We start from the raw sequence: 144,179 nt of genomic DNA, 5'->3' as shown, positions 1-144,179 counted from the left end.
CAGTTGCCAGATGGCAAATATTCAATTGCTCTTGGCCCTTCATAAGTAATCATCGTTTCTAAAGAGGTGCCTCCCTAGTTTCAAATCTTCTGAACTGCTATAGACTTTCAGTCAGTACTGCACAGTATCTCAATTATAGCATGTCTTGTGCTTTTCCTTAGCAAAATGAATTGGGTAAATAATTCTTTTTTGTAAGGTCTGAACCTAGTACCCCCTTACATATCATAGAGTTGGGCAAATAGTAGGTAATTAATCAATGCTTATGAATGTCGTATACTTATTTATTTATTTTACTTTTTACTATATTCAACACACTGCACTAGACAAAGAAAGGCTGGGATTATGTTTCACAGGACATGTTTTTGACTCTTATCTCAGAATCTAGTGGGTCAGATGAAGACGTAAATCAATAGTTACAACCAAACTTGCTAAATCGTTAACAGGAATTTGTATGAAGACACATGGGAACGCTACACCAGGGCGAGAATGTCTCACCTAAGGTATTTGTTATGGCCTGCTCCCACATAATGAGGTAGACAACAGGAGCAATATTTTTAATAGAATGAAAAACACAGAAATAAGCAAGGTCATGTGAGGTTTAAGGAGAAGAGATTTACTCTCTAGTCAGAGTAAAGGCACATAAGGAGAGAAGGGAAATTATGAGCCTAGACCATACTAAAGAGTAAGGATTTTATTCTGAAGGCATTGAAAAGTCACTGAACAGTTTTTATCAAGTGACTGTTTTTTAAAAATATTTTTATTTATTTATTATTGGATAGAAATGGAGAGAAACTGAGAAGGGGAAAGGGAGATAGAGAGAGGGAGAGTCACAGAGAGACACCTGCAGCCCTGCTTCACCACTCTTCAGGAAGCTTTCCCCCTGCAGGTGGGGACCAGGGGCTTGAACCTGGGTCCTTACACACAGTAATGTGAGTGCTTAACCAGGTGCACCACTGTCAGGCCCTTGCAAGTGATGGTTTTTGTCCAGCTTTGCTCTTTTAAATAACCCATACTAGCAGTAACATGTAGGACAGGTAAGAAGCTATAGAACAGACTCTTTTGGAAACTATGAAATAATTCTGATGAAACACAGCTGTGGCTGAAGCTGGGACAATGGGTGTGGGATTAGGACATTTAGTAGTGGGTAGGTTTGAGAAACTCTATGGAAGTAAAATCAATACTATCTCATAAGCAGTAAAGTAGTACTACAAGTCTCTCTCTCTCTCTCTCTCTCTCTCTCTCTTCCTCTCCATCCATTTTCCTTCTCATCTTAATCAAATTAAACAAGTATTTAAAATGTAGAAATAGATAATATATTTTTCAATAAAGTGCTCTAGGGACAATAAAATATTCAGCATCTTACTTGCATGGAGTGTTGATTTGCCATGTGTATGACTCTGGTTTGAGCCAGACCCCTGAAATATCAAAGGCAGCTTCAGTACTGGGGTATCTTTTTGTCTCTATGTCTCTCTCTTTCTACCCAGAGAAGGTGATTTGGAGCATTAAAGCTCCACATGAAAACATAAAAGGAGTAAAGGAAAAAATAAATTATCTGCTAAAAATAGTATCTTATGAATAGAAGAACAAAGTATTTGCAGGAAAGGTCAGATATAAGGATGATACCCTGGTGGTATTAGAGTTCATCAATATTAGATATGCTCTTAGCTATCAAGACCCTAGAATATGGAGTCCATGGTGGGATGTTCATTACTTTATCAAGTATGAGGTTTAAGAGAAGTGTTTTTGCCTCCATAAGTCTTTTTGTCCCTACTGGGTTTCCTCATAGTAGAAGCAAAAATAACAACCAGTTAGTACACAGATCTTTTGCAGAAGTTAAATAAAATTGTGCGAAGTTGTATCCCTCTTATCCTATGGTTTTGTTAATGTTTCCTTTTTATAAATAAAAAATTTAAAAGAATTACATATTAAAATAAGCTTTGCTAGCTAGAAGGTGCTACATATAAATGTTAACTTGAAAACTTACATTTCTTGATTCTAGAGAAACCAAACCATGATTCCTCCCACCTGCATCAGTTACTGACACTATGTCTCTCATAATAAAAGAAAATGTTGCTTCTGAAGGAAAGATAGGCAGAAGGGATTATTGAAGCCATAATGACGAGTCAAGATGACAAGTCAATCACCCATACTCTCCAGTCCTCTCCCCTATGCTGCCAAGCAGGAAGTGGCTGTCAAGGCTTATTGTTCAGGTGACAGTTAGCAGCCATACTTTTAACATTCCATCAAACCTAGTGCTGTAGCCTGCTTTTAGTCACATAGGTAAGGACTCATTGCTTACATGTATGTTGTAAGTTGGTGATCTGAGTTTTGTTTACACCAGCTAATCAGCAGATTCTGAACAAAAAAAAATGTTCTTAGACTCAAGAAGGGCACAAACACAGATATTACTTTTATACCAACTGATTTCAATTAGAAATCAGCCCAGGCAATGATAAAAATTATTTTAGTTGGTCATCAGTGAGGTCTTGTCCTCAAATTCCTCTCTTAAACAGGAGTTGCTCCTTCTCTTCCTCTGTTTTCCTGGTTAGCCAAAAATTATGCACATTTTCTAGATGAGTAGGTAAGGTTTCCTTCCGTATCTAGCTTTGTTTCATATGTTGACCTTATTGAAGGTTCTGAGTTTTCATGAAACTATTGATAATTCAGTTGTCAAGTATACAGATTAGATTAAACCACTTTTTTTTTTTTTTTACTCAGCTCAGTCCTATGGTAGTGCAGAGGATTGAACCTGGGACTTTGGAGCCTCAGACACGAGAATCTTTTTGCAACAACCATTATGCTATCTACCCTTGCCCAACCTCATCTTTCCAGAGTATGGGTATCATGCCTCTGCAGGAACACAAGGGCCCTTTCATCCTTATATATTCTTTGAACTTATTTCTTAGGCTATTTTCAACAGGCTCATTGAGTTCCAGTTTCAAAAAATTCTGCTAGGTTTTTATTTTGAGTTGGCATAAATCTTCCTCCACTAAAGTAGACTTCCACTTAGAATACATTACATATGGTTGAGAATAATTAAATTTAAAATCTTAATTATGTACAAAAGCTAACATTATTTGACCACTTACTACATCCCAGAAAGTCTGCTAAGTGCTTTACACGAGCTGCCCCATTCAGTACTCCAGGCAACTCTGTTTGTTCAGTAAACTATTATTCCATTGCGACATCAGTAAGTTAAGACTCAGAACAATTAATAAAATTGTGAAGGTCACAAAACTGGAGAGTGAAAGAACAAAAATGTAAACTCAAGTCTGTCTGATTCCTGAGTTTGATTTCTTAACCATTACAGCATGTTTTTAATGGAGTACCTTTTCATCTATTCTATTTTGTCCTTGTTTAAAACCAAATGAAGATGTAGGAAAGCTTATCTTCTGATACTGTTATGATTCTCTCTTTGAGGAACATTCTTAACTCACTCTTAGGCATTCCATTCTGTGCCTTTAGAGTGCCCTGTGACAGGATCGGACCTAAGTCTGTTCTTTGGGAATATGAGCCTTCGCTTTCATCTTCTTCCTGTCAATATATACTAATCAGGTGTCTTTCCTAAGGCACCTCTTTTAGTTACATGCCATGTAGAAGGAACCTGATAGTTTAATCAATACCTGGACTAATGACTAATATATTACTGCTTTCAGAGACATTTGCATATTTCCACTGTTTTCTCATCTTAACCCAGGGTAAATAAGAGAGGATCTGAAAGAAGAGCAGGTTCTTCTCAGTGCTGCTACACAAGGCAATTTGTAATGGCGACTGTATATAAGTTTGAGTCTGATTTTCATTACATCTCTGTGAGTGAGATACTAGCAGAGCATCATTTAAGTGCCTCAGAGTACTATACTGGAGGATCACCTCTGTCTAAATGACAATTGCTAAAATATTTTTGCCTAACTAGATTTAAACAAAAACCTATAGAACACTAAAGGGTTACCAATATGATTGCATTTTTAAGTAACAGGGATGGAGAAAGAGTATAGAGTATATTCACCCTCTGTTACCATGTTCCACTGGGACCTGCAATTGTAAAATAGCTGGCTGAGGTCAGGATTACAGCCTATGCCCATGAAACCGAATGAGACCAATTTAAACAAATGGGAATTGAACCACCAACTTTGACCTCATTAATTGCATGCTCTAAACAACTGAGTTTTGCCAGAATCCAAATGAGACTTAAACTCGTGCTCTGGTACTGAAATTTTGAATTATCTTTAGAAATACCTAATCTATTCACTTAGCCAAAAAAGATTGTTATCCCGTATATTTTAAATTTACTATATCTATTACATACAATGTATCATTCATTATATATAAAGGTTGTGCACAAGTCAAGCTTAGAAATAAAATAATGCCTCACTGAAGGGACTATTGCTTACAATTATATAACATTTGTGAAAACACTTTGAGACATACTGCATACATAGTAGATCAATATTATTAGCATAATTAAAAGAATCTATCCTCTGGGGCTGGGGAAACAGCACAATGGTTATGCAAAAAGACTTTCATGCCTAAGGCAGCAAAGGTCCCAGGTTCAGTCCTCAGTACACCCATAAGCCAGAGCTGAACAGTGTTCTGGAAAACAATAACATCAACTGGCATTTAACACTATGCTAAAGAAGGGGGCTGGGTGGTGGCACACCAAATTGTTATGGTACACATGGACCCAGGTTCGAGCCCTTGCATCCCCACTTGCAGCAAGGACCTTCCTGAGGAATACTGCATCATTCTTTTACTCTTCCTATCTCCCCCTTCCTTTTCTATGTGTCTCAGTTCAATAAATGACTAAATGACTAACTAACTAAATAAATAAAGTGCTAAAAAATCTATCCTGCAGAACACCAGGATAACATTTAAATCACGATCAGATACTAACATGAGGATGAAAAGTGTTAAGTAGCACGATCAGATGTATGACTTAGATTACTTTGTTAAAAGTGTGGAGAATGGATCTGTAGGGGTTGAAGGAAGAGTGGGACCAGAGGAGAAAGGCATGCTGGCTACAAAGAGATCAATTATTAGGCTACAACTGCGATCACCCCGGTCATGACAAGACTGATTTAAGAGACAGTATGAAGAATATAATTGATAAGTATTGGCATTCAGCTGGTGAGGGGAAGTAGATATGAAAAAGAGAAAAAAAATTAGTTCTTCACATTTGACGATTAGGAACTACTAAATAGCATATACTATGAACCTTTGCGTTTCTACTCCAAGCACTTTACGTTATAGAAACTCTGTTGTCTCTTTGGACTATAGCGACTGGGCAATCAAATTCTTCCCTTCTCATTTGACATCTGTTCCTCCTGAAATCAGTATCAAGGAGCCACAAATCTTTAAAGTCTGAGTTTTACTCCCAGAAGTCGATGTATCAAGTAGGAGCAATATCCATATAATATGAATGTATTAGACTCCAGAGAACAGGTTTGTGTCCCCATAGGGCACCTGCACATGGATACCAGCAGACTAACTGGGGAATCTGATTTTTGGCAAAAAAACAAACAACAACAACAACAACAACAAAAAAAAAACCTTCAAAATTTCAAGTTGGAGAGAAAATTCCAAGTACCAGGTCCTGGGATGAGGAAAGTTAGTTAAGAGGCAAAAGTGAGTCATGAGGTCAGAAATTAGAACTGACTGAAAAAGAGTCAGGAATGTGTATGAGATAAGCTGGGGTGAATGGTTCAGCACAGGAGACATGAATTCTGAAAGAATGAGGGAGGCCTGTTTTCATCTAGCACGGGCAGGTTGGTACAGGCAAATACCTGATAGCTTAAAAGCATTGAACAGGCCCAGACACCTTGTATGAAATCCTTAATCCAAAATAGCTCTGCCTCAAAAGCTGAGGAAACTTGCATTTTATAATGACAGAAGAGTTGCCTATTTGTTTCAGTTGCCTAAGAGTTGCAGAGGAAATACATACCCCCCTTCCACCCACATTTATTAGCCATTCTATATAATTTAGCCTTAAGATCACAATCTTATGTATGAGTTTTTACCACCATTTAAACCATTTTAAGTAAATATATATATTTAATTAGTGATTTAACGTTGTTTACAGAATTATTGGACTTCAGAGATATTTTCATACCCACACCTGGTACGTGCAAGTCACCACTGAACTTTGGTTAGGGAAAATATATGGTCTTTACAATGAAGACCACAAGTTCTTTTACCCACTTGAAATTTATGGAATAGATGATTTTTAGTCCAGAAGTCTAAATCCAAGGCGATCTATCTTCCTCATTCTCTTGAGTTACTATTTTCAAAGACAAATCCTTTAATGTATAAACACAGACTGCTTCATTAACTGTGTTTAACAGGTAGTGGAGGCTTAGTTACTGACAACTGCCAGGCGGTGACTTGGAACATAGCCCTTGGTTTTCAGATTTGTTGTAACATGATACAGAACACAGAGCACATATTTTACTTCAAGAGAATGTCTAATTTTGCTCTACTCTCTATTCAGGCTGCAGTGATATGTGCACACTGCCCCCAGGCTCTCTATGAAGTTCACGTTGGCCTTATGGTTGACAAAGAGTAAAAATAGGGAGTAAAAAATGTGTAAAATGAAAATACTGTGAATCTTTCCTCCACACCCCAATGTACAGTCGGAGTTGTAAAAGGGATAAAAAGCTTAAGTAAGGAAAAGCTTGGGGGTGAGGGGAATTGAGATGGGAAAGGCTTGGTAATCACAGCTGTCTGATTCTTTCTCATCTGTTTTTTGGTCTTTGTTTTGCTCTAAGCCTTCTTCTCAGCTTTCCAGCTGAGCTGGTCCTGGCCACCATTATCCCCTATTTCCAGTGCTCTTCTGGTTGACATGGCTCTCCTGGACCCATAATGGATAATTCTTTTGGTTCTGTCAGAACAGTGTTGGCATTTTGTTTTACTAGAACACTGTTCAATTCTGGTATATAGTGGTTCCCATGACTGAACTTGAGGGACCACTGGTGCCTCAGAGGGTTGGTATTTTTTCAAGCAGTATTGTTTTATAACTATGAAAGAAGAAATCAAAGAAAACCCGGACACCTATAACTGCACAGGCTTCTTTAGTCTAAGACAGTAATCCTCAGAATGAGCTTCCTCTAGTTGAGCAGTATCAGCAGCACCAGGGAAGTCAGTAGAAATGCAAATTCTCTGGCCTTACTGCAGTCCTTCCAAATCAGAAACTCTAGGAGTGAGGCCCAGCCACTGTGTTGTATTTGTAAACAAACTCTTTACTTGATTCTAATATGGGCTCAAGTGTGAGAAGCACTGGTCTAAGAAAAGTAGAAACCAGTCAGGCTAGCCTTGACTATTCCCACCTGCAGAGCACATAACCTCATCTCTTATTTTAATTTCTTCTCCCTCTCTCTCTCTCTCTCTCTCTCTCTCTCTCTCTCTCTCTCTCTCTCTCTCCCTCTCCCTCTCCCTCTCCCTCTCCCTCTCCCTCTCTCTCTCTCTCTCTGTATGCCTAAGATCTGTTCACTAGTAGATAACTAATTTCAGGTCTGTGGAGTGTGTATTCTTGTCTCTCACAAGCACCAAGTGTTACTACTACTAAGTATTCCAGAAACTTCCATATTTGGTGCCTGCTTCGTATTGATCCGCTCTGCATTGTACCAAATGAATCGCACTCAGTGTTGCTCTTATTCCTCCCCAAAGGGCTAGAAAGCAGACATATATTTATAAATGGGCATCTTCCAAAAGAGGAAATGTAGACTCAGAAAAAGTGAATTTTCCCAGGGGGTGCCAGGTAGTAAAGGTCAGCGCTGGGATTCATACCAAGATGTCCGTGACGCCAGACTCCATATGCATAAGTTTGACTTTCTTTATACTGCTTCAAAAAGCCACAAGTTTCCTGTGCCAGGCACCATCATTCAGGCAGCTTCTGTTATCTCTTGTCAGCTCAGTATCTTGGCTGGCTGGTTTCTCTCCTAACACATTCACCCTTTCACATCTCATCCCTGGATAAGTTGCTCAGCCTCACTGAGCTTCAGTCCCTTTGTCTGTAAACTGGAGGGCCAATCCTTACATCAGAGGATGGTTGTGAAGATCAAATAGGTAAAGGTGTGTAATGGTAATGGAAGGGATTATCTCGGGCCTGAAGAAGAAAGAATATCAGGACAATGTGGTGGCTTGACTCAGACAAAAACTGTTGACTTCCCACCTGTTATTTCTGCTCCTGAATCCTCTCATTTTCTAACTTCTTCTAAAATATGATGACATGTTCTCAGGTGTGAGTAACAAAAGTGTAGAACACGGGCATATTTTGGTTAAAAGTGGTGAAAATGGCTTAGACCCAGGGCACTTCCTGGGGAGTACTGACTTAGTTGTCAGCTGTGGAGATGGGCTTAGGGAAGTCAGAGGACACAGATGTAGGGCACTGGGTGTGAAGAGATAGTAGAGATTCCATTACCACAAGCAGAAGAGCTCAAAGTATTGGCCAGCTTACCCAGTGGGCCCCATTATTCATACCACCACTTAAACCCCCATTTGATCCTCTTTCTTTTTCTAAGCCATTTGAGAAATCAAGGCATAAAATACTTTTAGAGGGCAACCTATTTTCATGTGTCCCTTTGCCCTGCCTCTGTTTCTCATTTCTCATTTTCTTTTCTTTTTCTTTTTCCCACCAGTGTTATTGCTGGGGCTTGATGACTCTACTACTACTTCTAGCAGCAGTTTCTTTCTTTTTTTTATCGTCTAGAACAGAGATAAATCGACAAGGAGGGGAAGAGCGAGAAAGAGAGACACCTGCAGCACTACTCCTCCATGCATTAAATGCCTCCTGCAGTTAGGGGTCAGGGGCTTGAACCTGTGTCCTCACACATAGTAATGTGTGTCCTATACCTGGTGTGTCACCTCTTAATGCCTCATTGACTTTTTTTCCCTCCAGGGTTATCTCTGGAGCTTGATGCCTGCACTAGAATCCACTGTTCTGGGAGGCCAGTTTTTCCATTTTGCTGCCGTTGTTGGTATTGTTTTTGTTGCTGCTGTTATTGGATAGGACAGAGAGAAATGGAGAGAGGAGGGGAAGACAGAGAGGGGGAGAGAAAGATAAGACACCTGCAGACCTGCTTCACCGTTTGTGAAGCGACCCCCCTGCAGGTGGAGAGCTGGGGGGGGGGTTCGAATTGGGATCCTTACGCTGGTTTTGTGCTTTGCGCCACGTGTATTTAACCTGTTGCGCTACCGCCTGGCCCCCTCATTGATCTCCTTTTTTACTTCTCACAGAAAAGGTTAGTTCTCTGTAAACTAGACAGTTTGCTCCTAGTCTTTCCTGCCTCCTCTGTTCTCTTATCATGATGTACCTAGAGGACAGAATGTTTTGATATAGTAGAGTTAACCAGCCCAAGAGATGGTACTGATGGATTTTGGGGAAACATCTGTTTGTCAGAACAACTCAAGAGAAGCCTCCAGCGAGACTAAATGGATTTCTTCTTGGGTTTCATGAGGACTGAAGTTACAGAGAGAGTGAATTTTCATGGGAGGGATTTTAGATAGGGAATCTCTCTTAAGCTACTTTCCTGTTTTCCCTTTATGAACTGTATTTTCTCTGAAATGTAGTTCCTCAAAGATATAATTCACAAGAGATAGACCAAATTAGATGTTGACTAGAGGACACCTTTTACAATAATTAAAAAAAAATGATTCTGGGGACAGGCGTTGGTGCGAGGCTGAGAGTAGATGTTAGAGTGCACAAGGATCCTGGCTCAAGTTCCCAATCCCCACCTGCAGGAGGGAAGCCTCACAAGTAGTGAAACAGTATTAGGTGTCTCTCTCTCTCTCTCTTTCTCTCTCTCTCTCTCTCTCTCTCTCTCTCTTTCTCCCTCTCTCTCTCTCTCTCTCTCTCTCCCTTCCTCAATAACACCCCTTCCCTCTCAATTTCTCTCTGTCTCTACCTAAAAATAAATAAATAAATAAATAAATTCTTTTTAGAATATTGCATTTCTGCAGGGAAAAATATGCTGTAATTAGGTTCCTGTGCAAAGTAAGTTATCAATGAGAACATATTTCACTAAAGTATAAATTCAACTATCTTGAAATATCCAGAGAATTCATATACCAGCCCACAACTTAAGCCATAATTAAAAAGGAAAAGTCATACTTGGTCAAATTTGTTACCCATCCAGCACAGAACATTTATAGGCGAGACTTAGAGACTTTTTTCCTCCTCAACAAATACAGTCTAAATTGTTCTTGACTCTCTTTTTAGCTTGATTTGTACTGTTGTTGCTTGAGGTGGTGAGTTCCATAGGATTTACCGCCCATTGTGTATTCTCACTTCCTTTTGTTTATCTTGGACTTGACTCTGGAGTTTTAAGGTCTGCACTGAGCTGTAGCCAGTAAATAGCTTTGATCACTATTTACATATCCTTCTCGATGCTTTCACAAGGAGGATAGTAGTAGGAGCTACCTTATAAGGTTCTTAAGCATTGCAGGACTCAATACATGTCAAGTACTTTGCCCTATGTCTTAAGCAGAGGACTGGATAAGCAGTAATAATTAATAGTGCTAGCATTAGTATGAACTTTGGCTGTTGCCTCTATCTTCATCTTTGCTGGCTTAAAGAATCCTAAAGAGTTTTCCTTCTCATAAATTCATTCTTCTTGTCTGTCCTTTGCACCACCACCTTTTGTCTTTCTTGATTTATGATACCCTGAGTGAAACATTATGTTCCCAGATTTTAAAAGTTTGCTAGAATAATGTGTTCTTCTCCATCTGGTCTGTTTTCTTCTGATGCATAGCATTTTGTTGACATCTCTACTCAAAATGGCACAGTGAGTGAAAATTCTTCAAGAAATATCTATGGTTTCATGACCTGGGGAGTGGTATAGTTGAATTATTTATGACTTCTAGATCCCCTTCTAGAGCCATGGGTAACAACAAACTTTAATATTTATTTTGTGTAGCTAAAGACAATCTACTGTTCCTTCCCACGACCCCCAGCTAAGAGATCTTGCCATTTATCCAATATCATCTTGGCCTTTTACTAACGAGAAGAGTTTCAGACCAGCTGAAAACAGAAGTAATGCTCTGTGTACTTCACAACACTTAAAACATTTATATCAGCATACAGCTATGGAACTCTGAATGCTGAAACTTTCCTATCCAGTTGTGCCTACTATCCATTTCATTCAGTGGTTTACTCACCCTTAGTGATTAAAAAAAAAAGTTTCCCTAAACCCCACAGGGACTCATTTGACAACAACAAAAAGTTGACAGGATGGAAGCATGTCAAAGGCTTTTAAAAAAGTCTATGTAAATTCTATCCCCTGGTTACTCCTTTCCCATATGCTGTTTATTCTCTTGAAAAGCACTAATAGATTAGTCAGACATGACTTTCACTCACAGAAACCCTGAAGCTTTATTTCTGAAAGGTCATGTTTGACTGAGACTCTAGATTTATTATTTGACTATCAGACAATGGCTTAGAGATTTCTAGTTTTTGCTTTTTGAGACATTTTTTTTTTCATAGAATCATTAAATGTCAGTGATGAAGAGCATTAAAATGGTCCAATTCCCTTCAATTTACATAAAGGAAACTAAGATCTATTTAAAAGAGTTTTGCAGGACTGGTTGTTCATCTACTAGTCTTTAAGCAAATTGAGTGAAAATTTTATTCTGTGGTGTGCAAAATGTTTGGGTAAATATTTTCCTCAATGTCTCAAATGGAATATATTTTTTCCATAGAATACAGAAAATATATTAATTTATGGAAGTAAAGGTGTTTTTAAAAGATCTAATTGTTAAAAAAATACTCACTACATTTAACTTGTCATTGCTTTAGGTCTAAGTTGCTGCTTATGCAGTCATGCCTATTAAGCATTCTAACTTCAAAGGACTGGGCAGATGGCTCAGCTGTACAGTGCCTGTCTTGCATGAGTGAGGCTCTGAATTCCATCCCTGGCTTTATATAGGAGCAACAAGGATATTTTCCACTAATGGTGACTCAGTGTTTCATGGTGTGTGTGTGTGTGTGTGTGTGTGTGTGTGTGTGTGTGTGTGTGTGTGTGTGTCAAAGAGTCACAGTACAAAATTTAAAAAAATATATACTTACTTTCCTTTTATTATTGAAGTCACATTGTCAAGCTTCTACATGCTCACTTTTTTTTGACACTGTTCTAAGTAAATTATATAGATGCTCATATAAAGGTTAAAGTAGGGGGCCCAGGTTGTAGTGCACCTGGTTGAGCGCACATGTTACAATGTGCAGGGACCCAGGTTTGAGCCCCCAGTCCCCAACTACAGAGGGAAAGCTTTGCGAATGGTAAAGCAGTGTTGCGAGTGTTTCTCTGTCTCTCTGCCCTACCTTCTTGAATTCTGGCTGTCTCTATTTATAAATAAATAAAGATAATTTTAAAAAGGTTAAAAATAGGCAGTATGGATCCATAATGTTCTAAGACAAGGATATGGATACATTTGAACTAGAGGAGACAGTGACTTGATGACAGGGTCAAAAATGATCACTGCTTCTTGACTGAGTGATACATGAATTTTTAATTTTGTGAAAATTGATTATGTTCTTTGGAATTTGTTATTGATGCCATTTTCTGTATGTATATCACATATCAATAAAAGTTTAAATAAATAAATCAACACTTAGTAAACCATTAAATTAACTTGATTAGGTAGGTATATTTACTTGCCATACGTGACACATCTAAGTAGTCTTGTACTGACCATGCTCTTAATTCACCCATGAAATACCACCTCACAGTTAATTACTTTCTAATCTTATGAGAACTTTGTGTTTGAATCTAATGCATTTACTTTCACATTTCCCCTCATTTTATTATATCACCACCCCTTTCATCACTAAACATGCACAAGCATACACAGAAAAATGCTTTAATGATATGGTTTCCCAGCCTCTTTTATCTGTTTTGATACTCCTGTGTCTCTCAGAGATATCCACAGTGAATTTCCCCTAAGAAACTAAAGTACATAACCCATAATCTGAAACTCTAAGAGCATTCTCAATGCAAAACAACAAGCACCCTCCAATCCTGGCACCTATTCTGTAAGAGTACAAATTATACATTTATCTTTTTGCTTTAACCTAAACATCTTAGAGGTTCAGAAGTCACAGAAGAGAGGGAGACATTTTAAGTATTCTGCATTGCAATGAACTCAAACCCCATTGCCCTATAACTTCTGGGCAAGTCAAATGCTTTTGTTTTTCTAAGACTCATGAGGGTTGCTGGGAGCTACGTAAGCCCAGAAGAAGAGGCAAATGCACAGGGAGAAAGAATTGCTTCTATCTGTGTAGTGTCAGTTCTGCACCAGATAGTACATTAAAGCACTTCCTTATGTCAATTAATCCTCCCCATCACCACTGCAGAGGTATTAATAGAATCCCCATTTTGCAGATAAGGAAAAGGAGGCACAGACACCATGTTCACACAGCTAATAGAGTCCACCTGGCTCCAAAGGCCATGTTTTCTTTCCCCATTAAATTGTATTGCCTTTCAAAAACTCTGGTGTCACCTTGCCTGTTTTAAAGCAAATATATCGAAAGAAGAGAGATAAGATGGTGTAATGTGTCATATTTGTCTTTATTAAAAAGTTCTCAGATTGATGGGATTAACAGTTAATGGTATTTATATACATTCCTCATATTTGGGAGCTACTCTCCACCCTAATCCAGAATTTTAATCCTATTCTCAACTCTGACACCATCTTTCCAGACAATACTTTTATTCCACTTGCATGTTTAGCTGTTAGGCTCAAGCAAAATTTACTAAAGTCATGGGCCCCTTGGAATATACCTAAAATAGACTTCCTAGCTTCTTCCCATACAAAGACAATTAGTTCCATTTGTGGTTATCCATCTATTCTTACCTTTGGTTTCCTGTTTATTAAACAATTTGCCTTGCTTTATATCTTACTGCATTTCAGCCACCAAGTTGCAGATGCTACCATGACATCATCCTTAACTTCCCAGTCAGACAACCTCACCAATGTGTCCCGGAACCTTACCTAGCCAGAGCCCTACTCCACCCCACTAGTTAAAGATAGAAACAGGCTGGGGGTATGGATTGATGGACCAATGTCCATGTTCAGAAGAGCAGCAATTACAGAAGCCAGATCTTCCATCTTCTGTATCCCAGAAAGAATTTTGGTCCATATTCCCAAAGGATAAAGAATAGGGAAGCTTCCAGGGGGAGAGGATGGGACACAGAACTCTGGTGGTAGGAATGGTATCAAATTGTATCTCTAGTATCTTACAAACTTGTTAATCATTATTAAATCACTAATACAAAATTTTAAAAGAATTTCTCACTAAAACAAAACTACTCCTTATAAACAAAGCTTTTTTTTTCATGAAGGAAGGAGCAGTGTTGTTCAGTTAACTCTACCTATTACAGCCCATCATACTTTTTCTTTAGTCGCTTTCTGAGAGAACTGAAGGAAACTTATTTTAAAATGTTGCAACTTTTATCATTTTTAAAAAACCTCACTAAAAAAGACTGTGGCCAAATAAAATGAGTAATGAAAGTAAATTAAAATAAGTTCAAAGTGATAGACCTATGATCATGCTCATACTCATTTCCTTATTCATTGATCATGATTTTTCAGTATTACATATATAGATGACAAAATATTCAACCCTTTCGTAATCGATGTATGATTTCTGATGCCACAGCCCTTGGGTTAAATTCTGGCTCTATTTCTTTTCTTTTCTTTTTTTAAACATTTATTTATTTATTTATTTATTCCCTTTTGTTGCCCTTGTTTTATTGTTGTAGTTATTATTGATGTCGTTGTTGTTGGATAGGACAGAGAGAAATGGAGAGAGGAGGGGAAGACAGAGAGGGGGAAAGAAAGATAGACACCTGCAGACCTGCTTCACCACTTGTGAAGTGACTCCCCTGTAGGTGGGGAACCAGGGGCTCGAACCAGGATCCTGAAGTAGGTCCTTGCGCTTTGCGCCACCTGCGCTTAACCCGCTGCTGCGCTACCGCCCAACTCCCTCTGGCTCTATTTCTTAATCACTACATCTGACCTTAGCTTGTAGGGTTATCAGATTTAGCAAAGAAAAACAGAGGATCATCAGTTAAATCAGAATTTCAGATAAATAATATTTTAAGTAGAAATATATCTCATGTCGTCATTTACCTAAAATTCAAATTTAACTGGGCATCTGGCAATCCTGTCCCTGTGCACTAATTTTATCAAGTGTAAAATGAGGTCTGTTATTATGGTAATAGCATTCATGGAGCTATAGTGAGGATTACATAGGAATGTATGTAATAATGTAAGCCTCTAATAATTAATTTCACTCATCTACACTAATAAGAGTTTGGGTTGCGCTTCTGCTTTAAAGAGAACATCAAAATAATTACTTTATCACATATTTGCTATGTGCAGAACCAAAGTAGAAGAATGATTCTGGAGTATATCATTATAATACATACTCTGAATAGCTTATTTTTTTTTAAATTAGGAAACATATTCAATAGAGTATTTTACAACCCAGACACAGTTTATTCTGTTATTGTTCATATAAATGACCTTTCCATACAGTTACAAGCTTTTTATACTTTGAGAGTCTGGAAAAAATAAGCAAATACCAGTTTTGTATGTTTTTCATGAACAAAATCTATCCTTCATAACATAACAAGCAATCATTTCTATGTATTAGCATAGCCAGAATCCTTATATTGTCAGATGCAAAGGTAACATTAGAAGTTAAAAGCTGTTATATTTCAGATTCCTGTAACACCTGAGGAAAACCCAAACACATAATACAATGTGTTGTATAAAACATTTAAAATATAATCTATTTGTATATGCTTTCATGATCTTATATTGGAAATGTCTAGCACTATTTTCACAACTTATATGAAAAGCGTGATTTATCTATGTTAATTTCAAGTTGGCACTGAGCCATTTGAATGCTTACCTTCGCATATGGTAAACTATAGGGATGTGTGAAGTCTCATAAAAGGTCAATAGCACAGAAAGAATGGAAGAACCAGAACAATCCGATTAATTCTGAAAAATGGGAGAAATATTACCTAAAGTTGCCATGCACTTTCACAGAAGGCAAATATCATGGTTTTGCCAATAATCTGCGCTTTAGATTGCAATAAATTGTTCTTGTTTTTCTTTCCATTGTAGAAGACACTAACTTGGCTTCATGAAACCAGGCATGCATGTCATCTCCCACCTCATTTTCTTTTGAGTGTAGGAGGGGAAATATAATACAAACTGTTCTGGTGCACAATAATCTATTTTACAGTTGCATACAACAAAAAGCGCCCCAGAAAACCTGGCAATATAGCATTCACATCATTGCTGCCTTTTACTTCTTTCCTTTCTCTGCTGTTACTATGCACTCGAAGGCAATTTACGTATAGAGGAACACAGCAGCAGAAATATTTACTAATGCAATCTTATAGATGTGAGAGTAAACAAACACTACTTTAAAGAAAATGTATGCTTTACACAGTTCGATGTCTTGTAGGAGTGTTTCCACACTGATCTATAGGATGCAGGACAATTATTCAAGACATGATTTTCTAAATAGGAAGTGAATGTTTCCAAATGGTTTTCATTATGGCCAGTGTAGACACCTTGCCATGAGGTTATGAAGAATTTCTCACTGCAATTCTCACATTTAAATTTGCAGTCTGACCCCTTGTCATTTTGCCTTCCGGACATCTCCATTTAGACACCAAACAGGCAACTCAGATTCTTTGCACTAAACCAAACTTATCCCTCCCACTCTCCCTCCCCCCAACCTGGTTTTCCTACTATATTCCCAGGCTCAGTTTAACGCATTGACATTTACCCATTTTCCCAAAGTTAGACACCTTAGGCATTTTGAAGTACCTTCCAGTCCTATCTACATCCTGTCAGTTGGATACTGTTGATTTTACCTTCAATTGGTACCTGGAATCTGTCCCCTCCTCTTCATTTTCACAGCCATTAATTCAGTTCAGACTCTGGTACTCACTTTTACAATGGCTTCCTAATAGGTCCCTTTCCTTCTAGTCTCTCCCCTATCTGAATCTCTCCTTTAAGTACTAACCAGAGGGTGTTTATTTTTCCTTGAAAATACAAATCAGGATCAAATTCCTCTTTTCCCTAAAACCACTCAATACTCCTAGGAGCCTATGGGATCAAGTCCAAAGTCTTTAGCAGGGCATACAAAACTCAGTGTTTGCCCTCACTTTTTTCTGCCTCTTTGCTGGGATGCCTCATGCCCTCTGTGTTTCTTCTTGTGAAATAGAACTACCAGTTAGTTCTCAGAGAAAGTGGGTTACTTCTGAGTTAGTGATTCATAGCCAAGATGATGCTTCACACTCACTTAGGGAGTTATTCGTTTTTCCTTTTGTAAGTAAAATACAAATGCCCTTTCTCCATCTCAAACCTGTAAAATCAGAATCTGTACAAATGGAATACTAATTATCTGCGTTTTAGACACATCATCAAGTGATAGGGCAAATACACATGCCCAGCTTTGGAATCAGTTTATGTAGTTCCTTCTGAGATATCTTCTCTTTTCCACTCCATTTCCCTGTCTACCTGGTTACTTTCTACTGATTTCTCAAGGCCTAGCCCAAACATCACCTCATTTGTGAAGCCTTCCAGGATCCACATAGTTAAAATGAATTATCATCTGGGTACCAGTTCCTTAGAGATTGCTTATTTTCTATCACACTCTTCTGTGAGAAAACAAACACCTTGCATCTCTTTGTATTGTCAGCACTTACTAGAGTTCCCTGCACAGTGCTTAAGAAATGTGTGAGAGATAAAGAAAGGAGGTGACCGAATATCCAAAGACAGGTAGGTGGAGAAGGAATTCATGGAATATTTACACAGTGGAATTCTCCTCAGCTGTAAGAAAAGATGAGATCAAGGGGGCTGGGCAGTGGTTACCATGCAGTGACCCAGGTTAGAGCCCTGCCCCCCACCGGCAGGGGGAAGAAGCTTCATGAGTGTTGAAATAGGTCTGCAAGTGTCTCTCTGTATCCTCTCCATATCTTCCTCCACTTTCAAGTTCTCTCTGTCCTATAAAAAAAAAAAACAGAAAAAATTTTTACCAGCTGATCGCAACCTAATCAACGCAAGGATTGCCACCTCAACATGCTTCAGCTCAGACTGTGTCCAGAGACTTCATGTGTGGAATGACAACCCTTCAGCTTCATTACGGGTGAGACCTTTCCTTTCATAGTATCCTCTAATTCTATTCCAGGTGGATCACTTTCTAACAAAGTCCCAAAACCTAGATATAGACCAGTTTCTGTGAGAGAGAGCATATCCATAAACTAGTGCAAAATATATACCTGAAAGCAGAAGTACACTAGAATTTGCAGTGAGTACCCCCAATGCTTCCTCTCCACTATTACAACCTTTGGGGTCCATGATTGCTCAGCAATTTGTTTGGCTTTGTATGTTAACTCTCTTTTCAGCCACCAGGTTCCAGATGCCATCAGGATGCCGGCCAGGCTTCCCTGGACTGAAGACCCCACCAATGTGTCCTGGAGCTCCGCTTCCCCAGAGACCCACCCTACTAGGGAAAGAGAGAGGCAGACTGAGAGTATGGACTGACCAGTCAACGCCCATATTCAGCGGGGAAGCAATTACAGAAGCCAGACCTTCCACCTTCTGCAACCCACAACGACCCTGGGTCCATGCTCCCAGAGGGATAGAGAATGGTAAAGCTATCAGGGGAGGGGATGGGATATGGAGATTGGGTGGTGGGAATTGTGTGGAGTTGTACCCCTCCTACCCTATGGTTTTGTTAATTTATCCTTTCTTAAATAAAAAATAAATTTAAAAAAAGGGAATAAAAATATTAATTTTTTTGTTATCTTTATTTATTGGATAGAGACAGCCAGAAATTGAGAGGGAAAGGGATGATAGAGAGGGAGAGAGACAGACACCTGCAACACTGCTTCACCACTCATGAAGCTTTCCCCTTGCAGATGGGGACTGGAGACTTGAACCTGGGTCCTTGTGCACTGTAATGTGTGCGCTCAACCAGGTACACCACCACCCAGCCCCAGAAAAAAAGTTTTTAAAGGTAAAAAGGCCTGGTAGAGGGAGGGAGATGGCATTTTGGTGGTGGGTGATGTGTGTCAATGTTGATTTTGGGGAAATGTGATACTGTACTTCTATGACAATAAAAGTCTTGTAAGACAACATTTCTGCAATATAATTTATAGGGAAAAAAGGAAAGAAAAGGGAGATGGATGGAAACGGAAAAGGTAACGTGGTGTAGCCTATATTGGTTCTATGGCCCAACAAAAGAGATAAAGGGAAATTGTTTTTCTCACTTAAAATCTGCTGCTAGAGGCTGTGTGTGTGTGTGTGTGTGTGTGTGTGTGTGTGTGTGTGTGTGTATTTTTTTGTTTTGGTGTGTGTGTGTGGGGGGGGTTCCTTGTGGCAGGCCTCATGCATAGCAAGTTTAACTAATCTTAAATACCATGTGTAAAGACCTGGGTTCAAGTCCCTGGTCCCCCTTCCTGTGGTGAGGGGAAGCATCATAAGTGCTGAGCCAGGGCTCCAGGTGTCTCTTTCTCTCTCTACCTGCCTCTTCACTCTCAACTTCTCTCTGTCTCTATTAAATAATAAATAAAATCTTAAAAACTATACTGATTTGGTGCAAGACAAAAAATGAGTGGGGTAAGAACTTGGCTTATACAGAATGTAATTCCACTCCTAGAAACTTCTGGTAACTCCTGATAACAGTTCTGCAAGGTGTGTCTGTTATTCTTTTGTTCATTTTGTGACCTCTTTTTTAATTTTTTTATTCATTATTATTTTTTAAAATTTGTTATTGGATAGAGACAGAGAGAAATTGAGAGAGAAGGGGCAGATAGAGAGGAAGAGAGACAGACACCTGCAGACCTGCTTCACTGCCTGTGAAGTAACTCCCCTGCAGATGGGGAGCCAGGGACTTGAACCGGGATCCTAACTGGTCCTTGCACTTTGCGCCAAGTGCGCTTAACCCACTGCGCTACCACCCGGCTCCCAGTTTGCGATCTCTTGAGCACAGCAATCACAAGACTCTGGAAGCTTCCACTGCACAGTGCCTGAGTCTCATCAGGCAAATGGAAGGGTGGTAATTTTACCCAACTGCCTTTCTTCGAGGTCCTGACAACAACTTCCTTTTCCTCAGTATGAGCCGATGGCAGAGTCACTTCCTATTTGGTCTCAACTGCCAGTTTTTTTTTCTTTCTGGTTTTAACTGACACCTTTGACTATAACTGTTTGTTTGAGAAGTCCACAAATGAAAGAACAAGTGGTCGATTCAATATATCTGAAAAAGTTAATTCAGAAGGAAAAAAAACATACTACCCATACTGTCTGCTTAGCATCATTTCATGGTAACACATGAAGGGTTCTCCTGTGACTAAAACCACACACTGAAGAGCAAAAAAAAAAAGTTACCTGACTTCATTACAAAGAGCCCAGTCTCCCAGAACCTCTAGCCTAAGAAATCTGCCCCTCCTTCTTGCACCCCATGGCGGTATAAGAACGTCATTAGACAGTTACTTCTGCAGCAAACAGGTTCCACCAGCCTTCACGAGGCTGTAGGCGAGCGCACACAGGCCTCTGTGGACCCTCCTTCGGCTCTGAGGCATCCAGTGACTGCGATTCTGGGAGAGCTCAGGCAGGCAGTAAAAGCAGAACCAGAGCTAGGAAGGCCCTCCATCCTTCCACACCTTCCTCTCCACGTGTGATTGAAATCACCTGGGTCATATTTAAAAACTATATTCATTTATTAGTTCTAATTTCATAGGACAAAAAGAAATTGAGAGGGAAGAGGATATGGAAAGGGAGAGAGAAAGAGAGGCACTTGCAGCACAGTTTCAGGGCTTGTGAAGCTTCTGCTATGCAGGTGGGGACTAGGGTCTTGATAATTTGTGGGTTCAATTGTGTGAATCACTGCCTATTATGATGATGATGGTTTTACTAGGACATTACTCAGCTCTGGTGGTGTGAGGAATCGTACATGGGACTTTGGAGCCTTAGGTATGAGAATCTCTTTGCATAACCATTATGCTCTCATGCCCATGCCCAGGTCACATTTACCTGTCTGGGTTCTATAACCCCATGGTGAAGGCAAGGAGGTGTGAGCTTGATTCTTTGGATCCCTCAATGCAAATCTTTCAAAGTAAGTAAGCGTAGAGACGTAAAGAGACGTTAGCAGCAGGAAACCGCTTCAGCAGCATCTGTTTCTACCCACCTCCGCTCTAGCTGTGGGCTCCTAGGTCGTGTCAGGAAGGAAAGTTAGCAAGAAAAGCCAGCTGTGTTGAGTCTTAGATGCTAGTTTCTATAATAGATGACGCTGTGGCAGGGCACTGTGAATGGCCCCCAAAGTCTGCTCAAACGGTGGAGTAATTACACAGGTTCAACACTCCCTGGAACAAGAATGGATTCCACAGTTTTTTGTTTTTTGTTTTTTTAATTCCTCAGGATCCTTTGCTGGAACTATTGTCCTAGCAACATCTGCAAGATCATGAAGCTACATCTGCAATAACTATCAGAACATGGTTTCCAATTTGATATCCACAGAGAGCAAAGAGGAGATTTGAGGTATCACATGTGCTTTTGCTTAAAAAAGAAAAAAAAAAGGATCTTTAGAAGTGGTCCTTCCAAATATCAGTAGAATGCACAGTAGTTTGAATTTGAGAAAATGTATACCTATCACAGGATAGTGAGCTTCTAGAGTTACCCAGATAATTTCCTTTCATTTCAAATATTGAAGTAATTGGGAGAAATTCAGATAAATGTATCAATTTTCCTGTGCACCACATACATTTATGTATGTTATAAATTTCAGTGTAGTTCCCAGGCTCAACATGTTTATAGTCAAACTGTGAAATCTTATCTTCTGATTTCACAAAGTAGTGCTACTGGGTTGGGTAAAGCACATTCCTCACATGAATAAGGATCCAGGTTCCATCCTCAGCACAATTGCCAGAATGGTACTCTGGTCTTTGTCTCACACGAAACAAATAAATCAATCTTGAAATTTTGTGAAGTGGAGTAAGAGGTCAAATTTATCTCAGTGAGGCAATATGTTTGAAAGCTCCTAGGTAACTTACGCCTGGTACATTAGAACACAATCCACGACCAATATTTTTGAAGAAATCACTAGATGGTTTTGCTGAGAAGATAACTCAGAAGTGGAGTATAAGACTTGCATACATACATAAGATTCCACCGGCCAGTTCCCAGCATTATATATGCCACAGCTGAGCAGTGCTCTAGTCTCTCTCACATAAAAACAATCATAAATAAATAAATCTTTAAAAAATTGTATTATCTTTATTGATTTAGTGGATAGAGACAGCCAGAAATAAAGAGGGAAGAGGGTGATAGAGAGGGAGAGAGACAAAGAGACTTCTGAAACACTGCTTTACCACTTACAAAGCTTTCCCCCGCTACAGGTAGGGGCTGGTGGCTCAAACCCAGGTCCTTGCACATTGTAACATGTGCACTCAACCAGATGCAACACCACCCAGCACCAACAAATAAATAAATCTTGAGGGTGGGAGGAATAGCATAATAATTATGCAAAAAGACTTCCATGCCAAAGGCTCTAAAGTCCCAGGTTCAATCATTTGCATTACCATGAGCCAGAGCTGAGCAGTGCTCTGCTTAAAAAAAAAAGTGGACAGTAAGTAAATAAATCTTGAAACAACTACATTTTTGTTAACAATATTTTCTGTTCAGCATTGTTTTTATTAAGTAGTGTTCATTCTTTTGAAACAGATAATCTGTGGTCTAGTATACAAAGGTAATATAAAAATACTATTTTGTTTCCAGTGCCACCATGAGTTAGACTAATTTCTTTTTCAGATACAGCCCAACTTTTTCAGATACAGAGAGATAGATGGAGAGAGGGAAAGACAGCAAAGCAAAGAAGCTTCCTTTAGTGTGGTGGGGGCTGGAGTTGAACCTGAGTCAGAGGCATGGCAAAAGCAGGCACCCTCCCAGGTGAGCTATCTTATTGGCCCCACTTGCTTGCTTTTGGTTATAGTCACCACTGAGAAGTGAAACTTTCAAGGAACAGGAATTTCCCAGACTATTTCCTGGTAAGTAATCCCTAACGCAAAGAAGATGGTTTCTCAAACCTTGGCTCCACTAACATTTGGCGCTGGGGAATCCTCTGTTACTCAGGTGGCATTGTACACTGAGATGGTCCACACTACTCCCAGACTCTACCCACTACCTAGAACTCCTTGCTCCCCATTTGGGACAAGCACAAATATCTCTAGGAAGCAAAACTGGCCCTAGCTGAGAATCAGAGCCTTAATGCGTCACTCACTATTGTCTACAATACAATTAGGCCATGTCTATCTTCCTACACTTTAACTGTGAGCCAGTACACTCAGTAAGTATTTATAAACATGGGCAAAGCTAAATATTTAATATTGAGGGTATGACAAATGTCAGGAAATTGAAACCACAGGCTCTAAAATCTAAATAGTTAAGTTTTGTTGGGCTCAAGGACACTGTCTGACTTGGAATTTGCTGACTTGACTTAATCTATAAATAATCTTTTTTATTTCTTTATTGGGGAATTAATGTTTTACATTCAACAGTAAATACAATAGTTTGTGCTTGCATAATATCTCCCAGTTTTCCATATAACAATACAACCCCCACTAGGTCCTCTGTCCTCCTTTTTGGACCTGTATTCTCCCCCTCCCCACCCACCCTTGTAAACAATCTTTTAAAAAAAATTTTATTTGTTACTTATTGGATAGAGACAGAGAGAAATCGAGAGGGAAGCGGGGGTAGAAGGGAGAGAAAGAGGGAGAGAGAGACGTAGACCTGCAGCATTGCTTTGCCGCTCATGAAGCTTCTCCCTGCAGGTGGGTACTGGGGCTTGAGCCCAGATCCTTGAGCATTGTATCATGTGTGCTCAACAGGTGAACCACTGCCTGGTGCCAAGCAATTTTTATTTATAAGCTTATTAAGTATGGAAAGATCTACAGGTCACATCCATCTAGCTGGCTGAGTCCCGGGACTATACTTTGGGGGGGCTACCAAGGAATGAATATAAATATGTTTGTGTTCAAGGAAATGGTTTAAGTTTTAGAACAGGAATGATGAACATCCACTCTGCAGGTCGAATCAAACCCTCAAAATCACCTGGTCTGACCCTGCCAAGGCAACTGCAGGTGGAATTCAAAATTCAATACATCTAAGAGATTTTTTTTCAGAGAACTATCAAATGGTATTTTTTTTACTTTAAAATTTTTTTATTCATCTTTATTTATTTATTGGGTAGAGACAGCAAGAATTCAAGAAGGAAGGGGGAGAGAGAAAGGGAGAGAGACAGAGAGACACCTGCAGCCCCGCTTCACCACTTGCAAAGCTTTCTCCCTGCATGTGGGGACTTGGGGCTTGAACACTGGTCCTTGCGCATTGTAACATGTGCACTCAACCAGGTGCGCCACCACCCAGCCCCTCAAATGCTATTTTAAAGTTGGCAGTTTTGAATGGCCTGCAAATGATGATATAAATGTCCAAATGACCTTTGGAAGGAAAAAAAAAAGGTTCCTCATCCTTGTGGTAGAACATCAGACATATATACCTGAAGTTCCCATTTTGACCCCGAAATGCTCCATATACCAGAGTGGTGCTCTGATAAGCCCCCACCTCTCTCTCTCTTCATATATACACATATACATATATTTATACAAATCTCAAGGACTACCATGTAAAAACTCAAGTTATCACTATCAATAATAACAACAGGTAGTTTAAAAAAAAAAAAAAAAAAGAACAGAAGACCCAAATAAAGGTCTAAGCATTTATTAATTAATATCTCAAGGACAGTATTTTTAAGGAAATGTCTCAATAGTTTAGTGCTCAAATTAGCATTCCATTTTCCACATGCTTACATAACTCTAGCCCAGAAGAATGTCAGAGAAAGTGACTTCTCAAATATGCCTAATTTACTTAATTATTAAAATTACACAATCTGCTCTTAGGTAGTTGTGAAATAAAGCAACTGGAATGAATGTAGGACACCCCCCCAATAATAATAGAAGAAGGCTATAAGATATAAGAAAGTTTAACAATGTAATGATGCCACAAGAGCTACCAAGGATTTTAACCGGGTAACAATAAAACATACATTGGAGAGATTTCTCAGTGTTAAGAGCACAGAACTTGCATGTCTGAAGCTCCAGGCTTAATCCTCAGAACTGCATATGCCAGAGCTGAGTGGAACTCTGGAGATTCCTTTGTGTCTCTGTCTTTCTCTTTCACAAAACAAATTCACATTAATGGAACCAGAAAGTGGCACACCTGATAGAATGCACCTGTTACAATGTGCAAAGACCTAGGTTCAAGCCCCAGGTCCCCACATACATGGGGGGAAGCTTCACAAGTGGTGAAGCAGTGCTGGAGGTGGTCTTTCTCTTTCTCTACCCATTTCCTCTTCCCCTTTAAACTCTGTCTCCATCCTAAATAAAAGAAATCAAACATTTTAATAAAAAACTAAGTTAACATTAAAAAATTAAAATAACATGTCCTGGAGCCCCACTTCTGCCCCACTAGGGAAAGAGAGAGACAGGCTGGGAATATGTATTGACCTGTCATCACCCATGTTCAATGGGGAAGCAATTACAGAAGCCAGACCTTCCACCTTCTGCACCCCATAATGACTTTGGGTCCATACTCCCAGAGGGTTAAAGAATAGGAAATCTTTCAAGGGAGGGGATGGGATATGGAGTTCTGGTGGTGGGCATTGTGTGGAATTGTACCCCTCTTATCCTATGGTCTTGTTCGTATTCCCATCTTATAAGCACAAATTAAAAAATAAAAATAAATAAAACACACAAAGTGCCCATTACATACCCAGCACGACACCACCCTCAATCAACAATTTAAAGGAAATTTATCCATCCAGCCATTCATTCCCCAATTATTGATTTAAAGCTATTTACCACACAATATTCTAGGCTCTGAGATACATCAAAGAGCAAAGTCAACACTGTTGTCCTGAGAGAACTGACAGTCTAACTGAATCATCTGAATCTGAATGAAGCTGGATTACTGGCATCAAAAAGACCTAATAAACTTGTTGAGCTGACTTAAAAACTAAAATGCATAAAATAAGGAAAAGGAAGAAGAATGTGAGTACTGCTTCCACCGACATGCAATGGATGAGTTTGAAGAAAGACTTGGAGCAATGGGGAGACTCAATGAGGGCTGGACTTGAGATGGGCCTTAGATTCAGACCCTTCACACCAGAGTGTGGTCTGGGAAGGAGAATATTGGGACCACCCGAGGGCCTGTGAGCACTGTAGAATCTTGAGCACACTCCAGATTTGCTAATAAGAAGAATTGTAGGGAATTCTTATGGACATTAGAGATTATGTAGTACCTCAGGTCTCTGGATAGGCTGATTTTGTTAAGTTTTACTGGGCAGCAGCAAGAGATAACTGACTAAAGAAGTATTCCATGGAATACTACTCTGCAATGAAACAAAAAGGTGTCACTGTGTCTTTTGGGACAAAATGGATAGAACTGGAGGTGATTATGCTTAAAGAAATAAGTAAAGAGATAAACGACAGATACCAGATGGACTCACTCATTTGTGGAATCTAGAGATATGATTCACATGAACTTGCAAAAAAAAAGAAGTAAGAAAACTTTCTAAGACTTGTGAGAAAAACTGTATTGGTTATCTTTGGAAGGTGGGAGGATGGGGATACAGAGTTTTGGTGTTGGGTGTAGTGTAGAATATACATTGTAATCTTACAATCTTGTAACATATCATTTTAACAAAACAAATAAAGAAATAAAAATATAAAAAAGTGACTGGGCTTAAGCAAAACAGTGACAAGATTTGGGGTTATCAAGTAAGAAGCATGAAGTCCTTGACCTGGAGTACTAGGAGTAAAGAAAATGCCATTATGACTTTTTTTCATCTGAATGGATAACGAAAATGTAGTGTGTGTGTGTGTGTGTGTGTGTGTGTGTGTGTACACATGTAATGAAATCTTACTCAGCTGCTACAATAAAAAGGGAAATCCTGACATTTGGAACAAAGTGGCTGGACTTTGAGGACTCTATATAAAGTGAAATAAGTCAAACACAGAAGAACAAATACTATGTGAGTTCACTGAGATATGAAATCTAGAGGGAAAGAAATTCAAAGAAGCAGAGTAGACTGATGGCTTACAGGGACAGGTAAAGGAGGCAGGATTTTTGTGAGAGGGCCAGTTTAGGTGAGCAGGTCAATAGGACTCACGTTCTAACTTTTGAGAAGAATAAATGCTGAGGATATAATGTAGAGTATGGCAGCTGTAATAGACAATACTGTTTGGTGTTCTTGACCATTGCTAAGAGAAATAGTTCTTAAAAAATCAGAGAGTCACGGGTATGAGTTCCTAATGTGACCACCTGTAAATTGTGTGATACGTGAGCCAAATAATTTAATCTCATTAGGACTTTTTCTCACAGTCTGTAAAATGAGAGAACAGCAATGTGAACAGAGAGAGAGGGTCATTGCAGACGTTTAATAAGGTGGCAGATTCATGGCACTTAGCAGGCCCAGACACAAAGTGGAGGGCATCCATTAACCAATGATTTTAAGAACAGAACATGGTATCCTTTGAGAACCAGTTAAACGGAACAAGACAAAGGGTAATTGAGCAACTACTAGATCAAACCGTGCCAGGCACTGACCTATGCCATCCTGCAAGGTGGGGGAACTTCATCATCTGCCTCATTTTTAAGTAACATTTGGATAGTACTTTTTTTTTTTTTATTTAAACGATGGGTTTTAACCCTCTTTGGGTCCCCAAAGTAACTATCTTAATACAATTGATGCAACTGTCATCAGCATCTTCACAACTGTGGCTGTTACTATGAAGAGTGCTCTCAGAAGGCTAGGTCTCCTTCGTGGAAGGCAACTGAAAACCTAGTGGAGGCAGGAAGTTGCAGAAACCACCGCTGGGAACATGAACGCTGAGTTCAAGAAGAACGTGCAGCTGAAAAGCCAGTCGCATTCCCCCCTTGCTTCCATGATTCTCATGAACTTTTTGACCTAAGTACCGAGTGTTTCCCAAGTTCCTTCTCTCTGACGTGTGCCGAACTTCTGGGGGAAGAGAACCTCGTTGGGGCAGATGCCCTCTGGCCCCCTCTCGCAACTCCAGAAGTGAGGTAACTTCAGCTTCAGGGCACCTGAAACTAGTCTGGGGGACGGGGAGTCGACAGAGCGAGAGAGCTTGGCCTCACCCCACCCTGGGTTGAGATGGGGGAGGACTGGAGGTGGTGTCGGGGGTGGGGGTCTGGAAGCAGCCGGGGACCACTGACCCGGCAGCTCCCCGCTGTCTGAGATCGAGGAGCCAAGAGGACTTCCCACACTCGCAAAAGTTTCAAGTCAACATGCCCGGGAGGCTGAGCGTGCCCCAACCTCGCACGCCTGCCTGCAACGTGGTCGCCGCCGCTTCGGGACGCCTGCCTCCTTCCCTTGCCTACCCTCCGCCCCGCGCTCTCGGGGTCCCCTGAACTTTGCCAGCCAGCTGCTCCCCAAGCCGGACCCAGGCGCCCCCGCACTGGGCTCCCCGAGAACGGGTTGAGTCTCCCCATCCCGGGGCTCCGGAGGGCTCAGCCAACCCCCCCTGGCGTCCCTGACACGGCCGGGCTGCGGGGCAGGGGCAGGGGCAGGGCCAACGGCGGGAACGCCCCCAACCGCCTCCCGGCCGGCAAGCGAGCGGGCGGGCTGCCGGGCGCCTCCACCTCCTCTTCCTAAAGCGGCCAGGCGCTGGCGAGCGGCATCACTGGAGCCCGGGTCCCAGCCGCCAGCGCCACACACTGCGCCGGGCACCCCGGAGGAGGAGGCGCCGGCAGAAGCTGCGGGCGGGCACCAGAAAGGTAAACTGAGTCCCCCGGCACCCACCGTGCCGCCCGGGGCGACGCGCCAGCAGCCCCGTAACCCCCACTTGTGTCCTTCCAGGCCCCGGTCGCGAAGCCGGGGAGGGCCGCCCAGCTACCCCCGGAGGAGGAGCCAGCCCGAGCCCCAGACGCCACCGCCGGCCGTGCGAGCAGCAGTCGCCTTCATGGCCCACTCACCGGTGGCTGTGCAAGTGCCCGGGATGCAGGTGAGGACGTCTCCGCCGTCCACGTGACCACCGCGAGCCCAGGTCCTTGGGACAGCCGGCACCCAAGGACCACGAGGGGCCCGGGGGGCTCCCCTGAAGCCTGGGCCGGGCGCTCCGGCCAGGTGACCTGGGAATCGGACTCCAAGTGTTTCCTGGAGTCCGGGCTAGGTGGTGCAGTGCGCCGTGAAGGCGGGGAGGAAGGGGTGCGCGCCAGGAGATGGGGTTTGGGGGTGCGGGGCGGTGGGGGGAGAGGTGTATAAAAATAGGCCATAGTGAGACACCTGCACCAGCTAAGCCTTGTAGGATCCGGGACGACTTAACTCGGGAGAGATGAAATTCTGAATCTGTGGGACAAAACTCAACTCCTGCCCAACACCCCCCCCCCCACCCCGTCCTCAACATAAGTTGGGGCGGAGCAAGACTTAGAGGGGGGTGTCGGTGGCGCCTTTGCATCAGGCTCTTCCTGTGTGCGTAGAGCTGAGAAGAGCTAGAGGACTTCTTTCCCCCTTTTGGTGCTGCTGTTGCAGCTTCAGGCCGAAGTTGTATGGTGCTCCCCCACCTGGCCCAGCCCACAGTCTGTAGGTTGAGAAAAGCAGGGTCCTAAGTTAGAGTCCCTAGGTGATGACTCCTCAGACCGCCCCACCCCAGTCCCTGCCCAACTTTCCCCCAAGTATCTTGTTGCATATGGTTAATGGAAGCTTTTTGTCTTGAACTAGAGACTGCTGCGTGGGACCCAAGTTAGTACTCTAGATCCGCCTAGCCTCCTCCACCATATACTTTCAATTTATTCAAGGAGGAACAAGTTCTTTCCACACACTTTTTGTTTTTTGTTAGTATCTTATAAAATAGGTGCATCTTAGACTCTCTACTGTAAAGTGTGCTTCAACTCTTACTAACTTCAAAGCACTCATATTTCTTTTTCCTTTCTTTTTTGTTTATTTTTTTAACTGTGCTAACTAGCCTGAGAAACCCCCTTTAATAAGCCAGGGACTACAGACACTGAAGCCTGGGTCCCTCAATCTTCTGATCTTCTATGAATGTTAAAGCAGAGTTATTTTTTCAAGGTTAGGGGAAAAAAATGTTGGGAGGAGTAACCAGACAACTTGTGTTTCCAGTAGAAATCAAAGTGCTGTGGAATGGGCCCTTCCTTTGTTAACTGATATCTGAGATTCATTTTTTCCCCATTAGCTACATTTTATGCAAGGTCACCAAAAAGTAACTTTGAAAATAGTTTTCCTCAATGGGCCACTTGTGTTGCTTATATTATCTGTCTACCCTAGGATGAGGCATGGGAACCATAGCTTTTAGCTGAATAGTTTAGTGAGCAGGTTGATGTTGACTCCCAGGAAGTTGATGGGTAGTTGAGGGGAGAGAGGGAGGGAGAAAGACAGAGAGAGGGAGAGGAAGAAAAAGGGAAGTGAGAAATAGTGGGGCTCTTTTAAAGGTTAATCCTTCAAGGCTTTACAAAATGTTTGAAACTTCCTCCCAGGCCATCCCTTTTCTTCCCTCCCTCTTCTTCCCCATCCATCCAGCCCCACACCCCATTCATTTAGTTTTGCCTTTGATTACTTCAAGAGAATTAGTAGTTTGCAGTACTGACTACAGTTTTCTTCTGTCTGTGGTGGAAGAAAGGCTCTTTCCCACCGTCCTCTCCTTTCCATTATATGGAGGGTAGCGTGTTGCACACTTAAAAGTTGGTCTCTGAGGGGCTCCATGCTTCTCTCTCCATTGTGTGACCCCTGCGTGCTCAGTCAGCACAGTGAGTGCCTTCAGTGCACCAAGTGTGTGTTTCTGGGGAGCTCTGTGTGAAAGATAAAATGGTTTCTGGTCTCTATTTCACTTGTCTTGGCTTTTATTTGATTTATAGGATTTCTGCTCTGTATGATTTATATGGCTAAGAACTGCTTGCTGTTCAGTCCTTCTTGGAAGGCAGCTATCCTCACCATTATACTACCAATGCCTCCTGTTCAGTCCTTATAGCTAGCTCCCTGCTTTGTTTAATTATCTGCCTTGCTCTTGAGTGTTTAAATCTTCATTAAGGTGGTTTTTAGAATGACTCACATATTTGCAATTACCAATTCCGCTTCTCACATTATGCATCCTCAGAGTTGTGATGACTTTGTCCCACCCAGTTTAGGCAGGGTAATCATCTCAGTGTTAGCAAAGAAGAAAGGAGTGTTTATTTGTTGTTTTCGCCGTCATGATGAAGTGGATAAATTCTTAGTTTATTTCTGAGAATCTCTTGGTGGCTGTAGTTCTTAAGCATGTGGTAAGACACGAAAGTTTTCCACAGTTAAAATTGTACAGGACTCTGAAAATAAATTTGATGGCATGCAGCGTGACTCTTGAGCCTAGACTACTTTTACTATTCTTTTGTTCCAGCATGTTGCAGATGAGATGCAGAAGTATGTCGGAGCTTGTAAAATTCTCCTAGGATTTTGTAAAGGAGGTAAAGAGAGAAACTTTTGGTCCTTTAGAGAACTAAGAAGACTTCAGTGAGCCATGTGTTCTTGAAATTACTGTATAGTGTTTCCACAAATCAGGATGAAGTGGTCGACTGGCCTATAACTTTTTAGCAGTTTATTTTAGACAATTATGAAGATTGATGGAAAAATGATTTTTCCAGAAATAAAAACAAAACCACTTTATCCACAGTGTTTTCCTCCCCCTAAGGAGAGACTTGAAGTTGAAGCTGAGCTACCTGTTCTATCACTTAAGAATTCCAGCATTCCTGACTTTCAGACAAAGAAATTTCTGTTGCCACTAGTTTAAAATAGAAAAGAAACTTGGAGTGACGAAAGAAAACCCAGGATTTGGTCCAGTTCAAACTCTTCTTTATGAACCAGTTATTGAAACTCATATTGTTGGTATTTTTTAATATTGTGGTAATGAACATTTTTGCCATATTACACCAAATGTTGTGGGTATGATTTTTTTTCTACTTAATTTGTACTTACTTTTTTCAGTATATAGCTAATGGAATTTTCCATACCAGGAGCTTAACTCTTAAAAAAACATTTGAAGTACAACTTTAAGAAAAATAAGAAACCAACAAACTTGTTTCTTTCCATTCAAATGTTTACATTTCAATGGTTTAAAACCTGTTTTTTTTTTTTTTGCGGTTCAGTTATAAATCCTAATCAAGTTTGAAGTACCTTTCCTTGAGTTTTTTCATTAGTATTTATCAAGACAAGCACTTTAGATTGGTTGCAAACATTTTTATAAAATGGAGGAGGGAAATAAAGTTAATGTTGAATTTTACCTCTGGTAAAAGCACTTTGAGTTCCTGCTAAAGAATTTAAATCAGCCTCGTGTATCTTTAAGTATGATCAAGGTGGTATAGTTTTTAAATGGTTATTTCAGATCTGAAATGGGAGTTAAGTTTAAGGATTAATGGGTACTTTATTTATTTTGTATAGAGACAGAAATGAGAGGAAAGGTTTGATAGAGAGGGAGGGAAAAAAAGAGACACCTGCAGCACTGCTTTACCACTTGTGAAGCTTCCCCTGCAGGTGGGAACTGGGGGCTTTCACTTGGGGCCCTGTGCTTTCCTCATCCTAAAATTATGTTATTATTAATTTTTTAATAAGAGAGATATACTGGGGGGGGGAGAGGAACCAGAGCACTGCTCAGCTCTGACTTATGGTGGATTGAACCTGAGACTTTGGAGACTCAGACATTAATGTCTTTTTGCAGAACTGTTACACTCTCCCCAGCTGCCTGCTTTTAAAGATCAATAAATGTTGTTGACAGGTGGACTCTAACACATGAGTTACCAAATAATGCAAAATCTATGATACTTGTCCAAGAAGAGAAGTTTCTTGCTGGTAGAGTTGAAGGCTTACAACTGACGCCAAAAGACTCTTAGCATTTTGATGGGGAGGACATCTTCAGGTAGAGAGTACCTTGAGCTGGCGGGCCGGTTGGTGGCACATCCTGTTAAGTGCACAGAGTACGAAGTGCAAGGATCTAGGATTTAGCCCTTGGCTCCCCAACTGTGGCAGGGGTGGGGTGGGGAAGACATACACTTCACAGCTGGCCAAACAGGTCTGCAGATGTCTATCTTTCTCTCTCCCTCTCAATGTCCCCCTCCTCTCTCAGGTTCTCTCTGTCCTATCTGATGAAATGGCCTCCAGGAGTCTTGGATTCATAGTGCTGGCACGGAGCCCCAGTGATAACCCTGGAGGCAAAAAAGATAAAAGTACATTGAGCATGAAAGGGCACACCTGAAAGTGTGGGTGCACTTACAGAGATTTTGAGAATGGGATGATATTCTCTAGAGGAATATTCAGTGGTATGTTGGGAAGGCCCGATTGGTTCCAAGTGCTGAAGGTACTCGAATGCTATGGAAGAATTTTCGTCCTTGGACAAATCATTAAATATCTCTCTCTCTCTCTCTCTCTCTCTCTCTCTCTCTCTCTCTCTTTCTCTCTTTTTTGCCTCCAAGGTTATTGCTGGGGCTTGGTGCCTGCACTGTGAATCCACTGCTCTTGGAGGCCATTCCCTCCCCCTTTTTGTTGTCCTTGTTGTTGGATAAGACAGAGAGAAATGGAGAGAGGAGGGGAAGACAGAGAGGGGGAGATAAAAATAGATACCTAGCAACTACAGAAGCCAGACCTTCTACCTTCTGCAACCCTCAACGACCCTGGGTCCATGCTCCCAGAGGGATAGAGAATGGGAAAGCTACCATGGGAGGGAGTGGGTTATGGGGATCGGGTGGTGGGAATTGTGTGGAGTTGTACCCCTCCTACCTTATGCTTTTGTTCACTAATCCTTTCTTAAATAAAAAATTAAAAAAAAAAAAAGATACCTGCAGACCTGCTTCACTGCTTGTGAAGCGACCCCCCCCTGCAGGTGGGGAGCCAGGCTCCCTATCCCATTCCTTGATTTGTGCCACGTGTGCTTAACCCACTGTACTACTGCCCAGCCCCCTCATTAAATATTTCTAAATGAGGGACATTCAAGGATAAAAGCTCTGTGTAGGAAGAGAACTCTTGATTGTGGATGAATGAATGAATGAACTGGAAGATGGAGTGAGTCAAGATAGTTTGACAGCTGCCAGTGATGGTAGGGAGGAAGCTTCACAAGCAGTGAAACAGGGCTGCGGGTGTCTCTTTTTCTCCCTCTCGATCTCCCCCTTCCAACCTAGTTCCTCTCTATCTCTATCTAATAAATGAATAACATTTTTAAAAAGTTAGCTTAACATACCAGGTCTGTTTCTGTGAAGCAGTCATTGGTATAGTTGGACCTTTCATTTGACTGTTTGCTTTCCATATGCCTAATGCCGTGAAGAGAAAGATACCATTGCTGAGGCTGCGTGGTGGCGCACCTGGCTGAGCGTACACATTACAATGTGCAAGGACCTGGTCCCGACCTATGAGGGGGAGTTTCACACATGGTAAAAACAGTGCTGTAGGGAGTCGGGTGGTAGCGCAGCAGGTTAAGCGCACGTGAAGCAAAGCGCAAGGACCGGCATAAGAATCCAGGTCGCTTCACGAGCTGTGATGCAGGTCTGCAGGTGAGGTGTCTATCTTTCTCTCCCCCTCTGTCTTCCCCTCCTCTCTCCATTTTTCTCTGTCCTATGCAACAACGACAACATCAACAACAATAATAATTACAACAACAATGAAACAGGAAGGGAAACAAAAGGGAAAATAAATAAATATTAAAAATTAAAAAATGGTGCTGCAGGTGTCTCTGTCTCCCTCCCTCTTAACTTCCCCCCTCCCCTCTCAATTTCTCTGTCTTTATCCGAAATAAATAAATAAATAGATTTGTTTGAAAAAAAGGTACAATTGACTAGTTATAAAGGGAGGAGTAAAAAATGTTTGTGTTATTGAACATGGGGTAATTAGGAGAATTATAGTACATCTGAAAAAGATTGGAAAGTCAGAGGGAAGAGCCAGATCTAATAGTAAGTAAATATTTTTTTCATTACTCTAGACTTTGATAACTTGTAGTGAAGATGGAATGACAAAGGAAAATGTAGACTGATAAGTTGGGGCTGAGTAGTGGTGCATCTGGTTGAGTGCACATGTATGGATGTGGGTTCAAGCCCCCAGTTCCCACCTGCAGGGAGGAAGCTTCACAGGTGGTGAAGCAGTGCCATTGGTGCCTGTCTCTCTCCCTTTCTTATCTCCCCCTTGCCTCTCGATTTCTCTGTTTCTATCCAATAAATATATAGTTTTAAAAAAGCCAAAATACTATGTCTCTTATCATAATTACAGTCATGATTTCTTAGGCATCTGTGTGTGTCATCATATTTGTAACCTGACTTGGGAAGAATAGTGCTCTCGTGTGTGTGTTCATATGCACGTGTGTGTGTGTGTGTGTGTGTGTGTGTACCTGCCTTTCTCTCTCTATGTAGCTCCCTCCCCATTTCTTACTCTCTTTCATGGTAAGTAAATAAATCTTTGGGTTTTCTTTTTCTTTTCTTTTCTTTTCTTTTTTGCCATTAGAGTTATGGCTGTGTCCCCATGCCTACACCACTCCTGGCTGCTATTATTGTGTAGGAGAGAGAGGGAGAGAATGAAGAGATCCTTGCAGCGCTGTTCCACCACTTGTGAAGCTACCCACCTGTACGTGCAGAGTGGGAACTTGAACTCTGCTCATCCTTCATGGTACCATGTTAACTCTACCAGATGAGCTGCCACGTAGCCATATATATATATGACAGTAATTGAGAGGGAGACACCTGCAGCACTGCCACATCATTTGTGAAGCTTCCCCACTTCATGGGGAAACTGGGGACTTGACCCCAGATCCTTGCACAAGGCAATGCACGTGCTGTACAAGGTGCACCACTGCCCAGTCCCTAAATAAAATGTAAAAACTCCATTTTTGTTCAGTATTTTCAAATTTTTTGTATCATATTTATTTATTGGATACAGACAGTCAGAAATTGAGAGGGAAGGAGGTGATAAGGAGGGAGACAGAGAGGCACCTGCAACACTGCTTTACCACTTGCATAGCTTTCCCCCTGCAGGTGGGGACCGGGGGTTTGAACCTGGTTCCTTGGGCATTGTAACATGTGCACCACCATCTGGTCCACAGTATTTGTTTCTTTTAACCAGAACACTGCTCAGGTCTGGCTCGTGGCAGTGCTGAGGACTAAACCTGGGATATAGGGGCTGCAGGCATGGAAATCTTTTTGGATGACCATTAGACTAGCTCACCAACCCCAGGCCCCATTTGTATTCATTAAGTGTATGTGACTTTTTTTTCTTTTTGTAATATCTCTTTAAAGCTTTTTTTTTTTCTTAAATGTCCCTTGAACACTTGAAGATTTAGTTCTGGAAATTTAGTCATTCATCACTTTTTTTTTTTTTTGGCTGTGTCTTTGGGGCTTCACTGCTCTGGAATGGCTTTTTCATACAGGGAGGGTCCAAAATAGCTCACTTGTTAGTGTGCCTGCTTTCTCATGGATACGACCCAAGTTTGAGCCCGGCCTTTACCACACAGAAGGAAGTTTCAGTTACGGGGTGTCTTTCTGTTCCGCCATCTCCGTCTCTGTCTGTCATCTTCTTTTTTTAATAGGAGTGTATATTAGGGGGCCAAGCATTGGCACACCTGGTTAAGTGCTCACATTAGAGTGTGCAAGGACTCATTCAAACCCCTGGTCCCCACCTGCATGGGGGAACCTTCACAAGTGGTGAAGCAGGGCTACAGGTGTCTCTCTGTCTCTTTTCCTCTCTATCTCCCCATCCCCTCTGAGTTTCTCTCTGTCTCTATTCAATAATAAGTAAATAAAAGGTTAAAAAGAAAAAAACTCTTTATAAACAAAGGAGTGTATATTAACACCATTCCCACCACCAGAGCTCTGTGTCCCATCCCCCCCCAACCCCCCAATGAAGATGACCATCTACCATCTCTGTATTTCTATCTGGAAAAAAATGGTCTGGAAAGACAGTCAGGAAATGAGGGCAAGACACCAGCGCTTCCTCCAGTGCAGTGGGGGCCAGACTTGAACTCGGATGGTGCCCATGATGAAGCAGGCATACTATCCAGGTGAGCTGTTTTGCCAGTCCCGATCATTCACCAATGTTACTGAGCCTTTACTATATGTCAGTCCTGTCTTTGAAAGTAAAGGATGAGGTACTAGAGTGCTGTCTGGTTCTTTCTCTCTCTCCTATCTTTCCCACTAATAAATAAATAAAATCTTAAAAAAAAAAGAAAGTAAAGGATGAGTTCCTCCAAGGAGGGAGAGATTCAGAATGCCAGACAGAATGTGTGAAAGTGAGGATCCTGCTGAGATAGAAAGCGCAAGTGGAGGATGAAATTACTATTACCATCACCACCACTGTCGCCAGGGTTATTGCTGGGACTCAGTGCCTGCATGATGAGAACCAACTGCTCCCGGCAGTCATTTTTCCCTTCTCCTTTCTTTTATTTGATAAAAGGGAGACATAGGGGAGGGGTGACAGAGAGGGAGACAGAAAGAGAGACACCTGTAGTACTGTTTCACTGCCCTTGACACCTCCTCCCTCGGAAACCTGAGGCTGGAACCCAGGTCTTTGTGCTTGGTAACATGTGCGCTCTACCGGGTGCACTACCACTTGGTCCTAAGTGGAGGATTAACTTGTAAGAGAAGGGTTATTTGAAGATGTGTGCAAGGTCCAGGGAGATGACTCAGGGAAAGACCTTGATTTAAATTCCTGGCAAAATGTGAGTGCAATAAAAAGCAGACAAGTGGAGCTCCTTGGAGAGAGAAGTGCTTTGGTCTCAGTCAGTCACTCAGTCAGTCAGTCAGTCAGTCAGTCAGTCAGTCAGTCTCTCTCTCTCTCTCTCTGTCTCATATAAATCAATGAAATATTTTTGAATGTGTATGAGATGAATAGAAAATATGTCAGGATTACAAGGGCGTTAACTAGGAGGAATTCTGTAAGCATTTAATTTTAGGAGCCTAGGAAAATAGCATATTGGTTATGCAAAAAAAAAAATCATGCTTGAGGTACCAAAGGTCCCAGGTTCAATCCCCAACGTCCCAGGTTCAATCCCCAACACCACCATAATCCAGAACTGAGCAGTGTTCTGCTAAAAGAAAATGAATGAATGAAAACTCAAATGATTTTCCTCATGGAACTTAAATTGGATAAATAGCTCAAGCTCAAGACAGTGAGTATGGAGTATGAAGTTCTTAACTTTCCTTCCACCTTCTGCAGGGATATTTCAGCTTTGCAAGTTGAAGGCTGAGAGAAGTGGGAAACACTGCTTTGCATTGATAAATCCAAAAACCATTGCCTTTGTTGATAAGTGGTTGGTACAGAGATGTTGAATATGCTAATGATAATAGCAGAAGACAGATCACCATCTCATGATAATGGCAGATTATTCTGGAACAGAATAATCAGGGACATCTGCTAGCTGGGACAGTTGGAGGTAGGTGGAAGGTCTGAGGTTAAGGGCTAGGGGCTGGAGGCAGAGTACACAGGAATTGGGCATGGTGGCTAGCGCAGGTGCCTCGAACATTAAGGAGGGTCTAAAAATGGCACTTCAGTGCAGAGGTCCATCCTGTACCTCCATTGCTTGAGTCATAGAAAATGAGAGAATATAATTTAGTTGGTACTTAGGAAGCCCTGAACATTGTGATACTGTTTTTTATAATATATATGTATATTTTCTGCCTTTCATTTATTCAGTGACCTTGAGCAAATAATTTCGAAAATGGGGACTAATAAAAGCTGCATTTCCTTCACTCAAATGAGGCATTATTAGGATGAATTAACTGTCCTCTGTGGGGTCTGTTTTGCACTCCCTTATAATAGGTGTTATGCTATACATATGGGCAGTTCATCTTGCTAATCACATGAGAACAAGTCATGATCACATCTCCTGTTGATAACCCACATATTTTTTTTCTACTGAAATACTGCCTTCACCCCAGTCCTCCCCTGCCCGCTACACACATACCACCATTGAGCCCCAAGTTCTTTGCTCACTTGGCCAGACATTCTGTTACCTGACTCCTCTGCAGATGTACTGTAAGTTATCAGTTCTTGCCAGCAAGAAGTCCCTTTTGCTCTATCATTCCAGCTCTAACTTAATATCACTGACTGTATCCTGCCTAATTTTCAAGGTCTCCACTTTACTTCTGCCATGAACTTTTCCTAAACGTTGCAGGCTACAGACATTATCTTGATTGTCAGTAGCAGACAGTCCAGTCCTTAATTTTTATACTGTCCTAGATTTTTCTCTTAACTTTGTATGTTGTTCTTGTCTCCCAAGCTAGGTTGTAAATTTCTTGAAGCCAGAAGACTTTTTAAAAAGTATCTTTATGACTTGAAAGTCCTGGTGCATGGTGATGGAAGAAGACTTAGGCTGGGGGTGATGAGAGTGTTTTGCAGAAAACTGAGAAATTTTACACATGTACCAATAATTGTATTTACTGTTAACCATTACGACTCCCCCAGTAAAACTATCATTAGGTGTAAATTATATGTAAGAATGTTGGTTAATTGCAGCATAGATAAGACATTTCTAATTTTTCCACTTCTCTCTCTCTCTCTCTCTCTCTCTCTATATATATATATATATATATATATAGTTATTGTTGTTGTCGTTGTGGGATAAGACAGAGAGAAATGGAGAGAGGAGGGGGAGACAGAGGGGAGAGAAAGATAGATACCTGAAGATATGCTTCACCACTTCTGAAGCGACTCCCCTGCAGGTGGGGAGTCAGGGGCTCAAACCAGGATCCTTATGCTGGACTTTGTGCATTGCACCACCTGCGCTTAACCCGCTGCACTACAGCCCGACTCCCCCACTTCTGTTTCTTTAAATATGCTAGATAGCACTTGAATTCTTGTAGATCATGAAAGTAACTTTGTATACTTTATACAGGCTAGAATGACTAGAGTATAATATTGTCTATCAAATTGTACCTGTAACTAATCAGCTGTCCACACAATGAAGTTTTCATTCCATTGCCCTTCAAAGCCTTTGAGAGAGAGAGTGGAACCTCTCTCTTTTTCTGTGAAGTGATCACAGAAAAAAAAATCGTGTTTTCAGGAGAATTAAAACTCATATTCCTTTGTATCACTTTGTTGAAGACATGTTGATTTATAGGATGGTTGTTGTCACAGGAGTACAGTTCCACATTTCCCCAAGATTGGTGCCAACAGATCTCATCCTTCCCCAAATCCTCCTCCTCCTTCACCATAGTAACCTGTTTTCTTTTTCCCCTCTCTAGTCCCAACCCCCATAAAAAAAAAAAAAACACAGATACAAATCATCAACTATCAGGGAATAAATCTAGTAAAATATCGACAAATCCTCTACACTGAAAACAACAAAACACAGGGAGAACTTAAAGGATAGATAAAAGGATATAAGTGTAGTCTGTGATTGGAAGAATCAATAATTTAAAGATGGTAATTTCCTGCAAATGGCTGGTAGCTTAACAAAATCAATGAAAAACAATTTTAAACCCACCAAATGAATAAATAAAAAAATAGTAAAAAAAAAAAACCAACAAACTTCTTACTTCCTTATCCCAGCTGTCACATTAGAAAGGATCTGATAAATTTCCAGCATATTGAAGTGTTCTATATTAATGGCTCAGTGTGTAACCTGTTCGCATTCTACAGGATATAAAGCTGGCTTTTTAAAAAAAAAATTATTGTTGTGGTAATGTTGGCTTACACAGCTCCATATGTTTATAGGTACAATTCCAACTCTCTTTAAATGATATATTACCGCAGAATAATGTATTTTAACAAGGATACCTAATAGGATTTCAGACAGCTTGGTGATATTTTTTGACTGAGCTGTGTCTTGTGAAAGTGTGGCGATTTTACTCATTGCTGCCAAATGAATTAAGAAGACCTTATTATTTCTCCTAGTTAAGTCTGAAGGAATATTTCACTCCACTACACGTGAAACATTGTCTCAGGAGGAAAATGTCATGAAGTGATTCACTTCAAAAGGGCAGAGATCAATACACCGTGTGCAACTAAAATTTCAAGTCCATCATTTGTCATTTGGTCTTCTGCTACTTTGGACTAAGATATTATGATATGATTGGGACCATATTTTTAAATTAATGTTTAAGTCAGACACTTTTTATTGATATTAATATAGAGCTGGGAGATAGTTCATCCACTAGTAAGAGCATCCAACTTACTATGCCTTGACAAGGCTTCTCGCTCAAGCCCCAGAAGCACATGGGAGCATCATGGCACCCGGGGAATCTCTACTAATGATGGAGTGGTGCCACGATGTGTTCTCTCGCTCCATTTCTCTCTCTCCATTTCTCTCGCTCTCGCTCTCCATCCCTCCCTCTTTCCATCTCTCTATCTCTCCCCTTTTAGTTTATTGAAGAGTTAATGGTTAACACCATAGTCTTTTTTCTTTTGTTTTTTTAATTATCTTTATTTGTTTATTGAATAAAGAGAACCAGAAGTTGACAGGGAGAGAGAGAGAGAGAGAGAGAGAGAGAGAGAGAGAGAGAGAAGGGAGAGAGAGAAGAGAGAGACGGTCCAGATCCTTGATGTCATGGCTGGGAATCTAGTAGAGTTCTTTTTTTGTTGTTGTTGTTAATATTCTTTAAAATTTTTTTTTTTTATTTATAAAAAGGAAACATTGACAAAACCATAGGATAAGAGGGGTACAGCTTCATACAGTTCCCACCACCAGACCTCCGTATACCAACCCCTCCCCTGATAGCTTTCCTACTCTTTAACCCTCTGGGAGTATGGACCCAAGATCATTGTGAGATGCAGAAGGTTGAAGGTCTGGCTTCTATAATTGCTTCCCCCCTGAACATGGGCATTGACAGATCGATCCATACTCCCATCCTGTCTCTCTCTTTCCCTAGTGGGGAAGGGCTGTGGGGAAGCGGAGCTCCAAGGCACATTGGTGGGGTTGTCTGTCCAGGGAAGTCTGGTGGCATCCTGCTAGCATCTGGAACCTGGTGGCTGAAAAGAGAGTTAATATACAAAGCCGAACAAACTGTTGGACAATTACAGACCTAAAGGCTGGAATAGTGCAGGTGAAGCATTGGGGGGGGGGTTCCTCCATTTTGTAGATAGTTAGTAGGCATATTTTAATTATATTTCAAAGGGCCTGTAGCTATCCTAGTTTTTTTTTTTTTGCCTGAGCCTGAAATCTGTTATGCAGGTAAATCCTAATTATTGTCTGGGGAGATAATGTCATGGCTGGGAAAAGGACCAGAAAGCTGGATCAGGGAAAAGAGTAGCTCCCTAATATGGGAAAGGGGTATAAATATTACTGTAAACCCCATCAATTTGATGTGATCTGGGGCCCATAATTAGCTTAGGAGCCTGTGTGACCTCTGCATCCCTCTAGATCTGAGAATGTAGTAGTGTTCTTTTCTCTCCACGTCCTCTCCAACCTTCTCTTTTCTTAGTGATGAAGTGATGAAGCCTATTCTCACAAGTGTGAGGTGGAATCTCTGTGGTTTTAATTTTCATGTCTCTTTTGTTGAGTAAATCGGAGCATTTCTGCATATGTCTGTGGGCCATGTGATTTTTTGTATTTTTTATCTTTTTAAAAGTTTAATTATTATTGGATAGAGTGAGTGAGAAATTGAGAGGGGAGGGGGAGATAGAAAGGGAAAGAGATCTGAAGTCCCAGATTCAATTCCCGTACCACCATAAACTAGAGCTGATCAGTGCTCTGGTAAAAATTAAAGAGAGAGAGGTAGGGGGCGGGGAGGGGCAGAAAGACATCTTTCCTCATGCAGGTGGGGACCAGGGGCTTGAACTCTGGTCTCTGAGCACTGTAATATGTGCACTTAACTGGGTGCACCACCACCTGGCCCCAGCCATGTATATCTCTTCTTTAGAGAGAATCTTCTACTTAGATATTCTGTCCACTTTTTTTTTAATTGGGCTGTTCTTTTTCATTTTGTTGAGCTGTATGAGTTCTTTATAAATGTTTACTATCAACCGCTTGTCTGAAGTGTAGTGTGCAAATATCTTTTCCCATTTGCTGGGTTTTCTATTTATTCTTATGGAATTTTCTTTTGATGTCTAGAAGCTTTTCAGTTTGCTATAGTCCCATCTATTCATTTTTGTTTTATTCCCTTGCCCATGGGGTAGAGTCTCCAAATACGTCTTTAATGTTAAGATCCTGAAATGTTTCTCCAGTATATTCCTCTATGTATTTTATCGTTTTAGGTCTAGTGATCAGATCTTTGGTCCACTTTGAATTAATTTTGGCACATGGTGTTAGATGGTGGTCTGATTTCGTTTTTCCACATGTGGTTGTCCAATTCACCCAACACCACTAGTCAGAGACTTTATTTCCTGCACTGGGAAATTTTAGCTCCTTTATTGTGTGTAATATGTGCGGATTTCAATCTTGACTCACTATCCTGTTCCAGTGGTCCATGTGCCCGTTTTTTGTTCCAATACCACACGGTTTTAACTACTACTGCTTTATAATATAAATTGAAGTGAGGAATTATAATGCCTCCATTTTTCTTCTTTTTCCTCAAGAGTACTCCTGGTATTTGTGATTTTTTTTATTAGTTTCACATGAATATTTGGATAAGTTGTTCAATTTCTTTGCAATATGTTATTAGTATTTTAATAGGGACTTCATTGAATCTGTAGATTGCTTTTGGCAGGATTGCCATTTTAATTATATTTATTCTTCCAATTCATGAACAGGGGACATACTTTCATTTCTTTGTGTTATCCTTTATTTCTTTTTTTTAAATATACGATCTTTTTGTTTTTTTATAATTTTTTAATATTTATTTTATTTATTCCCTTTTGTGGCCCTTGTTGTTTTATTGTTGTAGTTATTATTATTGTTGTTGTCGTTGTTGGATAGGACAGAGAGAAATGGAGAGAGGAGGGGAAGACAGAGAGGAGGAGAGAAAGATAGACACCTGCAGACCTGCTTCACCGCCTGTGAAGCGACTCCCCTGCAGGTGGGGAGCCGGGGTTTGAACCAGGATCCTTATGCCGGTCCTTGTGCTTTGCGCCACCTGCGCTTAACCCGCTGCACTACAGCCCGACTCCCTATCCTTTATTTCTTATAACAGTGTCTTATAGTTTACGTTGAAAAGGTCCTTCAGCTCTTTTGTTAGGTTTATTTCTAGGTATTTTATCCCTTTGGGGTTCAATTGTAAATGAGGTTGCTTCCTTAAGTTCCCTTTCCTCTGGCCCATCTTTTGTATAAAGAAATGCCACAGATTTATGACGGATTCTTATGTATCCTGCTACTTCACTGACTTTATTGATGATTCCCAGTAGTTTTGGGGGTCCTCTAAGTATAAGAGCATATCATCTGCAAATAATGATAATTTAGCTTCCTCCTTTCCAATTTGGATTCCTTTGATATCTCTTTCGTGCCAATTGCAGTGGCAAGGACTTCTAGGACTATGTTGAATAGAGTTGGTGAGAGTGGACATCCTTGCCTAGTTGCTGATTTTAGGGGTAAAGTTTTCATTTTTCCCCATTGATTATGATGTTAACCATAGGTTTGCCGTATATTACCCTCATCATAATGAGGAATTTTTCTTCCACTCCCATTTTCTTGAGGAGCTTTATCATAAAAGAGTATTGTATCTTATCAAATGCCTTTTCTGCATCAATTCTTTTCTCCTACTGACCTTTGGATGTCTTTGTTGCTCTGTTTCTGTTTGGTTCCGTTGGATTGTTAGATGGTTTATTAGTGATTTCTCCTCTTTGTTAATGTGGGGTTGTATTGTTATAAATTTCCCTGTCAAGACTATTTTTGCTGTGTCCCGTAGGGTCTGATAACTGATTTCTTTAATTTTGTTGATATTGAAGACATTCTTAATTTCTTTTTTGATTTCTTTCAATGATCTGTGTGTTATTCAAAAGCATGTTGTTTAGTCTCCAGACTTTGGAGGAGCTACTTTTCTTTTTGTAGTTGATTTCTAGTTTCATACCTTCATGGTCTGAGAAGATGGATTTTATGATTTTAATATTCACATATTTGTTTAGGTTGTCTTTGTGGCCTAGCGTATGGTCAATCCTTGAGAATGATCTACATGTACTTGAGAAGAGTGTGTATTATTTTGGGATGGAAAATTTATATATACATTAGGTCCATTTCACCTACAGTTTCATTTAAAAATCACTATTTCCTTGTTGATATTTTGTCTAAATGATCAATATCTTGCTATCAGTGGTGTGTTAAGTTCCCCTAATATTATTGTGTTTCTGTCGACATCTCCTTTAAGTTCAGTTAGTACTTGTTTTATATATTTGTGTACACTTAAATTTGGACCATATATATTTATAATGGTTATGTCTTCTTGTTGGATTGATCCTTTAACCATTATGTAGACTCCTTCTTTATCTCTACTTACTTTTGTTACCTGAAAGTTATTTTATCTGAGAACAGAATTGCTGTTCTTGTCCCTTTTTCTGTATCATTGGCTTGGAACATCTTGCTCTGTCCTCTTATATTAAGCTTCTGTTTATCTTTTCTGTGAACATGTTTCCTTGAGACACATAACAGATAATGTTCTGTAATACAGTTAGCTGCTCTGAGACTTCTTACAAGTTAATTTAGGCCACCCATTTTATATATATATATATATATATATATATATATATATATATATATATATATAATTTTTTCCCCTTACATCCATTCTTGTTTTTCTTTCAAGGTTGTTTTATGTTGTTGATTCTTTTCACATTTGTTTTTATCTGTCATTTTGTGTGGATGGGATTCTAAGGTGATTTCCTCACTAATTTTGCTTGTACTTTCTATAAATCTCTGCTCCTTGTTTTATATTGTGGTTACCATAAGGGTAATAACTAATATGTCATATCTTTTAAGTCTTGGAATAACTAGAATTTGATAGTACTGTTCTTTCCCTTTCCTATTTTGTTGTTGTTTTTTTTTTCTTTATTATGCTGTGTTCTTAGTTCTGTTCTGCTGCTATTTGCCTCACTTTGAATGTATAATCCTTTGTTTCTTCTTTGCCCATGGGACTCCTTTCAGTAATTTCTGCTTTATGGAGTTGATGGTGGCAAATTCCTTTAGCTTTTATTCAAAATATATTTGAAAAGACCTGTATTTATCCCTTTATAATATGGACAAATTTGCAGTATAGAGTGTATGTGGTTGGCATTTCTTATCTCTTAGTATTTTCAATATGTCATAACACTTTCTCCTTGCCTCTGGGGTTTGTGAAAATAAATCTGATGAGAGCCTGATAACTTTACCTTTGTATGTCACTTCTTTCCTTTCCATAGTAGCCTGCAAAATCCTTTCCTTATCCTTGAATTTTCATAGTTTCACTATATGTCTTGGTGTTGGTCTTTTTCATTTAGGTACCTGGGTATACACTGTACTCCAGGAAGTTCATATTCTGAGGATTGCCTAGGTGAAGAAATTCTCAGCTATAATTCCTCTCTGAATATAGCCTCTTCCCTTCACCCTCTCCTCTTCTTCAGGAATTCCTATCACTCTTATATTTAACTTTTTGATGGAGTGTGCTGTTTCACAGACTTTGCTTCAGTCTTTCTAAATCTTTCCATCATCTTTAAATTGAAAGAGTGGGCTAATTGTATCTTATAGTTTAGATACTCTTTCCTCTGCCTGAGTGAGTCTACTTCTGAAGCCTGATATATGACCTTGTACTTTGCTGAAATTGTCTTTCACACTCTATTGAAAATTAAAAATAAGGGAGGCAGTGGCGCAGTGGGTTAAGCGCACGTGGTGCAAAGCGCAAGGACCGGTGTAAGGATCCTGGTTCGAGCCCCTGGCTCCCCACCTACAGGGGAGTCGCTTCACAGGTGGTGAAGCAGGTCTGCAGGTGTCTTTCTCTCCCCCTCTCTGTCTTCCCTTCCTCTCTCCATTTCTCTCTGTCCTATCCAACAACAACGACATCAGTAACCACAACAATGTTAAACAACAAGGGCAATAAAAGGAAAAATAAATAAATATTAAAAAAAGAAATTAAAAAAAAAAGAAAATTAAAAATAAGAAAGTTGGCCCAAGCACAGTGGAATAATGCATGTGTGACTCCTCATGCCACAAACAGACAAAATATATGAACAGATTTCTCTCAGAAATTCCATGAAATAAAAAGTCATCCAATAGGAAAATGCATTCAAATTTGGATATAAAGAAAAATAATTATTTTGGAGGCTGGACAGTGGTACACTCAGTTAAGATCACATGTTGCCATATGCAAAGGCCCAGGTTCAAGCCCCTGCTCCCCACTTGCAGGGGGTGGGGCTTCATGACTGGTGAAGCAGGTCTGTAGGTGTCTCTTTGCCTCTCCTTCTCTGTCTCCCCCTCTCAATTTCTATCATTCCTATCTAATAAAAGTAGAAAGGATTTTTTTTTAAAGGAGGGGAAATTGGCTATAAGGAGTGGTAGATTCATAGTGTTGGCACCAACCCCCGTCGATAATCTTGGTGGCAGTAATAGTAAATACAAATAAGTATTGTATTATGAGCTACTTTGCTATGTTGGAGTTCACTCCCACTTCACTGGAGGAAGCTTTTTTTTTTTTTTTTTTAAATCTCTCTCTCTGTGTCTCTCAAAATTTTGGCCAGGATCAGTGAAGCCCAGAGATGACTCCCCCCAAAAATAAAGCACATTTTTTTTTTTTTTGCAGCTGGGGCCTTGCATATGCAGTTTAATGACTCTGGACTGATTTTTTCATTTAGAATGACAGAGAGAGGTGGTGGATGGGGGAGTGCAAGCCTGGCTGACCACAGCCCTGAACCCTCTCCTTCTTTGCCAGATCACCTCCCATGTGCTTCCAGGGCTCTATTGGGCTGCACACACATGACTAGTAATATGCCCTATTTGGTCAGACACCTTTCTAACCCTCCCACCTGCCGTTTGAATTTTGAAACAATATAATATAGTGCTGGTCACTTCTCCCCATTTTCTGCTTTGCCTTCCCCAAATCCATATTATTCAGGTGGATTCCCCCCTGATGTGCACATTCAGAGAAACCAGCAGCTCAAGTAAGAAAAAAAAAATCCTTTCCTCGGGCAGGGGTAGATAGCATAATGGTTATGCAAACAGACTCCCATGCCTGAGACTCCAAATTCCCAGGTTCAATCCCCTGCACCACCATAAACCAGAGCTGAGCTCTGCTCTGGTAAAAACAAACAAACAAACAAACAAAAAACCTTTCCTCCTCCCTTATTCATGCCTTTCTCTTCCTCATCAACATTTTCTTCGAGGACCAGAGTCATAAGATGATATTAAGGACTCTCCCCATCAGCTGTTTCTGGACTTGTTCCAGAATTCCCCTCGTCACTCTCCATTTATCCTCTGATTATAGATCAGAATAACCTATGTCCTAAAACATCAGGTTCACCATTTGTAGGGCATAGCTCTGGATATTCAAGCCAAAGTAGACTTGTAGTTCTCACTTCTTGGGGACTAGAGTTAGCACAGTTGTAGACATCTTCGGTGAAAGTTGAGAATATTTTAACCATCTTTTTTTTTTTAAGTGACCACTTCCCTCCTTTTAAAATAAGTAACTAAAAATTGAGGAAATCTAGGCATTGTGTCTTTTTTGTTTTTATCATGCATAATATTTACAGGGAAAAAATCCTTTTAACTTTGTTTTTATGATTCTTATAACAAAGATTATGTTTGCTTAGTGGTATTTTATTTAAAAATGTTTTCTCTCCCCTTTTACCATTTTTCAAAATGCGGAGAGAAATATTTTAACACCCTATGGACAGGCTGGGGATATGGACCTACTAGCACCCATGCCCAATGGAGTAATTACAGAAGCCAGACCTCCCACCTTCTGCTCCCCATAAAGATCTCCTCCCCATAAAGGTCTATACTCCCAGAAAGATAAACAGTAGAAAACCTCCCAATGGAGGGGATGGGATACGGAGTTCTGGTGGTGGAAATTGTACCCCTTTTGTCCCACAACCTTGTCAATCATTCCTAAATCACTAATAAAAAAATGTAAGTCTCAAATCAATAGTCATTAGAGTTTTTTTCAGTTTGTTTATTACAGAACAATAGAGTGCCTAGCCAAAAAGTAGTAACAGTTGCTTTGAATTATAGTAACAACTTCCCAGCATCAACTTAATGAAATGGATTTGAAACCCATAACCAAGTAGATGTATTAGGGAATTTCTAAGCCTACTAGTGAATTCTTATACCAGGTTTTAATAGTGCTAGGTAACTCAATCCCACAAGTGAATTTTTGGCAGGTGGAAAAAAAAATAGTTCAAGAACATCTAGAGGCATCCAGATTTTTCTCTGCAAATGCATTTTTTTAAGTTGCTTAGTTAGTGTCGTTTTGTCCCCTGCCTCCTCCCCCACCTCAGCTTTCCATTAAACCATTGGCTTTGGGAGATATCACTTTACAGTGTATTGTATTAAGCTAGGACTTAACTACTTGATGGTGTATAGTATAAATAAAACAGCAGTGAGTGAGAGGGCCGGGATAGGCAGTGCAGAGAACCAGGTGGGGCATAAGCTGTTGCTCATGCAAGAAAATTTGGAGGAGCTGAGCCAACAAAAACCATAAAGTCAGAATTTCTTCCCAAAGCCTCTTCCTCATCATTATCGCTGCCCACTAGAACTGGGAAAGTTTCTAGACTCTCTGGTCTCAATTTCCTGCTGCCTGCCTTAAGTTTAAGCAGAAGCACAAAAGAAACCAATCAGCAAAGCATGCACACATGCTACTAAGTATGGTGATAGAAAATAGAACTTTGACCTCTTGCAGTTAAAGAGACTATAGTCAGTGTGTCTGGCAGCTTTGGGGGAAAGAAGCATATTTCAGATGTGTGCTTTCTAAGTGCTACTGACCCCATGGAAAGAACAGTTAGCAGACTCATTAGTTAGGGTCCTGTTTGCTTCTCTAGTCTTAGCTCAGCTCTTTTCTTTGAAATTTGCCCTGAGCCTCCGTGTGTTGGTCAGTAAATGTGCCTGCCCAAGTTGGACACTGGTGATCTGGGTTTAATGTTTTCACACATTTTCTCTTCATAAAACAGCTGTGTGTGGGTCAAGCTAGAAGACTGTTAGCAGCAAAGTTTGGAAAGTGTATTCTGTGCAGGACTTAGGGCTTGGTGTACCTATCATTATGATACAAAAAGTGTCAGAGAGTTTTTGACCTCAAGTTTGTGCTGCAACTGGAAACACAAGACACCTTATACATTTTAGAAGCAAACAGATCATATCGGGGCCAGGCAGTGGCGCACCGGGTTAAGTACACACACTACAGTGTGCAGGGCTCCGGGTTCAAGCCTCTAATCCCCACCTGCATGGGGAAAGCTTCATGAGTGGTGAAGTAGGGCGGCAGGTGTCTCTCCCTCTCTATCTCCCCTCCCCTCTCAAATTCTCTGTCTCTATCCAACAATAAATAAATAAAATAAAAGTTTAAAAAGTAGTTACTATTAAAAAATAGAATGCTGTTAAAGAAAAACCTTGTCTACAACTTTGTGAGAACTATGGTGGTTATCATTGAGAGGGTGAGGGCACAGAACATTAGTGGTAGGTACAGTGTGGAACTATACCCTATATTCTTTATTTTTATTTATTTATTTATTTATTTATATTTTGCCCTAATTTTATTTATTTATTTATTTAAGAAAGGATAAATTATCAAAACCATAGGGTAGGAGGGGTACAACTCCACACAATTCCAACCACCCAATCTCCATATCCCACCCCCTCCCTTGATAGCTTTCCCATTCTCTATCCCTCTGGGAGCATGGACCCAGGGTCATTATGGGATGCAGAAGGTGGGAGGTCTGGCTTCTGTAATTGCTTCCCTGCTGAACATGGGCGTTGACTGGTCGGTCCATACTCCCAGTCTGCCTCTCTCTTTCCCTAGTAGGGTGGGTCTCTGGGGAAGCGGAGCTCTAGGACACATTGGTGGGGTCTTCAGTCCAGAGAAGCCTGGCCGGCATCCTGATGACATCTGGAACCTGGTGACTGATATACCCTATATTCTTGCAATATTATGAACTGATAGTCACACACAAATGAAAAAAGAAAGAAAGAAAAAAAAAAAAGAAACCTAATACTGCATGGCCCAGAAGGTTGTGCAGTGGTTACCACGCTGAACTTGCAAGTGTGAGATCCTGAGTTTGATGCCCAGCATCACCTGTGCCAGAATGACGCTCTGGTTCTCTCTTAGAAAAAAATAAAGTGGTCTGGGAGGTGAAGCAGTGGATAAAGCACTGGGCTTACACATGCGGTCCTCAGTTCGATCCCCAGCAGCACATACACCAGAATGATGTCTGGTTCTCTCTCTCCTCCTGTCTTTCTCATGAATAAATAAGTAAAATATTTTTTAAAAAGAAATAAGTAAACAAATCTATGTTTACAAAATGTAGAGCTGGGGACACATCATAGTGATTATATAAAAGACTGCCATCCCCGAGGCTTCTGAGTCCTTGGTTCAATTTCCTGTACCACCATAAGCCAGAGAAGTGTTCTAGTTCAATAAATAAATAAATAAATAAATAAATAAATAAATAAATATGGCCAGGTAGCGGCACACCTGGTTAAAGCACTCACATTACTGTGTACAGGATCCAAGTTCAAGCCCCTGGTCTCTACCTGTAGGGGGGAAAGCTTCACAAATGGTGAACCAAGGCTAGAGTGTCTCACTGTCTCTCTGCCTACCTGCCCCCCCCAGTTCAATTTCTGTCTTTATCCAGTAATAAATAAGTAAAATATCTAAAAATAAAAAAGTAAATAAATAAGAAATGTAATGATGTGGTAGTAATGAATCTCAAATGAGATGGCCACTTAACAGAAACATTCCAAGAAAAACAGGGCCAAGAAGGGAACTAGGCTAATGCATGGACTATTTTGATTTTAGGCACTTGTGCTTCGGCCACCACACCAAGATAGAGTGGCTTTCAACAGACCCTTAAAGAGGAGTGGGAGACAGGGAGGAGAAAAGACAAGCAGAACATAGACAGGTCCCTTGCATTAAAGAGGTTTCAGATAAGTGCTCTTTGTGCTAAACTTTGTCAATGCCATTCTAAAGACTAAAAAAGGCACTGGATACCAGACTGAAACATTTCACGATTTGTGTTGTCATTAGGGCTTCACTGCTTCTGGCTGACTTTTTTCAGATAGGAAGAGAGAGACAGAGGCAGGAAACAAAGGAAAGTCACCACAGCACCAAAGCTCTGTCCAGTGTTGTGGGGACCAGCGCTAGAACCCAGGCTGTTTGCAAGGCAAAACAGGCACACAATTCGGCTGAACTGAGATGTTTTGCTGGTCTGAGATGTTACAATGTTTAAAATTTATTTATTTTTAGATAGAGGCAGAGAGAAACTGAGAGGAAGGCCAGAAAGATGAGAAAGAGAAACAAATGCAGCACTATACTGCTTGTGAAGCCCAGCCTCCCCCCCCATTTCCTCCACTCCTCTCTGATAGGAAGCGGGACTTGAACCTGGGACTTGCGCATGGTAACAGGAGTGTTCTAAGTGTGCCACCATCTGGCCCTGAGACAATAAATATATTTATTTATTTATGTATTTATTTAAGAAAGGAGACATTAACAAAACCGTAGGATAGGAGGGGTACAACTCCACACACAATTCCCACCACCTGGTCACCATATCCCCTCCCCTCCCCTGACAGCTTTTAACCTAGTCTACAGCAAGGTATTTTTTCAGCAGGAAAATGAACTGATGAAATAAAGAAGTGTCTTTCTCCTTCCTTTTTCTTCTTCTTTTTCTTTTTCTTCTCCTTCTCTCCCTCTCTCTCTCTCTCTCTCCCCACTCCCTCTCCCTGTCCCTCCCTCCCTCCCTCCCTCTCTCTTTCAAAAATTACATCAGGTATCCAACCCAACAGGCAGGGCTGGAGAAGGGGAGGGCTGGATACAATAACAGACATTGTAATTGTCAAGGCTTTAGTGTGTGTGGGTTTGCTGTAGGGCAGTGATAGCAGAACCTGAACATGCATCAGAACCACCTGGTGAATTTGTTAAAACACTGACTGACAAGCTCCATCTCCAGAGTTTCCAATTCACTAGGTCTGCTCTGGGTTCTCTGAATTTGCATTTCTAATGAGTTCCCAGCTGCTCTGCTTTTCTGGGGACCACTCAGAGCACCACTCAAGGAAGACTAACAGACCTTCACGACTCTTTGGGTACAGAAAAGGGAAGACAGATGATGGGAGAATAAAGATTCAAACATATGTCTGAGTCTAGGAAAAAAATGGGTTCAATCTTAGAATTTCCTTTGCCAGGCCTTTGCATCTGACTGTGGCTGCTGTGCTGGAGAGGGTCTTTGTCTTAAGGCCTGTTGAAATTAGGAATAAAATAATTACCCTCTTTGGCTGAGGAAAAAAGAAAAGAAATGCTGACTTTGGAGCGCTTGAGCACACAACTGCTAAGAAACAATTGGTACCAGGTTTGTTCAGGATGACGATGGAGACTAGAGGTCCAATGTAGGGGTAGACAGTAAATTAAATTTTGAGAGTAAATTAGCTTGATTCCTGACTATACTTCCAAGAAGCTGAGCTCATGTTTGTGTTAACATTCTGTAGCTTCCTCAGTCCTACTGTCCCTCCTGCTTTCTGTTTTCCTTGATCTGGGTAAGTTTGGTAGCTCCGTAAATGCCCATATTCAAATACAAATGCCTTTTATTAAGAACATGAGATCTGCTTATGCATAGAGTTATGAAAGTACAACTTGGCTAAAGTGAAATCAAATGTCAGTGTCCTAAGTACATAACATTTTCCCTGTCTTAATAGATCTCACCGTTTTTTTTTTATTGTTGTAGTTATTGCTATTGTTGTTGGATAGGACAGAGAGAAATGCAGAGAGGAGGGGAAGACAGGGATGGGGGAGAGAAAGACAGACACCTGCAGACCTGCTTCACCACCTGTGAAATGACTCCCTTGCAGGTGGGGAGGCGGGGGCTCGAACCAGGATCCTTACACCGGTCCTTGTGCTTTACGCCACCTGCGCTTAACCTGTTGTGCTACCGCCTGACTCCCTCATCTCACCAAATTTTAAGAGTCCCTTGCCCTTACTGTGTTACTGTGCCCCCTGCCCCCACCACCCCCAAAAGCGTGCTCAGTGACGATGGGCTGCTGCTATGTGGAAAAAACTCAAGTCATAGCTATGACACTCCAAAGCAGACTTGTGTTGACATACATAAATCCACGGAGGGGAGAATAATTTACTTCCGAATCATTAAAGAAATCTCAAACCACTTCCTAAATGACTTTCTGACTCCAGCTCTCTAAAATATTCTACCTGTCAGATTAACATACTGCCTTTTGCCAACAGGTATGTAGGAAAACCCAGTGATAAATTCAAAGGATTAGAACAGAAAGTAATAGAAGCAAATCAGGTCTACATAATGAGTTTATCAACACCAGGAATGTGAATGAACTCACTAACTGTGGACTTAAATCACTTTTCAGAAAATGCACAACCAATAAAAGCAAAGTTGTATTTCAGAATCAAAGGTATACCAGCAAAGAGGATGTTGAAAAGCATATGTAAAATTGTATTTCCACACACATGCTGAATAATATTTAATTGTCATCAGAGTAAACTCTTAGATGGCATATGCCCCCTTTAGGGAATAAAACCTGTTTGAATGTGAAAGTTCTGATATGTTGACCTTATACCACATGGGAAAGCTGTCTCTCTTCTGAGATATTTGACACAGTAGTGACCCATTTTTCATGATTCTAGGTTGTAGACTGAGTTTTTCCTGGGAAAAGATGAACAGGAATATTATGCTTGAGGTTTATTAGACAGCATTTAATATGTTCAAGAAACTAAGACTCAGCACTTGACTATGCAATTGTTAATCAAATGTATCTGTTTTATTTTATTTTATTCTATTCTATTTTATTGTTGTTGTTGTCATCACTGGGCTTCACTGCTCCGTTCTGGCTTTTTCAGATAGAAAGACAGAAATAGAGGAAGGGGGAGAAAGATACCATAGGACACTGAAGCTTCCCCAGTGTGGTGGCTGGGCTTGAACTTGGGTAGTGGGCATGGCAAAGCAGGTGCACTATTCCAAGTGAGCTATTTTGCTAGCCCCATTGTACTTTTTTTTTTTACATAATTGTTTTGAATAAGTAGAGAAGTTCACTGTCAAAATTAAAACTGGGCAGCAGGTGTGATGGTCATTGAGTCAAAGAAGCATAAAAGTATGATTTGACAATGCCACTTATGAAGGTCTACATATAACAGGAATTGAGTTAAATTTGTGTGAGACTAATGGTGTCCTTGATTATATCGAATATATATGTAGAATTCTCTCCCTTATTAGAAAAGCCTCACTGTAAGATGAGTACTGATGTGTGTATGTACATACATATGCATCCATAATCGGTGATATCAGAACTTTACATGTTAGATTTCCATCATGATCATTTCGTCTTTCTGTCTTTAATATTCAAATTATTATTATGGATTAATATTAATATTGAACTTCCGGCAGTCTATTCATACAGAATTCAGATCATGGGAAATCACTTTTAATGAAATTCAATACTAGTGTTAAACTGTTTGAGTGAATTAGAATAGAACTGAACAGTATGTAGGATTGCATTTATTAAGATTCACAATTCTCTGCTAGTGCATTGCTTAAAATGCTCTTACAGAGAATCATTGTATCAAAGGAGCTACTTTTGATAAATATAAATTGCTTTACCTATTTGTCAAATCAGAAGCATATGGGCAATATACAAATCACGTCTTGTTATCAGAAACTGGTGATCATTATCTAAAGGCTCTAATTTTGAAGGGAAAATTGTTATAGGTACTTTACACTATGGATTCTAAGGTGGTAGGAAATGGAGGGGACAGGGCATTAGAATCTGCTTCTGTGACAAACAATATATTGTATCCAGAGAGCTGCTTTATTTTAATTATTTCTCTCTTCATGAAAAATGGTGACTGTCACTGAATGATCCTTTTTTTCTCTGTCACAAGCTTCCCAAAGGGCACATAATTTGAAACCGTGGGCTTCAAGTAGTTAAATAATGAATCAATTTTGAGGTTTTAGCATAGGTGACACCTCCGTGGTCGTCTTTTTGGACTGTGATTTCTGGTAATAGCAAGTGGAAAAAAAAAAAACTATTACCGCTGTTGCTATGGCTCTTCTATCTGCTGAGGTTCAGGCATCGTTTTGGAGGCTGCAGTGTAAACCCTGCTTAGGGAAGGTAGAATTTCATAATACCAGAGGATTACTGCTGCCTCATGAGCAAACAGAAAATGTAGGTGAGGGAAAAGGTGTTGGACTCTGGAAGAAGAAAAAGACAATATTTCCAAGAAAGGGGAAAAAAGTGATCTTTTGCTTTAAAGATTGAAAATTCTCTATATATTCTAGAATGGGGAATTTCTCTACTTTCTGCAGAGAGGAGAAAAGGCTAACTGAACAGGAAATTGGGGAGGTAATAGTAATTCATTTCTTTCTTGTTGCTTATGACTTGTGATAAAAGTTTTATTTACATAATTGATTTGCTATGGTATGAAATTTTCTGTAAAAAAGTCTTTTGGGGTGGGAAAAAGCTTGTGAAAGATTAAGGGGAAGAGTTGACATCTTAGGAATAGTGATTTCAGCTGCTTTTCTGTTTAAGATGTGCAATTTTGGTAGTGTGTACTGGACCAATAAATTGTTCCTAGACACTTGGAATCTTTTTGAGTGACCTTTTTTTTTTTCCTGTAGAGAAAGCAAGTGGTTTTCATTAACAAGGAAAAATGCCAAATTATCACTGGATTGTGTATGGTTATTTGAACTGTTATTTGGGGCAGAGGGGAAGCTGAAGAGAAGGAATCTCTGTTTAAAATGACTTAATATTATTGATACTTTTTCAGTAGGTTCTGACCTTAAAGTATTCCTCAGGGAATGTTTAAAACAGTTCTTTAGAGCATTACAAGGTTGAGTAGCATCTCAGGTTTACTTTGAAATAAGTTTTCTTAATGTCTGTTTAGTAGCACTGTTTGATTTATGCCTTGGCTGGGAGAAGAGTTCTAAGTACTATGGAGTACAATTCGTCTTTCTTTTTCTAAGAACCTCGATGGATACTAAATACTGTATTTTTCTGTTGTTGGCTTTGTACTTTTCAGTAATTTAATATGTGGGCATGTTTTTCTGTTTAAACAAAACATTATTTTTTGCCCAAGAATTGTAGCTTTCTCCTTACATTCCAGAATAGAGACAGATTTCTCTCATTGTCCATCCCCTGCCTGGGTTCTTTGGGATTCAGTCTATATAGCTAATATTGTTTATTTTGATTGTGTTTGTGTGTGTGTGTGTGTGTGTGTGTGTTGATGACAACATACAATACAGTTATAATGTATGACTGTAGTAGAAAGACTGAGCATAGTTGTATGTTTAAAAAACCTTTTAGCTGAAAAAGATGACCTGCATATTGTCAAAGGATGTTCTTAATAGTAGTATGGCTATTTGACCTCAGAGCTTGAAGATTTAATTCTTTCTTTTTCTTGGTAGGACACTAATCTGTTTCCTCCTGGCTACTAGAATGAAGAATATAGTGTTTTATATTCTTGTGTCCTGAGAAATAATGTTTGTTTGAATCTCATCAAATGTAAAGTGAGGAAGTTATTTAAGTAACCTGTAAGGTACAAAAACTATAATTTACAGGAATTCTGTTCAGGAGTCGAACTAGGTTATTTATAAAAGATAAGACACAACTATTTGTATATAGAAAGTATCCAGTAATCATTCTAAAAATTTTTTTTGAATTAGATGTAATTAATTTTTTTCTGAGACAAATAATGTAAAATTACATTTTTACTAGATATAATTAATTTTCTACTAAGAGGCAGTGAAGCTATCGTGTTTTGACTTATACCTTGGGAAAAGGAATATTCTGTGAAATTTTGGATTTCACCTTTCTTGCAAATATTTTTAATACATGTATGCAAAGAAACAGTAATGATCTGCTTCGTCCAGAAGTGTATTTGACACTTCATTAATCTAATACAGCCTTTCTTAAGTAATATTGCTACCTGAACCTCAAGCCAGAGAAAACTACTTGGGTTAATGTTTTTTTTTTTTTTTTCAATTCTTCCAAGAAGGACATATAGCTGAAAACATTCTGGATGAGCTAGAGAGGAGTTTATTTATTATATCCAGTGGCTTCTCTAGAGAAATTGTCAGAAAACTATAACCAAGAGCCAGACCTTGCCTGCAAACTATGTGCATAGCCATATATATATATATATATATATATATATATATATATATATATATATATAATATAAATTTTAAGTGATTGTTAAAACCAATGTATATCAGAACCCAAAGCTTTATACAGGAAAAGTTTCCCAACCCCTGTGCAAGGGCAAGAAATCTCATTAGGAATTGCTGATCTACAAACAGGCAGTTTTTTGTACTATTTTCTCTGAGGTTGGGGAGATAGTATCACAATAGGAGATGTTTCTCTTCACTGGGGTAACTGACTAACTTATATGTTGTTCCCATTATTGTAAATCTTAATTGAAGGAAAGACTCCAGACGAAAAGAACTAAGTAGACCATTTGTGTTTATTTTCTAGACATAAAATTTAGCAGTTGAATTACATACAAAGCTGTAATGGTGATGGTAATGATAAATTGTATGTGTGCATACGCAGTAAATTTGAGTATCTTTCTTAGTTTCTTTAACAAAAAAAAACTATGGGTGAATTTTATACAAGGATATAAGGAGCACCAATTGCTTTTATTACTACTTTAAATTAAAGGCCATATCTATAAGAAAAGAAAAGTGAATAGAGAGTGTTAAGTGTCAGATATAATCACATTTGTTTGCTCCTTGTACTGAATAAGTGTCTTCACCCTACAATTAACATCTCAGGTACCTTGTCAGCAGTAAAGAGAATAGTACTTAATCAAAAATGCATTAAAATTATTAGATCATAGCATATAAAATAATCAGAGTCTACCAAATGCCACTTAACTACTTGATTTAGTGGAGGAGGTGCCATCAGCTATAGAGCTTATATTGGTAAGTAAAAAAAAATATCCAGGGGGGAAAAGACGAGTTGGCATTATTTATGATTTGCCACTGATTTCCTTTATCATCATATTCGGTGAATCGTAGAGTTTTATCCGTGCTTTTTCTTGAAAATGCCAGGCATCATGTCTGCTTTTATCATGCTATTCTCGCCTTTATCACTAAGTAGACTCGAGGCAACATGCAGGCATGATGGGGCTACCTGGAACACAGATTTTTATTTTGTCACTCATCTGTTAAAAGCTTCCAATGGCTCCCTGCTAGCATGACCAGAAATTCCTATGAAAGATGAGTCAAGCCAGGCAGCTGAGACAGTCAGAAAGACCAGCTGAGTAGGGAGAAAGGAAAGATAGAAAGAGAATAAAACTAGCTAAGGCAAGAAAGAACAAAGGGAATTCTAAGGCTCTGTTTTTCAGAATGCTCTCTGGATTCTTTTGGGATGGGCAGTGAGGTGTATTTTTTTTTTTTTTTTTTTTTGGTGACAATGGAACTTTCTGGTTAGAGCTATAAAATGACAGGGAACAAGTAAGTTCAAGTTGTAGGTTACAGATCATTTTGGGTAGCACCGTGTTCAAAGTATATTACTTTGGGTTGCTCATCAAGTCTATTTTGACTAGGTAATTCATGAGCTAATTCTGGTCATTTGTCTTCAATCCGAGGTTACTAGTTTGTCCCTACCTACCCCCCTGCCAGATAGATAGTACTACCAGTATAAAACACAAAGAGCCAGGTCTTTGATGAGGGTCACTTTAAATTTTAAAATCCTGTGGCCCTTAAAGTCTCTTGAACAGACTAAATAGCATTTTTGCAGGTAAAAACCCCAAGATTTTGTACCTGTATTCAAATTTGCTACTCGATGTTGATTATTCTAATTGAGGGGATTTACTTTTGTTAAGTTGGCTGCTAAGTGAACAAGGACTCTAAATTTTATCTAAGAAAATGTATTGTCTAGGCATAATCATAGTTGTATAAAGAGCATGCAAACAGCCTTATGCTTATAATAAAAATTTCAAAATCCAAAGATTCAGCTCATGAGTATATCTATGATGATTTTAGTGTCAATGGCATTTCCACCTTTATTTCAACATTTAATTGGTCAAGCACTGTTCTTTGAAACAAGATCAGAAGAAAAAACACAACTAGAACCTGAACTGGAATTGGCATGTTACACCAACGTAAAAGACTCTGGGGTGGGTGGGTGGGGGAGAATACAGGTCCAAAAAGGATGATAGAGGAACTAGTGGGGGGTTGTATTGTTATATGGAAAACTGGCAAATGTTATGCATGTACAAACTATTGTATTTACTATCGAATGTAAAACATTAATTCCCCAATAAAGAAATAAAAAAAAAGAGAGCACTGTTCTTTGGTGACATGAACATATTTCAACAATATTAGCACAAGTCAATGGGGATAAAAATTAGATTACTTGCATATTAGGAACAGAGATTAAGATTTTTTACAGAGGTGATTAACAGTGGGGTATGAATTTAGGATGGGAATCAGTGTGAGAAATTTGAGTTAACACAAAATTGATGAACTTGAAAAGCTTGATTTTTTTTTTCTTACAAAGACAACAATAACAAAAAGAGAAGGTTTTTTTAAAGCTGGATTTCTTTGGGGAAAATGAAGATGTAACAATATTTAAAGGTTGTTTCTCCCCCCCCAAATGAATGCTATGTGCTAAACAAGACAAAGGGAATAATGATGAATCATTATCAGTGAGGATGTAGCTGTCCAGCTCCCATCCTGGTAATGTCACAAATTTGCTAGTGACTCATAGGCACATCAATGTGCTGAATGCAGAGCTAACTTTGATGTTCTCTCATAGTGGTTCTGATCTTAGAATTGTAGGTCTGACTTACACATCTCATTCGCTCATTGGTTGGTTTCTGAGTGTGTTCTTACTTACTAGAGCATTGCTCTGAATGCTTTAGAGAAATAGCATGTAAAATAACAATAAGAAGTAGGACTTTAATAGGATGATCTCACTCTCAGGCAGAAGTTGAAAAACAAGATCAGAAGAGAAAACACAAGTAGAACCTGAACTGGAATTGGCATATTGCACCAACGTAAAAGACTCTAGGGTGGGTGGGTGGGGGAGAGAATGCAGGTCCAAGAAGGATGACAGAGGACCTAGTGGGGGTTGTATTGTTATATGGGAAACTGGGAAATGTTATGCATGTAGAAACTATTGTATTTATTGTCGAATGTAAAACGTTAATTCCCCAATAAAGAAATTTTTTAAAAAGTAGGACTTTATCTCTGCATGTGCACACGCACTCACACAAGTACACACACACACACACACACACACACACACCCCACTCTGATGATATATTTTTTTATATGTGTCCTGCAACATCTTTATTTTATTTTATTTTTTCCCTTTATTGGGGGATTAATGTTTTACAGTTGCCAGTAGATACATATAGTTTGTATGTGCATAAAATTTCTCAGTTTTTCACATAAAAATACCACCCCCTCTGATGATATTTTTAATCCTTTTGGAAAATGAAATACAGATTATTGAAAATATGAGAGACTAGTCTTTTAGAGGATTCTGTAATCTCCTCTCTGTCCCATGCTTGGTGTTTGCCAGGATTAAAAGTGTCTGCTATCAATGCCTTCACTGCCTTCAGGATCATTTTCTTGAGATCATAGCATGTTATAGCCAGCAGGACTTAAGAGATAATTTCCCTTAGTCCTGAGATTCCAATGGCTAACTCCTCACAAATCTATTTGATTAAATTCATTCAAAGTATAGATTTGATTAAAGAGGAAAATGGTGAAGAGAAATTATTCTGCAGCCACTTTCTCATTAAGAATGAGAAGTAAGTCTATGTAAAATTCCACTTTTTCAATCAGTGTGAATTTTCTAAAAGAACTCATGGTGTTAATAATTTAGTGCTGTGCTTATAAGCTTCAAACCTATTGATTTTAATTGGAGTTCTGCATCTAGAAAGAAGATAGGCACTGAGCAAATCAATTTTGTTTTAATCCAATGCATTTTAATAGGTGTGCTAAAGATTCACCATAACATTATTCGTAATAGTTCGATATTTTGTATAAGTGGCCTCTGCTTTAGATTCTGCCCAAAGGTGTTTATTTCTGAAAGCACTCGAATGACATCCTTTTATTTTACCTCCAGTATGGATGGCATAAATTGAGGCTCTCAATATCCATCATGTTCAAGTACTCTATGTGGGTTTGATTAAATAATGACCTGAATATATTAGGATACCTGTTTCACCGTTTATATATCAGCAGCGTCTTTTGTCTGTCTTTCATTATATGTCTTTATCCCTTCTTTCAAATGAAAATTTTATAGTTAGGGCTTGTTATCAATCCCAGGCCATATTTATGAAATATCCTGTCTAGTCAGTAGTAGTCCCTTTAATTTTAACATTAATGCTGTGGTTAAACTTGATCCCTGATTGAATTGTGTATTTCTAAATATATTTTAGCTCAAGCAAATTAAAAGAAACACACAGAAGAGTGATAACAGACTGTATCTCTTTTGAGGTCTCTGTTTTTGCATTTAAGTATGCAATCATCCTAAACTCTTCAGTAGTCATGTAGCTCTGGCTAATAGTGACTCTGAATGTGTTTCCAGAATCAGAAATACATGTACCACTGATATGTATCTTTTTGAGTGTGTCTTCTCCCAACTTTCCTTTGGATATACCTCCATATTATTATTTTTTAATTTACTTATTTTTATTTATGAATACACTGCTCCTAGAGGCCATATTTCCCATTTTGTTGCCCTAGTTGTTGCGCTTGTTGTAGTTGTTATTGTTGTCATAGCTGTTGTTGGATAGGACAGAGAGAAATCCAGAGAGGACTGGAAGACAGAGAAGAGGAGAGAAAGACCCGTGCAGACCTGCTTCACGCTTGCGAAGCGACCCCCTGCAGGTGGGGAGCTGGGGGATCGAACTGGGATCCTTACGCTGACCTTTGTGCTTTGTGCAGCATGCTCTTAATCCGCTGCAGTACCGCCCAGCCCCCGTTCCATATTATTTTTAAGGACTGCTGTTTTGTAATTTTAAAATGTCTCCAGTACAAAGAAAGAAAATATCCCAAACTGCCACTTAGGACTAACAGTTTATTATGTCAATTACACGCATAAATTTGATTTAACTTAGATTTTCATACCTGTTTGAACATTCTTCAGTTTATTGACTATAGTATTCTTTGCACCAAAAATCAGATTACAAACTAAAAACTAAGGGAATAACTCATGCTAAAGATTTCATGTTAGGACCCCCACCCCAGGTAAACACCCTACAGATATTCAAAAACCACAGTGAAAAAAAAATCTCTACTGGATACTGTGAATGTATCTGGTTGCTTTGTGAAACAAAACCCATTCTAATGAGCTACTGTCAAAAGTAGAAAGCACGTAGCTGCAAAAGAGAATGCAAATAATCAATGTGTACATTAATAGCAACTAAAGCTAAATTGTCAGAGGACAGAAGATGAAGTTATTGATTCTATTTGGATGAACAGATTCCCCTCAGGAATTAAGGAGATGATATTTTTTTCCTCAGTTAGAGACATGGCATTTTGGGGCCAGGCAGTGGTGCACCTGGTTAAGCATTCACATTACAGTGTGCAAGGACCCAGGTTCAAGCCCCTGATCCCCACCTGCTTGTTGGGAAAGCTTCATGAGTGGTGAAGTGGTGAAGTAGGACTCGTTTTTTTTTCTCTCTCTCTCTCACTCTCTCCCCCTCTCCCTCCTCCTCCCTTCTCAATTTCTCTGTTTCTATCCCATAAATAACTAAATAAAACAGAAATAGAGACGTGACATTTTCAGATATGAGAGGGACAGTATTATCCACTAGGAAAATGACTATCAAAAGTCAGAATGAGTATCAAAAAGAAAAGAAAGTAGAATTGTTCCCCAGTGGAAAATTACATTTAAATTTCTCTGAGCTACTTACTATTCACCAAAGTATTAGATTTGAAATAATGGTAAAAATAGTATTGAAATTTTCCCTTTGGACATTCAGTCTTGTTAGGATGTCTCAGTTCTCTATATAGAGAAGTCAAACTACAATACTTGTGAATACTGTTTTCCTTGGTGAATTTACTTTATAGTTAAAAGAGAAGGGCACTAATTAAAGCTCCAGGTTTCCCTAGGAGCTGAACTGACGCTCAATGGGACATGGTCAGCGTGAGGGCAAGGGGTCGGTCCCCACAGTAAGCCCATCCTTCCCTTTATTCTTCCTTAGCTTCTGAGTCTGATTCATCATGATATTTGTGAGCTAGAACTTGCATTTCGTTAATTCTTAATCTTATCCAAGAAAAATGGGGGGGGTCTTTAGATGGATATTTCATGTAAGCCATTGTATATCTCTAAAAAATAACCATGTGACCAATGTCTGCTCACAACTGCCTTAATGATTGCTTCAGAACTATGTTTGGCAATTTCTAGTGATGATAGGAAGAGAACAAAGTGATTTCACTTTTGCTATTCTACAAATTAGTCTCAGAACAGTGAGGGGCTCATTGAGCCCACTGCTCTCCCTCATTATACAAATGGTGAAGTCGACATTTAATTGCTGACTTCTTGTCATTTCCGGGTTAAGCAAAATTAGGCCAATTTTTGCTTGACCTCTTCTGCTTTCTTTACCTCTGTGATAAATAGAAGAAACCAGACCTCCTTTTCCCTTTGGAATGCCTGTAAGGTCAGAGGGAAATGAGCCAAAGGATACAATGGAATTTGTGTCCAGCATTTATTGGGATGATAGCCTTGATTTGTGGTTTATTGAGAGACAGATGTGATTGTTTGCAGAAAGTTTCCTTCTACTTATTCATGGATGTAACTAAAAGAAACTTCAGATCCCAGAAAGTTAGTCAAAAAGAATATATATATTTCCTTTAATTTAAGAGGTCCTAAGATGATTTACCTGACTAAACAAATTATCTGGCATTTCTCTTCTCAGTTAGCTTAACACAAGTTTAAAACTCTCTATGGGAATAGAGCTCATAAAAATGCTTTCTGGGGAGTAGGGCGGTAGCGCAGCAGGTTAAGTCCATGTGGCTCAAAGCGCAAGGACCTGCTCCCCACCTGCAGGGGAGTCGCTTCACAGGTGGTGAAGCAGGTCTGCAGGTGTCTCTCTCTCTCTCTCTCTCTCTGTCTTCCCCTCCTCTCTCCATTTATCTCTGTCCTATCCAATAATGACAACATCAACAACAGTAATAACTACAACAATAATAAAAAACAAGGGGAACAAAAAGGAAAATAAATATTTTAAAAAATACATTAAATGCTTTCTGTTCTGATTTTGTTTCTTTCTTGAGGATTTCTAGGATGGACAAAGTTGCGATAAAATTTCTTATTTGGTCTGTATTGATTCTTTAGGGGGAAAAACATGATATGTGGTAAAGTGACTATAAAAGTCGGAGTAACGCTTCATCTTTCTTTAGCCATTTGTAAATTGGACTACTTCACAAACATGTATTAGAACTGCATTCTTCACCTCTCAGAATGGGTGCTGCTAACTTCACTGTGATTTTCTCTGATCTGAGCTTGGGTTAAGAGGAGAATGTAAGTTAGGAGGCAGGGGGAGCTTTGATTTTATCACAAACTCTTCAGTAGTGGCATTAAGATAAAAGAATATGATTGGGAGTCGGGCGGTAGCTCAGTGGGTTAAGTGCATGTGGCCCCAAGCTCAAGTACAGTAAGGATCCCAGTTGGAGACCCTCGGTTCCCCACCTGCAGACGGGTCACTTCACAAGTGGTGAAGCAGGTCTGCAGCTGTCTTATCTTTCTCTCCCTCTCTCTGTCTTCCCCTCCTCTCTCCGTTTTTCTCTGTCCTAATGTCGACATCAATAACGACTACAAAAAAAAAAAAAAACGAGGGCAACAAAAAAGGGAAAATAAATATTTAAAAATATAAAAAATAAAAAAAGATAAAAGAATATTATCAATTACTCTTTTGTTCTTAAGGATGATGCAAATTTCAAAATTATTCCTTAGGAGAAATTCCTCAAAGTTCTGTGTTATTTATGCAGCTATGTCAAAAACCTTTAGTAATAATTTTAACCAAGTTTTACTTTACTAAAATATTAGCATTCTAAAGTATTTTTTCTGCCAGTGAGGTACATTTCAAAATAAGAATAATAAAATGGAAGATGAAAAAGTACTTATAAATTTAATTTTATTTCTGCCTTATGAACACATTTTTCTTGTTGCTATGCACAACACTGCTGAAAGTTTAGATTGTTGCTTAAGACTATGAAATAATACTGTGTGAGACCTTTCACTTTATTCTTTGCCATTAAGACCAACGCTGTCTTGCTGCTACCTCATCCATCTCAAAACTGCCTTTTAAGTGGGTAATTAAAGACAGGGACTCAACTCTGTGTTGATAAAATGCTGTCTGATGACTCCAAGGAGGCTCAGAGTTGTTATAAGTACATTTCTGCCTGCATTTCATTTATCTCATTGCATGTACACATAATTGGGCAATTTGACTTTTGTTTCATGTTGCAAAAGCAAGTTCGAGTAACCTTTGTGAGAGATGAGAAGATAGGAGTATGCATACAAATCTGTAATCCAAGAACACTTTCCTTTATGAAGGTAGATAAACATTTTGAACTCCCAGAGACACAGAAATGCAAACTCAAATGACTGTCCACCTAGTGAAATGACTTCAAGCTCAATTTTTCAGGTTTCATTTAAAAGTTTACTGACACACTTAATTTGTATCTTGGTTCTTATTCTCTCCTAGGCAGAATATAGTGAAGATAAATATTTTACTTCCAAAATGAAAGTCACAGAGATAGCTTAAGAATCGCACATATTTTATCAGACACTTGTAATATGAACCTTGAGATAATACAAAGCAGAGAAATATTCTGCTAGCATCACATTCTTCAAAACTTGAGAAGGATTTATGAGGAGTTTGTTTTATCCTCATTGTTAATCTGAACACTCACACGGCTGTTTGTACAGCTTTATGTCTATATAAAAGCTAGCATAAAAATATTATTTTATTCTTGCATGACTTCATCATCTTTCTGTGAATAGAACTAAAAATCTTTGTAGGGAGGGTGACTGATGTCTACTATAAATCACTGATAAAATTGAAATGGGAGTTGTTGGCTTCCCGGCATTGAATCTTATGGGAATCATGCTATGGAATACCATCACTAACTTGCCTCTCACACTATAGAAGCAAACCTTTTCCAGTCTAGCTATTGATATGGGGAGTGGGGGAGATCTGAGTATAGTAACCTTGCCAGAAAGTCAAGATTACATACACAGCACTTCTCTGTAAAAGATAAGAAATATTTTATACTTATGCATATATACATGGACTAGTCAATTGCACAATGATTCAAAAATAGTAAGAAATAATATCATTAAAATAATACAAGGAGGCAGGTGGTGGTGCACATGGTTGAGCACACATGTGCAAGGATCTGGGTTCAAGCCCAAGGTCCCTACCTGCAGGGGGCAAGTTTCATAGGCAAGAAGCAGTGCTGCAGCTTGCTCTCTCCCTCCCTCAACCCTCCCTCATCCCTCCCTCTGTCCCTCCCTCCCTCTCTCTTTCCATCTGTCTTCCCCTCTCAATTTCAGTCCTATCACAATAAATAAGCAATTAAATAAATAGAAATGCCCTATTTTAAGTTTTTCAAATCTTTTAAAGTTTAACTTTCCAAAGCCATTCAATTTAGGGATATAAGTAGAGTACTTGTAAAATCTCTTCATGGTAGAAAATAATTTTGGTCTTTTATCAACACCATAGTTGGAATTAAAATTAATCCAAGCTATGGTGAAAGACCCTTAAGAGTCTTGTGTACATGCTAAATACTTTACATATTTGAACAGTTTATAACCTCCCTATTCTCTAGATTTCTTTTCCCCTATAAAATCAGTTATTTGATCAGGCATTTTTTTAAATTCCTGCTCACCTAAAAATTCGAATCATTTCATTTCCAGGGATCTTTTCTCTTCCCTAACCTATCTCTACCTCTACCGTAATAATTTCAACATAAATAGTCTTAGATATCATAGCTCCCATTTGGTGACATTAGCCTAGGAAACTGAAGGCGTACAGTAAGTGCTTGTTGGTGATGTTGGCGTTAAGGAGCTGAAATAAATGATCTGTACATTTCCTCTCAGCTCTATCTGCCTGTGACTGTTAGCAATTCTATCCAGGGAGAAGTCAGTTGTGCTTGGATCATACATCACTTTTTAAGATGATAGTGTCCTGTCATCTTGAACTCACGGAGTTCTAAGAAGTACATGATTGTTGGTTTAATTTTTTTTCCTTCTGGAAGTATCTTGATTAAAAAGCAGTCAAACTTTTTAGATAATATTGATATGGGACAACTGAAAAATCTTAACACAGGCAGTCATTACTAGGTAAATAAACTGACGGGTCATGGAACCAGAGCCGCTGAAACCATTTTGCTTACTAGGTGATAGACAAATGATAGTACAAGACATGGAAGAAATCCAGAAAAGCTTTTCCTTCCTAGCTTGGGAAAAGTAAGTAATCTGAGCAATTTAAATAGGCGGTGAAGTGGGTCTGTCTTTAGTTTTTAATATTTTATTAAGCTAAACTCTTTTTCACATGATTAAAAAATTTACCTTTAAATTAAAACAAATAAAAGTCTTAAATTAGTGAGACCTCTCCTTGTTTAATAACATTTTTATAGACATAGTTGAAGCTGACCTTTAAAATCATGCTGCTATTAAGATCAGATATGGCACTCTGCAGATATTGATTGCCATGGTTTTAACACAATGTGAGATGGAAAATGGAATCTACCTAAATTTGCACTTTAATAAAAGCAGTAGGGCATTTGGACATTGATCAGATCCATAGCATGATATTCAGTCATGCCCTGTTATTAAGCATAATCTACTGTCATTTCAAGTAATGGGCACAAGGATCTTTTCTCGCATTCTATGAACAGATCAATTTTATTATCATCAATACATAAATAGTATGTGTTTTGTGAAATATAGCAATGATAATGTCTCAGTTCGTTAGTTATTAAGCTTTTCCTGTTTTTTTTTTATTGTTTAACTGAATTTGCTGTTTTTCTTTTTGGTTCATGTGAAGTTGCAAATGTGACACCTGCATTTTAACACTAAAGCTACATGTATTTGAAATTTCAGAAAAATTTTAGCCTTATGTATTTAATTTGCTAGGACAGAGAGAAATTGATGAGGGAAGGTGGGTGGAGAACGAAGACAGAGAGACACCTGTAGCGGCGCTTCACCACTTGTGACGCTTTGCTTCTGCAGGTGGGACCAGGGGCTTTAACCCGGGTCTGGAGTATGGTGACATGTGCAGTTAACCGGCTGCGCCATCTCCTGGCCCTTTATTTGAATTTTTAAGCATAGTTACATAGTGTATCAAACCACTGATAATTAGGTACAAATTGGCAAAATGGTAGAAGCGGGATGGCCACACAGACCTTCTCAACCCTAGGCTGAGTGGTGCTCTCACCATATAAAGGGAAGAAAGAAGAATTCTTATTTTCAAAGACAAAGAGTGTCGAAGAAGAATCTGATCAGACAGGCTTTGTTGTTTCTCCCAGTTAACTAGACTTAATTCCTCTCTTGCCCTATCAAAACTGTCCACAACTTTCAACACTTCATCAAACCTAGCATAAAACACACACAGGCTTAGTCATTTCTTTGAGTATCATTTCCTTATAATATCATGTAGATCGTATATTAAATTAATTTATATGCTTCTCTCTGGTTAATCTGCCAGGTCAGTAAAATTTTCAGACCCCATCAGGGACCTTTCGAAGGTGAGGGAAAAATTGTTTGCACAATTTGTACACATAATTCCACTTGCTAACTGGAACTAAACTTACACTCTTTGACTGTTGCCTCAAAACTATCATTGATCAAATCTTAAGCGAGTATGGCCCTACTATTGTATAGACTACATCGGGTAAAAAACGTTTATGGAATAAGCACACAAAAAAGTATGAGAAACATGCGTTATTTGGTATTACAATTCAAGTCTTATTCGATGGTAGGGATTGATTTTAGAAATGTATCATTAGAAGAGATATTGCACACTTGGTTTTGCAAATGTGGCTATACTATGTATTTTAATGTATGTATGGATAAATACAAAAATCCTCTAGATTTTGTTTCATTCTAGATGTTGACTTCAATGTACAGAGTAAGAAGAAAGCCACGTGCTTGCCTGGGAGAAGTAAGGAAAGATGAGTTCCCTGTGATCCAGTGCACACATTTCACATCCATGTGCTCAGTGGTTCCCAAATGCTGAACTTTAGATTAGTGTCAAAAAAACAAAACGGAGTCTGGCAGTAGCAGCGGGTTAAGCACAGGTGGCACAAAGTGCATGGACTGGTGTAAGGATCCCGGTTCGAGCCCCAGGCTCCTCACCTGCAGGGGAGTCGCTTCACAAGCCATGAAGCCGGTCTGTAGGTGTCTGTCTTTCTCTCCCCCTCTGTCTTCCCCGCCTCTCTCCATTACTCTCTGTCCTATCCAACAATGACATCAATAATAACTACAACAAGGGAGTCGGGCAGTAGCGCAGTGTGTTAAGCGCACGTGGCACAAAGCGCAAGGACCGGCATAAGAATCCGGGTTGGAGCCCCCATTTTCCCCCCCTGTAGGGGAGTTGCTTCACAGGTGGTGAAGCAGGTCTGCAGGTGTCTTATCTTTTTCTCCTCCTCTCTGTCTTCCCCTCCTCTCTCCATTTCTCTCTGTCTTATCCAACAACGACAACAACAATAATAACTACAGCAATAAAACAACAAGGTCAACAAAAGGGAATAAATAAATATTTTAATAAAATAAAATAAAAATAGAATAACTACAACAATAAAACAACAAGGGCAACAAAAAGGAATAAATACATATTAGAAAACAAAACAAACAAATAAAAATATGTTTGGAGGTCTTTTTTTTTTTTAAATACTGATTGCTGGGCCCTTATCTCACAGATTCTGAATTAGTCGTTTGGGAACTAGCCTAGGGATCTACTTTTTCACAGCACACAGATGATTATAATGTGCAGTCAGGAGGGAAGAACACTTATAGCACCATTAAGAGTTCTTCTAGCCCTCTGGCTCTGTGATTTAAACATGCAAGAAATCTTCTTCCATCTGCCCCTGACTTTCCACAGGAGACAAGCCATACGATCAGCTTACATTTTCCTTCCCCCTTTTGGATCTCCTAAGGGTACACAGCTATACCAAGAGCTTGTTACTGTTGTTGTGTAAGTGATAGTGGTGCCAGTCAGTCTAAGGTTTAAATCTCTAATAATGTACTTTAGAGCCAAAGAGCCCAACTCCAAGCACAGGACAGATGAAAAAGGTCATGAAAAAAAAAAAAAAAAGAATATCCTGGGGTGAATTTGTTATGCTTTCATGTTCATGTTTATGTAGGACATGTGCAAACTCTCCACCCTTAATTTTAAATCAGTATGAAGTTCATTTAGCCATTTCCTTCTATTTACTGCTTCAGAACGTAGAGCTCCTTCCTACAAGGCTTTGAGAAGGCAATACAAAAACACATAGTAGTGAACTGAAACTTCGTAATACACAGATATTTGGAAATGCTAGCTTTTAAGAGTCTGATTTGGACAGGAAGGGAACTAGATAGTGGCTTAATTTTCTTAGAGTCCAAGAAGAAGAGAATGTGAAAAATTGAGCAAGCCAGCTTCTATATATAGATACATTTTTTTTTCACTGAATTACTTGGGATGACTGCCGTTTATTTACTTGACTTTTGCTCTTGTGCTAAAACCAGAGGGAATCATGGGTACAGTAGAATTATTCCCTTCTAATCTTAAAATCCTGTAAACAAAAAAATTCCAATAAACCATTACTCAATCACTAATAAATAATGTTTAAGAAAAGACAAATCTTAAGAATCTTGGGTGGGGGTAGATAGCATAATGGTTATGCACAGAGACTCTCATGCCTGAGGCTCTGAAGAATCTCATGCAAGGATGGTGGAGGACTAGAATCTAGATATTTGTCCAAGATTTGAGAATTGGTGACTTAGGAAATATCTTCCTCAGATGGTTAGGGAGGAGATAAGGTGACTTTAATGAAAAACTTGTTTTCATGCTTCCAGATCCACTCTAAAAATTGGAGATTTGCTTTGGTGATGTGCGTAGTATGAGATTATACCCCTATTATTTTATAAATAAATCTTGTAAATCACTATTAAGTCACTACTAAAAATGAAAAGGGGGCAGGCAGTGGCACACCGGGTTAAGCGCACACATTAGAGTGTGCAAGGACCTAGGCTCAAGCCTTCAGGCGTAAAGCTTCACGAGTGGTGAAGCAGGGCTATAGTTGTCTTTCTGTCTCTTTGACTCTCAACCTCTTCCCTCCTCTCAATTTCTCTGTCTCTATCCAATAGTAAATTTCAAAGAAAAAGCAAAAAGAAAAAATGCTCTTTAAAAGAATAAAAAAAGTAAAAATGAACTTGTAAATATAAAACATACTTAGTCTGATATATTAATGTTCCCTCCAAAAATAGAAAAACATGAATGAAAAAAATAAAATAAAATTAGGGTTTTTCAATGAGATGTGTTAGTCACAAAATAAGAATGGTAAGTGAAAGTACTGTACAGGTGCTGTATGGTTTTCCCTCATGCTCTTGATTTTTTCTTGATTAAACTGTGCCTAAACAGCTGCAGGATTCTAAAAAGTACCTGATCGCTTGGCAAGCATCAGAGACATTTGCTGCTTGGGATTAGTTAGCATGAGTGTTAGAGTAGAATGAGGACAAACCTGGTCACTTGGGATCACAATTGTTCTAACAAACCACATGTGGAGAGACAAGGGAGTTTGTGTGTTCTTAAAAATGTATTATTGTCTGATGTGATTTATTTTCCTTCATTAAAAATGTAACCCAAAACATTTGTGTTCTCTTTTTTTTTTTCTCTCCACCTTAGAATAACATAGCCGATCCAGAAGAGCTGTTCACAAAGTTAGAACGCATTGGGAAAGGCTCCTTTGGAGAAGTTTTCAAAGGAATTGATAACCGTACCCAGCAAGTGGTTGCTATTAAAATCATAGACCTGGAGGAAGCGGAAGATGAAATTGAAGACATTCAGCAAGAAATAACTGTTTTGAGTCAATGTGACAGCTCATATGTAACAAAATACTATGGATCATATTTAAAGGTAATATGTGTGCTGTACTATTTAAGTCATAAGGTATTTTCATTATGACTTTTTCTTTCTCTCTTTTTTAATTCTATTTTTTTTTTAAGGCAATGTCTTAAATTAGGATTTGGCAGTCTTTGGCCTCCAGGCAGGATTCAACTCTGTTTATACTGCCAATGGATTGTTTTTAGATTTAGCAGCTGTATCCTGAATGCATCCCAGTACTCGGCTGTACCGTTTTTCCACACCTGAACTATTGAATTGATGGAAGAACAGAAACACAGCTGGTCTTTGAAACATAGCTTTTGTCAGGAAAGAGTTGTCTTCCTGGGCTTTCACACATTATTCTCCATGGTCCAGTCTGTCTTAGCCTCCAAACTGATGGACTCTCTCAGTATGTCATTTATTCCAGTGAGTTATAGTGGTTATTTACACATGTCTTTTTCCCACCAGGACTTGAGCTCATTATGGTAGAGTTCAGCTCAACCATGTTTGTTTTGCACATCACTTTACACAGGATATGGCACATCTTAAGCACATGATAAATATTTGTTGAAATAGAATTACATGGAATGATAATTGACCCCTCCCCTCAAAGTGGAATTTTTCATTTGTGGGATCATGGAATTAGCAGACACGTCAAGTTCAGCAGATGGAGATGTTACAGTGCAACAGAAAGCCCTTTGTTTAGCAGAACCCAAGAGTTCTTATCTTCCCAACTTGGAAGTCAGGACTGTGGCTATTGCAATGTGGAGAATAATTAACTATAAAATCTAGTTTAGGTTAGAGTTTAAACTGCTTTATAATCTAAAATATTTTATTTTCTTTGAAACGTTTCAAAGGAACGAAACACTCATTATATCTTTGCTTTTCAAGTTTTTTAAGGGAGCGGGGGAAGACATTTATGTTTGATGTTTGGTTAGATTTTTGTTGTTGCTCATCTATGTCTATACCAAAAAGAGGGTGTTTACAACTCATCAGGCTGTTGGCCTGCATACATGTTAGTGGTCATTGTTTTTTATGTTCTGCTGACCAAAGAAACCCTAGTATGATCTGTCTATATTAGTCGACTGATGTGGAAATATATCCGTTTCACTTTTTTGTTTGTTTTTACAAAATCTGGGTTTTTTAAAATTAATATTACATATATTAGATGACCATGGAATGAGTCCACAATTTTACGAAAGAATGAATCATTAAACAAGCTGTCAGTATATGTCACACATTGTTCTAGATGGTAGAGAGATAAAAATGAACAACTCACTCTTGCCATTGGGGACTCCCCGGTCCTATATTACATGAAAGTATTGCAGATCATATCGTGAGTATTTAGAAAGCACAGAGTGAACTCACATAAGCTGTCCTTTTTGTTGGAAGTGGTGTGAGGGACAGACCTCCAAGAAGAGATGATACTGCTGGCAATTTCTATCCAGTTGACTTATAAGTACTCTCTGTTGTTACTATTCTACATTGTGTTTTAATTTTATGGGGTTTTTCGCTTGTGTATTTTTCCTTAAAAGCTTACTTTGTGGACTAGGTTATTTTGTAGAAACACTAAGAGTGATGGCTTAATTTTAGTAGTTTTAGTTTGTGTGTGTTGCTGTATTTGTTTTTTGTTTTGTTTGATTTTTCTCTCATTCAGGACTGAATCCTGGTAATTCCAGATCCATTTTAGAGCAAACTCTCGCCCTTGCTATATTTAGGCATCTATAACAGATAAAATATTTTGGGTAGCTGACTAAAATATTTAAATCAACCCTATTGAAAATGAGATGGTCTCTGTTATATTGAAAATTGTTACTGAAGTGATAGTGATAATATTGCTTGTTTATTCAGTACTCTTGTGGAAAACATTGTAGCTTTGTTTGCATTATTTCAGAGATTTCTCATTAAAAAATTGCCAGTCATCCAGTAAAATATTTTATCTCTGAATAGATGCAATTAGTTCCTTTGTCCAAAACTTGATTCTAGACCTCGCGTAGATAGCATGAGTATGAAAAAAATTATCTAACGTGTCTTCTTTAAAGGATCATGCTGAAATATTTTACCTCCTTTGATCATTATTAATTAAAATCTATGTGACTGCTATAAAGAACACATTGCTTTATGATTAAAGTCAGAAAAACACAACCTACTGATATTTGTATCCTGAGTCTTTTCACATAAAATAAAGATTTGCGTTCAATATCTATGTAGAAGTGTTTACACGAAGATAAAAAATATTTTATAACCTTATAATAGCAAGTATTTAAGTTACTTTCTTAGATTGGCACACTTATTTATTTCCACACTTTGTGGACTTATTTTAAAATTTGCATTTCCCCCCCTTTTGTTGCCCTTGTTGTTTATCGTTGTTGTTATTATTATTGTTGTTATTGCTGTCATTGTTGTTGGATAGGACAGAGAGAAATCGAGAGAGGAAGGGAAGACAGAGAGGGGAGAGAAAGATAAGATACCTGCAGACCTGCTTCACCGCCTGTGAAGCGAACCCCCTGCACGTGGGGAGTCAGGGGCTCCAACCAGGGTTCTTATACAGGTCTTTGCACTTTGCGCCACGTGCACTTAACCTGCTGCGCTACCTCCAGACCCCCGTGGACTTTTTTTTAAAATTAAAATCATATTAAATCTAGATACTGATTAGTGCAGTCAATTCAAGATAGTGAGTACCATCAGGGGACTGTATTATCAATCAGTTATGTTCTATGCGGCTGGCCTCTCCATTTCATATGACATGGGGGATTTCTTAAGTCAAGTTAGTTGAGTCAAGTCATAATGGGTTTCTTTTTTTCTAATTTAATTTTGATTTTTTATTTATAAAAAGGAAACACTGAGACAACCATAGGATAAGAGGGATACAACTCCACACAATTCCCACCACCAGAACTCAGTATCTCATCCCCTCCCCTGATAGCTTTCCTATTCTTTATCCCTCTGGGAGTATGGACCCAGGGTCATTATGAGGTGCAGAAGATGGAAGGTCTGGCTTCTGTAATTGCTTCCCCGCTGAACATGGGCACTGGCAGGTCGATCCATACTCCTTTCAGGTTATCCTAACACAGGATATCATACATAACCAGGAGCTCGCTGTAAACTGGAAGAAAAGTTACTGGCTTTTAAGAGAGAATTATGCATTCTCTGAAACTGTGTGCAGTTCTAGTGATTTCTTTGAGACATGAAAAAATGTGCTAGGTATTCATTTAGACTGGTCTCACTATACAACTTCATTTTTAAAAACAAGACTAAAAACCAGAGAAACACATCAGTGTAACCACAGTATTTTCCTTTACTTTTAGTTCACTGTAGGTTTTCTTGACAAAGATGGTCTTTATGAAGAATGCTAAAATAAGCAAACCTTTTCCTTGTGATCTCATCCTATTGGAAGAATCTTTTATAATATTTAAATATTTTCCTAGTTCAATGTAAATCTTAAAATGAAGCTCACTCAGGTATTAGATAGAATTTGAATCATGCCTTTATTTGCAGCTGAAAATTACCTTTAAGTTTCTGTTTATGTTAAGGAAACACTACCCCCCTCATATAACACCACCACTGATTTATTTTTTTTAAAGAGGAATTGAATGATTGAAATAAAATGTTCAAGAATAGAATCTGTACAGTTTTGTGGTCTTCTTGTTGTTTTTCCTGGGGCTTTAATGTGCGCTTACTTCAGTGTGCAGTGAAAGTTTCTAGAATATTCCTTTTTTTGATTGGGTGGGGGAAATGCCAGAGTTTCAATGCAGGGTCTTATACTTTCAAAGCAGACCTATTTTTCTTAAAACTTTTATTATAAAATTTGAATGAAATCAAAGAGGAAAAATTTTCTCCTTAAAGCCTTTTTGTTCAAAATAAGAACACCTTTAAACATACAATACACCTTTCAAACTCCATATTAGATGCAATTCAGCAGATATTTATTTATTGTCTGCCTACTATATACATTCCTTTCAGTCTACATAGTTGTTCTGGTTAGTCTCATCCACTTTATTATGACAACTTCTGAATTCATGTCTCTGGTTTCAGTTTCCTTCTGGAATCCCAGATAACCCCAGTTAACTTACCTCATTTTACTGCTTATCTGTGACCCCATCAAACACATCTGTCGCTCAGAAACTGGGAAAAGAATCTGATTGAGCTTTTATGTGTGATTTGGAGGAGTGGGGGCGGGGATAAGGAAGTGAGGATTAGATATAGACAAGGTATGATAGAAGTGACTTAAGTGCCTGGTCCTGATCCAAGCAAGGTGAGACTGTCCGTGCAGTTTTGCAAAATTTTGCATATTGTTTTCCTTTACTGTGGTAAAATATACATGATAAAATTTACCACTCTAACAATTTTTAGTATGCTCTTTGGTGGCTTTAAGCATGTTCATATTATTGTGGGGCCATCACCACCACTACCCCCATCTCCAGAAGTTTTCATCTTTACTCAGAATTGTACATGTTAGACTGTTAACTCTCTCAACTCCCCTACCACAGCCCGTGGTAATTGTCATTCTACTTTCTGTTACTATAAAATTCACTACTCTGGGTTCCTTATATAAAGGGGCCCACACAACATTGTGTCCTTTAGTGATTAACTGTTTTATCAAGCTTTATGCTTGCTGGCTTATGTTATGATTGGTCAGTGTTATGATTGGCTGTTGGATAAATTGACACACCATTTACTTTATCCTGTACTTCATATATAGTGCCATAAGGATCACTCAAATAATTACAGTGGGTATTTTAAATATTTATTTTTTCTGTAAACAAATATTTTCTAAGTTTCACAGTAGAATGCCCTGCCATCTTTGGCCAACCATCTGTTTTAGCGGAAAATACTAATGGGATTCAAAGATTTTGGGAAGTAGCCAAGCATTGATGTTCTAGACACTGGTAACTTAGCACTAGGCTCTGACTTCTTTCCAGTAAATGGCAAAACTCAAAAATATTTACTCTTTAGGTACTTTGAAAATCCTGGTCTCTACCAGTTGAACTATCTCTTCGCCTCTGTAGGCATTCTAAATTTTGAAACAGAAAGCCAGTTCTTAGCCCTTAACTGACCACCCATGTTAATTCACGACTCTAAACATGTTTCTCCAACTCATTCAAAATACGTGAATCATTTTGTAACTAGAAAAATAGAGGACCTTTGTTCCCTTTCAGGAACATCCTATGCTTAAATGTATCAGATGTAGGGTCATGATTTATAGTCACTGGGCTCTTCAAATGAAAAACCATATATAGACATCATCTTAGTCTATTAGAAAGTTTAAAAACAAACTGAATATACTTACTTGCGTTCTCTAATACAAGCATCACTTTGGCAGAAATCAGAGGCAGGAATTGCAGTTCCCCCCAAAGAATAGAAACATAGTGTCTAGGTTTTTGTTTTGTTTTTCTTTGTCATTGGTGTTTTCATTGACACACAATACGAAGGAGGAGGGAGTAAAAAGATCTGGAGGTTAAGCGACCCTAAGCAGGGAAAAGCCCACCCATTTGCTTCTGCTGCCAATGCCCAATTAGGCCTTATTTTCTGTCCCTGTGCCTGCCTACCCATTGTGAATGGACAGTCCTATGGCCATCTCTTGTAACTCTTGTCTCCAGGGATGGCAATCAGAATGAAGTAGCCCAAAGAACTACCAGACAGCTGTTTCAGAAGAACCATAGCTCCGCTGAACAACTCACTTGGTAGGAGGAAGCTTTGTTTTCAGATCTGAAAGTTGCTTTCTCATAGCTTTAATCACATTTCTAGCTCTCCATGAATACTTTGTACTGAAGAACAGATAATTGTTAAGTTTCATTTGTTTTTAATTGGTGATCTCCCCCACTCCTAAATGGATATCCTTTGAAACCTGGCGAAAGATTCACTCATGGAGGTCTACAAAAATACATTTATTAAGGCCTTATAGTTTTTCTTTTAAGCAACAGGAAAAAAGGGGCGCCTACTGGATACATAAGGTTGAACACAGGATATGGTAGAAACTAACTTGTGACAAAGGAAAAAATTCTCAGATTATACAACATCGAGAAGGGTACTCTATTGTATAAAAAAGACACCAGATCTGCAATTCTCTAGGTTTGAGTGTCTAGCTTCTATATATAAAAACAAGTTAACAGGAACCACTTTTGAAACTCTTCCCCCTCCCCACCACTGTGGGGATTTATTTCTTCTCTTTCCTACTATAGATTCTTCTGCTGGTTCAAAAACTGGCTCTCTGTGATAGGAGATAGTAGATGTTAAGATTGGAGAGCAAGCACTGCCCCCCCTTCCTCTTACATTTCCTACAGTGTCACCATCAAGAAAGAAAGAAGAAATTCTTTCATCTGAGTCTAACACCCCCCTCCCCATAGCCCCCAGACCTACCAGATATCCCATTAGTCATGATGCAGTGTCACCTAAACCACTCAAGATCATGTTACTGAAGTCTGTTCTTTGCCCTAATGAAGTCCCAGCCCCATGGAGGCACTTGGAAATTTTTAATGAAGCTCATGAGTACTTCTCAGGGTTATTAAAGTTTGAGGGCTACCAGCAAGTAGTTTGAGAAGTGTCATCCCACAGCTGGGGCTGTAAAGGTGAGAAATGTGTTCCTGGCATCCCAAGTTGAAGAACAATACTGAATATATCTTTTCCCTAGCAACGTTGTTTCCCATAGGAACATGGCATAAATAGTAGTTAGTTGTTCTGTTATTCTACTGCTACACTATTTAGTACCCCTGCACTTTTTTTTTTTTTTTTTGGAGGAGGAAGGACTACTCCAAGAACATAGACAATATCTATATGGGGAATTGCTTGCTTTCAAAATTTCAAAAATCTTGCTAAAAATTGATTTCTGGAATACAATCCATTCATAATTTGGCTCCTTGTCAGTATGGTAAAATCAGTAATTCCATTTTCAGTCAACTCTGTGTTTCCACACAAAAATTCAGAGAATACTATTCATAAAATGACATGGTAAGAGATATCTTTTCAATTTCAAACTATAGTTGGTAGGGAAAAATGATGTAATGACTTATCAATGTTTTTATCTGATAGAGCTGAACAATGTGTGAGTGACTGTGTTGTGGTGTGTGTGTGTGTGTGTGTGTGTGTGTGTGTGTGTGTGTGTACCTGCTTTGGAATTTGTATACATGTGCCCCCACTATGAGCTCCATTTCCTCTTATACAGCTCATAGTAAAGTTGATTCTACCTGGAGTGATCATATGCTTTATATACTACATCCTTCTTTTCTTTTTACATTTGCTTCACAGTTAAAGAAACAATATTGTTTCTGGGTTCTACATGTGTAACCAAAATACCCACTAGTCATAGCTGGTAAAAGTTGTAAAGTAACCGTTTTTTGCAAGTTCATTTGTTTTGGTCATCTGTATTCTACTTACGAGCTAAACCAGAGTAGTTGTCTTTCACCTCTTTACTTATTTCACTTAACATAATAGCCTCTACTTTCATCCATTTTGTTCCAAGTAACAGAATCTTATTTTTTATTGCAGAATAGTGTGAAATTATACCCCTGAGATTGTAATTTTGTAAAACTGTTAAAATTACTAACAGAGAGGAGATAAAAGAAAAATTTAAATCCTCTAATATAAAAAAAGTTGTAAAGTCCATTAAAACCTAACTCAAAAGCTGAAATAATGTGAAACAGCCAGTGTCCTCAGACTCTAAAATTAGATAGGAATTATCCAAGAGCCTTGTTCAAAATTTGCATAAAACTCCGTTTGCCTCCTCATTCTGAGATGTAATTTAACTTTTCTTTTCAGTGTCATTATTCAAGATAGTATTTTAAGCTGTGGTGTATAGTGGGTTTTATGAAATAGTATAACATTAACAAATAACACTTTTGTTATTTATTTATCTGCATCATAGGCCAAATAGGTTTGAGGACAGATCAAGATTGACAACCTTTATTTGTAATGTTCTATGGAAAAACATTCTAGGTTCCAAATAAACAAATTTAAACCTATATTTTGTAACTAGTACACTAGTAAATCAGATCTAATACTTATGATGGAATGTTATTTGCTTCAGATTTGTAATTATTAACTTATTCCATGACTTTTACAGGGTTCAAAATTATGGATAATAATGGAATACCTTGGTGGTGGTTCAGCTCTGGATCTTGTAAGTATTTATAAATATTTACAAACACACATGTACACATCCACACCTTTTCCTTTTAATTGGATTAGCAGTGTCTTGAGGACAAGTTAAGTGACTGTGATAATTCACAAGGTAAAATTGAATTCTTTCTGCCGGACTATTTCTGTACATAAATTTGACTGTTTTATGGTATTAAGCTTGCTGCTTACATTATTAGGCTAAAGAAGAAATGCAAGTAGTTTATAAGTCCCAGAAGTTAGAAATGGATGCATGGCACTTGTTACCAATGTAAAAGTTTATGATAAAGCTTATCTCTGAAAAGACTGACCTTTTGTAGATTAAAAAAAAACAACGATTCAATTCAAATGACACACACACACACACACACACACACACACACACACACACACACACACACACACACACACACACACACATACTTAAGACAATTTTGATCGAGGCCCAAAGTCGCAGTTCTCTACAGAGTCCTCGTAGCCCTATGGTTGATCATTTGGAAGTGTTCTGGTATTTTGCATTTCCCCAATGACTTGGATTTACTCCAGCCATCTCAGTTGATTGGGGTCAGAATACAGGTCTTTTAGGATACAAGAGAAGTTCTACTCAACGAAGATATATTTATGTACAGAATGCTGTTTATAAGTTATGACTGTTTTTCCCAACTTAATGTGAGTCATGAGTCAATAGGTATTATTTTTTTTATTGAAGGTCTTTACAAAGGTGAAAATATGTTTAAAACTCAATGTGTGTTAAAGACCATACTGTAAACCGTTAACTTCCCAATAAAATAAAAAAAAATTTTAAAACCAGTATGAATTATTAGAGGCAACTTTGTATAGTAGAATTACCATTGAACTGGCTTATAAAAGTTTGAGGTTCTAGAACTGGCTCTGTTCAAAGATAAACCCATAACTGTAAGCCAAGCACATATATTCTTTGGACTTGGCCAGCAAAACAAAGAAGAATTGCACTAAATTATTTCGAAGTCCTTTGATATCTTTAAAATTATATCAGCAGCCTTCTGCTTTTGAAATTACAGTTTGCTCTTTCTAAAAAATAGTGTTTTGATTATTAAGATCAGCAAGTAATATTTTAATTATTATCTTTATCTGGAGATGAGTCTTCCTGACTGAAAGTGATTAAATATTTTTTGAAAGACTTTAATCCTGACTGCCAAGGACTACAAATTTTCAAATAATCCTACGAACAGAAATGACTGCAGTTGATTTCCTTTCATTTGGACAGAGCTACCCTTCAACCGTTCTAAAGACATGGTAATTAAATGTGGTGGAGAGCCTTATATCTGTCTAGGAATTCATCTCAGTTTCAGCAGTTGCTGAGTTGGGTAATCCTTCCGTGGGTCTAATCTAATTCACATATCCTAAAGCTTGAGTTAACTTTTTTTCTTTCTCTTTCCCTTCTGGCGAGAGAACATGACTGTTTTCTTCCTTTCTTTCTTTCTTTCTTTCTTTCTTTCTTTCTTTCTTTCTTTCTTCCTTCCTTCCTTCCTTCCTTCCTTCCTTCCTTCCTTCCTTCCTTTCTTTCTTTCTTTTTTGTTTTTTTTTTGTATAATTATGCTATGTGAATCTGAAGTCAGATCTCATTCTCCTCTTGAAGTTAAATGATCTCATTCTGTTTCCTTTGTCACCTAGTTTTATTATGCAGTGGCCTCATATTTGATTCTTGATCCTTCTTCTACTTTTTAATATTAGGATCCATTTTCAGATGTATTGCTTATTTTATCTGGCATCTCAAGATGTTCACTAGGTCTCTTCCCTATTTTGTAGGCACTGGCAGAACTCAAATACTGCCTTTTTCATTAAGCTCACTAATAGAAATGTTAAGCATTAAATACTGGCCTAACCCTAACTTACATAGTCTTTATTCCTTACTAGTAAGTTTAGTCAGTTGTATGAATTCTCTGAATGAAATGACTGAAATATTAATCTCATTCTGTCACAAAATCTCTAATAAGAGCAAATGCTGGTGGGTATAGATTGCAATTTACTTAAAATGTTATTATCATTATCCTGACTAAGTAAGAATCAGGTGTCCTACATCCTATTCTTGGTTCTAAAATTGACTAGCTGGCTAATATTGGGCAAACAATTTAACCTTAGTGCCTTCGTCTCCTCCAGTGTTAAATAAAGTTGTTTTCCTCTCTCTAAAATTCAATAATGTTTTGTGTCAGTTATAAACCTCATTTAATTGAATTCTGTAGGGAGAGAAAATGATGAGAAAATGTGCTATTTCTCCAGGTATGGCCCTTATAAGTGAGTGTTATCACTTGGAGAATCAAAGAAAGCATTAAGCTTAAATGAAAGCACTGTTACTGGGAGCAAGAGAAAGTAAAAGGGAAGTTAAAACAGAGAGTATTTATGATTCTAAAGTGGTGTCCAACTAATGGAATATGATCAGGAATTGTAATTTATGTCAACATTACGTGGAATATACCTAAAGATCCTATCTCACTCTTGAACAATTTAGTTGCATTAAAAATATATTTTGAATATATACATTATTTGATTGACTTTACTATTTCTCACTTCTTTCCTAAAGGAATTACAGTAACTTAAAGCAAAAATCCATATAGTGTGGTAAACAGAATAAAGCATGAGCACCAAGGAAAGGTTGGAAACATGGTGCTAGCTAGAAGAGAAAGCATAGCATACTGTGTTTAAGAACCAGCTGTTAAGTTCATGGTGTATGGAGGAGATCCCCAACACCCCAACACTTTTAATATAGTCACTAAAAAAGTAAATATCCTTTTCTTACATGTATGTATTTTCAGTTAACAACATACACATGAGACAAGACCAGTACAGTACCTAAGAGGCAGAGGTTGGCTATTTAAGACACAGCAAGAGGGACCAGGGGGTGGCGTATCTGGTTAAGTGCATAAGTACACTGCACAAGGATCCAGGTTCAAGCCCCTGGTCCCCAAGCTGCAGGGAGGAAGCTTCCCAAGTGGTGAAGTATAGCTGCAGGTGTCTTTTTGTCTCTTTCTTTCCCCTCCCCTATCAGTTTCTCTCTGTTTCTATCCAATAATAAATAAATAAAAATATTTTTTAAAAAGAAAATATATCTTTATATTTAAAAAAAAGACATAGCAAGTTATTCAGTCATTGGAGAGAAGTTCAGTTACACATTCCAAGGACACAGTAGACAAGATTTTGGCATGATCTGAAAGTTGTGTTACAAATAGTCTCCATTTCATCTATTTGGTTTTCCTTCTCTTTCTAATTTTTTTTCTCTAATCATTATTACTATGAGTAAGGAAACATTTGACCACTGGGTTTGAAAGGTTTTTGGTGGACCCTGAGAAGTAGTGTAATGGTTCAGCAAAAGACTTTCATGCCTGAGACTCTGAGGTCTGAAGTTCAATCCTTAGCATCACCATCAGCCAGAGCTGAGCAGAGCATTGCTCTGGTATAAAGAAAAATAATAAAACTAAAGTAAGGAGAAGAAGAAGAAGAAGAGGAGGAGGAGGAGGACTGAGAAGAAGAAGAAGAAAGAAGAAGGAGGAGGCAGTTTTCTCTCTAATACTGCATTAGAAAATCCCCACTATACCACCAGTCTATTCCTACTTTCCCTCATGGAGTCACCCCTTCTGCCTTCCTCCAGCACCTAATTAATTGAGATGTTAACTTTTCTCCTAAATTTTAAGCTGATTGTAAACATAGCAGGTAAGATAATGAATCCTTAAAACTTCAGTTAAAAACTTTCTCCCCTTAAAAAAAAACTGGGTTAACATTATGGTGGTTGGGACGAGGCGATCGCGCATTGGGTTAAGTGCACATAGTACGAAGTGCAAGGACCAGCTCAAGGATCCCAGTTTAAGCCCCCAGCTCCCCACCTGCAGGGGGGGGTCGCTTCACAAGCAGTGAAACAGGTCTGCAGGTGTCTTATCTTTCTCTTCCCATCTCTGTCTTCTCCTCCTCTCTCCCATTTCTCTCTGTCCTATCAAAAAAAAAAAAAAGGAAAAAGTCACCACCAGAAGTAGTGGATTCATAGTGCTGGCAGTAAGCCCCAGCAATAACCCTGGAGGAAAAAGAAAAAGGTTATAGTTGTTTAGGCTGGTCACTTTTAAAATTCCTTCAGTATGATAGCTAACAGGCTTAATGAACCTTACCCCATTCAATAACATTCTCTGACCCTGTCATCATTTTGTAATCACATCAGTAATAGCAGACACCAATCTCAAGCAGTATGATGTTTGTCATTCAGCTATTTGATACTACCTCAGAATTTCTTTTTCAGTAATCAATGAAAGTATATGCCATTTTTACCTTTTAGAGTGACTTTGATCACTACTGTTCAAATAGAAACCTTTGGGGTAGAAGGTGATAAATTTGAAAGTAAATAGATAATATTACTTAGGAAAAACTTATTGAGCCAAACACAACCATGGAATATACTGTATATTCAGAACACAGTATTAAATGGTGAGACCAAGGTATGGGTTCTATTTTAAGCTGTTAAATTTCAACATGAAAGTGCTCTTTATTCAGAATAAACATGGCATTCATGAGTGAAGTGCCAAAGAGCTGTGAATCTCTCCCAGTGTGAGGCAGAGTGGCCAGTGTTTGATTTTCACCACCTCTTCCCTCCTCCTTCCAGCAAACAGAACTCTACCTCAGCTTTGACTTTAACTTCCCACCCTTTCCTGTAATAATATTGTACAGTCCACTGTTTGTGCTTTATGAGGTACCAGGATTTTTAAATAACCATTTATTTTCAAGAGAGATTTTCAGATATTCCATTACAAGCTCTCCTGAAACCTAATCATTGCTTTCCTTGTGTTCCAGTTGGAACTACTGACATTGGTACAGGGATGGAGAAAGAAAGAGAAATGTGTTACATTTATTAAATAAATGTATGATTTGATCACTTTTTTCAATGAAAGTCTGAATGGTTTAATTATTATACTCCTAGTAAAATTTTTAATTTGAATCTCAAAAGGCTGTGTTATTTAGAATGTTAAATCTTATAAATGCTAAAAATTGTGCTACTACAGTCTTAAAGGGTCTGGTCAAACTGAGATGCTCTAGGAATAATATGGACTGACTGACCTAGAACTCAGCTTGGTGTAAAAATTACTTCTAAACACCAAGTGTCACAATGTAGCTGATTGGACAAGTTCTATCTTTATTTAACCATATATGTGAAATCTTTGCTATAAATATGGAAGAATCTCAAGATTTGGGATTATTAATAGTGTATATAGGTAATAGTGTTATCTTTCAAAATTCAATGTAATTTTGTTCTCAAAAAAAAAAATACTCCTCTTTCCCTTTGACTTCATTTTAACTCTTTTCCCTTGCCTTTTACATTAGTCATCACTTGTTTAAAAATTCATCCAGTAAACCAAGCTGAATAGTTAAGTGGTTCCCCTTATTTTAAAGATAATAGTCAAGTTTGAACTTTACTATCCCAAACTTACGCATATATGTGTGTATTCTCCCTCCATCCCCCAAGCTGCGAGCTGGCCCATTTGATGAGTTCCAGATTGCTACCATGCTAAAGGAAATTTTGAAAGGTTTGGATTACCTGCATTCAGAAAAGAAAATTCACCGAGACATAAAAGGTATACAAAAGATTTTTATAAGCCTGAGAAAAGAATAGATTCATTCTGAGGAAACTGAGACTTTTTTTTTCTTTCATTTCTCTTTTTCCTCCTAGCCGCCAATGTCTTGCTGTCAGAACAAGGAGATGTTAAACTTGCTGACTTTGGAGTTGCTGGCCAACTGACAGATACCCAAATTAAAAGAAATACCTTTGTGGGAACACCATTCTGGATGGCTCCTGAAGTCATTCAGCAGTCGGCTTATGACTCAAAGGTAAAGGGTTACCTACTTGTACAGTGGTTTTGGTTTTAATGCATTTTGTAGAGCACACCCTCCTATTTAATGGACCATCTTAGTTTCCCAAGATCTGGCTTTTATCTGCCTTTCCAACCTCATATGTCACCTACCTTCATTTTCCATCTGCTTCTTAAACAGTGGCCTCATTGCAGCAGGACAAGTGTAGCAAGCACACATTGGCCTCTAGACCCTTCTGTCTGGAATAATTTTCTACCCTTTCAGACCTCCACTTAAACACAACCAACAGAGTAATCATCCCTAGCCATTCTGTGATCGTGTGTGTCCTTGTGACCTCATCATTCTTTATTCTCTTACCTGCTTCAATATTTTCTTCACAGAAATTCACACTATCAGCTATCATAACATATAATTATTTATATGTGACTCTTCTACTTGAACATAAGTCTCTTACAAGTAAGAATTTTTGTCTGCTTGATTCACTGCCTTGGACACTTAGAATATGGCACCCGCCATAGAACGATAAAGTTGATTTTTTTTTGAAGACCTGAGTCCTATTCATAAAATTTTCTTAACATCATATTTCTTGAAATAGTCTGTCACTGTATGACTCTTAGGGTCCATGTGGCAGTGTGTGTAAATGGAGTTGCAAGGTCATGTGTTTGTTGTTTTCTGTCTCTTACCTTAGGCTGACATTTGGTCCCTGGGAATTACTGCTATTGAACTCGCCAAGGGTGAACCACCTAACTCCGATATGCACCCAATGAGAGTTCTGTTTCTCATTCCAAAAAACAATCCTCCAACTCTTGTGGGAGAATTTACTAAGTCTTTTAAAGAATTTATTGACGCTTGCCTGAACAAAGACCCATCTTTCGTGAGTATATATTACTGTTGTTAGGTATTTGTTTTCTAGTATTAGATTACAGAGGAACAAATGTATTTTTATCTACAGTAAGAAATGCAGCATATGTGAAAATTGTCTAAGAGACATCCAGGAACTTGGTTCTTCCTCCCACAGTGCTAATTCTGTCCAATTCTAAATAAGATACTTAGTTCCTTGTCTCCTTCCTCTGTCTCTTCTTCTGTTTTTTATTATGGTGTCTGACTTCTTCCTTATTCTACTAATCATTTCCTATTTCACGGGTGGAGGAAAAAATTTAAGAAAGGGTTTTTTTTTATGTTGTTATTAGACTATATATTTGCTTTTCCTTTACGTGAAAAGTTGTTTCCGTGTATTTTACTTACATGTTTGTTATTTCACTATTTTTTAATGTTCACCAATCCAAATATGACATTACATAGTTTCCCTGAATCCTGAGAACTTCACTCATTTACTTGGCAAATTTGATTATAATTGCTTCATGGTTTTTAAAAAAAAGCTGTCTAGTAATTTCTAGAAAGTCGAGAATACATGAACTTTCTAACTTTGATGTTACCATTTTAATGAATATTCCGACACCAACAATGAATGTTACTATACCATTTTTAAGTTGGTAATGAATATTCTGATACCAGAGTTTGTAATTTTAGTTTTCTCAAATGCTAACAGAAATATCTACCACAGCTCCTTGTTCTTGGGATTAGATGCAGTATGAATTGATGCTGATAGAAAAGGGAGTCATTTTTATGTGGCCTTTCCAGATAATAACAAAGTTATAGCCTTGCTAGTTTCCATATTTTTTCCATTTACAATACATATAATAAACTATATTTCATAGTTTTTAATTTTTTACCCTGCCTTCTAAATTCTGTCATGTGTTTCTGCTCTTGAGAAAGCCCTACCTTCTGCTTTGCTGGCAGGTGGGTCATCTGTTTCCCATAAGGCTTTACCAAATTGGTATCAAAAGAGTGAGTTTAGTTTGCCTTTCTTGAGTCACTTCAAATGTAGAGTTAGCTGTTATCCAGTGTATGGCATTTTAATTATCCTAAGGTTGATTTGTTTTGCTTTGTAGAGCCAAGACTGCTCATGCATGGTTTGACCACTCCCAGGTTATTTTATTTATTTATTTATTTATTTATTTATTTATTTATTTATTTATTCATTGGAACTTCCACTGATGTTATACCATTGCCCATGGAGTTCCAGAACACAAAAGTAGAACATATACATAGCAAGGCGCATGCCTTACCCATTGGACTCTCTTTCAGATCCAAGTCTGCATCTGCAATACATTTCAGCCTACGAATTGATAAGGTTTCTTATCATCTCATGTAACCATAAAGAACCTAGAAATGTTCATGCATCTTATTTTCCCCCCACAGCGTCCTACAGCTAAAGAACTTCTGAAACACAAATTCATTGTAAAAAATTCAAAGAAGACTTCTTATCTGACTGAGCTGATTGATCGATTCAAGAGATGGAAGGCAGAAGGACACAGTGATGATGAATCTGATTCTGAGGGCTCTGATTCGTATGTCCAAATTCTCTTCATGCTTATATAGGCAGCTCATTTTAATACTGCATGTTTTAGCACTGTGATCAAGTATGCTTTCTCTAGCTTAAAATGTAAACTATATTTGAAGGTTTCATTTTAGAAATTGAAACAGTCAGCGCACAGTACTGTGAGTTTGAAAATATGTTTTTCTTACAAGTGCATTGCTGTGGTTTTCAATGGTCTGAGTCTAGCCCCTAGTGGATACTTGAGTATATTACAAAATTTTGCAACAAAATTCAATTAAAGGTGTAATACTAGTTTGCCCAAAGTGCTAAAGGGCTACTAGTTCTCATATTTTGATAGAAACCTACAGAATTCCTGTGGAAACCTGACCTCCAGTTCTTCTCCACATTTTGGTCTTGTATCCATCTATGATCAGATTAGTGCTTTGAAAGACTCATTGATATGGGATTTCTACTTCCTAAAAAAAAAAAGTTGTTTTAAGAGGTACCATTCTCATTACCACTTTAGCCTCATATCTGTAACTTAGGAATGTTGATAGACTGTACCAGAACTTAACTCTTCCACTGGCTGAATTGGCACTAGGGCAGCATCAGATTATTCTAGAGAATGCTTTCAGAGTGTTGTGTCTATGAAAAAGCACATAAAAATACGAAGATAGATTTTGTGGCCTTAACGACCCTTGAAAATTACCCATGGAGCTTTTAAATAAACTCACAAGTTACAAGAGAGCCTGATCCAGTTGATAAGAAGGGATGGGAGCAGATCTTTCTATGCTAAGAGGTCTCCTCATGTGATTCTGGTGCCCACTGAGACATGAGAAGCACTGCTACCGCTCAATAAATTGTGATGTCTACCTAAACTGAGAGCAAATGCATTTTTGTATTCTGATATTTTTACTTTGAGACAAATTTCTCTTCAGTCTGACATTATTAATTCGGCACTGTCATCAAGTGGAACAATTCAGGAATTTTATGCATGTATCTTTTGTGATCTCTTTAGGGAATCCACCAGCAGAGAAAATAATACTCATCCTGAATGGAGCTTTACCACTGTGCGAAAGAAGCCTGATCCAAAGAAACTACAGAATGGAGCCGTAAGTACATAGAGATGATCACTTCCTCCTGTTAGACACCCCCCCCCTTTTTAAGCTATGGAGTAATGGCTATCAATAGTTAGAATTTAATCACCCTTAATGCAAGAGTATCTCACTGTGTTGTATTCAAAATACATTTCATCTGCTATTAATTTTGACCTAACTACCAAAAGTCATTGAAGTGGCCACTTGCAAGTTAAGGGTGTTGTACCAAGAGATACATAAACCCAGTGGAATCATGGCTAGGTAAGGGAATCCTGCAAGTCAAAAGGCCTTTTTTGAATGATGGCTGACAATTAGTGATGTGGAGAAAGCATGGACGAAACTTGTATTTTGGGAGAGGACTCAAATTCATGCATATTCATTATATATAACTAAGAAACACATGACGTTTTAACTTTCTGTGTCTAATCTGTATTATCTGTTCAAAGGAGCAAGATCTTGTGCAAACCCTGAGTTGTTTGTCTATGATAATCACACCTGCACTTGCAGAAGTAAGTGCAGATTGATTGGCTTTGGATATCTATTTTAAGAAGCATAGTAATTTTCTCTGTTAAAGCTATTGATCTTTCTCAGCTTAAACAGCAGGATGAGAATAATGCTAGCAGGAATCAGGCCATTGAAGAACTCGAGAAAAGTATTGCTGTGGCCGAAGCTACCTGTCCTGGCATCACCGATAAAATGGTGAAGAAATTAATTGAAAAATTCCAAAAGTAAGCTTGACACATCATTTTAAGAAATGTTGACCTTTTTGTTGGGATGCTAATTTGCAATGCATTGACTTTGATGAGCTCGTTTCAATTATTTGTAAAACTCACTTTTAATAGTTGTATGCTTAAAAATTGTTTTGCACACTTACCACATAACAATTGGCTTTTGGCATTTTTATCTTGAGTGAAGTGACCAACCTGGTTTTGTCTCCTTGCCCTGATAGCAGGAGTATAGACAAAAATAAATCATTAAGCATCTTCTTTTTTTTTTAAATATTTATTTTTATTTATTTATTCCCTTTTGTTGCCCTTGTTGTTTTATTGTTGTAGTTATTATTGTTGTTGTCGTTGTTGGATAGGACAGAGAGAAATGGAGATAGGAGGGGAAGACAGAGAGGAAGAGAGGAAGATAGACACCTGCAGACCTGCTTCACCGCTTGTGAAGCGACTCTGCTGCAGGTGGGGAGCCGGGGTTCGAACCGGGATCCTTATGCTGGTCCTTGTGCTTTGCGCCACCTGCGCTTAACCCGCTGCGCTACAGCCCGACTCCCGTTAGCATCTTCTTATTGGGGTTGTCATAAACACCATTTAGGAATGTTTTTTTGCAAACCACTAACTTCATCACACCACTGTTCACATACTTTCCAGTGCTAAAGTTCCTAAATTTTATCCCCAGAAGAAAAGGGAAGAATTTCAAATAGAAGAACTCAGTGTAAACCATAAGAATCCCCAAAGTAAGATTTTTGATGAGTAATCTCATGTACAGCACATCTCCTTAGATCAAGAAAATTATCAAGTGATATTAATGTTAACTTTTATCACATTTACCCCTTTCAAGTGAATTTTTTTACATTTCTTTGTATGTGTATCATCACAGAGATGAGGCAGAATTTACACGATCTCACAAATCTTTTTATCTGCTAGTGGCTACTTGTATTCAAAGTAAAGCCTCTTAAAATGCCTTGGATGGGAGTGGGTGGTAGCATAGCAGGTTAAGCGCAGGTGGCGCAAAGTGCAAGGACCGGCCTAAGGATGTCGGTTCGAGCCCTCCCCCAGCTCCCCACCTGCAGGGGAGTCGCTTCACAAGTGGTGAAGCAGCTCTGCAGGTGTGTGTCTTTCTCTCCCCCACTCTGTCTTCCCCTCCTCTCTATTTCTCTCTGTCCGATCCAACAACGACGACATGAATAACAATAATAACTACAACAATAAAAAGCAACAAGGACAACAAAAGGGAATAAATAAATAAATATTTAAAAGAATGCCTTAGATTTTAATAGAAAACGCCTCTGTTTCCAGTTTGCAGATACATCCATTAAAAACTATGAAATCAGACACAGAAAGGATCTTTGAATGTCTTTATAGTGTAAGAATTGCATGATGGTGTTTGACAGAAAGAACTATGTTTGTTACCATTGAAACATGCATTGCTTATTGCTTCAAGGTTTTCTTAATTTTGCAGGTGCTCCGCGGATGAATCATCCTAAGAAACTTACTGTTTTTGGCTTCTGTTTCGTATGGTCCTAGAGAAACCCACCAAAGCCACTTCAGGCTTAACAATGCTTAACTCATGAGCTCCATGTGCCTTTTAGATCTTTGCAACATTGAAGATTTGGAAAAAGTTATTCAGCTATTTTGTGATGGTGTTTATCATTTTATATTTTCAAGAGATTATTTTGTAAGAAGTAACTTTTAATACTAGTTTCACCTGTATTTTAGTAAATGTTGAGATACGGTTTGGTTTTTAGGTAATATTATTACTTAAGTTACTAGGATGAATGCCTTTCACGTTTTGATCTTTTGTTAACTGTACACTCATGAAACGTACAGGTCTTTGCAAAATCATTCTTCATATTCAGCTTTCGTAAATCACCATGCTTCACAAAAGCTTTTATTTTACTTTACCACAAGCATATCTTTAAAAAAAGACTATTGGTGGGAAGGTAGGGGGAAAAAAGTGATTCCTTCTTAAAACAGAAGCTTTTAAAAATGAAACCTGAAAGAGTATTGACTCTTCTGCTAAGTTGGTGTAGTAGTTCCAGTCAACTCAGTGATGGTCACATTTGAGAATCCTGTATTTGAAGCATTTATAGTTACCATGTGGCATCAGAGGTGCCTCTTGCTGTGAAGTATTGGCCTTCTCTTTTAGAAGAGGCCTTTAACCCTTGTTTAATGTGGTTGGAAATCTAAAATAATACCTTTAAGCCAACGATTTTTTTTTTTGGTATATAGGGGGATTACGTCGGGTTTCATTTCTTAAATCTGCAAGTCCAATTGTATATCGTATGTTCAGATTAGAACAGCTTTAGAAAAGCTGGTCATCTTGTGACTGAATATCTGAGCAACAAGTATGACTATAATATATACACCAGCATATTTTTGTCGTGGTAGTAAAAGTCCTATAAACTATTTATAGATGTTTGTTCTTCATAATTATCAGTACATAAGCGTCATTAATTCATTCTAGAAAAAGAGTATTTAATGAGCATTTTCTAGTTCATATAAAAAAATCATCATACGGAATGATTTCTGTCCATACAGAAGTAAATTTAGACTGTACAGTTAATTTCCAGTTATATTTATGGTACTGTTATGTGGGTAATACATTTTTTTCCTTTTAAGCCCAGTATATATATTATGCCTGCCTAAGTTCTAAACTGGGGCCATATTTTAGTAGCTGTAGAATTATTAATATTAATTAGTTTGATAGTTACGGTTTTATTGTTCGGTCTGCACAATTTAATTTTTGCACAAAAGTCATTTTAAAAAAAAGTCAAAATAATTGCCAAGTGTTAGCACAAAGATGTTCATCAAAAATACTGTTTTTAATCAAAGTGACCATTACCTCTTTTTTTATTGTTGTTGTAATACACAAACACTTGAATAAGTCGTTGTGTCATATGCCAAGAAAATTATTTTCATCGGTGCCTATACTGTAACCATTCGTTTTAACACATTGTATTTTGATGTAATGGTTCAGTTAAAAAAATTCACCTGCTATTTAACTAAAAATCAGTTGCAGTTTATAATTCGTGGATGTCTGGAAATAATTTTGCAGCTCACATTGTGGATGAAATGAATATTTTTGTAAAAGTGAAAGTAATGAATTTATAAATTGATTATTTGAAACTTTACAGCACAATGCATCACTGATAGAAACTGTGTTGCTTATTCATTATAGTTATTAGTCCTGTAAACTGTTTCTAGGCAAAGCATACTTCAGTGTGTGGGGGGGGCAGTGTTAAAATAAATATTTAAATTTCGTGGTCCTTAAGGGTTTGTTTTCTTGAGAAGGGTGTGCTGTGTCACTCAGTTGTTTCAAGTTCTTTTCTCTTTACCCTTTACCACTGAACATTGGTGACAGTGTCTTCATTGGAGAACTGGAAGATAATTTCTACATTTTCTTAAGCATTGCTTACAACTACAGTGAACACTTGTCCTGATTTCTGCCTATTTGTCCTAATAAGATTCAAATCCCCTTTCACTCAAAAGTATTCTGGGGGCCCAGAGAATTATAACTCACTGCTGGAGCACACACTTTAGTAGATGTGAGGCACTGGTTATTTTGCTTGGTTTTGTCTCTTGTCTTTGCTGGGGCTTCTCACTGCTGGAGCACACACTTTAGTAGATGTGAGGCACTGGTTATTTTGCTTGGTTTTGTCTCTTGTCTTTGCTGGGGCTTCTCTGATCTGGACTGACATTTATCAAGTAGTGAGAGAGAGAGAGACAGAGACAGAGACAACCAAGGGAAAGAGAGAAAGACACCACAGCATAAGAAATTTCTCCAGTGCAGAAGGGGCCAGGTGCAAACTTGGGTCAGAAGCATGGCAAAGCAGGCACCCTCCCAGGTGAACTATCTTGCCATTCCTGCAGCACAGGCATTGCTGGGATGCCTCTCCTTTCTCTGTCAGTCTGTCCTCTCCTCCCCTTCTAGATAAATGAAAATAACTGGGTCAGAGGGCAGGGCTACTCAGTGAATATAACACACATGGAGAGCCCCTGGGTTCAATGTGCAGTTAAATATATATATTTGGGGCCGGATGGTGGCACACCTGGTTGAGTGCATATGTTGCAGTGAAGCAGGTCTGCAGGTGTCGATATCTTTCTCTACCCCTCTCTGCCTTCCCCTCCTCTCAATTTCTCTCTGTTCTATCTAACAACAATGACAGCAACAATAATAATAACAATGATGACAATGATAAACAACAAGGGCAACAAAGGGGGAAAAATGGCCTCCAGGATCAGTGGATTTGTAATGCAGGCACCGAGCCCTAACAATAACCCTGGAGGCAAAAAAAATTTCTTTTTCAAATATATGATGCTTCGCATTAACATCAAATTAACTTATCAAGCGGAATATTATAGCTTCTGAGTGAATAGCAGGGAAACTTTGAATTCATTAAGAATAGAATTTTGGTTCATTAACTCAGTCTGGATTCAGAACTGTCTTTTTCAGCTACCTCAAGTCTACTACTTCCCCACTTCGGAGAATAAATTTTCTCCTCTTGGGCTCCTTTCTCTTGCTCTGTAACTTCCTACCCTTAGTAATAAACTAGAAACAATCTCTTCTGCAACTAATTAAAACAAAAGGAAGATCACAAAACTATTTTGTAAACAACAGAATGTCCAACACTCTTTATTAAACTGGGATTCATTTCATTTCTTTTTCTACATACATGCAATAAGGGCAAAAATTAAATTCTTGTAACATAAACCAGCATGGTATCTCTTACTATCTTTTACAACACATAATAGTTCAGAACAGTTAAGTTGTAAGTCAAACATCATAATATTCTCATCAGGCATATATGTGACTTTAAAAATTGATTGTTTCATAAATTTCAAAGGCTTAGGACTCTGCCCCATATTCAATGAATGATACACTTGGGTTCTGTTGAGAGGACTTAACCTTGTTCCTAAGGCGTAGGAAGGGCATGCTCCCCTTAACATACCTTATAAAACTTGAAATCCTTAACATCTATCATGACTTTTTACTTGTTCCCACACAAGTAATGAGGACTGAAACCATGAGTCATAGCATTGTTTGAGAACAAAAAGGACCAACATGTTTACTTTTTGCTAGGTTTCTTTAAGTGATATCAGAAGTCAGTTCTATAGGCAAACATACTGTTTAACATAGAGTTGCAGAGCCTGCATGTCAGTGTTCCTATGAGGAATGTGTAATGGAGATGATAAATTCTCTGCCACCACAAGGCTCAAGAGGTGAAGAAATGTTCTTGAGTCCTATCAGAGGGATCAGAAGAATGGAGTTCGAGGAATGAGGCATTAGCTGCATCTTTCAAAATCAAGGTGCCCAAACTTAGAAGACTCCCTATATACCAATGAAACTTAGCTAAGAAAATGACTTAGGTAAAACAGTCCTGTATTCTCACCCACCCGCCCACCCCCCATTTGGTGATATGGAACCTGTCCAGAAGTTTTCATACTCTTCACACTCCTCAAGCTAAAAAGTAATTACATGGTTTTAGCAAAGTCCTGTTTTCGGCAGCTTGTGCATTGAATGAAACATCTTCATCTTCTTCATCTAGCTGGAGACTACCAGAAGATAGGCGGATTCTAGCCATGGGCGATCTCATTCCTTTGCCATATAAAGAATAGTAGTCTGTTTTAAGAATCTCTGACTCAGAATCACTGGATTCACTAGCTACATACCTTTCTGTTGTTCCCTGATCCATTAGAACGTTTGGAAAATCCTGCTCTGTAAACATGTATGTGAATAGGTCAGCTTTACGACTCAGAGCAGGGCAAGGCCCTAAAGGTCTAAATTCAGACCCAAAAGGAAAACGGATCATTTTCATGTCTGATTGACTCTGAGACCGTTTAGGGATTGGCTCTTCAGTATTATATGCAAATACATCTTCTAAATTTGAGTCATCCTCTTCTTGATGTACATTGATGCTGCTCTCTCCACTCGTCCTGGCCATAGTTTCTTGGAGTTCATGAAAGTCTTGCTGAAATCTCTTCATTCTGATGTTCCTAGGACTTCTTTTGGCTGGCTTCATTGCAGTGGGTTCTAGATAGCTGTCTGGGCTTTCCCTTTCCTCTCCCATTATTGGAGATCGCCTGGGCACCTGAGGGGGTCGGTCCACATAAAAAAACACTTGGGGTGGCATAATATCCACCTGCTGACCAGTGCAAGGAATATAGGGCACATCTGTGTATGTCAGCTGCCTTGCTGGGCTCACTTTGCTGGTAAGGCCAGAAGGTTTGCTTATGTGACTGTCGGCAAACTTACACCCCGTTTGGAAGGAACTCAGAGGACTCCTCTCCTCAAAGTAGTCTCTGGGGTCAGAGTCATCAGGATCGGGATCGGTGCTGAAGACAGGGTCTGTGTAAATAAAAGGGAAGGAGGAACTGCTCTGGGACTGGTGTAATGTGGGTGGATTTGCCTCTGGTTTGGACCTCTCCAGCTCAGCTGCAAAGGTCACCTCCACTGCAGAGTTCCTTCTCCTACTGTCTAGCGTAGGTTCAGATGCGTGCACTCCATTCACATTCCGGTAGTGCACACTGCCATATGCAATTCTCAGATCCTCCACCTTGAGAGAAAAGACACAGTGGTGAAAGAAGGGAATATATATATATTTGGCTGGGACTGTGGGCTCGGATCTAAAGTAGCCTTGAATTTCATATAGGTAACCTGCCACAAATCCATTTCAGTTCATGCTCTCTTTCAGAGTTGATAAATATATACAGTAAGGGTAATAAATGCTACCAGTGCTCAATTCAGATGCTAAAGATACTGTTCACTCCATTCCTATTTCCAAGACATCCGTCCCACTAAGAGGCTCTGAGCTCTTTATTCACCCAGAGTTGTGCTTATAGAACTTTGATTTAAGGTCTTGATCAACCCAGCAGGAGTGCTGCCTTCTGGTCCTGCCCTGTGTTTGATTTGCTGTATGACTACACAAACCCAGCCTTTCTGTTCCATGATACTCCCCCCTCCCCCGTTTTTTTTTTTTTTTTTTTGGTAAAATGGTGGAAAGGAGGGTTGTGTATGGCATCAGAGGCTCACATATTAGGTGGCACCTTTCAGCATTTTACTTCTGTGATGCCTTTCAGAGAAGAAAACTGCCTGCCACTTGAATAAAGACATGAGAGTTTATGACAGCTATAACTATTTTTTTTTGTCTTTTCAGAAGAGCAAAAGAAAAACAACTTAAGACTCAAAAGAAGGCATTTTCTCACAGTTTCAGGAGAGCAATACTTTGTTAAACTAAATTACAAAAGTACTTTCTTTTTTTTTTTTCATTCAGGTTTTTTTTTTTTATTCCCTGCAAACCAATTTTGTTTGCTGGTTTATTGTCATTATCTTTTTCATTCTTTTCACCAGTCAAGATCATGTGCATTTATAAAAAAAAGTTAAAACTAAAACAAAAAAAAATAGAGCAAGAGAAAGGGACAGAACTATTGTACATACGTATGCAAAACTATAAAGAACTACCGTTAACATGTGCTGTGGTTACTGCTTCTCTTAAAAACCAAAACAAACTGGCAGGCAACTCGGCATCTGAAGGAATCCTGTCTGAACTGTCTATCCGTGGGGGCTACTGTGTGTGTGGAGACGATGGCGGAAGGGTGGAACTCAGGCAGGTGGCTGGAGGGTCCAGAGTGTGAGGTGAGGGGGCACAGGGGTGGCCTAACCCAGAACATACACTTTAAGTTTCTGTAGGAGAGAGAGAGAAAGAGAGAGGGGGCGTGGGGGAGACCCTATTGACTGGAAAAGTAACTTATTAGGATGGTGGACTTGCTTTGCCACGCACAAACTCAGATTCAACTTTGACTCCCCCCCTCCATCGTCCTGGAGGAAGCTTCAATACTGCATCTTTCCCTCTCTGTATCTGTCTCCCTGACTCCTCGTCTTTTGTTCAAATCAGTCAATCCAAACTGCCAACAACAGTCAAGCAGAGCTATTGACTTAATAAATGCAAAGCCAGAGAAATGCATCTAGACCTACATTTCTGCAAGGGGGTAGCCATGCAGACTCCAGCATGAAGATCTGTCACATCCTTCCACTCTAAAATGTAGACACCAGTGATAGTTTGTTTACAAAGTGTTCTATTGGCTGGAAAGACTGAGAAGATAGACCTCCCCTAGGAGACTAACTTATTCAAAGAGAGTTAACTCTTTTTTCATAAGAATCAATTCTTGGAATTACCTGAAATGTGGATGTATTGTATCTCTCAAAAACTGGAATTTCCTAAAGCAACCAAAAGGACTGAAATAACTAAAATTAGGGCAGAAATATATAACATTGAAAATAAGAGAACCATACAAAAGATCAACGAAGCTAAATGTTGGTTCTTTGAAAGGGTAAACAAAATTGACAAACCCTTAGCTAGATTCACTAAGAAAGACTCAAAATTTGGCATTTTCAGACGCCTTACCTGTTTTGACACATCAGAGAGAAGGTCTGGCGAGGACCTGCACTGTCGTTCATTGTACTGAGATGGGTAATGTTTCCTGCAATCCCCCAAACAAAGAAAGAATTGAAATAGTCTGCATGTGAATACAATGCATACATATTTAAATTCAACTAAAAAGATCATCATGAAAGCAACAAGTGAGACTATGTACCTTTCAAATGGCAAGCTTTTCAGCTTCCCTTTTTTCCCATATTCCAAGAGTTGCCTTTGGGTTCTTCCACTATTATAAGAACAAGATAAATAGTTCATTAACCCTTGTCCCAAGCCAGTAAGTTAATAGAGCCAAGAGCATCATTTATTATTAAAATTTTTTAAAAGTAGTGAGAGCTTGAAGGAATCATGTTAAGTGAGAAAGTCCAGACAAAGAAGGATGTATATGGAATGATCTCATGGGCAGAACGTAAGAAACAAGAACAGAAAGGGAAAACACAACGTAAAACTTAGACTGGTCTGGTGGATTGCACCGCACAGTAAAGGACTCTGGGGAGAGGGAAAAGGGTGAAGGAAGAGGGGACTTCAGATCTTAGTACATGATGATGGGTCTAATTTAGGGCAGAGAGTGTTTTGCAGACGCCTATCTTGGTGAGATGAGAAATTATGCCCATGTGCCAACAACTGTACAGTAAACCATTAACCTCCCAATTAAAAAAAATAAGAAAAAAATCAAAAAAGTGTGTGGAGGGCAAATGCTCAGTGAAAGAGCACAGGACTTGAATGTGTGAGGTCCCATGTTTAATCTCCAGTATAAATATAGTATAACATATAACATTATGGTTATATGGTTTCTGTATCTCTCATAAAAATAAAATAAATCTTGGGAGTTGGGTGGTACTGCAGCAGGTTAAGCGCATGTGGCGCAAAGCGCAAGGACTGGCGTAAGGATCTTGGTTCGAGCCCCCCGGCTCCCCACCTTCAGGGGAGTAGCTTCACAGGCAGTGAAATAGGTCTGCAGGTGTCTGTCTTTCTCTCCCCCTCTCTGTCTTCCCCTCCTCTCTCCATTTCTCTCTGTCCTAACAACGACGACATCAATAACAACAACAATAATAACTACAACAATAATAAAATAAAACAAGGGCAACACAAGGGAAAATAAATAAATATAAAAATTTTAAATAAAATAAATATTAAGAAAGTGTGGATGGATAACACATGCCATGACCCTAGGAACATCATGATAATAACGACTCATCCAAGGAGCAAGCATAGAACAACCTCTACTTTTCAGAACCCATAAAACATTATTTAAGTTGTCAAATAAGAGTCTGTAATGATGTAAAAGCCTGCCCTCGAAAGCTAGAAAGCTAGTGCACTTTCCTCTCAAGGCCCCTTTCTCACCTCCAAATATACACATGATTTTGAATGAGGTGACTTATCTGCTTCCCCAACCCACAATAGAAGAAAATCCCCGAACCAATCAGAAGAAGCAGGCTGCTCCAGTCACACACAGAGTTGCAAAAAAAGCCAGCTGACTGCTGGGAAAAACATAAGAGGCAGAAAAGAAAGCACAAGGGTAATGAAAACCCAAAAGTCTGGGCCATTTATCATGGAGGTTCAGGGTCTGGCATGCCTCCTCCTACCTGAGGCTCTACAGCTGCTGGCAGAGGATAAGAAGTGATATTTATAATAACCCAGGTCATTAAGAAAAGGGCAAAGTAAGCTCAGTGTTGTCTATTCCAGAAGGTAGGAATTTGTAGTATACATTTTGGAAATTCGTCTTTAAAAATATACATATTCCCGGGAGTTGGGCTGTAGCACAGAGGGTTGAGTGCATGTGGTACAAAGCACAGTGACCAGCGTAAGGATCCGGGTTGGAGCCTCCAGTTCCCCACCTGCAGGGGAGTCACTTCACAGGTGGTGAAGCAGGTCTGCAGGTGTCTATCTCTCCCCCTCTCTGTCCTGTCCAACAACAATGACATCAACAACAACAATAATAACTACAATAAAACAACAAGGGTGACAAAAGGGAATAAATGAACATTTAAAAATTATATGCATATACAGACACATATACATATATACCTATTCCGTGGTCCAGGAGGTGGTGTAGTGGATAAAGCATTGAATTGTCAACCATGAGGTCCTGAGCTCAATCTCTGGCAGCCCATATACCAGAGTGATGTCTGGTTCTTTCTCTCCTCCTATCTTTCTCATGAATAAATAAATAAATTCTCTATATATACATACTGGTAGGTGTGGGGAATCTCTTATGAGACATATTCTATTCAGGGCCTGGTACATGATGAGAGACCTAATTTGAGGGTGAGAGTGTTTTGCAGACGCCTATCTTGGTGAGATGAGAAAGAGTACCCATTGCTAACAACTGTGCTATAAACCATTAACTTCCCAATAAAATGTTTTTTTTAATTTCCACTAAAGTTATTTAAAACTTGTTCCAAAGAATTCCCAAGTTGCTGTGTTCAAGTAAAAACACACCTTATTTCCTCCTTATGTCCACTGCTCCCTGAGGTAACCTGTGGTGAGGAGACTCTCTTGCACGCTGCTCAACGTTTTGACTGCCACAGTCCTGACAGGGATTCTTCACACTGTCTTTTGCCTACCTGTCACCCAGAAGACACTGTTGTACTTTCTTATCTGTGGATTCCATATAAGGAAAGCAATATCTCCACTGAATATATATTGCTCAGACTGCGTGTGCCTCCCCTCCCCTAATTTAACAGATATTTTGACCTAACCCCTTAGGTAAAAGTGTTTCCTGTCTCCCAGGTAGGAAAGATTGATTTAATGCATCACACAGAGAATGAAAAGGGCATAATCCTCTAAGTGACTGGGCTGGATTCTTCATTGATTCTAGAAGTCAGGTTCCTCCATCTGCCTTCCATGCTATTGAAAAGAAGGTATATATCTATCTTACTAGTGAAAGATAGAAACTGGCTGGGGTTGTGGAACCACCTGCCAATGTTCATGTCCAGCAGAGAAACAATTACAGAAGCCAGAATTCCTTCTGCACCCCAAAAAGAATTTTGGTCCATACCCCCAGAGGAGGGAAAACTATAGAGGGAGAAGACTCTGGACCTCAGTTCCACCAGGACCCAAAACATCTGTCACCAGGAATCTTTTGTTTTTATACCATTTCTGAAAAGGAAATGAATTAGGAAAACACCAGAGGAAGTCAGGCACTATTTTGCTTATCTGAGAAAGAAGAGGAAAATGGAAGTACACTTGGAAGTAGCAATAGATGTAGGTGTGACTTAGAAAGGAAGTAAAGGCAGGACCATAGAAAAAATGGGCAAAATATATATAATTAAATATAGATATAGATGTAGATGTCGGTATAGATATAAAGTCAACCCTTATCTGTGATCTATTGCAATTTCCACTGGAGAGTGATGGGGGCACAGAACTCTGGTGGTGGGAGCAGAGTGGAGTTATACACCTATTATAGTTTTGTAAATCATCAATAAAAATTTTCCAAAATAAAAGAAGATATCTATGTAGTTCATCTTTGTGCAGTATTTACCTATAGCGGAAACTGGAGCCCTTGCTGCAGAGCAGGGTTTTGGGCTTGGATTTGGGTTCTTCAGAAAGTCTGAAGAAAGCATGATATTCCACACAAGTCTTCCAGAAAGCCTTGCAAGCATCTCGGCTGGCCATGGTGAACTCCAAGGTATCCTTGCACAACACCTGTATCAACCAATTTCCATCAAGCAAAACATCCTTCTAGAATATCAAAGAGTTTCAAATACCAGCTCATTCCAAATTGTTGGTCCAGGGGCCCCCACAGCTTCTGAGTTTGCCACTTGGCTCCCTGCAGACTTTACACCTCCTGAAACCAAATGATTGGCAATCTTCCGAGGAATAGACAGGGCCACTGCTCAAACACAGAGCCCTCTCTCAGAAGCAACTCGTGTTTTGCACACTTCCCTCTCCTCAAATGCTTCCCCCCACCACCACCTCCACTCCTTAGCCAGGGATAATTTTATGAAGTTGTAAATTATGTTAAAATGAACATCAAAGAGCATCCTTTCAAGGTGACAAGAAGTTATAAAGGACCAACAGAAAGGGAGAGGGAGAAGGAGATTTCCGTCCTGACGTCAGGCTTTATAGAGTGATTACATGCAAAGGAGTCTATTTAATGCACCGGTTGGAAACACTCCTTTCTCTTTATATTGTGTTGTTTGGTGGTGCTCTGTATTGCTCATCTAGCATATTCTAATATCTTTAGGGGAGCTTAGCCTTCTAGAGCCTTCAACTTTTCACCATCCTCCAACTCACTGTATACCCCCAATAATCCAAAGCCACATGGCATTAATGCAGCCCTGTTTCGAGAAGCTCTGCCACCCCCACCCCTACTATCACCCCCACACACATTCCTTCTTGGGTTCCCAGATGCAACCTTAGGTCTCTCCAGAACTTTCACTCTAGATACAGTATTCTGAACTGTTCACATTTACAGAAGGTCAGCATCCAGAGAATGAACGCCAGCCTACTGATCTTCTGTAGGTCAAAAATAAGTTGACATACTTTTTTCTTCATTTCCTTTACAAACATGAAAGAACCTCCTTTCTACCCCTTTTGTCTCACCCACTACAATGCAGTCTTGACCAATGAGTGCTTCTTCATATATATATACTTACCCACCACATCCTGCTTGGGCATAAAGTAGGTGTCTGATTATTTTTACTTAAGGGAAGAGGATAAAATGAAATCTCATAAGACAAAGCAGATAATATCAAATGAATGTGTTCATAGTCCTATATATGGTTACTTCCATTTGACTCATCAAATCCCTGAGAAACAGGGACCTGACTTTCATCCTAACCACCCCCATATTCCCATTACTTTACTCCTGTTGACTAGCACTTAGGCTTTCTTAATGTTTGTATTCAGTGAAAAAAGTGACTGAAATTCTGTTTTATTTATATAGAGGCAAAAGAGGGAACACATCACCCCTCCTCCCCAAGGTCAGTCAAGTTTGCACCATGCATATCTAAACCATTTGCAGGTACAACCAAAAAAAAAAAAAAAGCCCGAGTGAACAAGAAAGCAAATGCATTTATTACAAAGCTACTTACCAAGATGTTGGCATGAAGTTTGATAAGAAAATGCTTTCTCTTAAAACTCAGCTTGCGAATTTTAGCCCAACTGAAGGTATTGATCTTCGTGTTTCCCTTTAATAAAACAAATGGAAGATTTCTATTTGAATGCCACAAATTGGCTTATAAGATAAAGCAAACCTATTAAAAAGTGTGCATCATCAATGTGACTATTCTTTTTGGGGGAGTGAAAATATTCCTTTTTTCTTCCCTTACATCATCATCATCATCACCATCATCATCATCATCATTATTATTATTATTATGTCACCAGGGTTATCAATAGGGCTCTGTGCCTGCACAAAGACTCCACTGCTCCTGGCAGACATATTTTTTTTTAATTTTGCTTTCTTTTCTGATAGATATAGAAACAGAGAGGAAAAGAGAAGTAAAAGAGAGACACCTGTAACCCTGCTCCACTGTTCTTGAATTCCTCCCCCTGCAGGTGGGGACCCAAGGTTGAAATGCAGCTCCTTACACATGGAACCAGGTGTACTGTTCTGTGAGAACAAGCTTTATTTTCCTTAAGTCATTATTTTATTTTATTTTTTTTATTTTTTATATATTTATACATTTATTTACTTATTTATTCCCTTTTGTTGCCCTTGTTTTATTGTTGTAGTTATTATTGTTGTCGTCGTTGTTGGATAGGACAGAGAGAAATGGAGGAGGGGAAGACAGAGAGGGGGAGAGAAAGATAGACACCTGCAGACCTGCTTCACCATTGGTGAAATGACTCCCCTGCAGGTGGGGAGCCAGGGGATTGAACATGGATCCTTACGTTGGTCCTTGCACTTCGTGCCACCTGCGCTTAAAACGCTGCACTACCACCCTACTCCCCAAGTCATTTTTTTAAAGAGTGGAGCTGGGCAGACGGTAGCGTACCTGGTTAAATGCACATAGTACTAAGTTCAAGGACTCGTGCAAGAATCCAGGTTTGAGCCCCTACCTCTCCACCTTCAGGGGGATACTTCATAAGCAGCAAAGCAGGTCTGCAGATATCTATCTTTCTCTCCCTCTCTATCTCCCCTTTCTTTTTCAATTTCTCTCTGTACTATCAAATAAAATGGGAAAAAAATGGCTGCCAGGAACAGTGGGTTTGTAGTGCAGGCACAGAGGCAGACTGTGTAGGTACTGGAGATAAAATTTTACCTCCCTTGAAATTCTATTTTTACACCACACCCAGCATGAAGATGCCAGTTTCCCTCAACCACTGTTCACTGGACAGCCTTCTCCTTTCATCCCAGACCCTCTCCTCCTTTGGTGACCTCAGTTCTGCATCAGAATCTTAGAGATTTTTTTAAAACTTTGTTCCTTTGCTGTATTAATTTATGTCCCAAAGGTGAGTGAGATCATCTGATGCTCTGTTACACCATGAATGAGATGGAAGAGATTACACTAAATGAAACAAGTCAAAAGGAGAAGGTCAACACCAGGGCTGCCCTTGACCTTCCTTTCACCTTAGTCGATCCTGTTGTACTAGAGAGAAATTGCTGGTAAAGATGATAGATGGAACAGAAGACTGCTCTGCAATGCAGGCGAGAAGGAATAAACCTGGGAAAAATTTCTAACCAGGATAGAGAGGCCACTATAGAAAAAAAAGTTACTTCAGTAGCTTCTCTTTATTATATTTTATTACTGGTTTAATATTTATCTACAAAATTACAAGATAACAGGGGTACAACTCCACTCCATTCCCTCTGCCGAAGTTCTGAATCCCCAACCCCTCCATTGTAAGCTACAGCAGTTCTCCTAAGGTTTCAGATATGGGTTAACTATTATTTCTGTAATTATCTGTCTATGTTTGTATATATTTGTCCATTTTCCCCCATGGTCCCATCTTCTCTTCCTTTCCAAGTCACACATACACCCATTACTACATCCAGATGTCCCTCCTTTATTCCTCTTCTCTTTCTGTGTCCTGATGGAGTAGAAGTTCAGAGCCCTCAGGTCACCTTCTCCCTGTTATTTCTCCCCCACTGGGAGTATGGACCAAAGATGTTTATGAGGTGCAGAAGGTGGGAGGTCTGGCTTCTGTAATTGCTTCTCTACTGGACGTGGGCATTGGCAGGTTGATCCATACCCCAGCCTGTTTCTATCTTTTCCTAGTGGGGTAGGGCTCTGGAGAGGTGGGGTTCCAGGACACACTGGTGAGGTCGTGCTGCAGTAGCTTCTCTCATCTCACCCCTTTTATGTTTTCAGACTCAACAATATTTTAAAATCCTACATATTTTGTTACCTCCATGTGATCAAGCACATCAAGAAAGAGCTCCTCACTGCCTGCATCAAATTCTGCGTAGTTTTGTCTGCATTTTCTTGTCCAGCTCTACTAAGTATCCAACCTTCTATTTCACTGCTCCCAAAACACACCTTTCTTTTTTTTTTTAAAAGAGTAGAAATCTTTAGTTATTTATTTCCTTTTTGTTGCCCTTGTTGTTTTTATTGTTGTTGTAGTTATTATTGTTGTTGTTATTGATGTCGTCATTGTTCGATAGGACAGAGAGAAATGGAGAGAGGAGGGGAAGACAGAGAGGGAGAGAGAAAGAGGGACACATGCAGACCTGCTTCACTGCCTGTGAAGGGACTCCCCTGCAGGTGGGGAGCTTGGGGCTCGAACCGGGATCCTTACTCCAGTCCTTGAGCTTGGCACCAGGTGCGCTTAACCCCCTGCGCTACCGCCTGACTTCCAAAACACAACTTTCTATCCAATTCTGTATTCCCCTCTTGTCATTCTCCTTATTCTTCTCACCCAAAATGCTTCCTTTTGCATATTCAAGACTTCTAGTCATTTCTGCTAGTAGCTCTTCTAAGATATTCTATAATATCATTGCAATTATTGCTGTCTCTTAACTCCTCTGAACACTCTCAGATCACTTGGACTGTACAAACAGTTTAGTTATTTTGGATGTTTTCCATTACTTCTCCTCAATGGTAAAAAAAATCAAATATATATATATATATTACATATATATATATATATATATATATATATAGAGAGAGAGAGAGAGAGAGAGAGAGAAACATCATTCCCATCAATGTCCCCCCTACTTTTCTCCCAAAATATCTATCCTCTACATATGATCACATTTATTAGTTTGTTGTTTGTACTTGTGGTGCAAATAAGTATGATAGATGACCTGTTGATAACTTGGTATCTGGTACTGAATGCTCTATTTTTGGTCTCATCAAGTAAACTGAATATTTTCGTGGAAGGAGCCACATATTGTGATCAATGCCAGTTTCTCAACAAAATTGGCTTTTTAAAAAATGAGTCGTAGAAAGAAAAGCACATAGAATGTTCTGTTTATGTAAATATTCTTTAACTGGATGTGGAGTAAGACATAATATACCAGTTCCTAACCTTACCTAGAAAAATTCACATTGAAAGGGATCACAGCCATGATGACCTTCCTCCAGACCCTACCTAACTTCTTGCATACAGTAAGAAGTAGTCAGAAATATGGATCAAGGTGGAATGGATAAGAATTCTCTTTGTTAACAACTATGCTTCTGATTCATTGCATCTTCCATCCATCAATTTGACTCCAAATAAATTTAAGGTCAAGATCATGTTAGTGGTCTCTGTACCTGATCTGTATTGTGACTTCTGAGTTCAATTTCAATGCCCTGGGTGAGTGAAGGTTACTCCTTCTTCTTTATTTTATTATTGGACAGAGACAGTCAGAAATTGAGAGGAAGGGGGAGGGAGAGAGGGAGAGAGGCAGAGAGATACTTGCACCACTGCTTCAGCCCTTGTGAAGCTTTCGCCCTGCAGATGGGGACTGGGGGAATTGAAACTGGGTCCTTGTGTGTTGTAATATGTGCGTTCAACCAGGCGCACCACCACCACCCAGCACCTTCTTTCACTTTTCTTCCCAAAAACAGTACAGGTATTAATTGCTTAGTGGTTTTTTTTTAAAAGGGGTGGGGTGACTATTAATAGTATAGTCTTTAAAATATAGGCACAGACTCTCATATTCCCTTGATTGATGTCTAACAGACACAAAATGACCCCAATGACACTTTGTGCTGTCCCTTTCCTTCCGTCCTTCTTCACATTCCTTTGCTTTGGTACAGTCCACTATACCCAATTCAAGTTTCACCTTAGGTCCTACCTCACTGTCCTTTATCCTTAAGGTCCACCTATAAGTGAGATCATTCAGTATTGGTATTTCTCTTTCTGGCTTGTCTTACTCAACGTAATACCCTCAAATTCTGACCACAATAGTACAAAGGACATGACTTCATCATTTTTAAGAGCTTCATAGTATTCCATTGTGTATATGTACTACAACTTGCTTAGCCACTCATCTGTCATTGGACATCTGGGTTGCTCCCAAGTTTAGAATATTACAAACTGCGCCACTATGAACATTGATATGCACAGGTCTTTTTGGATATTTTTTTTCTTTGGGTAAATCATTAAGCAGGGGATTACTGGGTCATAAAGTAGGTTCATTTCTAGAGTTCTGATGAATCTCCAGACAGTTTTCCATAGAGGTGGGGACAATTTACATTCTCACTAGCAATGTAGGAGAGTCCCTTTCTTTCTATAGCCTCTCCAACAGTTGGTGTTTCTTACTCTTCTAATGTATGACATTCACACAAGTGTAAAGTGGTATCTCATTGTTGTTTTTACTTTCATTTTCCTGATCATCAGTGACTTTGAGAATTTCTCTTATATCTGTTGGCTCACTGGATATCTTCTCTGGAGTTGATTTAGCCCACATCTTCCCCTCATTTTTCAATTTTTCTCTTATTGTTAAGTTTGGTGAGTTCATTGTGTATTTTGGCTATCAGTCCTCTGTCCTTTGTATGACACATGAAGTTTTCTCCCACTCTGGAGGGCCTCTTTGCTGAGCAGTAGATGAGAAGCTTGATGTAGTCCCATTGGTCTATCTTCGATTTTGTTTTCCTTGCATGTGAATTTGAATTGTGAAGATGTTGCTAAAACTTAAATGGAAGAGACTTCTTCCTATGTTTTTCTCTAATTATTTGATGGTTTCTTGCCTAACTTCGCCTTATTTTTGACCCATTTGAAGTTACCTTTTGTATATGGTGGAATTTGGTGGTGTAGTTTCATTCTTCTGTATGTTTCAACACCACTTCTTGAATAAGCTCTCCTTTTTCTGTTTGATATTTTGGGTTCCCTTGTCAAAAATTAATTGGTCATAGATATGGGAATTTCTTTCTGGGCTCTGAATTCTGTTACTGGTCTGTGTGTCTAGTTTGGTTCCAGTACCAGGCCATTTTGATTGTAGTAGTGACTCTAGAGTATGTTTTGAGGTCAGGAAGCATAATCTCTCTATTCCTGCTCTTTTCTTTTAGGATTGTTTTGGCTGTCCTGCATATTTTCTATCTCCAGAAGACACTTATTTAACTGTCTTGATGAAGTTTAGTAGATCCTTTATAGGGATTGCGTGAAATCTGTATATGACTGTGGGTAAAATGGTCATTTTGATTATGTTAATTTTTTCGTTCCATGAGCATGGGATGTCTTTTCATTTCTTTGTATCTTTTTCTGTTTCCTTGACAAGTATCTCATGATTTTCAGCATAAAGGTCTTTCACTTCCTTTGTTAAGTTTATCCCTAGATAATTGATTGTGTTTGCTGCTATGTTGAATAGAATCAATTTCTGGATTTCTTCTTTTGGTATAGTGTTTATGTAGAGGAATGCCACTGATTTTTGTATGTTGATTTTGTAGCCTGGCACCTTACTATATTGCTTGATAATTTCCAGGAGTTTCCTAATGGATTCCTTTGGATTTTCTATGTACATTACCACATTATCTGCAAATAGTGACAGTTTGACTTCTCTTCCAATATGTATCCCTTCAGTCTCTTTCTTTTGCCTTACTACTATGGCTAGGACTTCCAATACTATATTGAATAGTAATGGAGACAATGGGCAGCCTTGTTTTGTACCTGACCACTGAGGGAATTATTTAGTACTCTGAATGTCAATCAAGTGTTCTTGAATCTGAACTTGACCCTCAAGTCTCTTAATGGCCATAGATATAAGGAGACCTAAATGACTGGAAACACTGCTGAAAAAAATAACCTCTGGCCAAGTACCGTGGATTGAGAATTAACAATGTTAAACCAGGGAGACCTTGGGTAGTTTCTAATCTAGAAATCAAAGTCCTGGAAAAAACATGAGGCAGTAAATAACAACAGTTGCTGGTAGGGTTCAGTGCCAATTCACTATCAGCTTGTACTGGGCATCTCCATACAGAGCAATAACTGAGTGGTCTGGAACACGGCTCAGTGGATAGAGTACTGGACCCACAAACATGAAGTCCTTAGTATAATCCTCTGCATCATTTGTGCCAGCATGATGCTCTGGTTCTCTCACATTCTCCTTCTCTCCCACATTAATAACTACCTCTAAAGACTAGTAACTGAATGAGAATACCAAATTTTAGACCCTTCAGGTATTTTTTGGTAGATGTTGGACAATATGAATGCACTTCATGTCACAAATGAAGGTTTCAGGATAGCAAAAAAAAAAATCCACATTTTTGTTTAGACTCTCAAAGCTTTAAAGAATCCCTTGACTTCATCTCTCCACCAATCCTGCCTGACTACTCTGTGAGCTCCTCAGAATCAAAACTGAACTACAAATGGATGAATGATGAAGAAGGAAGAGTTATTCACAAACACTTTTAACATTTTCTCCTTTTTCTTCCTTTTGTTTTGCAAAATCATTTTACTATAACAAAAATTATATGAATGTACTTTTTTATTAATCATTTTAATAGGATGTTAATGGTTTACAGTACAGTTGTTGACACATGGGTACAATTTCTTATCTCCTTGTCAGCAGTGTCTGAAAAACACTCTTACCCCCAATTTAGTGTCTTTTCCACCATCATGCACTAGGATCCCCCCCACCAATTCCCTCACTGTCCATTCCAGAGTTCTTTGATTTTATGCAATATACCAAATCGCCTCCCTATTCTAACTGGTCGTAAGATGAAGGGGTGAGAATAGGCACCCAGTTCAAGCCAAGCTAACTTCCCAAAGTGAGAGATTAAAAGAAGGGGTTGTTACCCGTAACACCAGTACTCCCATGTGAGACACAGCCAGATGGATCTGCATGCCTTCCCCATCACTGGCAGGGTGTGGCCTGATCCCATACATGTCCAGCTTCCTTGCTATATCCAGTAGAAGAATGTCTGATTCAGCTGGGCTTCTGCCACTGCAAGGGAAAAGAATTTATGAACCTAATAAATGCAGCCAGAATGACACCTCCACCATGAAATCTCCAAAGGAGCTCAGCGTTTTCTTGAGCCTGAATCTTCTCTGACTTAAGAGTTTGCTTTTTAAGAGTCTGTTCTCAGCTTTAGTGTTCCCTGTTGGCTGAAGCAGGTGCCAAGAAAGTACTTACATGTGCTTTTGATGAAAGTGCATGATCTTGCTTTCTAAACAGTCTTGATTTGGTAAGTACCGGGTTTGCGCCAGATGGCTCCTATCTGTTTCTTCATGAAAGTCTCCCAGCTCTGCTGCATGACAGAAAAGAGATGTCTTTTCTTTCAGATTATCATTGAGGAGGTAAGAAATGGAGCAGCCAACAGACCTTTTGCCTCCCAAATAACCCTTTCTCTATATTCAGTGCATCCCTCTATCATGCAACTTATGTCTTTATGTGCATTTGGGAATATAGTTGTGCAAACTGGATAAGGTTTTTTCAAATTAATATAACGTCTTAACTTCTAGTACCTCAAGATATGACTATATTTGGAGAGAATGTGTATTGAGTGCTTAAGTTAAAAGTGAGGCCCCGTTTCAGTCTGACTGGTGTCTTTATAAGAAGAGAATATTTGCATATAAAGAGAAAGGCCAGAAATGTAGGTATACAGATAAACAATGAAGTGAGGATGTATAAAAGATACCACACATTGGGTATATTAAATACACAAGTATAAGTATAAGTCAAAAAAGTATAAGTCAAGGAAGAAGTTGCATAAAAAATGAAAACTGCCCACACTTTAATGCAGGACTTCTAATATGCAGAATTGTGAGAAATTAAACTTGTGTATTTAATATACCCAATGTGTGGTATCTTTTATGCAGACCTAGCAAACTATTGTTAACCCCTAACCTCACTGTACTCTGATAATATATTATCAAGAACAAAAAATATAAGTACTAACTACAAAGCAAATTAGTCACAGACATCAATCACTCTCTACATTGAAAATCTGTTGCGGTAGGGCACCAAAGTAAACAACTCTGGGTGGAGGGTGTGGGTGGAAGCTCAGCTTCACTCTGGGGTGGGGAGGACGGGATGGGACACAGTCTTTTGGTGGTGGGAATGGTGTTTATGTATACTCCTATTATCTCATAGTTATATAAATCACTAGTTAATTAATATGAGAAGGGAAAACTGATCGAATGTCTCAAACGTTTTAATGCACAGACCATAGACTGAGTCTTTGGAATGCTGACTCTCTTAAAAGCTTAGGTCAGGGATAACAGAAGCAACCAGTGTCATTACTCTATAAGACACAGCCACATATATATATAGTCAAAGGACATAAATCATGGTGATGTTGTGTATGATTCAGCAAATCCTAACAATGGAATTTTCAAAGTTAACCCAATTGTCAAATAATCTGATTATAGCAATGATTATCTATTACCCTTTTAAGCCCTAAGACAGCAGGAACCTCCCGCTTCCTCTATAAAGCCTATATTGCCCCCAGTCCTCGAACCTCCAGGGTGGGGCTCACTTTCCTATGTGCTTCTCTCAGTTCATACCAACGGACACTGCATCTGCTGACCCCAACCTAATCAACGCAATGAGTACCAACCTGGCATGCTTCACTTAGGACTCTGTCCAGAGACATCAGGCATGGAATATCAAACTTTCAGCCTCACTACTCCCGTGAGACCTTTCCTTGCTCATAGGATTCTCTAATTCCATTTCAGCTGGTTCATTTCCTAACAAAGTCCTAAAACCTAGATATAGACCAGGTCCCATTAGATAGGGCATAGGTTCATATGTATCCATAAGTTAGGGCAAAATATATACCTGAAAGCAAAAATGCACAATAGTCTGCAGTGAGTCAGTATATGTAGCAAGCAAGTAGAAAGACCTAAGAAGGCACCATAAAGTTCCTAATGAAATAGTGTCTACATAGACTTAGATACCCTCCTCACCTAGGTCCCATTACACTTCCTTCACTCACTCCAAAGCTAACCTTCTCAAAGTAAGGACTGCAAAAACTGAGTAAGGGCAAGAGACTGGCATACTTTAATGATGACTCTTTAGTCACTATCAGGTCATCCCATCACCTGGGGCCCTAGTCGGAGAGTCCTGAGATTCCCAAACAGACATGATGGGTCTAGACCTCGAATAGATCCCTTTCTCCATTGTTACCAGTCATCTCTGTCAGGAAGAATACAATAAACCCCTTTGTAGGCCCCCATAGGACCTTGCCCTCAACGTGGATCAACAATGGTAGAGAATGTTCCATCCTCTGAAAGGAGGCTGGGCACCATACTCTATGTTCCACCTGAGGAAGATGGGTCCTGAAATTGGGGCAGCTTGGAACGTTCCTACTCATGACTACTGAATGTGAGCACAGATCTATAGGGATGCAGAGGCTACATAGGTTCCTAAGCTGAATATGGGTCCCAGATCAGATCAAATCGATGGGGTTTACAGTCAACAATATTTGTACACCTTTCCCATATTTGGGAGCTACTCTCTTCCCTGATCCAGCTTTCTAGCCCTTTTTTTCAGCCATGAAATCATCTCCCCAGACAATAACTTGGGTCCACCTGTATATCAGGTGTCAGGCTCAGAACAACAACAACAACAAAAGCTAGTATAGCCATGGGACCTTTGGAATATAACTAAAATAAGCCTACCACCTATCTACAAAATGGAGATCCCCAAATCTTCATCTGCAATAGTCCAACCTTTAGGTTCATGATTAGTCAACAGTTTGTTTGGCTTCATATGTTAACTCTTCTTTCAGCCACTGGGTTCCAGATGCTAGGATGATGCCAACTGGATTTCCCTGGGCAGAAGACCCCCACCAATATGTCCTGGAGGCCCGCTTCTCCAGAGCCCCACCCCACTATGGAAAAAGAAAGACAGGCTGGGAGTATGGATCAACCTGCCAACACTCATGTTCAGCGGGGAAGCAATGATAGAAGCTAGACTTTCCATCTTCTGCACCCCATAATGACCTTGGGTTCATATTCCCAGAGGGATAAAGAATAGGAAAGCTATCAAGGGAGGGGATGGGATATGGAGTTCTGGTGGTGGGAATTGTGCGGAGCTGTATGTACCCCTCTTGTCCTATGGTTTTTTATCAGTGTTTCCTTTTTATAAATAAAAATTAAAAAAAAGAAAATCTGGTAAAGTCCAGCCACCTGATATCTCCAGTAGGAAAATAATTCTGGTAATTATTCTAATATTCCCAAATCACCAACAGTTAGTCCCTGATCATAACATACTCTCATCTAGATGTCTCCAGTTTATTGTTAAAATATTGTTTTATTAGGGTGGAGGGTAGATAGCATAATGGTTATGCAAACATACTCTCATGCCTGAGGCTCCAAAGTCCCAGGTTCAATCCCCCACACCACTTCTTCTTCTAGCGTTGCCCCGCACCACCATAAGCCAGAGCTAAACAGTGCTCTGGTAAAAAAATAAAAAAACAAACAAAAACCCTAATAGTGAATATGCATAATTTTAAAAAATTGAACAAAATATTGTTTTATTGCAAACATTCATTTCAGCACTGTGCCTAGAAAGTCAACTGAAGTGTACAAAGTTATCCACCACTATAGTAAATAGTCTCAAACTACTTTCCTCTTTGAAATCTTGTGTCTTCTTACTTTCTGTTCAATTACTATGAATCACTTCTTGGTCACTGACTTTCTCTTAAGAGGTCTCCAGTTGGTTCTAAATTGTGACTTCTAAATATCTAAATCTATTATCATTTTTAAAGTCTATAAGAGTAAATGAGCTTACCACAGAACTCTGCCATGCTCCCCTGCTGAGAACATGGGCACTGGTATTAAGCAATGATTTTGAGAGCTAGAAATTCGTTATTTTTATCTTTTGCCTTATTTTTCCACTGTGTTTCAGACAAATAACATTCTCAGTTTTATACATAAGGGTTATATATGTGCATGTTAAAAATCACATTGTAATGAAAATTTTCATATAAGATGTTTTACTTTTTCAAAAGGCCAAGTCAATGATTTTTTTAATTTTTTTTTCTGCCGAAATTAGTACGTGTATACATCACATTAAAACTCAGTCAGGTCCAGATGGTTTCACTGATTAAATCTATCAAATATTAAGAGAAACTATAAATGTTCTTCACAAACCCTTCCAGAAAATAAAGGAAGGAATATTCACCAACTCACTCTATAAAACCAATACTACTCTGATATCAAAACCAGACCAAGGCAACACAAGAGAACAAAACTACAGCAGATAATTACCTGTCAAGAATACTAAGGCAAGAATCCTCAACAACATGCTATCGAGTCAAATCAAGGAACACATAATAAATATTATAGCTCATGACAAAGTGAGATTTATTTCAGGAATCCAAAGTCAGCTCAACATATGAAAAACCGATTAATGCAACATACTGTGTTAAAGGAATAAAAGACAAAAATACATTATTCTTCTAACAGAAGCAAAAAAAAAAATTGGGCAAAATCCAACCCTTAAGCAAATACAAATGGAAATGCCATATGACCAAGCAATTCCATTGCTAGGCATATACTCAGAAGATGTAATGACACTGATTCAAGGGGATATACACACCCTTGTGTTTATAGCAGCTTTGTTCACAGTAGTAAAAACCAAAACTCCAAATATTCTTTGACAGATGACTGGATAACAAAAGTTATGGGACCTCCCCGGCTCCCCACCTGCAGAGGAGTTGCTTCACAGGAGGTGAAGCAGGCTTGCAGGTGTTTATCTTTCTCTCCCCCTCTATGTCTTCCCCTCCTCTATCCATTTTTCTCTGTCCTATCCAACAACAACAACATCAATGACAATAATAACTACAACAGTAAAACAAAAAGTGCAACAAAAGGGAATAAGTAAATATATATTTTTTAAGTTATGAGACATACATTCAACAGACTATTATGAAAAAATAAAAAAGATGATATTGTGTCCTTTGGGATAAAGTGGATGGAATTGGAGAAGATTATGCTCAGTGAAGTAAGTAAGGAGGTGAAGGACAACTACAGAATGGTTTCACTCATATATGGAACATAGACAATTGAATATACAAATGTTAAAAACAAAATATCAACCTATTTTCAATACTGTGGCAGAACTACAGTGGTTATCTATGGGTGTGAGGATGGGGACACAGATCTTTGGTGGTGGGAGTAATGAAAAAAATAAATTAAAAAAAGATACCTATAGTCTACACGGCTATGAAGAAATGCTCCACTTCTCTTATCATTAAAGAAGTGCAAATTGAAGCTACTGTACACTGTGATTCCATCTCACACTTGTAAGAATGACCTACATCAACAGAACAGGAAATGACAGGTGATAAGTGAAGTTGTGGAGAAAAGGGACTCTACTGTATTGCTCGTGGGAATGCAAGCTGGCGCAGTCCCTCTGGAAGACTGTATGAAGAGCCGTTAAGTAAATAAGAAATGGAATTAACTTATGATCCAGCAGTACCACTCTTAGGTATTTATTCAAAGGACTCTGATTTGAAGGAACGTATGTGCCTCTCTGTTCACAGCTGCATTATTCATAATAACCGAAGAGTGGAATCAGCCTAAATGCCCATCAGTAGATACTGGCTAAAGAAACTATAGGATATATATATATCCATGGAATACTATGCTGCAATCAAAAAAGGTGATTTTATGTCCTTTGGGACAACATGGATGGAACTGGAAGTGATTATATGTAGTGAAATAAGGAAAAGGATGAAAGACAATTGCTAGATGTTTTCACTCATTTTTGAAATCTAGAAAACTGGTGCATATTAATTAGCAAAAAAACTCGTGAGACTGTTTCTAAGGCTTTTTAAAAACTATGATGGTTATCACTGGGAGGTGTGAGGTTAAGTACACAAAACTTTGCAGATGTGTGGTCTGGAACTATACCTCGTTATCTTACAATCATGTAACCCACTGTTAACAGTAAATATAAAATAAACACAAAATATTTTTAAATGGGTCATACAAAAGGTAAACTTACAAAAATCTCTAGAAGAAAACTTAGGAAAAAATCTTTGTGAAATTAAGTTGGGCATGAAACTCAAGATCTCCACCGACAGCATGACCCATACATTTAGAGAGTAGGCTTCTGGAGAGTAGGGCGGTAGTGCAGCAGGTTAAGTGCACGTGGCACAAAGCGCAAGGACCTCGGTAAGGATCCTGGTTGGAGGCCCTGGCTCCCCACCTGCAGGGGAGTCACTTCACAAGCTGTAAAGCAGGTCTGCAGGTGTCTATCTTTCTCTCCCCCTCTGTCTTCTCCATCTTTCTCCATTTCTCTCTGTCTTAGCCAACAACGACTAAACAATAAAAAACAACAAGGGCAACAAAAGGGAATTAAAAAAAAAAGTAGGCCTCTGTCACAATTTGAAACAGTTGTATTCCAGAAGGTAGGATTAAGTAAACACAAAGTCTAGCCACTGGGTTAAAGAAAAAAGTTTGCAGACTACCTATTTCATGAAGGAATTTTAGTCAGAAGGCATAGACATCTCCTAAAATTCAATAGGGAGACAACAACCCAGACTGGTGAAATAGCTTACTTGGATAGTGCGCTGCTTTGCCATGTACACAACCCAAGTTTGAGCCTGCACCCCCTCTTCCTCCTCTCCTCCCTCCTCCTCCTCCTCCTCCTTCTTCTCTCTCTCTCTCTCCCTTTTCCTTTCTTCCCTCTCCCTTACCCTCACCCTCTCCCTCTTTGTCACCATCAAAAGGAAAACAGAGATGGAAGAGGGAGGAGGAGGAGGAGACAACCTATACTTAGATGAACAAAATAGCTGAAATGGGTACTTTAGGAAATAAAGCAGAAAGCATAGAAATTAATAAGCAGATTAGAAGGAGCCCAGCATCATCAGTTATTAGGAAAATGTTAACTATAATTGTAATGAGATATCATTTTATATCTACTAGAATGGCTGTGTGGCCTTTTGCATCTTTTGCATATTTTCACAAAGCATTTTTTTTTATTTCAGGCATATTCTACCCTGAAACTGGCAATGCTCTCAAAGACTATGGGCATTAGAGAGAGAGAGAGAGATTACCAACTGTTGAAAATGTGGTACAACTGGAAGTCTAATACATTTCTAATTTTATTGTAGCTATTTGGGAAAAACAGTTTGGCAGCCCCTTAAATCTTAAACTCAGACTTACCGTCAAAGGAGACAATTATACTCCTAGGAACCTACCTATGAAAAATGAAATGTGCCTTCACAAAACCCCGTATATAACTATTTGTTTTATTAATCATGATAGTTTAACTGGAGACAATCCAAATGTAGTAAGCCAAGTAAATTGGTGACGCAAGTATAGCATATCTGTAAAAATCAGTATGTTGAATGTAAAGAGGCAGATTAAAAAAGATCACAGACTTTATCATTCCTTCACTTGAAATGTCCAGAAAAGGCAAATCTATAGAAACAGAAAGTAAATTCAGTGGTTTCTGGGGCTGAGCGTGGGAACAGGGACTAAATGCAAATGAGCATGAAGAGTTTGCTGATGGCGTGATGGAACAATTCTAAATCTGCACTGTGGTAATGGTTGCACAACTCTGTAAATTTGTTGAAATCTGTTGTGTTGTGGACTTTTAAAGTGTGACATTTAGGGTTTATAAATTATACCCTAGTGGAACAGTTTTTTTAAAGAGACTTGTTTATTTTAATGAGAGAGATAGACAGGAATATGTATAGAGAAAGACCAGAGCATGGCTCTGGTTTATGGTGGTGCAGGGGATTGGACCTGGGGCCTCAGAGCCTTAGGCATGAAAGTGATTTCTATAACCATTATGTTATCTCCCCAGCACATGTTACAATGAGCAAGTACCCAGATTTGAGCCCTTGGTCCCCCCCCCCACCTGCAGGGGGAAAGCTTCAGGAGTGGTGAAGCAGTGCTGCAGATGTCTCTCTTCCTATCCCCTCCTTTCTCTCTATGTCTGCCTGTCTCTATCCAATCAATAAATAAAGACATTTAATTTTTTAATGAAGAAGACGAAGGAAGGGGAGGAGGAGGAGGAGGAGGAGGAGGAGGAGGAGGAGGAGGAGAAGAAGAAGAAGAAGAAGAAGAAGAAGAAGAAGAAGAAGAAGAAGAAGAAGAAGAAGAAGAAGAAGAAGAAGAAGAAGAAGAAAAAGAAGAGATCCTGAGGCATACACAAGAATAAATGTTGCCAGTAACAGAAAGTAGCAAATAGCAGAAAGCATAGTCACTGTTAACATACTGGCCCGAAGTTCCCTCACTGCACCACCGCAATAGCCGCTTACTGAGTTCACCACTTCTGGTCTTCCCTCAACAGACCTCTGCCCGACATGATGCTATTAAAACTCAGTTCGGGTCATTTCACTCCTTTGCTTAAAATGCTTCAGTAACTTTCCGTCTCATTTATTGATAGAATAATGTGCTGGGTTTTCAGTATGCTTTTAAAGCCCTCTGTGATTACTCTTTTCCTCTCTCCCTCAGCTCCAGCTGGGCACAAAATCTACCTACTGTTCCCCCAAACACTCTAGATGTGTTGTCACCCTAAACTCTTGGCTCTGGATGGTCTCTCTAACTGGAACTCCTTCCCACCAGATTTCCGTGTGACTTGCTCTCTCAGCTTCTTCAAGTCCCAGTTCAATTATGAACTTCACAGTGGAGTCTACCCTGACTATATTCATATACTTACACAGAAAAGGGAACCATCACCAAAACAGAAAGGCATCCTACAGAATGGAAGAAAAATCTTTATATGACGTACATCAGATAAAAGGCTAATAGACAAAACATAGAAAAAGCTCACTAAATTCAGCCACCACAACAAAAAATTCCAATGCCAGTAGAAAATGGGGTGAGGACATTGTCAGAAACTTCATGGAGGAAGAGATTCAGAGAGCCAGAAGATATATGTGCTCAAGGTCAAGGACAGGAATAAGTGTTAGAGAAGATGTGGGAGAAAAATGGAACACTTCTACACTGCTAGTGGGGATGTAAATTGGTCCAGTCCTTGCGGAAAACAGTCTGGAGATTTCTCAAAACACTGAAAAAATGGACCTACCTTATGACTCAAAAATTTCTCTCTTGGGGATATACCCAAGGGGGGAAATTTTATCCAAAGAGATATATGTATGCCTATGTTTATAGTGGCATGTTTTGTAATGAACCTAAATTGAAAGAAACCCATATGTCCAATGACAGATGAGCGGTTAAGAAAGTTGTGGTATATATACACAATGGTGTTCTACTCAGCTGTTAAAAATGGTAAAGTCATCTCCTTAATTCATCCTAATGGAGCCTGTTAATTGAGATATGCCAAAAAATGAGAAAAGAACAAATACTGGATGTGTTCACTTATAGGTGGAACTTAAGAAACAAGGACAAGGGGCTGGGTGGTAGTGCACTCAGTTAAGCTCACATTACAGTGTGCAAGGACTTTGGTTCAAGACCCCGGTCCCCACCTGCTGGGAAGAAGCTTCACAAGTGGTGAAGCAGGTCTGCAGGTGTCTCTCTGTCTCATTTCCTGTCTATCTCCTTCCATTTCAGCCTTTCTCTGTCTCTATCCAATAAATAAATAAATATAATAAAGTAATAAAAAAGAAAATCACAGGGGTGATAAAATAATGGTTATACAAACAGACTCTCATGCCTGAGGCCCCAAAGTCCCAGATTCAGTCCCCTGTACCACCATAAGCCAGAGCTGAACAGTGCTCTGGTAACAAGCAAAATAAAATGAAATAAACAAACAAAGAAAGAAAGACTGACAGTGAAAATACAAAGTAAAACTTGGACTCAGTCTGGTGTTATACACCAAAGCAAAGGACTCTGGGAAAGGAAGGGAAGGTAGGAGCTAGATGGTGTTTGGGGGGCTGGTGCATCATGGTACAAAAGAGCCTAAGTTGGGAGTGAGAGGGTTTTTCAGACACCTATCATGGGGAGATGAAAAATTGAACCCATGTGTCAGCAACTGTACTGTAAATCATTAAACCCTCAATAAAACAATTAAAAAGTTCAGTGCTCACTCTTAGAATTCTCCCACCTCCCATCAGTACTTCTTTTTCTCCAATGCACTTATCACCTTATAATATATATTATATAGCACCTTGTTTTGCTTCTGGTCTAATCCTTCTTCGTGATAAAATGTAGAGCAAGGAACGTTGTCTGTTTTATGCACTGCAATGGTGCCAATGCCTACGCAGTTCCTGGTATGTGGTAGGTACTAAAAACAATTGTATTGAATGAATGCCAGAGACGAGTTCCTATGCACATTCATACGAGGGAGGCTTCGTTAGGAATGTACAACTAGTATTTGAGAGGGAGTGTCAGCTAGAGCCAGAAAGGAGAGACTTGAGCAGATGAGAGAGAAATCCAGAATGGGGAGGTTCTTGAGTACATTGTATATAAATAGTGAGTGCATAAATAGTGAGTGTGTTTTGTACATGGCATCTAGTGAGAGTGTCTGCCCTAGATGGATTGTGAAGATATGACTCATTGAAACTCCATCTTTGTTGCTACGGAAAGAGCTTCTACTGACAAAATATCCTCCAGAGAAGTTGGAGTGCTCTCTGCTATACCTATAATGACCACTAGGGAATGCCCAAATCCAGAATGCTTAACCATTAAGAATGAAATTGGGCTCCCTGACCACAGGCAGCCTGGGGAGTCCTCACCGGGTGACAGGTGCCTTAACAGGCAGCTCTGGGAGAAGAACTGATGTCACAACTGTGTTTTCTCTACTCTTCTTACACCACGCCCACCTCCCACTAAGCCAAACACATTACTCACGTATGATGAGTGTCCTTGGCAGTCAAAGTCCTTTAAAATGACGCTCAGTTTTCTGCCAACTCTTATAAATAGAACCCATACTTGAACTGTAATTGATTTGGTTCCTCTGTCTATAGGTTTTGTCCCTCCACCATTTTGGTTCTCCATGCTATTTTCTCTGCCTATCACTCCTCATCTAATCCTTATGGTGTCCTTCCCTTTAAGGCCCAGCATAAAGGTTGCCAAGTCCACAAGTCTTCCCTGATCACTGCCACTCTCTCACTGCTCACTGCCTTCCTGGAATCCTGGGGCTCTCTTCACCTCCCCTAGTCAGAAGTTACTTGGTGAACCCTAATTCAGACACTGTCCTTATCCAAGTCCTTCACTTAGGGTCACCTTATAAAATTAGAAATTTATCATTTTTTGTGTTATCAGGAAGTAAAGGGGCAAAAGCCAAAAATGAACTTATGCACGAAGCAAAAAAAAAGAAAAAGAAAGAAAGTCCTACTCTACAGGAATGATAAAAAGAGGTGGGGTTTAAGATAGCATAATGGTTATGCAAAGAAGTTTTCATGCCTAAGGCTCCAAAGACCCAGGTTCAATTCCCTGCACCAGAAAAAACCAGAGCTGATCATTGCTCTGGTAAAAAAAAAAAAAAAAGGAGATGGAATGATAAAAAGAAAAGAAAAAAAAACTGCCTTTTTTTGGTGCAGTGTCAGAAATAGAATCTAGAAGCTTGAGCAGGTGCTATGCATTGAGTCACTCCCCCATTTGAATTTTTACTTTATATTTTTAGGAAAGAGGGAAAGAATGAGACACTAAAACGCTGCTCTACCATCCCATGAAGTTTCTTTTGACCCCGTCCGTCCTTTGAGCTCTCAGATGATGCTGGGCATCCAACTCAGGGCCTCATTCATGAAAGACAAATATTCTTTCCACCGTAGAGTCACCTCTCCAGTATAGGAATAATCTTTTTTGGAAGGTCTCCCTTAAAGAGAAGGTCCACTGGAAGGGATACTATCTCCAGCTGTCATAACCCTGCCCTGCCAAGTTTTGCCTCCTTCCAGGCTGGCCCCCATAACTCTGCAGGCCTCCTCCCTGCTGCCATTATACACTCTCGTCCAACTGCATGAGAGCTGGGTTACAGAGGCCTCTAATAGATAGCTGGGGCCTTTTTCCCTTTTAGCCTCCTCCCACCTGCTGTTCTCTGTGCTTTGTTCTTCAGAGCCATGATAAAGATCAACAGGGAAATCACATCAAATGTGACAATGTGCCATGGAAAGCACGTACCAGAAGTGTGTCCTGGGGGCAGTCCGAGGGAGGGAGGCTGTCTGGCTATGTTCATGTCAAGATTAGTCCAAACCAGTTCCTGGACAACCAGCCCATCAGGGATGAAGGGGCAGGGAGAGAAAGTTAGACCAAGATAAAAGGAAAATCAGCTTGTCCTTTTTGATGGATGCAACCCCTCAGTGAGACGGTGTTCTCATCATGATTTTGCAAGACTGGGAATCTTCAGCTCAGATACACAAAAGGGCAACAGTCAGATTGTGGTTGAGATGGGATTTGATGAGACCAGGCACACTGAGAGTCATAGGAAGAAACCAGATCTGAACGTGACTATCAGTGACTGCAGCTACCAGTCTCTTGGTGCTACAGGCCGCGATTTCTGTATATCCAACTCGGGTTTACTGTCCTCTATGAATCCCAACTCAGTGGCAGGCGCATCAAGCGTCCTCAGCTACTTTGCTTGGTTGATAAGCCACCAAGGTGACAACTGATACTTACATTGCAAGATGTGAGACACCATCAGCGCTGTACAGTTGTCACTGCATGGGAGTCTTCCTAATGCCAGATCCTTCTTTATTTGCAGAGTAAAGAGATATCTGCAGAGTGGTTGAGAAGGAAAAAATCTCCTGAGAAGGCAACAGAACAAGACAGAGAAGGCTTCCCTCTCTCTTTTTAATATTAATGATTTCATATAGACCTACAAAAATTACAAGATAGCAGGGGCACAACTCTACACCATTCCCACCACCAGATTTCTGAATCCCCACTCCCTCCATTGTAAGCTACAGCAGTTCTCCTAAGGTTGCAGGTATGGGTTAATATTATTTCTACAATTATCTTTCTATATTTGTATATACCTACTCCTTTTTCCTCCCTATGGTTCCATCTTCTCTTCCTTTCCAAGTCACACATACACCTACTACGATATCCAAATGTCCTTTCCTTTTTCCTCCCCTCTCTCTGGTTCCTGATAGAGTTGGAGTTCAGAGCCCTTTGGTCATCTTCCAACTACCATTTTTCCCCACTGTGAGTATGGATCAAAATTATTTGGGGGGTGCAGAAGGTGGGAGTTCTGGCTTCTGTAATTGCTTTTCTGCTGGACATGTGCATTGGCAGGTCGATCCATACCCTCAGCTTGTCAGAAGCCTTTTCTCTTTCCCCAGGTCCAAGAGGATTCGGGAGAGGAATGGTGCCCCTCCCACCTCAGTCAATGAAATGCTTTTCAAGGGGCAGTGAGTAATGCCTAGGCTTTGCTTCAGCTCCAAACCAGCACCAGACCACAACTTGACTGTGCCAGTGCTCTGGTCAGCCTTGCAGCCATTAGGAACTACCCTGACCAAGCCCTCCTGCCAACCTGAAGGCAGTAACCAATTATCCTTGAGTGGTTTCTGCCATGGTACAAAGCCACACATACCCATCAGCCAAAGAGGAAGGGAGATTGAGTAAGAAAAAACCTGCTCAGGGGCCCAGCACCACTCTGTTTACAAAATACTCTATCAAGTCCTCGCTATCATAGCCATTGAGGAGGTTGTCAGGGCAGGAACCCTCACATACCAGTTTACAATTATGGAATGACTGAGGTTAGGTGAATGGGTGGGATCACATCACTCCAAAGATCAAGAAACTAGCCAGAATTTAAACCTGTCACAGAATCCAGGCTACCTCTGATAGCCAAAGTTGTGGGTCAGAAATCAAGGGCTAAAGCCATGCTTCTACCCACGTTATTCCATTTACTTAATTCTCCTTCTCTGTCTCACCAGAGCCCGGCCCAGTGTTTTGCACAAAACAGGGATGGAATTACTGTGTAGTGGATGCAGTGAAGCCAGGCTACCCTTTCTGCCACTGACAGCTCATTAGGGATCCATAAAGGACAGAGTGGTATCAAGAGCCTTGTCTGTCAGATAGCAGACATGTTTTAAAGACTTGTCAAAAGAGGATCAACTTTTGAAAAAGATATGTATATTTAAAACTCAACAAAAAAGAAACAAAATGCAGCCATTGGATGCTTCCTTCCCTCATCCCAAATGGATTCAGAAATACTTTATTTTATACATGAAAGCATTCATTGAGTATATGCTATGGATATTTCCCTGTATACGATGATATTTTCTAAATAAAGTTCTATATGGATTTAAAAAAAAGACAATTAAGCCTTGAAGGTAATGCAGTGAATCAAAATTAATTCCAAGAGATAGATGAAAATTCAGATGAGAAAAAACAGGTAAATTAGTAGGTGATTATTCAATTTACAAAAGCATTAATCACCACAGTCCTTTAAGTGCAAGCTCTACTAATGGATTAGAAATGGTTCAATTAGAAAAAAAATATTTTGCACATTACTCTCAGAAACTCGGGCATTGGCCTTGAGCAAGGAACCTCATAACGTGAACTACAGTTAACTATTTTTTCTCTTTATTTTTTATTGAGAGGCTGGGCAACCTCAGTGTCCAACAGTAGTTAACTAATCTTAAATGGACCAGTGCAGGGGTACAAAGGAAGTCTAACCTTTGCCATAGCTTTCTTTTGAATATAGATGTGAACAAGAACAATCAGCCTTAATAGATAAAGGGAAAGTGAATTTCTTTTTGCTAGCAAGAAGGAAGGGAAAATTCTTGTCATTTGACACATTCCTTGTTGTTAATAAGGCAGCTGCCTGCTACAAATTCCAAATTCTTGCTCTGAACAGCTGATGAATCATTTATCATCACAATTGATTTCTCTCTTCTCTCTCTCTCTCTCTCATTCTCTCTCCTCTCCCTCCCTCCCTCTCTTTCTCTTTTTCTTTCTCTTGGGAAAAGTTTATCTCCACCAAAATTAGTCTGACCCCCTACTGAAATTGATTACTAAAGGCAAACTAATAGAGATACCAAAATATCAAGGTATCTCCAGAGAGAGAGAGAGAGGAGAAACATATAAATAGTGGCTTCTTCCAAGATCCCTAAAGAAAGAATTCCTTTTGTATAAAAGGAGTGTAGGAGCAGTGAAATAGCTCACTTGGGTACTGCACTGCTCTGCTATGTGTGCAACCTGGATTTGAGCTCAGTTCCCACTACATTTAAGGAAGCATGCATTCTCTCTCTTTCTCTCTCTCTCTCTCTCTCTCTCTCTCTCTCTCTCTCTCTCTCCTCCCTCCCTCCCTCCCTCTCTCCCACTCCCTCTCCCTCTCCCTTTCCCTCTCCTTCTCCCTCTCTCCTTCTCTCCCCTCTGGCACTATCTTTAAAATGGCAGGAGAGGGTAAAGAAGAGAAGAACTAGCCAAAAACCATGTTAGAGGAATACTTCTGGGAGAATAATTAGCATCTTGTGATCTCAGCTAAGTCTCTTTAAGCTTCCAGGAGCTGTTTCCTTATCTGTAAACCAAGAAGAGTGGACCAGATTATGACTTATATCCTTAGTATCTATAAGAGTATACTATTTATACTTTAACGATGACTCTTTAGTTACTATCAGGCCACCCATCATCTGGGGCCCTAATCGGGGAGTCCTGAGATTCCCACACAGACATGATGGGCCTAGACCTCTAACAGAGCACTCTCTCCACTGTCACTGGTCATCTCCATCAGGAACAACATAATGGACCCCTTTTTGGGCCCCCATAGGACCCTACCATCAATGTGGATCAACAATGGTAGAGAATGTTCCATCCTCTGAAGGGAGGCTGCATAACATATTCTATCTACCACCCGATGAAGATGGGTTCTGAAATTGGGACAGCTTGGAATGTTCCTACTCATGACCACAGAATGCAAGCTCAGACCTACAGGGATGCAGAGGTCACATAGGCTCCTAAGCTGAATATGGGCCCCAGATCAAATCCATGGGGTTTACAGTCAACAATATTTATATACCTTTCCCATATATGGGAACACCTGTCTTCTCCAATCCAGCTTTCTAGCTCATTTTCCAGTCATGATATCTTCTACCCAGACAATATCTTGGGTCCACCTACATATTAGATGTCAGGCTCAGGAAAAAACTAGTATAGTCATGGGCCCTTTGGAATATAACTAAAATAGACCTACTATCTATCTTCATAACGGAGACCCCCAAATCTTCATCTGTAATATTCCAATTTTTGGATTCATGATTAGTCAACAATTTGTTTGGCTTTATATGTTACCTCTTTTTTCAGCCACCAGGTTCCAGATGCTACCATGATGCCAGCCAGACTTCCCTGGGCAGACAGACCCCACCAATCTGTCCTGGATCCCTGCTTCCCCAGATCCCCGCCCCACTAGGGAAAGAGAGAGACAGGCTGGGAGTATGGATCAACCTGCCAATGCCCATGTCCACCGGGGAAGCAATGACAGAAACCAGACCTTCCACCTTCTGCACCCCATAATGTCCCTGGGTCCATACTCCCAGAGGGATAAAGAATAGGAAAGAAATAGGGGGGAGGATAGGATACGGAGTTCTGGTGGTAGGAATTGTGTGGAGTTGTGTCCCTCTTATGCTATGGTTTTTGTCAGTATTTCCTTTTTATAAATAAAAAATTTTTAAAAGAGTATATCATTTAAAATGTAGAGAAGATTTTGTAGGAGTGTGCATTGTCATTTATTTGCTTTTTTTTTTTTTTTTTTTTTCTTATTCTTTTTAACCAGAGCAGTGCTCAGCTCTGACTTATGGTCACTCTGAGGATTGAACCTGGGACCTTTGATTCCTCAGGCATGAAAGGCTTTCTACATAATTATCATGCTATCACCTCAGTCCCATCATTTTAAAAGATTTATTTGTGTATTTTAAGTGAGAGAGGGAGAGACCAAGACCGAGACCAAGACCAAGACCATAGCAGTATATGCACTGCTGAGGGATCAAATTCAGATCATACATGTGAGGTCTGAGTTCTAACACTGAGTCACAAGATTTCAGGGGTAGAGTTTCACACCTATATCTGTGTGTGTATAAATCACTACACACATACACACACACACACACACACACACACACACACACACACACACCACCACCACCACCACCACCACCACCACCACCACCACCAAAGGTTAGTGCCCATCTCCCTCTGATAACCATCACAGTTCTCACAGACATAATTTGGTTACCAAATTGTGTTGCAAGTTAATTTTCTGTATTCTACATATAAGTGCAACCATCCAGTAGCTGTCCTTTACTTCTTCACTTATTTTATCTAGCATAGTCACTTCCATTTCCATTCTTTTGTCCCAAATAGTAGTCTCATATTTTTTCATTTGCAGGTAAGTATTCCATCGAATATGTATCTCATAGCTTCTTTAATCTGGTCATCTGGCATTTAGATTCCTTCTATATTTTAACTGTGAATAATGCAACTATGACCATAAAGGTGCATGAAAGGTCCTTTCAAAATAGTGTTTTTGTGTCATGTGGATATATGCCCAAAATGGTATTAGTGGATTATACACTATTTCCATTTTGATGTGTTTAAGAATTTTCCATAGGCCCTTCACCAGTTTGCATTCCCACCAGCAGTGTAAGGAGTCCCCTTTTCTCCATGTTCTCACCAACACTTGTCATTTCCTGTTTGGTCAACGGAGGCCATTCCCACTGGTGTGAGGGCAATTTATCTTTGGGCTTCTAATTGATATATTCCTAATAACAAGGATTGTGGACTGTCCTTTTTCACATGTCTGTGGGTTGTCTGAATGTTTTCTTTGAAGAGGGCCAAGTGATGGCATACCTGGTTAGGAGCACATATTATAGTAGTGGTCAAAGACCCAGGTTCAAGCCCCTGGTCCTCACCTGCAGGGGGGAAAGCTTCAGGAGTGGTGAACTAGGGCTGCAGGTGTCTCTGTCTCTTTCCCTCTCTGTCTCCCCCTCCCTTCTCAATTTCTCTCTGTGTCTATCCAATAAATAAATAAATAAATAAAATTTGGGGGGCAGGTGGTGGCACACCTGGTAAATGTACATGTTACAGTGCACAAACACCTGGGTTCAAGGCCTTGGTCCTCACTTGCAGGAGGAGAGCTTTACAAGTGGTGAAGCAGGGTTGCAGGTCTATGTCTCTTTCCCTCTCTACCTCCTCATTCCTCAATTTCTTTCTGTCTCTGTCCAATAATAGATAAATAAATGTATGAATGTTTTCTTTGAAGAACTGTCCATTCATATCTTTTGTCAAGCTCTTTTATATTGTAATTTTAACTGTATTTTTTCATAAGTATAAATTTCATTTTATAGCTAAAACAATATCTCACTGGATAGGTGTAATGTTTTTCTATACTTATGGCACAGGTTTGAGCCCCAGCACCACATGAGGGAGTGACATGGGGTAAGAAGAAGCTCTGTTGTGATGGTGTCTATTCCTCTCTATGTCTCTCTGAATGGAAAAGTGACTTGTGAGCAGTAAAACTGTACATCTCTCTCTCTCTCTCTCTCTCTCTCTCTCTCTCTCTCTCTCACACACACACACACACACACACGCACGTGTGCACACACACACACTCCAAAGTGCTTTATACTTTTCACTTCAACATTTTTACTAGTGTGTCATATTTTACTTGTGCTGAAATTAGTGACAATTTATTATGAAGTAATTATAATAAAACCATCAATGATTGTTAAGTATACATTGTAAATTACTGGTGAAAATTGCCTTGATACTTCGTTTTTATGAGTGATTTGCTTTCTGCTTATAAGATACAGACATACAAGGACAGTTTTCAGGAGCCATGGAAAGTAGTAGACATCATACTTCTACTGTCTAGCTATACCCTGAGCGGAACAATGATGTAGCTACATGTTTAGTGATGTTGTAGTTAACAGCATAATCCCCAAGTGGACATCCAAGTTGACCACCACCCCTCCTTCTCCCTGAAGTTCCCACTCCGGGGTAAGTTAACATTTGGGGTAACAGGTGTTGGTACACCCGTTTGAGTGCACATGTTACTGCTACATAAACATGTTACCATGTTACATGTACATGCAACCATAAACAAAGACCCAGGTTCAAGCCCATGGTACCCACCTGCAGTGGAAAACTTCACAGGTAGTAAAGCAGGGCAGTAGAATATATAATATATATATATATTCTCCTTCCCTTCTCAAGTTCTTTCTATTCTATCAAAATAAATATTTTAAAAAGAAATATATTGGGAGTCAGGCGGTAATGCAGCGGGTTCAGCGCAGGTGGCGCAAAGCGCAAGGACCGGCTTAAGGATCCAGGTTCAAGCCGCCAGCTCCCCACCTGCAAGGGAGTCACTTCACAGGCGGTGAAGCAGGTCTGCAGGTGTCTATCTTTCTCTCCTCTTCTCTGTCTTCCCCTCCTCTCTCCATTTCTCTCTGTCCTATCCAACAACAACAACAATAACTACAACAGTAAAACAACAAGGGCAACAAGAGAATAAATAAATAAATATATATATATATTTAAAAAATATTGAGGGGACCAGTGAACCCTCCTGCTCTTCAGCTGCTCACCATCTCTAAGAGGATAACTGGAATCCAAATCTTCCATAGAAGACTAGAATCCTATTCCCTGGTAATAGACAAAAGTGATTCTTTAAAAATAATTAATTAATTAATTAATTTGGCAGAAAGAAATTAAGAAGAAAGGAGAGATCAGGAGAAAGAGACACCTGCAGCATTACTTCACAACTTGTGAAACTTTCCTGCTCCCTGCAGGTGGGGACTAGGGGCTTGAACCCAAGTCCTTTCATAAGATGTGCTCTCAACCGAGTGTACCACCACCTGACCCTGATAAAAGTGATTCTTAAGCAATACTATGCAACAGACACACAGCTAAGTACTATACCTTGTAAGCTCTTCCCGCAGATGTCCAGGGTCCACTGGGAAAAATTTCACCATAAATTTGAAAACAACTTCCTTAGGATCTTAAAACACAATTATCTCCATAAGTTTTATTTAAACGTCCATCAACAATCACAGGTCTTACTAAACATACACTCCCCTCTTCTCTTCCTTCACCTCCCCACACTCCCCTTCCCACAGGTTTTGCTTTCAAATGCTAGTTACTCTTAGTTATAAAGTGTTACCATTTCTGAATTGTCTCTCTGTGGATAATAATTGGGACACTCCTCCCATACATCCTCCTATTTTCTGCTCCCTTGTTTCCTTTCGTAAAGATATGACCCTGTGGGACCCATTGTGGGCTCTTCTGCAAAGTTTCCCATTTACTGGGGGCAGGGTGGTGGCACACCTGGTAGAATACACACATCACAGTGCACAGCGAACAGTATTCAAAGCCCCAGTGCCTAGGATCTGCAGGGAAGAAGCTCCATGAACCAGTGCAACAAGTGTCTCTTTCTTTCCTTCTCCCCTTTTCCCTATCAGTTTCTCTCTGTCTTTATCCAAAATGGATGAGTAAATATATAAAATTTTAAGGAGAACCACTGGGGGATGGATATATGTATATATTACTTGTTACTTGGGATTCTGCATGCCTGGCTGAGGGAAGAGGCTGACTTTAGGGACAAGTGAGTATCACTCAGCTTCATAATGTCATAAAAGGAACTAGAAGCACTACAGATGGGTGCTTCTATGTATCTTAAAATTTACATTAAGAAAATGTATCTACTTGTCTTGATTCGTACTTAGATTTGAAAATAAGAAAAAAATTTATGCCAACATACACATGTATCATTGGTACTAATCATTCAGTAAACATTTGTTGAGTGCCTATCATACGTCAGGTATTCTGCTAGGATGGTACCAGGAGTGACACATCAGCATTTGCAGACTGTTAGAAGAGACAGACATCTAGACAAAAAGAACCCTGGACTGGAAAAACACAGAGGGATAAAAGAGTTTGAAGGTCAAGGGAGAGCCTTCCTAGAGGAGTTAATACCTAAGCATGGCTACTAGAAGAAGCAAATTAAAACACAGAAGTCCCAGTTAAATTTCAAATTTCAGATAAACAGTTGCATGGCACATATGCATACACAAATATTGTCTATGTTTATCTGAAATTCCAAGGGGCCAGGCTGTGGTGCACCTAGCTAAGTGCACACATTATAGTGCACAAGGACCTGGGTTCAAGCCCCTTGTCTCCACTTGCGGGGGGAAGTTTAAAAATTATCTTTATTTATTTATTTCATAGAGACTTTCCCTTTCTATCTCCCCCTCCTATCTCAATTTCTCTCTTCTTTATCCAATAATAAATGAATAAAAAGATTTAAAAAGTGAGAAAGAAAAAATCTTTGAAAAAAAAAAGACGAAATTCCAATTTAGTTGATCAACCTCTTATTTTCTCTGAGAAGCCTACAGCTGAGGTTTAATCAAACTTAGGAGTAATGGGAAAGTAAAGTGACCATGGCAGAGGTATGCCTAGGAAGGCAGAGGTAGCCTAGGTGGCTCACCTGGTTGAGCGAACATGTTACAGTCCACAAGGACCCAGATTCAAGCCCCCGGTCCCCATCTCAGGGGGAAAGCTTTGCGAGTGGTGAAGCATTGCTGTAGGTGTCTCTCTGTCTCCCTCCCTCTATCACTCCTTTCCCTCTCAATTTGTGGCTGTCTCTGTGCAATAAATAAATAAAGATAAAATTTAAAATTTTTAAAAAAGAAAGGCAGAAGATAGGACTTCATGCTTGTGCCAATGAGCTTGGAGTTGATTCAACGGGTAGCAAGGAACCATGAAAGCATCACGAGCAGGAGAATGATATGACCAGGTTTCTATTTTCAATTGTTCTCTTTGGGAATAGTGTAAATGATGTGCTAGGGGAAATCAGACAAGGAGCTGTAATCACGTGACAGACTCTCCTAACATGGCAGGAGCAGACAGAACCCTGGAAAAACACCAACACAGAAAGAGCACGTTGACAGAAATCCACCTGCATTCATACATCCAGGGGGGAACTGTAAAAATGACAGAACACCAGACTGCTGGCCCCCAATTTGGGAACCAGGTCCAGGGATCTGCATTTTAACAAGAATCCCAAGGGATCCTAATACACACTGCAATTTGAGAATCACAAGACAAGAATGTGAAACGTAGGTGGCACAGACATTTCCTACATAGTAGGCACTCAAGTGTGAACTGAAATGAAAGGACGGTGTCTGAGTCAGGGTAAAATGAAACCATCCTCAGGCAGGTAAATGGTATTGCTAATTGACATCAAGGATGCCTGAAGATTTGCAGCAATGTGCTGTCAGGTCAACTTTGAGAGGCAAACCCACAGGGTTTCATAATCACTGGGGTTCTTCAAATTTACCCAAAGATCTGGCCACATGATTTGATTTGTCCTGGGCAAAGTCAATCCCGTCTTTAATTGTTAAATCTGCTGCATATTTGAAGTATTGAAGTAATGCACAGACATTATTCCCTTCCACTATAACAAAGTGTGTCATACTGTGGTGTTGCAGAGATATTTTCAGCTTGGTACTCCTTGAATCATTTTCTATACTCACTTTTAATTTGTTTTGTAATAGGCTTCAGAAGTTCCAACCAGACCTGCAATAACATCAACAAAAAGAGAGCTAGGACATGACCTTGAGTTCAGCCTTATTTATTTATTTATTTATTTATTTAGACATGGAGAAAATGAGAGGGGATGAGAGACAGGGAGAGTGAATGAGGGACACCTGCAGCCCTGCCTCAACCACGTGTGAAATTTCCTCCCTGCAGCTGGGGACCAGGGACTTGAACTCAAGCATGGTGACATGTGCACTCAACCGGGGGCAACCCCACCCAGCTCTGAGTGCAGCTTTAATTTAATATGAATTAAATAAACAGCAGGACTATCCCCTAAAGATAGGTAGAAGCAACAATGTCAATGAAGTGAAACGCTTCCACTCCACTTTGTCTGTATCCTTGTCTTTTCTCAAAGAGGCAGGGAATATTGTTGATCTTTGTCACTGAAGTTTGAATCATCTCCCCCCCCCCCACACACACACACACACACACAAACACACCTCAATAGGATAGCAGAGATGTTACACACAAGACTCATCAGTTGCTACAAGACTATAAAAAGCATTTGACCTATGGTAGAGTCCTACAGCACCTAAATGTCAGTTTACTAAACATAATGAGCTTTCCTGAGAAAGGTGCCAACTTGAAGATGTGCCAAGGCAGAACAGATTGGAAAGAACATGTGGTCTGGGAGGTGGTGTAGTAGATAAAGCACTGAACTCTCAAACAGGAGGTCTCAAGTTCAATCCCTAGCAGTACATGTACCAGAGTTATGTCTCTCTTTCTCCTCCTATGTTTCTCATAAATCAATAAATAAAAATGCTTTTTTAAAAAAATAAAGAAAGAAAGGGGGCCAGGTGGCGGTGCACCTGGTTGAGTGCACATGTTATAATGCATAAGTTCAACGACTGCCACCTCTCCAGATTCAAAGGAGGTCTCAAAACTTTACATCAGGCTCAGTCTGATGCTATTGACTGGCTACGGAAGAAGGGCAAATGCTAGAAGAAGAAGTGCATAAGGACCAGGGTTCAGGCCCCCAGTTCCCACCTGCAGGGGGGAAAGCTTTGCAAATGGTAAAGCAGTACTGCAGGTGTCTCTATCTCTCTCTCTATCTTCCCCTTCCTTCTTGATTTCTCTCTGTCTCTATCAAATAAATAAACACCCCAATAAATAAATCAATAATTTTTTTAAAAAGAAAGAACATTAGACATGTTGGGACCTGAGAGAGGCAAAAGGAAAGCCCCCTGAATATTCACTGGTAAGGTTAGGAGTATTGATTGAAGAGATTAAGGTCCAGCCTCTGGAAAGTCAAACTTGATGGAGTGAGAAGTTATGTTATTCACATAGGACAAAACAGGAATGCAAAGTAGAAGGTGACTTTCACTAAACAAAGAAAAGGAAAAAGGAATTCTAAAAACAAGGTCATGTTGGTAAGGGTTTATGGGGGGGGAGAGGGAGAGAGGAAAAGAAGACAGAGGAGAGAGAAGCAGCACTGATTCACCATTAGGGAAGCTTCCCCCCCAGCAGGTGGTAACTGTGGGCTTAAACCCGGGTCCTTGCCCATTGTAATGGGTGCACTCTACCAGGTACACCACTGCCTAGCCCTGGTTTTTCATTTTTCAATCAGAGGTTAGAGTCCTACCTATCTGGCTTCAAACTGCATTTAGAACCAATTCCAGATGCATAGCACACTATAGTGAAAGCAACTTACATTATTTCCAGAATGGCTACAGAATTCCAATCCAAAATATTCCTTTTCAGCAAGATTGAGATGGCTGCAGCTCAGGTTAAACAGCGCCTTTCCGGAGGACTTTTGCTAAACAAAACAAAGAGATCATGGCACCGTTGGTGTTCCTCATCTGACATTGTTACTGCCATGTGAAATAGAGGGTACAAGCAACCAGACTTTCTTCACACGTCATTTGGAGGACTTGTATCAGCCCTAAATGTTGTGAGCTTTATAGATAGCTATAGTACATACCCTGACCCATAGTTTAAGAGCACCCCTTCAAAAGTGCAAGGCTAATGGAAAACCCTCTTGGGAAGGGAGGGGAAGGGGGGGGGACAGAGAGAGAGAAAGAGAGAGAGAAAGAGAGAGAGAGAGAGACAGACAGACAGACAGAGACTTGTACGTAACTACAGGAAGCTATGCAAAGCTATCCTTTGAATGGAAATCTTTAGTCAGTTCATCCCACAGGCAGCTGGAATGATCCTCTTCAAATTGACAGATAGTTTAATCAAGATGCAAATCTGACCTGTTTAAAACCCTTTAGTGGTGCCCTTTGGAATAAAGGTTATTCTCTTCAGCTCTGGCGTCTGGGCCTTCCTTCCTCATGAGGTCTGGCCAGCCCCTTCCTGTCCTGACAGGTCCTTCTCTAATACTGGCATCTTGCTGGTAAACACCACCACTGCCACCGCTACCACCAACCACCACCACCACCACCATCACCATTACCATCAAGTTTCTTGCCTCCATGACTCTGCTCATGTCATTCCTTCTCTACTGACGGTCCTTCCCACCTCTCTTTGGTTTGACTCTACTCCTCTTTAGTTTGGATGTTATCTCTCTCCCCTCTCCCAGAGAGCACTTGTTCTGATTGCTATCAACAGCAGGTGCCCAATCCTCTTTGCTTACCTCAAACATGTCCCATCTAACCTGCATGTCTGCCTTCCCCCCACTAGACTGAATTCCTTCCTAGCAAACACCTTGTTTTAGTTTGGCTAGCTATACTTACCAGGTGGAAACTCAGAAACCCACATAGAGCAGAGGCTCCTCCTGAATGTCTGTTGATCCTGTGTGAAAAATGACCAAAGGATTCCTCTGGGTTCTTTAAGTAGATTTCTTTTTTGCAACCTCTGTGCATCTCTCTCTCTCTCTCTTTCTCTCTCTCTGTATAAGGCCCACACACAGTGAGCAGAGAAAAGTCCCCTAACTTATGTTTCTGGGAGAGCAAGAGCTTTGAAGAGCTCTCTGTGAAAATATCTTTGAGCTGGGTATGACTAGGACGGAGCCTCAGCAGAACCAGAGGGCTGCTCCTGCAGGGACAGCTGTGATGGGAAAATTGGGTCCTGGCTGTTAGGCACAGAGACATGCTGCTGAAAGCCCCTAGTTAAACCCAAGTCTTGAGGTGCCTGTAGTGTGGCAAAGGAAGACAGGCGCAGGGGAATCACCGACCCATGGAATTAATGGCAACCTTGAGAGGTCAGAGAGTCCAGCCATGCTCCTCCTACCCCCTGCCCTCTCCCTCCAGGCAGAACCACACTGAACAGAGCCCACATCTGGAATTTAATAGCTTCCAGAAAGGCAATCCACCCCAACTCCTTAGGCCCCAACCACCGAAAACACACCCCCTTTCCCCCCTGGACATGTGTCCACATGGTTAGGCTATTCAAAGCTCCACCAACTCAAGATTCATGTAGGTTAACCAGGTTCCTATTTTTAAATGCAAATCAGCTACAAAGGGTGAAACTTAACTGCTTCCTCAACACCTGGAGGAGGAGCTTGGGGCAAGGGGGCTAGATTTTATGTAGAAGGTCACATTGGTCCAGGAAAAAAGAGGTCAGCCCAAGGGAGGGGGCCTGAAGGTCATTGGGGGGTATGGGGGAGGGGAAGCTGGAAGGGAGGAGGTGGGAGGGGGGTTTCTGCCTGCCTATGTAGCAACCTTGCCTAGGGCAAGTGCTGACACGGACCATTCCAGACAGATGAAATCGCTCCTATTTTTAAAACCCTCCAGACAAGGAGCTGCAAAGGGAGTTTTTACTTTTTTTTTTTTTTATGAAAAAATTCTAAAGAGAGAGAGAGCATAAGATGACAACAAATTCTTTTTCCAACTCTGAAAATATGTTTTGGTCATGAGGACCACATTCCATCTTGGACTCCAGTTTCGTTGTAAACAATTTGAGAAATGCAGGATTTTCCTTTCTCCTCCTCATTCTTTCTTCTTCTTTTTTTTCCCCTTCCTGTCAATTCTGCCACATTCCATGCACTTGCAGATTTCAGTGTTTCTGCAGTCACACGAATATATATGTATATTCATACAAGGCCTCCTCTTTTTGCCTTCTTCCATAAGATCCCATACTATGTTTTTACGAATAATCCCCTGATTCTTCAATCCCAGTTCATGTTGCCAACTGGCTCTGAAAGACTCTGGCATTTATTTATGCAATTGAAGGTCAGATGCTCCCGTGGTTCAAACTCTCCACCCTCAACCAGCTCAGGAGAGGCATTTCCTGTGTAGTGTAAGTTGAAATTGGCCAGCTTTTGTGGAATGCGTTGCATAATAGGTAAGATCTTGGCTCTGCCTCAACACGCAGCCTTTGATTTCTTCAACCATTAGAGTCCCAGTTTCCCAATTTTGCATTATGATTCTTTTCCCTCAGATTATCCTCTCACATACAAAATGCTTTATTTTCTCTTTTGTGAACTTCTGATTCTATTTTTAATTGTTCTTTTTTTTTTCCTCTATCATTTTTGGGCAAGTTTACAGTGTACAGTACAGTTGATAACACATGGGCACAATTTCTCATCTCCGTTCAATAGATGTCTGCAAAACACCCTCATCCCCAATTTAAGTCCCCCTGCATGATTATGCACCAGGACCCCAAACCACCCCACTCCAGCTCCTTCCCTCCTTCCCTTCCTTCTCCAGAGTGCTGCTTTGGTGCATACATACGTGTTCTTATCTAAGCTACATTTAAGTTGATGTTTCTTCTTCTATTTTTTTTAAGAATTTATTTATTTTTTGCCCACCAAGGCCTTCTGCTTATATTCCACTACTCATGTCAGACTTCCCCCCCACTTAATTTCAAATATAGACCAGGGTCGAGAGAGGAGAGAGAAGGAGAGACACCATAATCCTACTCCACCAGCCATTCATAGAACTTCCCCTCATGTTGCTACATGATACCAGGGGCCCAAAACCGGGTCCTCCTGCATAGCAAAGGGTGTATTCTACCAGGTGAGTGAACTCCTAAGCTGACATTTTTCAGCATGCTTTTCTTTTCTTTTTCTTTTCTCTTTAAGTAGCATCAGGGCCTTATGTAAGCACAATTCAACTTTTTCATTCTTTTCGATCCATATACAGGTACATAGCCAGAGCTTCCCTGGGTGCTGTGGCAGTCCTGTGTGTACTGGGTTGTGAACTCTATACCCCAACATTCTTAGGAAGTTTCTTCATGCTTGTTTGGTTGGTCCTTTGGTTAGCTGTTTATACCAGAGCATCACTCAACTCTGGCTTAAGGTGGTGCTAGGGAGTGAACCTGGGGCCTCTGATGTTGCCTCAGGCATGAAAGTCTTTTTGCATAACCATATGCTTTCTCCTTCATGGTTTTAAATTCTTTGAAAAAAGTATTCCCACCCAAGGAATTGGAGTTTCAACCCCAAACCTTGTTTTGTCCTCATCTCCCTTGGATGACAGTAGGTTTCCCTAAAAAAAAAATTATGCATCATATATATTTTTTTCCAATGTTATTCTCCTCAGGAATAACCATCTATTGGATAAAAATGGAGAGGAATTGAGAGGAGAGATGAAGATAGGCATAGAGACAGAAGAACACCCACAGACATGCTTCATTTTTTGTGACGCTGTACCCTGTAGGTGGGGACTGGGGGCTTGAACCAGGACCCTTGTACATTGTAACATGTGCACTCAGCCCCCTATGCATCATATAAATTATATTATGTGGATTATTCAATACATTTCAGAACTTGTATTGACACAAGCTTATACATCATCAGTTTTTTTATTATTATTTCTTTATTGGGGGATTAATGGTTTACAGTCGACAGTGAAATACAATAGTTTGTACACATGTAACATTTCCCAGTTTTCCACATAACAATTCAACCCCCACTAGGTCCTCCTCTGCCATCATGTTCCAGGACCTGAACCCTCCCCTCCAAACCCAGAGTCTTTTACTTTGGCATCACCAGTTTTTAAATCAGACCTTTAATATCAGAAACTGTTCTTTGGAGGATTCAAACTCAGCTTTTCATGGAAATAATATTTAAAGTGACTACCTCTTTTTTTTTTACTTTTTTTAAAAAAAATTTTTAATATTTATTTTATTTATTTTTTCCCTTTTGTTGCCCTTGTTGTTTTATTGTTGTAGTTATTATTGTTGTTGTTGTTGTTGGATAGGACAGAGAGAAATGGAGAGAGGGAGGGGAAGACAGAGAGGAGGAGAGAAAGATAGACACCTGCAGACCCGCTTCACCGCCTGTGAAGCGACTCCCCTGCAGGTGGGGAGCCGGGGTTCGAACCAGTATCCTTATGCCGGTCTTTGTGCTTTGTGCCACCTGCGCTTAGCCCGCTGTACTACAGCCCAACTCCTGACTGCCTCTTTAAAAAAGGACAATCCACCAAGTTTCTTTGCACCTAGAGACTTTACATAACAATCTGCTAATACAAAAAACTTAAAATCCTGCTACCAACTTATTAACTGGATGAATAGAGACCATTTTTTTTAACTCACAATGTGGTGTGGCCTATCTTTTCCAGGTATCTGATTATAGAAGCCATGTGACTGAATAGGTGGCATTATGTGCAGTGTCTGGCAAAGAATGAGCATTTGCTAAGCTGTTTACTGAATAAATAGATTAAAAGTTTCAATTAATTTGATTCACTTACATTGGTAAGACAGTCTTCCTGAGAGGAGGAACAAATTAGTCACTGTGTGCCTTAAGGCAAATTATTGCATTTATCTGAACCTTGGTTTACTCATCTGTAAAATGAAAATGATTTGTTTGCTCATCAAGCAGATGGACTAGTATCGTCTCATAAAGTTGTGAGGATTAAGCAAGATCGTTCACATTAAGGCCTGGTACAGCATATATGTTAGCAATACACCTGTAAGGTAAATGTAGAATCTGGAAGGATACACACCAAACTGTTACTAGCATTATCTGGAGAAAGGGAACATTAAAATTGTACTCTGTGTACATCTTAACCCGTACATCCCCGCAAAATGGTGCAGCCCCTATGGAAAATACTACATAGACTACCTAAAAAATAAAAAAAATGGAAATACTTTATGATCTAGAAATACTGTTTTTAGTAAGATATCCAAAGGACATGAAACCAATTATTCCAAAAGATATCTGCACCCTTATGGCATAGATACACTGTTCACAATCACCAAACCATGGAATCAATCTAAATGCTCGCCAACAGAAGAGTAGATGTATATATTCAGTGGGGCATAATTCAGCAATCAAAAAGATGAGATCATATTCATTTTGTACAAAATGGAGAAAACTGGGCGGGGGTTGATAGCATAGTAGTTATGCAAAAAGACTCTCATGCCTGAGGCTCTGAAGTCCCTGGTTCAGTTTTCCATACCACCATAAACCAGAGCTGAGCAGTGCTCTGGTTAAAAAAAAAAAAAGTCAAAATGGGTGGAATTGAAGGTGATCATACTAAGTGAAATAGATAAAGAGGTGAAAGACAGTTACCAGATGGTATCACTCATATGTGGAGTATAGGTGACAAAAGCAAATGAGCTTGAAAAAGTGACCAAACTACCTCTCAAGAGTTCGTGAGAGATATGGTGGTTATCAGAGGAGAGGAGAGGGGAGAAGAGGACAGCACAGGAACCTTGGTGGTGGGTATAGCCAATTACACATACCTATGTATAAATGCGAAGTTATATCCCTGAAATCTTATAACCATATAAAACCATATTAAATAATAGTAAGTTTTCCATTCCCTCTTTAAACCATGAGCAGATGCCTATATCACAATGAAAACTCATGACTAGGAAGGTCCTCTAAGACATTTGTGTACTTCCACACCTACTACTTGAATCTCATGTTTATTGATGATTATTTTTCTTGAGCATAGTTTGGTAATTCTATTTGTTGTTGTATTTACACAGTTTTTAAAAAATTTTTTTGATTAGTGATTTAATAATGATTAACAAGACTGTAAGATAAGAGGGCTACAATTCCACACTATTCCCACCACCAGAGTTTCATATCCCATCCCCTCCATTGGAAACTTCCCTATTCTTTATCCCTCTGGGAGTATGGACCACAATTCTTTATGGTGTACAGAAGGTGGGAGGTCTGGCTTCTGGACTTGCTTCTCTGTTGGATATGGACTTTGGCAGATCGATCAAGTTTTAAAGGTATGCACATCAAAAGAATTAAAGTTAAGCTCTAAATCGAGAATTGTTTCTAAGAAAATGAAGTTAATCACTGTGAAATTTCATCAAGAGGGGAATTCCCTAAAATAAGATAACAAAATAGTTTTTAACATGACAGGAACAAAGTATTGGAGGAAAAAAGACATAAAAATCCGGGGAGATCGTGTTTAAATTGCTTTGCAAGCATCGGCATTCTTTTTCCCAGTTAAATAAGCGAATACTGAAAAATCATACATGATGAATTATAGATGCAGTTTGTGAAAGAATCACAAGTTTTTCACTAACCAGAAGTTCTTCTTTTAAAAGACCTTGACCCTATATCAAAATACTGTCATATATATGTCAACATTAAAAGCTTAATGTGGATTATGTATGAGTATGTTATGATTTTCTGCTTAGTAATTTTTAAAATCAGATATCTAGCCAGTAATTACCTTGACCTACACTAGAGAAGTGAGATTTGATATAGCCACACATTGACTGTATACTTCAGAAAATATTGACAATGCAATTAAGGTTTCAGAAAAAAAAGATTACTTGGAGTTAAATATAGAGAATTATTAACAATGGCATAATAGGTGCTTGTTTCACTTTTCCTCTTCCCTTTTCTACTTTCCAGAGACATGCAATAGATATTATAAAGTGTAAAAGCAAGATATTATAAAGTGTAAAAGTGCCATACAAGGAGTCTTGCAGCTGCAGCTGCTTCCAAAGCTGATTCTCAGTTTCAAAATGTTTCTATACTCCTCTCAGGAAATTGTTCATCAAGTTACAGATAATAAGTCCTCATTGTCCTGACTTCATGTCTCTTTTTCTCTCTCTTTTTAATTTCAAAAATGACTGTACTAGCTCAAGGTGCCATAAACAAATACCAACGATAGGGTATCTTAGAATAGTCTAGACATAGGTTTCTTACAGTTCTAGAGACTGGAAGTTTGAGATTGGAGTGCTAGCCCACAGCCAGGTCCTACAATGGCCTCCCCTCCTGGCCTGAAGAAAGCTGACTTCTCACTGTGCCCTCATGTGGTAGAGAGAGATAACTTCTCTCTTTCTCTACTCATGCAGTCATCAATTCTGTAATATTAAGCCCCAGATGCATAGAATCTAATTCACCTAAATTAGCCCCTGAAAGACCAATCTCCAAATATGGTCACACTAGTCAAAGAAAAGCAGCATGTGAATTTGGAGAGGACACAGTTCAGTTCACAGCCTTGACCTCACCAGCTAGTTCATTTCAGTCACCATATTTGTTCTTTCTGACTTTTGGCTCTTTCCAAATACTAAATCCATTCTCAAATAATGAAGATTTGTGAGGCTTTTTGGAAAGAATGTACCCAGTTGCAGAAGGCCAAAAAAGAGTTCCAAGAATGTGCTGAGCACCTGCAATAAATCTGAGGAGGTAGCACACAACAACGGCTGAGAATGAGGGCTCTCGAGTCTGAAACACCTGCCTCTCCTTTTAACCACTCTACTTGCCTGTGGATTAATCTTGGAAAGGCTAGCAATCTCAGTGAGTTTCAGCCTCCTCAGTTGTGAAAGAGGATAGTCAAAAAATCCAAACACGGGAGTCGGACGGTAGCGCAGCGGGTTAAGAGCATGTGGCCCAATCGCAAGGGTCTACATAAGGATCCCTGTTCAAGCCCCCAGCTCCCCACCTGCAGGG

General features: G+C 39.4%; 2 protein-coding genes across 2 annotated transcripts; one reads left to right on the top strand and one right to left on the bottom strand.

The window, feature by feature from the left end:
• The first annotated feature begins 28,697 nt into the window (after positions 1-28,697).
• On the top strand, positions 28,698-94,543 carry STK26 (serine/threonine kinase 26). The gene is made up of 12 exons (XM_007517024.3): positions 28,698-28,863; positions 28,946-29,090; positions 72,943-73,173; positions 81,200-81,256; positions 86,732-86,840; positions 86,936-87,093; positions 87,764-87,949; positions 89,338-89,486; positions 90,474-90,567; positions 90,999-91,061; positions 91,144-91,280; positions 92,737-94,543. Exons 2-12 carry the CDS (start codon positions 29,049-29,051, stop codon positions 92,759-92,761), a joined length of 1,251 nt encoding a protein of 416 aa, XP_007517086.1. The 5' UTR covers positions 28,698-28,863; positions 28,946-29,048; the 3' UTR covers positions 92,762-94,543.
• Positions 94,544-95,894: 1,351 nt separating this feature from the next.
• Positions 95,895-137,235, bottom strand: FRMD7 (FERM domain containing 7). The gene is made up of 12 exons (XM_060182637.1): positions 137,107-137,235; positions 136,083-136,187; positions 134,368-134,410; positions 131,756-131,834; positions 124,511-124,608; positions 112,164-112,278; positions 111,827-111,974; positions 104,752-104,847; positions 103,197-103,360; positions 99,870-99,938; positions 99,680-99,755; positions 95,895-97,831 (listed from the first exon to the last, which is right to left on the bottom strand). The coding sequence occupies exons 1-12, from the start codon at positions 137,233-137,235 to the stop codon at positions 96,734-96,736; spliced, it is 2,220 nt and encodes a 739-aa protein (XP_060038620.1). The 3' UTR covers positions 95,895-96,733.
• Between the last annotated feature and the right edge of the window lie 6,944 nt (positions 137,236-144,179).

This window comes from Erinaceus europaeus, chromosome X, assembly GCF_950295315.1.
Source record: "Erinaceus europaeus chromosome X, mEriEur2.1, whole genome shotgun sequence".
Classification (NCBI taxonomy): Eukaryota; Metazoa; Chordata; class Mammalia; order Eulipotyphla; family Erinaceidae; genus Erinaceus; species Erinaceus europaeus.
The sequence above is the reverse complement of the archived record's forward strand: the minus strand, read 5'-3'. Positions and strand labels throughout refer to the sequence as shown.

What these genes read in the sequence shown, in the direction of transcription:
- STK26 (XM_007517024.3), top strand. Translation starts at nt 29,049, where the DNA reads ATGGCCCACTCACCGGTGGCTGTGCAAGTGCCCGGGATGCAG. An exon ending in GTGGTTCAGCTCTGGATCTT is followed by an intron (nt 81,257 to 86,731) that starts GTAAGTATTTAT and finishes CCATCCCCCAAG; the next exon opens with CTGCGAGCTGGCCCATTTGA. An exon ending in TTAATTGAAAAATTCCAAAA is followed by an intron (nt 91,281 to 92,736) that starts GTAAGCTTGACA and finishes TTAATTTTGCAG; the next exon opens with GTGCTCCGCGGATGAATCAT.
- FRMD7 (XM_060182637.1), bottom strand. Translation starts at nt 137,235, where the DNA reads ATGCACAGAGGTTGCAAAAAAGAAATCTACTTAAAGAACCCAGAGGAA. An exon ending in GGCTCCAGTTTCCGCTATAG is followed by an intron (nt 99,939 to 103,196) that starts GTAAATACTGCA and finishes TTCTTATAATAG; the next exon opens with TGGAAGAACCCAAAGGCAAC. An exon ending in AAAAGCTTGCCATTTGAAAG is followed by an intron (nt 99,756 to 99,869) that starts GTACATAGTCTC and finishes GGGGGATTGCAG; the next exon opens with GAAACATTACCCATCTCAGT.